General features: G+C 41.6%; 1 protein-coding gene and 1 pseudogene across 1 annotated transcript; both read left to right on the top strand.

Annotated features, from left to right (window-relative positions):
- Window positions 1–132: 132 nt before the first annotated feature.
- On the top strand, window positions 133–4768 carry LOC117476657 (annotated as a pseudogene).
- A 42478-nt stretch (window positions 4769–47246) lies between these two features.
- Window positions 47247–141845, top strand: col27a1a (collagen, type XXVII, alpha 1a). The gene is made up of 61 exons (XM_034123554.1): window positions 47247–47588; window positions 59198–59268; window positions 65610–67108; window positions 73207–73260; window positions 82478–82531; window positions 84598–84651; window positions 84759–84812; window positions 93662–93706; window positions 95935–95988; window positions 96400–96444; window positions 97561–97614; window positions 98672–98716; window positions 102894–102947; window positions 104715–104759; window positions 107309–107362; window positions 108117–108161; window positions 108877–108930; window positions 110230–110283; window positions 111183–111236; window positions 111320–111373; window positions 111610–111663; window positions 111789–111833; window positions 114899–114952; window positions 115049–115093; window positions 115395–115448; window positions 116110–116163; window positions 117930–117983; window positions 119176–119229; window positions 125418–125471; window positions 125749–125793; window positions 126756–126800; window positions 126990–127043; window positions 129488–129541; window positions 129874–129927; window positions 130791–130844; window positions 131075–131128; window positions 131909–132016; window positions 132095–132148; window positions 132255–132362; window positions 132608–132661; window positions 132763–132816; window positions 133516–133572; window positions 133663–133716; window positions 133797–133850; window positions 133950–134003; window positions 134907–134960; window positions 135093–135200; window positions 135874–135981; window positions 136095–136202; window positions 136305–136358; window positions 136770–136832; window positions 136918–136971; window positions 137056–137091; window positions 137211–137228; window positions 137343–137378; window positions 137463–137489; window positions 137623–137673; window positions 137760–137928; window positions 138009–138118; window positions 138485–138703; window positions 139500–141845. The coding sequence occupies exons 1-61, from the start codon at window positions 47536–47538 to the stop codon at window positions 139644–139646; spliced, it is 5283 nt and encodes a 1760-aa protein (XP_033979445.1). The 5' UTR covers window positions 47247–47535; the 3' UTR covers window positions 139647–141845.
- The last annotated feature ends 2334 nt before the right edge of the window (window positions 141846–144179 follow it).

The raw sequence follows: 144179 nt of genomic DNA, 5'->3' as shown, positions 1-144179 counted from the left end.
TTACATGTTGTCTTGATGCTTAATAAAAGTCTAGCTTGTACTTTCGATACACTGCCTCCGACTCCCGTCTCTCGGCACTACATTGGTGCCCTCGACATAAGTCTCGTAGTAGTATCCGAGACTGAACCGAGCATGGCAAATAACGCAGTTTTTCTCAAACTGCCAGAGTTTTGGGAGACATCTACGGCTGCATGGTTCACACAGACTGAGGCTCAGTTCGCCCTCCGCGGAATAACGGACGACGACGCACGCTATTTCCACGTCGTTTCGGCACTGGGAATTTCCACTGCAGCCCAGACGGTGGGCTTTATTACATCTCCCCCTCCCCAAAATAAATATGCAGCGTTCAAGACTTTCCTGCTAAAGACTTTCAAGCTGTCTCGGCCGGAACGAGCCCGACGCCTGTTTGCTATTCATAGCCTGGGAGACAACAAGCCTTCCGACCACATGGAGATGATGCTCAACCTGCTAGGTACGGAAGAACCCAACTTTTTGTTCATGGAACTGTTTCTTCGGCACATGCCGCCGCATGTCCAGACAGCGCTCGCTAACACGGCTATTGTTGAGCCCCGCGCTTTACCCGAAGAAGCTGACCGACTTCTTCCTGGCCACACAGCGTTTTACCCCTGAGGTGCTAGCCCCGACACGCAGCGGCACCTTCCCTGGTAGAGGCATGCTACCTAGCAGAGGCTCCGGGGCCGACGACAGCCACTCCAGCCACTCCAGCCACTCCAGCCCCGGCGTGTGTTATTTCCATGCACGCTTCGGAGCGAAAGCGAAGAGGTGCCGTTCCCCCTGCACCTACAAGGCAACGGGAAACGCCAAGGCCTGCGCTCAGTAGTGGCCGCGAGCGTGGGCACATCCAACCGGCTCCTGTTCATCAGGGACACCCTCTCGGGTCGCAGACTCCTGTGCGACACTGGCGCCCAGCGGAGCGTCCTGCCAGCTACGGTGGAAGACTCCTCTGGTGGGGGCCACGGCCCACCTTTAACGTCCGCGAACGACACCCCTATTCGCACCTATGGCACAAAGACAGTGGACCTGTGTTTCGAGGGTCAGCGGTTTAAGTGGGATTTAGTCACGGCTGACATCTCCTTCGCCCTCCTCGGTGCAGACTTCCTGTGCGCTCACGGACTGCTGGTGGACGTCAAGAACAGCCGCCTAGTGGACGCACTGACGTTTGCCTTGTTCGCATGTTTCCGCGGCGAGGCATCGTTTAGCGGGCTCTCCAGCTCACTCTCACAGGGTGACAAGTTTCAGCACCTTTTCCGCTGCCACTACCAAACACTGGGTTGAGCACCACATTAGGGGCGTTCACACCAAGTTCTTTTCCCACAATAGTTCATGAGAACTCAGTTCATGAGAACTCTTTTAGTTCTGATGAACTAAAGCAGATCGTGTTCACACCGCAATGAGTTCCTGGGGGTGGATTAGGCAAATGAAGCCGCTGACGTCACTTCTTCTTCTGCTTTGGGTTTACTGGCAGGCCGCAAACCACTTCACGGCGTATACTGCCACCCGGAGTCCCCGGCCGGAAGTCCCCGGAATTGGGGACTGGCTTCAGTAGAAGCTGCTGGGACGCCTTCCGAGTAAATCGCCAGAACGCCGACACCTCCTCATCTCCACCGCTCCGATGTTTTCTTTTGTGTTGCCATAAGTTAGTCTCTCTGCGTTTGTGCACTGGGCTAATGCTAATGCTAATAATGCTAATGCGAGGATAATAAAATGCCGGCTTCATAAAACTTTTTGGGAGTTTTACGGGGCGTGGTTTGCATTCCGCCCAGCCAATCAGACATAGGAACCTTTTTCTCCCACGAAAGTCCCTGCTCTCTAGCAGGGACGGAAAAGGGGGTAAAAATGGTTCTGATGAACTCATTTAGTTCAGGGGGCTTTTTGGTGTGAACGCAAATATATCTGAGTTCTGATGAACTATTGTGGGAAAAGTAGTCCGGTGTGAACGCGCCAATGGACACTAAAGGCCCCCCAGTCTACGCTAGGGCCCGGCGGCTCAACCCTGACATGCTGGCGGTCGCCAAGTCGGAGTTCGACAACATGGAGCGTCTGGGCATCATCCGCCGCTCAGACAGCCCTTGGGCTTCACCGCTCCACATGGTCCCTAAATCAGCCGGTGGCTGGCGACCGTGTGGTGACTATCGCCGCCTTAACGACGCCACTACGCCAGACCGCTACCCGGTCCCTCACATCCAGGACTTCTCTCACACCTGGCGGGCAAGCTGGTCTTCTCCAAGGTGGATCTGGTGTGGGGCTACCACCAGGTTCCGGTGCACCCCTCTGATGTCCCCAAAACTGCGGTGATTACGCCGTTCGGGCTGTTTGAGTTTCTCTGTATGCCGTTTGGACTTAAGAATGCAGCTCAGTCCTTTCAGCGGCTGATTTAGACGACATACTGGTCGCCAGCTCCTCCTCTGAAGAGCACCAGGCACATCTCTGAGACCTTTTTGCGAGGCTCAACCAACACGGCCTGATTATCAACCCGGCAAAGTGTCAGTTCGGGTTGTCCTCCATCCACTTCCTCGGACATCTCATCAGCAAAGATGGAGCCGCCCCCCTCCCGTCGAAAGTGGAGGCCGTGTCCGCCTTTCCACGACCGCCCACAGCTCGGGCGCTCCGAGAGTTCCTCGGGATGGTGACGTTTTATCACCGGTTCATCTCACCGGCCCACACCATGCGCCCGCTGTACAAGTCCCCCAGCCAGGCCATAGACTGGACGGCTGAAAGGGAGGCCGCTTTCGATGCCACCAAAGCCGCCCTGAGCGAAGCCGCCATGTTGGCTCACCCGTCACACAAGACCCCCATTGCTATCACCACCGACGCGTCTGACTACGCTGTAGGCGCGGTGCATGAACAATGGGTCGACGGCGCCTGGCAACCGCTCGCCTTTTTCAGTCGCCAGTTGACCCCCAGGGAGCGCAAGTACAGTGCTTTCGACAGGGAACTCCTTGGCCTCTAGTTGGCGGTTCGCCACTTCCGTTTCCTGCTGGAAGGCCGTGACTTTACGTCGTTCGTGGATCACAAGCCACTCACTTTCGGTCCAAGGTGGCCGAGCCGTGGTCTGCCCGACAGCAACGCCAGCTTTCGTATATATCCGAGTACACCACGGACATCCGACACATCGCTGGTAAGTAGGGATGGGTATCGTTTGAAATGTATCGATTCCGATTCCGATTCCGATTCCGATTCCGGTTCTTATCGATTCCCCGTTTCGATTCCAAAATTGTAAAAGAAAGAGATCAAACGTTTAGATAACAAAAATATCTTTATTCTTTTAAGCTTTAACTGACATTTTTACAAATAAAAAATATACATGCAATACAAATGTATTGCACAATAGCTGTGCTTTATTTTAACTGAGCTATGCCTGTGGCAAGCTATTAACAGGCATTACACTGTGCCTTGTCTTTTTCTTTTTTAGTGTAGTGGAGCCTCACTTTAGAGCGTTTACCGCGATCCATCTTTGGTGTTATGAAGTGACTGAGCTCGTGAGCTGTCTACGGGAGGGCGGGGGGAGCCTCGCTGCGGGGAAACTGTGGACCTCTGTCGCCGCAACTTACATGATGCCGTTTAAAAAAATTAAGGGCGGTGCCGGCCGTCAGCGTACCGAGCCGGCCGTCAACGGCCCGCTGATTTTGTATGGGTTTTCTTATCGGTTCTCATCTGGAACCGAGTTTCGGTTCCCAACCCTACTGGTAAGGCTAACGTGGTCGCGGACTGCCTCTCCAGAGCGGTCATCGGAGCTGTGCAGCTGGGCCTCGATTACCTCCGCACCGCCATACTAGAGCCCCATTTGAACTTTTTGCGGTTCCTGAGAGGAGGTTTGACCATGTCAATGTCGACCTCGTAGGTCCACTTCCCCCCTCTCACGGTTTCACCTACCTTTTTATGATGGTGGACAGGACGACCCGCTGGCCCGAGGCCGTTCCCCTCACCTCGACGGCAGCTTCTGACGTCGCCCACGCTTTCATCGGCACATGGGTGGCGCGCTTCGGGACCCCATCTGACCTCTCCTCTGACCGCGGCTCTCAGTTCACCTCGGAGCTGTGGAACGCTGTTGCTGAAGGTTTGGGGGTCAAGCTGCACCGCACCACCGCATATCACCCCCAGGCTAACGGATTATGTGAGCGGTTTCACCGATCCATGAAGGCGTCCCTGCTGGGGACTGGGTGGATAAGCTCCCGTGGGTTATGCTCGGCCTCAGGTGTGCCCCCAAAGAAGACCTGCAGTCCTCGTCGGCGGAGCTCGTCTATGGCCAGACGCTACGGGTAATTCCCACCGCCACTTTGCCCTTGTCTGCGGCCGGGCAGCGCTCCTCCCTGCTGGAGACCGCCGGGACATTCACACCCGTCCCCACGTCGCAGCACAGCAACCCAGTTTTCCGGGTGTCCCCCGGATGGTCGGCGGATTTTGTTTTCATTCTCCACGACGCCCACCGCGGCCCCCTTACGACAGCCCGTTCAGGGTCATGCGACACGGGGACAAGAGCCTGGTGGTGGACGTTGGTGGCAGGCATGAGACTGTGTCCGTCAATCGGATTAAGCCTGCCCACGTGGACGTTTCCAGGCCGTTGGAGTTGGCTCTGCCCCCGCGTCAGGGTCGTCCTCCCATGACCCGCCCCCCACCCCCTGTGGGGATGCCCTCGTTGGCACCCCTGCCCTCGCCTGCGGCCCTGCCCTCCTCGGCCACTGTGGTCCGTACCCGCCGGGGTCGGGTGGTACTTCCTCCCAGACGTGAGGATTTTGACTATGGGTGAATTCTGGGGGGGCTTGTGTGGTGGGTTGACATAATTCACCCACGGAACTATGGTTGGGGTATTGTTCCGCACGGACATTTGAGTTAACCGGACTTAAGGCGAGACACGGCAGGCAAAAACATCGTTTTTCCTGCACTGGTCAATTTTGAGATTTTGTGCTATTTTGATTCCATAACATGTTTTCTTTCAGGCTTTTGGAAGGAAAACGTACAAAATACACATTTAAGTGTTTATTTTACTATAGTTTGTCTATTTGCATTTCTCCTACATTCACCAAAAGTTAGCATTCTAACGTAACATAAAGTACCGCGACCGCTGTTTGCACCATGTCTTCAGAGGTATCGTTGGAAAGCTCCGTTTCTCCTGCACAATCTCATCGGATCCAAATATGGTCATTTCCTTTGTATCAGCAACCAATCGTGAAAGTGCAAAGGGGTCTTAAACCAAGAAACGAAATCTCATTGGCTGGTGTCAATTTCTGACAACGTGATCAGATGCGTCACGTGGTGTGCTAAAGCACTTCCTGGTTAGCTTTCCGCTCGAAATTTAAATCTGAAAATGGAAAAATAACGGAGAAAAAAACGTTCACAGAGAAGACGACAACAATTGTCACTTGCACAAAGCAAGGTTATACAAAAAACAAATGACCCCGAACATGAAATACCTTCACGGAGTGCGTCGATGCGCAAGCTATCATCCAGATAACAGGAGGGTTTAGCTAGCGTCACACTGCAATCTTTAAAGGTCGTTTTCTCAAAATGAGTTTTTTCTCCTACTCTGAGTTCGAAATTTCCACTTCAGTAGCAGTTACATACACCAAACCTTCCAGTTATATTCCTATCAATATTATGAAGGCTTTTACAGAAGGGTTTGGTCATATATAATTCATAGCCTGAATTATATAACATTTTATACCTAAAAACATGGTGAAAATTGATATTTTAGGGCTGTTGACAGTATTTTCTGATTTATGGAGTGATACAAAGAGATATCCAAAATCCCTTCTGTAAAAGCCTTAGATACTAATATGACTACAAAATGAAACAATAATTTTGATCCTGGCTTTATCCAAAGTTCAGATTTCGGTTCCTGAAATGTGTTAAAATATGCGCATATTTCATGAGATAATGGTTCATTTGGATATTTAAACATGCTCTTTCAGAAAACATGTAATACAAAAAACAATTGCCTTATTGTAAGTAATTAACTGGAGAAATTTTTAGCTGATATCTTTAAGTTAAAAAAAACAACCTATTCACCTGGGGTGTCTCGCCTTAAGCTTGTACTTTCGATACACCGCCTCCGACTCCCATCTCTCGCCACTACAGTTTACAGAAATATCTGGTTTGGAGCGTATTGTGTCGGAACCACCACTACCGTCGGCGTGTTGCTCGCCAGTGCGGATGGAAGGGTCTCCTCTTGCCACAAGCAGCTCTTCCCAGGAATCTCTGGTGAACCTAATCCAGCCAGTGGGCCGACACAAACAGGGTAAGGTTTACAGTGGTCATAATAGTAATACTGTTCCCTGTTACCATGTGCATTTATCATGGCATAGTCATTGTAGTAGTTGTGCAAGTTATGCAGCCATAATAACAATACAACATTTCATTACACAGTATATAATATACATCTCATAAAATGTCATGAATACTTTGTTGACTTTATTATTTTTCCCTTTGTAGTTAAAAGGAAGCGGGATTCGTCATCTGGCCTTCTGATGTATATGGAGAAAAGTGACGTGAGGGATGAGAGGCTACTGGAGCACAGCCAGGCGATGCTTCAGGAGGTGCATTGGGCCAATACTGAGAATCGAGCACAACAGCCACTCAATGCTTGGATTGGTAGACAGGATTGTGAAGGTGATGGAGACCAACTACAAAAGCTGACCTTATTTTTGTATGTAAATTGTTCATACCTTTTTTGTTCATACCTTTTTTGTATACACATTCTTTTTTTGTATACACATTATTCTAATATATAAAGTATATTCTCCACACTTTTTTTTAAAGAAAAATCTTGTTTATATACGAATATTGTCCATACTTGTCTTTGATTTGTATAAAATAAACTAAATTCAAAAGTCGTATGTCTGATCCATTGATTTTATTGAAAAAAAGGATAGGCATGATACAATTAGATCAAGTTTAACTGCAGAAATATTAGTAGTCCCCAATTTCCAGCGTATTCGACAGACTCCAGCTGGACAACCACGGCTTGCTTGGCTGGTAGGGGTGACCATGTTGTGGTTATGTTGCAGCTTATTTTTGTATACACTTTTTTTTATAAGAATATAGTCTAAACCAGTGGTTCCCAAACTTTTTGTGCCCAAGGCACACCAAAGGACAAGTAAAAATCTCAAGGCACACCTATTGTGCAAAATAGCCCTTATAACACGTGTTATTACTCATATCATGTAAAATATCTGTAAATGTGCATAATTATTTACTAATGCCAAATAAAATGTGACAAAGACAACTATATTACTCATGAAATATTTATTAACGAAATATTTCAGAAATGTATTTGAAACTTTATCAAATTAGGCTTCATCAAAGCAGCAACACACTCATTTAAACCAGACAGGTCACAAAATTAAAAATTGTGGAGGATCAGGCTTTGGTGGTCGGCTCCCATCTCGGCGCACAGCTGGGAGAAGAGGCGAGATTTCAGGGGCCTTGATTTGATGTAATTCACCACCTGCACAGCCTGATTCAGCACCTCAGTCAACTCCGGGGGCATGGTTTTGGCAACTAATGCCTCTCTATGCAAAATGCAGTGGTTTGTGACGATATGTGGGTTTTGTGCTCTCACCTTAGCAATAAATCCTTTCACTCCCCCGTCATGCTGTGCAAAGACTGACGCACATATTCCAGGTCAGACTGTTCTCTTTTAAAGACTGACGCACATATTCCAGGTCAGACTGTTCTCTTTTAAATAAATAAATAAATAAATAAAAACGCCGCTGACCTGGTGGCAGATGTAGTCAAAGGACTCCCTGGACACGTGGAAATTCTGCATGAATTGCTGAGGGGAGAAGTCTGAAGCAATGGTGTCCCACCAGTCGGAAGATCTGGGCTGTGTCCAAATAACAGGCGACATCCGCCTTTCCGCCAGCTTCAACATGATCTGTGGAAATAACATTGAGAATCAGTTTTAATGTTATACCATAGTAATTAATGCTGCAAAGCTGGGTATTTTGAGCTGGCTAACAACAGCTAGCTCTAACGCCATCGAATAGGACGTATATATTTACCTTCATTCTCCTCCTTCATTCACCGGGGCGTGCAATGATTTTGCCTCCTTCTTCACTGACAAAATTCAGAAAATTAGACAAGCAGTCAGTGCCTCTACATCAGGTACAGCAAATGTTTTGTCCCTATGTCCACCTAATATCAATTCAAACACCATGACACAATTCCATCAGATTAATGGTAAAAACTTAGAGGACATTATTCAACTTCTGAAATCCTCCTCCTGCTGCCTTGATATTATTCCAACAGGATTTTTCAAAGATGTTTTTCCTTGCATGGCCTCAGATCTACTTCATATAGTAAACACATCTCTTCACTCAGGTATTTTTCCAGAGGCCCTGAAAACTGCAGTCATTAAACCGCTCTTAAAAAAGAATAATCTAGATGCCTCAGTAATGAACAATTACAGGCCAATATCAAACCTGCCATTTCTAGGTAAAATCATTGAAAAAGTTGTATTTCAACAGTTGAGTAACTTCTTGCATTTAAATAACTGTTTGGATGTGTTCCAGTCAGGATTTCGTCCAAACCACAGCACTGAGACTGCTCTTGTAAAGGTCTTCAATGACATCCACTTAAACACAGACAGTGGCAGAACTTCAGTGTTAGTATTATTAGATCTCAGTGCTGCGTTTGACACTGTTGACCACAACATATTACTAGACCGACTAGAAAACTGGGTGGGACTTTCGGCAACAGTTCTAAATTGGTTTGAGTCCTACTTAAAGGACAGAAAAAACTTTGTTTCTATAGGTAAATACACATCTGAGTTGACAAATATGACATGTGGGGTACCTCAAGGCTCCATCTTGGGGCCTCTTCTCTTTAACATCTACATGCTACCACTGGCTCAGATAATGAAAAACAACAAAATAAGTTACCATAGCTATGCGGATGACACACAAATTTACGTAACAATTTCACCAGGAGATTATGCTCCAATTCAAACACTGAGTAAGTGCATTGAACAAATCAATGACTGGATGTGTCAAAACTTTCTCCAATTAAACAAAGATAAAACTGAGGTAATGGTTTTTGGAGCCAAGGCAGAACGTATAAAAGTTAGCGCTGAGCTTCAGTCTGCAATGTTCAAAACAACAGATAAAGCCAGAAATCTAGGTGTAGTCATGGACTCTGACCTGAGTTTCAACAGTCACATTAAAACAGTTACTAAATCAGCCTACTATCACCTAAAGAACATATCTAGGATTAAAGGACTAATGTCACAGCAGGATTTGGAAAAACTTGTCCATGCTTTTATCTTCAGTAGACTCGACTACTGCAATGGTGTCTTTACAGGCCTCACTAAAAAATCTATTAGAAAGCTGCAGCTAATTCAGAACGTCGCTGCTCGAGTCCTCACTAACACTAAGAAAGTGGATCACATCACTCCTGTTCTGAAGTCCTTACACTGGCTTCCTGTGTGTCAAAGAATAGATTTCAAAATATTGTTGCTGGTTTATAAAGCTTTGAATGGTTTAGGCCCAAAATACATGTCTGACCTACTGCTAAATTATGAACCATCCAGAACTCTCAGGTCTTCAGGGACTGGTCAGCTTTCTGTCCCCAGAGTCAGAACTAAACATGGAGAAGCAGCATTCAGTTATTATGCTCCAAATATCTGGAACAAACTCCCAGAAACCTGCAGGTCCGCTGCAACTCTTACTACTTTTAAATCCAGGCTGAAGACTTTTCTTTTTGCCGCTGCTTTTAATTGAACTATTCACATCTTAAACTGCACTGTAACTTTTAACTTTTATCCATGTATTTTTTCTTTTAATGTTTATTTTATTATCTTTTCTTTTTAATGACTGATTTTAAATGCCATTTTTAAAATGTCTTCCATTTTTGTAAAGCACTTTGAATTACCTTGTGTTGAAAGGTGCTATATAAATAAACTTGCCTTGCCTTGCCTTGCCTTACGGAATCGTCATTGAAGTTGATGATGATGATTGTAAAGAACTTTTGAATGTAGCATGTAACGACTGTAAAGTTGGTAGTAAAGTCGTCCCATTTCTTCCATTTCGTTTCAACAGAGCAAAACCAAAACGAGTAGCGCTTCAATACAATCGGCCATTGTTGTTGTTGTCGATATGAGGGGTTTCCGCGCGGTTTGGCTTTATGAAGCAGGCACGCAAACAGTTACGTCATGACGCAAACGATGACGCAATGATGCAGCACCAGTCGGGCTCTGAGCGGTGTGAACAGAGCGGGAGCTGAACCGAAGAACCGGTTCCGAACCAGAAAAGCTCTAGCACGGAGCTAGAACGGGAAAAGCCTTGGTGTGAAAGGGGCATTATTGGTTATGAACAAGACTTCACTTTAAAATAGCGAAAATATTCTTAGATATAAATACCTAATTTTGAGTTATTTGGACTTAATTAACACTTATTGTTTAATGTCTTGTTACATAAGAATAGATCATATTTGTTAAGTGTTATTATGGGAGAATTACTATTCTTGTGGTACTACTGCCTTATTAGGCTCATATTGAGCAGCGCATATTAAGACCAAAACTCATGTACAACAACTTCCTTACTTGCAATAAATAAGCACTAATTAGAGGGTTATTGAGGAAAAACTCTCAACTAATGGCCTATTACTTGTAGAATACGGTCATGTAGAATAAGGCATTAATACGTGTTTTATAATGACTAATAAAGAGCCAATAAACTGCTAATATGCATGTTAATTAACAACTAGTTAATGGTGAATTTGTGTACCTTAATATAAAGTGTTACCCAGTTTACTCCCTTTCTCTAAATGCAAATGGTACCTATTATGGTAATTTTCAGGTTCTTATTTGTATTTTGTGCCACTACTGTCTGTGAGTGCTAGTGATCTGATGTCATTCAATTCCGGATGTCAACAAAGGAGTCCAATGGAGGCGTTTCAGGCTGGGGGGGGGGGGGGGGGGGGGAGTGTGTGGGAGAGAAACTCACTCTCGATTTGTAGCCTTTGCAAACCCTTTACATGCACACAAACCTATATAACACACCACAGTAAAGGAAAACCTCCAAATGTAATCGGGCCTCTTTAACTGTACTAAAAAATTGTCAGTTTAAGTGATCAAATCAGTGTAGACCCCCTTTACTCTTATTTCCAAAAATACTGTATCTTTGGAATGAGGATTTACTTCAAGTGTCTATAACACTGCCTTTGGGCTCTTGGAAGCAAGTGAAGCAATGTTCTCCGTTTCTGCTGGCCCCTGATCAGTGGTCCCATTGTCCCCCCTCAGAATGTGATCTTAATCTGACCTGAATCGAGTTTTGTTTCAGGAAGGGCTTTCAGATGTGGGACACTCTGCAGTAAGCTGCTTTTACACTGAGTGAAGCAAGGCATGCTTTTACTGGTCCCATTATCTTATAATACTTTTTATAACTGTATATTGTGTTTGTAATTTTCTTTTACTGAAATTCCTTTTCATTTTTTTATTGAAGAAAGCATGTCTGTGCTATGTCTGTGCAGTCCATTGTCTCGTTATGAGACGGACACACAGCTATTCTGTAATGACAGCTCTGACTTGGTGTACTCAGCTATTCTTGTAGCAAATTATTCTGTGTGTTGGATCAGGGGCCAGAGAACTGGTTTGGGGATTATTGTATCTGGCATGCCATGTGCTTCTCTTTTGTTCTTCGTTTTAAGCCGGAAGATGCTTTCTCAATTTCACTGCTATTGTTTCTCACAGTCTCCCCACACAGACATGCAATGAGGCAAGTGACAGTACAATACAATTATAAAATGCAATAACGTGCTTTAACCAGTAGGTCTCCCTTTCTATCAGCTGTGCACCGTTATGGCGTAAATACAGCCTATCTACCAATTGGATCAGTTTTCAGTTTTGGCGGCAGTTCCTGTTTGTCTAGAAGTCTTGTCATCAGGGCTCTATAAATAGACAACTACGGCAGATATGTAATATTTAATGCAGCCGAAACATGTATTACAATGCCGTTATGTGATGACTTTCAAAGAGAAAAGCAAGCACACTCGGAATAATGTATTATTTAATTTTTTTATACAGTCTATGGTTGCTGAGGATTGTGGGTAATGTAATGTCTTCGGCCATCCAAAACTCATAGAAAACGACTTGTTTCTCAGAATTGAAGGGGAAAACGTGACAAAAGCATTGTACACACACTAAAACCTATCAATGTCGTTTAATTAACAAAGATAATCTGGTGTTTTTGAGTTGATGAGTAGTGGAGATATCACTGTCAAATCAATCGACAGTAAGGGGAATACTTACTTCCGGGTGTACAATTCTCCGTTATCCAATGGGAATGGACGCTCACATTGCCTTTAACAGCCTCCGACACAAACGAATGCCGTGCTTCCATGAGCGTCAAATCCCGCCGCAGATGGGAATACATTGCAATCAGTTGAAAGCTATTTGCGTCTGTTTATGAAGCTGAAGGAGCCTAGGAGCGTCCCAACTGCACGCCTCGGGACCCTGACCAAGCGTCGCTCCTGGACGTTTATGGAGTGAGAGTGTGTTGGTTGTTCCTAATTTAATCTCTTTAATATCCTGAGTTAACTCTTTTTCTTTTCCCTTTTCACAGGTAAAATATATCTAATTCAATGAAAAAACACAATTGTACCATCAATGAAATCATATGACAAATGAAAACCTTGAGTGCAATATATAGTGTCTCTTTCAATCCAGGTACATCTTAAATCCAGTTCCAACCTTATAATTTCTTCAGTTCTGATAAAATAAAAATAAACTCCAATACTCCTACCACTCTGGCAGCGAGTTCACCTATTGTCTCTTGAGAAACCAGCAAGTCCTCTCACTGGCGCGAAGATCAAAGCAGTCCGTGGGTCTGGCTCGCCATCTTGTATCAGAGCGCGTGTTGTCCTCTCACTCGCGCAGCACAACTCCATCGATCAACTTTCTTATCCAGTCCAAAAAACCTGACCTTTACGACAGGTCATGAAAGAATATAAATATAATATAAACTAACAATATAAATGATATAATTACATTTTCAAAACTACTGTAAACTTAGCTCTTTTGTCAATATAGCTTACAATGAGGCTCAAAATAGAAGAAGATACACTTTATTAATCCCTTACAGGGAAATTTCTTTCCCCACTCTGTTGTGTTTACACACATTACACACATTACACACACAGGGGAGGATATACATGCACAAACACAGAGGATATACATGTACACACACACAACCACATGCAGATAGGAGAGGTTAGGTGCCTTGCTCAAGGGCACCTCAGCAGTGGCCTTGGAGGTGAACTGGCACCTCTCCAGCTCCCAGCTCTCTCCATCTTTTTGTTTTTTGTTGGTCCAATCAGGACGTGAACCAGCAACCCTTCGGTTCCAAGACCAAGTCCTTACAGACTGAGCCACTGCCGCCTCAAAGAAGCAGCTTTACTCTCCTGTGCATGTTTCATTTATCCTGTTCACACAAAATAACACATATTTCCCCTTGTTAAACACACATTAAAGCCACGTAGTTTCAGCCAAACAAAATAACAAATACATGACATTGCAAGCCATGTTCATAGCTTCCCTTACAGCTCAACAACATGAAATGTTAACAATGAAGCTAACATTAACCTTACAAAACCTTTCTATGAAAAGGATTGACTCACCAAAACACCGTTGGTTAATGTTCTATACCGTCTACTGGGTTTCCCGACCGTGTGGATAGTATTTTTATCTTTTTTCAATCAACTTTGAATCGTTGTGTAACTCTTTTATCGCACTAGGTAACAGCAACAATAGGTTGTAGCATTCAAACCTGCTCATGGACTTGCAGTGGTCCTCACTTTTTTTATGTCTCTCCAACGAGTTACGCAGGTGCTTCCAGTCTACATATCCATCCCTCGTAAATGCACCTTCAGCTCCTGGGCTGGGGAAATGTCTGCACATTTTACAGAAAAGCGCATGCCTACTTGCGCTGTATTCCACCCAGGGAAAATCTTCATACCACTTCAACCAGTTTTTACCGGAAATTAGTTCCGTTCAGAAGATAAAACACATGCAACATTAATTCAACTCGATATTTGTTCACTTGAATTTCACTTTGAATGCTTGGATATTCTCAATGGGTGAATAAACAAATGTATAATAATAATAAAAAAAATACAAATTACACCGAAGCTTTCTCAGGGCGGGCCAATGAGTAAACTGGGTGGGCCTGGGCCCGCCCTGGCCCTATGGTGGCTACGCCACTGCTTTGAATCACTTTTTTAATATAATTTACTCCGCTCGTCTCATCTGCTTCTCGCTCCGTTTTCCTCTCTTTTCTCCTGCTACGTTGCGCTGCGCGTGCCCGGTGAGCAGAGATCCCTTAAAGGGGACCTATCATGCAAAATGCACTTTTGTACGTCTTTTATACATGAATATGTGTCCCCGGTGTTCCAGGGAACTCACCAAGTGTCAGAAAACACAACCCTCTCTATTTTCCTCCATACCCAAATCTCTAAAAAAGGGGCTGCAACGGATCTGATACAGACTGATCCAGATTTGAACACTGTCCTGACGTCAGGACGGTGGCGCTACGGCTATTGGGCCAACTCTCCACCAATCAGGGGAATGTGGGGTTGGGCCACAGCCGGCCATTGCCGCTCGAAAGCGCTGGAGACGCTGTAGTACATATGCCAGGCCTGTAAGTGGCGCTGTAGTCTGCCACAAAAACAGCGAAGAAGACTTCCCGCCCATAGTTACCATGGTTACCCTTCTGTTTATTCTCCGCTGTGACTTTTTTTCTCCCTCCCAGAGGCAAGCGTTTGCTCCTGCTGCTTTAATTCAATGCAATCCCTCCCCGTCGAGGCAAGCACTGTAATTCTATCCGGTTAGTCCACCAGCAGATGACAAACACCCACCTCTCCGCTTCTTCCAAGGAACGAGGGGACCGTGCGGCAGAGTTTCAGTTTCAGTTTGTTTCGCCGGTCAAGATGTCCGTTAAAGTTTAAATCTTCCGGACAAAATTAGAAAAGTGCCGGTCAAAGGTCTTCTTTGTTATTTATTGAGCTTTAAAACAAATGAATAACGACTCTATATAATAAAACAGGAGGACAGAGATCTCTTTTTCTCCCCCTCTTCTGACAGCCCAGCAGCTGATCAGAGCACGTCTCCCCTCTCCTGCAGGGGGGCGTGGTCAGCAGAATCAGACCCGTAGACAGCAAACAGCACATATACCCCATTCACACCAACGGTGTTTCAGGGCCGGTTTGGAGCTGGAGCTTGAAAAGCACCGGGTTTTCCTGTTCACACCGCAGCGGAGCAGCCTCTAAGCTCCGGAATCCGGTTCGTTTCGAGCACCAAAAAGTTGTCCGTCTAGAAGCAAGAACCGCATACGTCGCGCTTACGTCGGAGGGGGGCGAGATTAACCTGAGCTAACAGTTAAGGCGAGTACGGCAAATAAAAGTTGTAACCAGCAGTAGTGCTGAGCAAAGTGACTAGAACACAACCACACACTTGTAAAAAAAAAACACGCTTTATAAAGTCAGGCAACACTAACCAGGCTTCGTGTGATTCTGTTTATTTGTACCTTACTTTGACCATCCGTTCGCTGTTATTGATCATTGTGGAGAGCAGGCAGAAGTTTTGTTTGTTATTATAGCAGCTATCGGATGGAATCAATACATGGGCTGCACAGGTTGTCATGTCCGACTATCACAAGTAGAATCATAATGAAAAATACGCCGGTAAAAAGTGCCTGTAGAAAACGGCTTAGCAAGTAGTCAGTTTAGCTTCGGTTGCTATGCTAACATCACCCATGTTATACCAGAGAAACTTTCATAACAGCGTTGTGATGCCAAACAGCGTCAATTCAGACTGACACACATTCACTTAAGGGGAACTGGGGATATGTATCAGCTGCTTGTGTGACAGTCAGACAGTGAATACTTTAGAGCCGTGTGAGCTAACCCGGAGCTAACGGGAGAATAAACTCCCGTGGAAGAGCAGCCAGCACTGCAGCGGTCGGTAAATGCCGCTGAAACACATTAATAAACAATGAACCACGGCACTCTGGAGAAAAGTATAAGGTTGGAGAAGTCGTTATTTAATTTAATCTGGCTTCGTATGATTAAAAGCAACACGATCATCGACCCGACGCAGTCCCCGGCCCGTTGTTGTTGTGAGGTGAGCTCCGTTGGGGAGAAACTCAGCGACGTAAACTGTGACGTCATGACGCAGCAGCGGCAGCACCAGTCGGGCTCTGAGCGGTGTGAAAAGAGCCGGCGCTAAACCGAAGAACCGGTTCTGAACCAGAAAAGCTCTAGCACGGAGCTAGAAGGGGAAAAGCCTTGGTGTGAAAGGGGTAATAGAGCGAAATGAGGCATGGCTAAAATGCATGATCTGTTTGGTATTTTGAAAACAGAAACGTATATACCTTATATAGGTATGGCCCTACAATATATCATTTAAATATAGCATGATAGGTCCACTTTAAAGGAACAGTACCTTGTAATTTGTCATAGCCTACTAGTACTTTTATTTATTATATTTTTAAAGGGATGCTATCATTGACCAATTTTAAACGTGTATCTTTTAATGAAATAACTTTTTAATTACTTTATGCTTACTATGTTTTAATGTGGGTTACATGTGGCTCTGGGATGATTTTAGGGCCTGATTTGACATGAAGTTGTTGCGATATCCATTCCTTGAATTCCTGGTGTTGCATCTCTATTGTCTGGTCAAATGGTCTTCACTCATCTCATGTGACTTTCATCCATAACAACCATCCACTGCTGGGAATGCTGTTGATCTCATATACTCCACCAATTGTACACATTGGATTGGCTTGCAAAAATACTGCATTGCTTCACCTCTGTAATGATCAGCCTGTGAAACAAAGCATAGTAAGGAGGCTTTCCAAACTCTAAGAAGTAATGCTCAAGATGTCATCAGGCCAACATCCCGGACTTCGTTGATGTTCTGGGGTTATCATGGCTTGGACTCTGAGACTTATTCCAAGTATACTTGGAATAAATAGATGTAAACAAGTTATTTCAGTAGAATTGAATCAGGGTTAAGGAGGTAACGAGTGAAAAGGTATTTTACCGTGTTCCTTTAAATGCATTTCCTGATCCTTTCATCTACATTTCTCTGTGATTTAAGTAGGAATGCCTGCAGCTTTATATCTGACTTACTTTACTTTATTTATTGAGTATAAAAGTGGAGTTTTAGTTCACTGTGGCTGTGCGTGTGTGAGCAGTGTTGTGTCTTCCATGGTTGGGGGTGCACTATTTAGCTCGGGAGGTGGCACTTCCTTTGATGCATTTTTACAGTTGATGTTGTGCATACAGTGCAGCCGCATGCATTCCTGCCCCCACCCCCTTGCAGACTGAATGTAGCCCTTTAATGGCAGGAAGGACTCCACCCGACTAAGTACAAAGTTGTAGATTTTATGAATATGTTGAAAACTGTATGTGCTTGTAGAAAGAGCCTTAATTTCATGTCACACTGTCAGAATTGTGACAGTCTGCGGATGATGGGGCCAACCATCTAGAGCCAAAACATTTCCAAATGACAACTCACCCAACATTTAGGAAAACAAACACTTGTTTCAAAAGCAACCAGATGTTTTATTATTATTTTCTTCTACTTTTTATTTATTGACTTGGTCCATATGTACTTCCTTCAAAATAGAAGTTCAAGTTTTTGTATACAGTTTACATAAAACAACAACAATAAATACGCTTTAATATATGCCTTAAATCCAAAAGTAGTTCTCCCGAAAGAAATACAAAAAAAGAAATAAAAATAAACAAATAAGAACAAATGTAAGAAAGTGTATGTCAAAATATAAAGAAAAAACTTTTAAATAGTAATAATAGAGAATTAAAACACTAATATTTAGAGGTAAATTAAAACTACCTGATTAACATAATAAAACAAATATTATTTAAAAACGATTTTTGAATCTGAAATTTCATACGTAAATAATGAAGGAGTTTCAAATGGGTAATTTACCTCTAGCACAAAACTGTTGTTAGATTCGTGAAGACTCTGGATTATTCTAACCCCACACATCAACAGCTGATTGACACTGTGTGCACCCAAATTATCATAAACCATGTTATAGTGAGCCATGAAATGACCACACATTTACACAGGAAAATACAGGTAGAGCTGGTTATCATCCAATTACCTAAATCCTCCTTAACAGGTGTGAGAGACGCACTGCGACCACTGTGAACAGAAGAGTAGATGCATTGTCATGTATATTGTAATAAATATTATATTTTGGATTAGATTTTCCATTTTATGCCACATAAAAAGATAGAACAGAAGATGCCCAATCTTGCAATGTTATTCAAATATATATATTTGTGTCTGAACTGTACATTTGGATTAGCTCCAAAATGTAATGTTTTTCTTTGGCCAATGTTACAACCTTTCTTCAAGTTTCATGAAAAGTAGTCCAGGAGTCTTTGTGTTATCCTTTTGACAAGCCAAAAACATAACCCCCTTGGTGCAGGTAAAACATATTCACACATTGTTTTGTGTGTCATTCTTCACTCTATCCACTGACAGCACATGGTAAAGTAGTAAATGTTTTTTTTTCACAATAAACCATGTTCTGCTCGTCAAAGTACATTTTCAACATGTCAGGTATACGTACTACGGAGCCCCCCTGGTGACACTTGGTGAAAAGTACTTGGTGTGAACGCGCCTAATGGTGAGAAAAATGCGTGGCCACGAATTAATATTTTTCTCACCAATGTCACCAGGGGGGCTCCGTAAATTACTGTTATGTCAAAGCAAATGTATTCAGGTCTGAAAATATGTATCATACATGTTGGTTATTTACTGTAGCAAGGTGTGAATCATTTAGCTAGTGATTAGCATGAATGAATAAACTAGACAGTTGTTTTCCAAAGAAGTGGCTGTGGGGCAGTGAGCCACATGCTGGGGGGTAAACTGAGTCAGTGGTTCAACTTAACCCCCCATGAGGCACTGAAGTTAAGTTGAGTCTCTGTAGTATAAAATGGTATTTCAATGTAGTGTGACACAATTGATGTTTTTTTTTTAATGTTTTAAACATTGTAGAAAAGCCAAGAAAGTCCAAGAGAAAGACTGAGGAGATGGAGAGAGCAGCCACTGATGGAGAGGGTTAGGAAATCCATCAGAGCAGCGGCAAAAGACAGAAATATTGACATAAAAAGAAGGGCTGTTTAGTTCATTCTTATTCTGATCTGGCTCCCTCATGTTTGTTTTACTGGCATCAATTCCCTCTTAACATGATTTATAATGTTGACGAGGTGTCACTACAGTGCAGAGCAGGCCGTGGCAGAGAAAGGATGATATATATTTTTTACTAAGGCTCAGGTTTAAACTTGAAAAAGTCAATTGGTCCATTTACCTCCAGATGGCTTAATTTACCCCTGACGCTGATCACTTTACCCGTTAGGGGAAGTTAAGCCACAAGAACAATTGTTTTTGAGAAGACGTATTTTCATGGCCCTTTAGACGCATTATTTTCATTTCAGTTGGCAGAATACAACCTGAAGTAAAGGTTGTTGTTGTCATTTGACTTCTATCTCATTTTTCCTAGCCTAGAGGAAAACATAAGTAAAAATGGGCTCATCTTACCCCACTCTCCCCTGAGGAGAGCACTGTGCAGAACAGAGTGAGCATTTGGTGGGGGCTTATTTTTTTCCTCATGCAGACTATCACAAATCAAGTGAAGGAAGGAGCCTTGAACACAGAAGGTGCTTTCGATGTTTGTGTGTCGGCTCGTAAACAGATGAGAGAGTCAACAGGCCAGGCTCGGGGTAGAGGAAGGAGTTAAAAGGCTCATCTTTCATCTCTAGTTAAATGAAGCCTTTTGATGGATGTTTTCTGTGAAACGGGTCTCAGTGATGCCTTAGTGAGGGCCCTTCATAAGACTGAGCCCCGGCTCTACACAGGCTGGCTGTTCTAGTGGGAGGCAACCACGAGGAATTCTCAAAAGTCCATCTGTCTCTTTCCGACCTGTTAGGATTTCTGCAGGAAGTTCAGCGAGCGAATATAGGTGTGACTGTACTATGATATTAATGAGTTTTGTAGAAAGAGCCCCATTCAAAATAGGCCCTGAAAAAGAAAAAACATGGCCCCCACCGGGACTTGAGTTGAGCTTGCATCCTGCCTGCCTCTGAGAGAAGGAAGAGGTGAAATCACATTTTATAAATTGCACAATTATTTTCTATTTCTGTTTGCTGGAAGCACACGACAATTGTCCGGGTGCCAGTTTTTTCTTTTATGGCTGAAATAACATTATTCTCACATAACCGGAAGCAAAAACCAGGAATATAAAAAAGCATAGAAGCTCAAAAGAGAAAATTAAGGAAATAGACACAGACAAGTAGAAGTGCCCAGAGGCATTTTTACAGACTCCAACTTTAGACAAGCCTGTCATTACGGTTTGGTTTACTGGGACAAGTGTGGCGGTTAGAGGCAGGAGGCTTCATCAGAGACAGGCCTGAGAAATGACAGTGGCCTCCGCCTGGTCGCTGGCACCAAAAATACACAGCTGGAGATGGCTAAGCATTGGGTTTGGGAACGTATATATAAAGTTAATTATTGTATATGCTCAAAGAAAAATATAGTAGGCTGTTGCTAGCTACTAATTTTCTTTCTGTCTCTTGACTATTAGACTTTCAGTAACAAGCCCTCTGCTTGTAAAAGCAGATTATCGGATTGTACGTGTTCATACACTTCTTGTTGTGGAAATATTTCCTTCTTTGCTTTAAGGTCATATGCATTTTGTTCACATCACTTTGTAATATTTGACTCTCTTCTATCCCAAGTTTCACAAATCCAGATATTTTTCTAATATGTCACCTTAATGACTGCAGCATGCATTGTGCACACACAGCCAGCAGAGGTAGCATTGTTCCTCTTCGGGCCCTTCAATCCCTGGCATCACAGGCATTTTTGCAGTCTGATTCATGTTAATGTAAAACTAAAAACTAAACTTTGAAAAATGCTCAATATTCCTTCTCTGACATGCTACTGTAGTTGTTGAAATGTTCAGAAAGTATTTTAGATGTTTCCCAAACCGATTTCTAAGTTTGTCGGTCAACAGAAGACACACATCTTATTCATCCTACACTTCCTATTCCTGTTTTGCTTATTAAATATTTGTATTTACAGTCAAGGTACAAGAAAACATAGTTAGTTGAAACAGGACGTCAGAAAACAAAATGAAAGAAAACACATTTATACATTTAGAAAGGCTCTCAAACAACTTCTCAATTCTGTAAGCCTTAGAAAGGTTTAGCTTATTTGAAGCCAGCATTAGTACTTATAATGGTTTGGCTTATTAAAGCTAAAGCGTTGTATCGTAATGGTTGATTTCCTTGATTGTAAATCGTGTTGGATAAAAGCATCAGCGAAATGAAATAAAATGAAGAAAGGAAGTGATTGGGAGATAAAAGGAACAAGAATAGCAAAGGTAGGGGAGAGTCATATAAAAGTGACAAAGAGCACATGAGAGGCAGCTCTGTGCCCTTCTTCTTCTCCTCCTCTAGACCTTGGAGCAACTAAGCATGAATCCAGCTTTTGTGATGTAACAGTGTATTGACCCTTGGAGGGGCCCTGGACCAAAAGAGGGTGTTTACTCCAACACGCAAGGAGCCCTGAGCGTTTCACAGCCTCCTGTTCTCCGAGAGGCCAGCGCTCCTCAGTGACTACCACTGGAAATGGCAACGTCTCTCTCCCTCCCTTAGAAATAACAGAGGCACATAGAGACTGTATTCAATGTAAGTATAAGTCACTCCTGCTATGTGCCAGAGCCGCAGATTAACATGGCTCCATGTGCAGTGGAGTCCAGTCCAACACAAAGCAAGGCATGAGCTCTGAGAGACTGTTTGTTTGGAAGAGAATCACACTGTCTGTCATTAGCGTGGACACTGCTTTTCCATGAAGACCAATTCACTCCTTAACTGCACTTTATATATAGAGTATTATCCCCACATAGAGGATCACAGAGAGAGCTAATGTCATGTCTTGAAATATCCTGAAACTTCATGTCAATCCATCAAATAGTTGTCAAGAGTTTTTGATGTTTCAATTTAAAGATTTGAAAATAAAACTAGAGCAGTTATTCCAGAGAAAGGAGGAGTATAAAGCCTTCAGTGTTCAGCTGAAACATTTGGGAAATCCTGGAGTTTAATTTCCGAATATGACTCACTGAAAAGTCTTCAATGCAGTAACTGGGATTATTTGAGTTTCACTTTTGTAATTTACCCTCTGTCTTGCTATTTGTCAGTGTAAATTCACTCAAATGTGACCACAATATATACAATGTTAACTAAACAAAAACATTTTTAAATCAGACTGCATAAAGTACAAAGTATTTTATTCTTAACATGCTTGAAAACTCTTAATTGCTGGATTTATGAAATGTTTGGCATATAAAATGGAACCACATCCTGCTAAAGGTTGAAAAAACACTCAATGTATTCAGGATTGTGGGATATGGAATTTCGATCTCTCTGTCTGTGTACACACAAACTGAAAGATTGACAATAAAGTTGACTTTGACTTTGAATTATCCATCAAATGAAGGTAAGACAAAAGAAAAAACTAGAAAAAGTCATATTAAATAACAATAACAGAATCCTGGCGATTATTACATCCCAATGCACTTTTTCAAAGGGTTCATCACCACCCAGAAAAACATTCTTATTCGGATTAACCCAGCTCATTATAGGGCCCAGCATAAATCTTCTCATGTGTCATTCATTGAATGAGAAAGTGGAAACCAGCAGAAATGCACAATGAAGACAATGTGAGGCTGCGTGGTGGAAATGTGCAATAAAAGCAGCTTCAGTTACAGTGATGTTATGGAAAAGGCAATTTTGTTCTGTCTAAGAGAGGCACTTATTGTTCATACTCTATGCTGTAATTATTTCCCAAATATGTTGGTGATGTATTAGCCGCTCACCTCCAAGCTTGCATCTGTTTTAATGCTCAGATTCTGGAACTGATCGCTTTTAAAAACAACAGTTATTGAGTCAATAAAATTATGTTTTACAGGAAGGGTTTAATTTGACCCCTGCAGGCATTTACAAACAGTCTTTTATAAAATCGTAATCTTTTTCAGCTCGGACTCCTAAAATTACTTATATGGTTATCAGGCATGCATGGAAAACTTTGTTAGAAAAAGTTGTGTAAACACTTTTTTCTGATTTAAAAAAACCAGTGCTGCATTAAGCTCCCCTGCAAACAATACACACATACATAATGCTTACAATACTTTGTTTGACATCTAGTGCAGTAACTATGCTATACTGCAGCAAAGTGGGAGCAACAATGACTTTATTCCAGAGGTGGGACCAAGTCATTGTTTTGCAAGTCCGAGTCAAGTCTCAAGTCTTTGCGCTCAAGTCCGAGTCAAGTCTCAAGTCTTTGTGCTCAAGTCCAAGTCAAGTCTCAAGTCAGGATGGGCCAGTTCAAGTCAATCCAAGTCCTAAACTTTGACAAAACGAGTCTTAAACAAGTCATTATGTGCTTTTCACCAAATGTAATGACACCCATCAACAGAATAATACTTAATAATTAAACTGCTCTTTATTAGTCACATTAATACTGTAATAATCTATTTTCTCTCTGCTGGTAAAGTAACGTGTTTTCTTCCATTGTAAGAGGGATCAGTAAGGTAATGCTACCGTTTGATTCAGAAGGAGTTTAATGTATAAGATCCCTGATGTTGAGGTAACCAGAATGTTTATTTCCACTGTGTTCAACATGTTATAAGGGACCCACGATCTATCTTTATGCAAGGGATAATGTGCAGCGAGGCGTCTCTATGGGGAAAAGAACACCTGAATCTAGATCCCTCTGCAGGTGGTACTTTAACTGTATTTTGATGCTAATACTTTTGTACTTTTACTTGTAACATTTTGAATGCAGGACTTTTTATTGTAACCGAGTATTCCTACACTCTGGTACTTTTACTCAAGTACAAGATCTGAACTTCTCCCACCTCTGACAATAAATCCTGAGTGGTTACCAAAAAAAACCCCTGCTCTGAAGGTTATTTTCATTTTACAAATCCTGCACTCAGCTTTGCTTTCTCCAATATCATTGAAATGCAGCCAAATGCTGCTTCTTTTTTCGGTTTTCGCTAATTTCTTGACTTTTTCCGACGCGCTTGCATTTAAATCCGGCTCCCCGTCTCCCCGTCGCTCTGTGTAGCTGGCCTGTACCACTACACCTGCTGTCTTTGGAGCGTCTGCCCCCCACCCTTCTTTCACATAATGGTATGATCCTAGTGTGTCCTCACATATGATTGGCCGCATGGTGGCCCAGCTAAATAAAGACCCGCCCCTGCCTGCAAGGATTCTCAGTAGAAGCGGCTGGAGATTCTGCTCTCCCCGACGGGAGTCTGCTCTTCTAGCGGCATCTCGCGATCGGCATGTTAAATTATCAAGTCACCTCAAGTCAGAGGGCTCAAGTCCAAGTCAAGTCCCGAGTCATTGGTGTTCAAGTCCAAGTCGAGTCGCAAGTGTTTTGTGATTTTGTCAAGTCGAGTCCAAAGTCATCAAATTGGTGACTCGAGTCTGAATCGAGTCCAAGTCATGTGACTCGAGTCCACACCTCTGCTTTATTCTCTATTAAATTATAACTAATATTTAACCTTTCGCAGGTCCAAACTGCACCCCTTGGGTTACCAGAAATACACCCAAAAAGTGTGGACAGTCCTCGAGATTGGACATATTCTCTTGTGCAATTAAACCTTTCTCAAAGTGTACAATTCTTTGTGCACGCTATTGTCAGAACATTTTAAACAGACAAAATTGGCCATTTCCAAAAGTGGTGGAGCCAAAATTGGCCATTTCACAAAGTGGTGGAGACATGTCCCCAGCGTCCCCAGTATAAATGATGCCTAGGATGACATATCTTTGAAAAGGTGTGCTTAAAACAAAACGAGGGGTTACGTATGGTAACCCTTGTTATATAAGCACAGGCGGAGCCCTCTACTGGACTCTATGGGTACTACCTTATCATGCAAGCATTCACCTACTGAGACTTCTATAGACGTAACCGGCCCCGGGGCGGGCCTACCTGAATGCGCGCGCATCTCACCATATAAAAGGAGGCCTCGCCTCCTGACCGTCATCCTACACCTCTCTTCAGCGAGCGGTATAGGACAGACAGTGCCCCGAGTAGAGGGCTCCGCCTGTGCTTATATAACAAGGGTTACCATACGTAACCCCTCGTTATATCTCTCACAGGCTCCTCCTTCTACTGGACTCTATGGGTACAGTGGGCGGAGCCCCGATGTATACACGCACTGTCGTCCAACAACACCGTTCCACCTCACTGTCCCTGACCGGCTTTAGCAGCCGCTGCGCCTCACTCACCTCTCCCTCGGTTGTAACCGTGGAGAAGTCCGGGCTGCGGCTGACAGAGCACACCCTGACGCGCTTACCTCGCGAAAAGTGTGCTCGGAAACAGTGCTGAGGGCTCCCTGTCCGTCCGCCCATAGGCAGACGGAGAAAGTCCCCAGCCCTGTATGGGTTCACTATGCACCACCTCTCCTGAGTCCCTAAGGAGCACGGGGAGAGCGCAAGTGCCCCCATGTCCCCCACACTCAGACACTGACCCCGTGCAGAGTGTGTGCAGACTATAGTGTGGACTATAGTGTGGCTCTCCCCCCCCCTACGCACTACGTACCCCGGGACCCTACAGGGGGCCCGGAAAAAACTGTAAGCGCATTACGCCCGGGGAGGGGGTCAGATGCCCACTGACCCACAGACCCCCCCCCCCTCCTCACCAGTCCTGTGTTGCCCCAGCAAGCACAGACGAGGAGAAAGAGCCAGACATGTCCAAGAGATAAAACTTTATGAAGGGGCCTGGCGTTGGCCTGGCGTTGGCCAAGACGCCGCCGTGCATATATCCTCCACACTCACGCCGTTAAATAAGGCTGTTGACACAGCCACAGCCCGTGCGGAGTGTGCACGGACCTCCGTGGGGCAGGCTCTCCCCGCCTGTCCGTAGGCATGTGCAATGCACTCACAGAGCCAGCCTGCCAGGCGTTTCTTGGACAGAGCTTTCCCGGCCACCCCGCCCCCGAAGCACACAAACAGCTGTTCAGTGCATCTAAGGGCAGCCGTGTGCTCCACATAACATGCTAGCGCACGCACCGGGCAGAGGAGGTGCAGTTTAGCTTCCCTGGCCCCACCATGGGGTGGAAGACTAAAACCCCCTAACTGAATAGCCCTCGACCTGAACGCACTCCTTAGGCTCTTGGGTGCAAAGGAGGGGTACGGTCTGAGTGTCGCCCCGCTCTGGTCACCCCGGATCAACAAGCAACTCGGGTGCACCGACAGAGTGGTTAACTCGGACACTCTCTTGGCTGACGTTAAGGCAAGTAGCAATACTGTCTTCCACGACAGTGCTTTCAGGGAGGAGAGCTCCAGAGGCTCAAATGGTTATGTGACCAAAGCCTCGAGCACCAACGGCAGGTCCCACTGCGGGGCGGAGGCGTGCACTACTGGGCGCCGCCTCCTGACCCCCTGTAAAAACCGCGACATCAGTGGCTGGGAAAAGGCTGACCTGACGCCAAATCCCTCATGGCAGGACGAGATGGCTGCTGCATACACTTTCACTGTAGAATGAGCAAGCCCTCTGTCCACCAGTAACTGTGAGTAGGATAAAATAGAGCCCAACTCACAAGATAGGGGCTCTATTCTCCGCTCCTCACACCATCGCTGGAATCCCAGCCACTTTGGCCTGTAACAGGCTGTGGTGGATCCCGCTCTAGCTGCCTGGATAGACTGAATAACACTGTCAGACAATCCACCCTGTCTCAGCCTGTCCCTCTCAGGAGCCAAGCCTGGAGAGGTTGGCCCAGAGTGGGTAACGCCCCGATTGCACCTGCCTCTTGAGACATCACCCCCCAGAACTGGGGAACCGCCCAGGGCTGGCCCACCTTCATCTGTGTCATCTCTGAGTACCACGGTGCCCCGACGCGATCCGGAGCCACTAGGATGACTGACAGACGTTCTCGCCTCACTCTCCCCAAGAGAGGGAGAATGAGACGCAGCGGTGGAAAGGCGTAGAGCAGCTTTCTTGGCCATGGCTCGTGTGCGAACGCATCCACCCCCAAGGGCGGGTCGTCGCTCAGAGCCATGGAGAACCACAGGGCACAGTGGCTGTTGCGCCGACTGGCGAACAGGTCCACCTCTGCTCTCCCGAACTGGGCCCAGACCTGCTTCACCACCTCCGGGTGAAGCACTCACTCTCCTGGCAGGGGGCTGCCCCTCGACATGAGGTCGGCCCCCCTGTACTCCAGTCCCGGGATGTGGAGGGCTCTCAGAGACAACACCACCTCTGAGGCCCATAACCACAGCTCCTCCGCTGTGGTCAACAAGGCGGCGGAGCGGACTCTGCCCTGCCTGTTGATGTATGCCACTGTGGTGCTGTTGTTGCTCCTGACCAGTACATGTCTCCCCTGAATTAGGGGCTTGAAATGCTGGAGGACCAACACTACTGCCCGTAGCTCTAGGAGGTTACTGTGCCGTGTTTCTGTTATGGCGCATTTCCACTACACGGTCGGCCTCGGCCACACTCGGTACGGCTCGGTACGGCTTGGCCGCGTTGGGCCTTAACAGGGCCGACTCACTTCATGCTGCGCTTCCATTACAGTTTAGGAACTGGGGTAGTTACTATAGTAACGCAGTGTAGGCGGAGCCGTGACGTCATCTTCAATGAGAACTCCAGAAAAACAACACAGCCGTTAGCTGTTAGCACTCAGAGCTCACAGCTCCTTATATATGTTCAGAAACTCGACAAAAGTTAAACAAGTACACACCACAGACTGCCTGTGTCATGGTGAATACAGTCGCTGCTTTATTTATGTCTGTATAGGCCGTTGTTGTGAGTGTGGACGGTCGGAGCATATACTGCGTTAGCGTAGCCATCTTATCTCCATCTAGAAAAACACGCATTTTAAAAGGTTTTTCGCCTGCCGTCTGTCTGCAGACTTGACAAAGCATTAATTCATGGTTTTTACTAACCGGTATCAGTATGTTGTTACTTCGGCATCATTTTGAAACGTGTATTACAATTAAATCACGGTCAAATATGTCCATCTTGTTGTAGTTGTAGCCCCCTTGCCAGCTATCCTCTCTCTAGTTTAGCATACTCAGCCCGACTCAGCCCTGTTTGTTGGCCCCGATAGAACCACAATTTTGTCGGGCCAGAAAAGAGGTGAAAAAGTGGCCCCGGGCCGGGCCGGGCCGTGACTAGGCCTAGTGGAAGCGCAACCAAAAACGGGCACGGCACGACACGGCACGCTTAAAGCGAGCTCCGCGCTGTAGTGGAAATGCGCCATTAGAGACCAGCGCCCACCTATAGCCCTCTTCAGGCAGGTCCCTCCCCATCCTGTTCTGGACGCGTCCGTGAACACTGTGATGTAGGAGGACACCCGTCCCAGTGGAAACCCCCTCCGGAGGTGATCCGGGGGCCCCCAGAACTGGAGGTTGCCCTCCACTGAGGGGGGGATGGTCAACAGATGTCGTTTTTGCCTCTTGGGATCTAAACGCAGGCTGGAGAACCACCTCTGCAGGTGGCGCATATGCAGTAACCCGAGGGGGACCACAACGTGAGCAGCCGCCATGAGACCCAGAGTCTGCATGACATTTAAAGCCGTCACTGTTGCCCCCTGTCGCAGCCTGCGAACCGCCCGAAGCAGGGACGCACGTCTGCTCTCTGACAGGGTGGCGCCCAGTGCGCCTGCATCGAGCACCACTCCCAAATACAATTTTTCCAATTGATCTCAAAGCCCAACTTGGTTAGGTGTAGGATCAATTGCGCTGTGCATAGCATTGCCTGTTCCCTGGACCTGAGGTCGTCTAGGTAAAAGAAAACTCTCATGCTATGGACGCGCAGCGGCTGGAGCGCAGTGGCCACACATTTGCTGAACGTGCGTGGGGATAGGGAGTAGCCGAACGGTAATCTGTTGTACTCGTAGGCTATCCCCTGGAAGGCAAAACGCAGATACTTTCTGTGCTCCGGAGCAATTTCCACATGAAAGTACGCGTCTTTCAGGTCGATGGTGGTGAACCAATCGCCCGGTTGCACTAGCCCCATTAACTATTTTATAGTTAACATGCGGAATTTTCTGCAGGCAATGTGGCGATTCAGGCTGCGGAGATCTAGAATAGGTCTGAAGTTTCCATTCCCCATAACATTGTGTTAGGAGCCCCAGCTATGAAGCTGTGATACTCTCTGGTGACCCGTTCCGGCTCGGAGCTGGAGCTGGAAAAGCGCCGTTTTTTCCTGTTCACACCGCAGCGGCGCCGCGTCATAGCTCCGGAATGCGGTTCATTTCCAGCTCCAAAAAATTGTCGGTCTAGAGGCAAGAGCTTCGGAGCTATGACGCGGCGTCGCTTACGTCTCTCTTACGTCGAGGCGTGCAGGAAACTAAACCCACCTCCCCTGAACATGGGTCGACTGAAGAGTCTCGTCATGCCTGCCTACAAGCAGTAGCGCTGAGCAAAGTGACTAGAAGGCAGTGGCGAGCCGTGAGCTTTATACCTAGGCCCTCTGACCCCCACCAATTCCCTCGAAAAAAAAGAAAAAAAAAGAGTTATTACGTCACAGCGTATACTTCAGCGGAATATCAAAACAACGGCCCAGGGTGCAAAACGCATCAATGACAGCGACCCTCTACCACACAAAACAACACCTGTGAACCCAATTTGTGTTCTTTGACATTGAAAATGATATTGCATTGTGTTTGTTACTTTCGTTGCAGTTGTATGTCTTAAGTGTAATTTGGCATGCTTTTATTTTGAAGGCGAGTTCACGCTGTTGACAGGAAGTTGTTGTTGCTCTGGAAACAAGAAAAGTTTCACAGCGGGTGGAACTTGTCATAAAGTCCGCGATAATAAAACCCACCCATTTAGAGGGAAGATATGATTGGTCAATTGTACTGTCATTTGACATTACTCTCTCGTTCAGTTACTATAGCGGGCCCTCTGTGAATCGCAGAGAGGGCCAGACGAGATTCTTTCATGTAACCCTTCACATTCAACAGAGACTGAACAGGCAGATTCGAAGGATTTATTTCTTTGGAAATGTTATTTTAAATACAATTAAATCAAGTTTTTTTTCTGTAAAACTAATGAAAAATATAACAAAAATAATATTAAAAAAATATATATTTAAAAAAAATATATTTTTTTAAATGTTTTTAAATATTACTTTTTAGAATATCTTAGGCCCTCACAGAGGGCCTAGAGGGCCCTGACGGCTCGCCACTGCTAGAAGGCAACCACTTTATAAAGTCAGGCAACACTAACCAGGCTTTGTGTGATTCTGTTTATTTGTACCTTACTTTGACCATCCGTTCGCTGTTATTGATCATTGTGGAGAGCAGGCAGACGTTTTGTTTGTTATTATAGCAGCTATCGGATGGAATCAATACATGGGCTGCACAGGTTGTCATGTCCGACTATCACAAGTAGAATCATAATGAAAAATACGCCGGTAAAATGTGCCTGTAGAAAACGGCTTAGCAAGTAGTCAGTTTAGCTTCGGCTGCTATGCTAACATCACCCATGTTATACCAGAGAAACTTTCATAACAGCGTTGTGATGCCAAACAGCGTCAATTCAGACTGACACACATTCACTTAAGGGGAACTGGGGATATGTATCAGCTGCTTGTGTGACAGTCAGACAGTGAATACTTTAGAGCCGTGTGAGCTAACCCGGAGCTAACGGGAGAATACACTCCCGTGGAAGAGCAGCCAGCACTGCAGCGGTCGGTAAATGCCGCTGAAACACATTAATAAACAATGAACCACGGCACTCTGGAGAAAAGTATAAGGTTGGAGAAGTCGTTATTTAATTTAATCTGGCTTCGTATGATTAAAAGCAACACGATCATCGACCCGACGCAGTCCCCCCCCCCGTTGTTGTTGTTGCGAGCTCCGTTGGGGAGAAAATCAGCGATGTAAACAGTGACGTCATGACGCAGCAGCGGCAGCTGGGCGGTGTGAACAGAGCGGGAGCTGAAAAGGGAAACCGGAGCTGAACCAGAAAAGCTCTAGCTAGGAGCTAGAAAGGGAAAAGCGCTGGTGTGAAAGCCGCATCAGACTTGGATACAGATCAACCAAAGGTTTATTAGACAACGTAGGGATCTGTGCATTATATAGGGAGGAGGCGGGATTCGCCCTGGTGTCCCGGGTGGAGAGACCTTCTCCCCCCGTCGAGACGCTTCCTCCCCCCGCCAGTCAGCTCCGCGAAGACGGAGCACCCCACCCGGCCGTTATCTGCTGCTGCGGAGCCTGCCGAGGTCGGGCAGCCCGCCCCCCGCCCTCTTTCACTTCTTGCTCAGTGTTCACTTCTGCTCGCTGAAGAGAAAGGGATGATGGTCAGGAGGCGAGGCCTCCTTTTATACGGTGAGATGCGCGCGCATTCAGGTAGGCCCGCCCCGGGGCCGGCTACGTCTATAGAAGTCTCAGTAGGTGAATGCTTGCATGATAAGGTAGTACCCATAGAGTCCAGTAGAGGGCGGAGCCTGTGAGAGATATAACTAAAAAGCAGCAAAACATCCTCTACAAATGTCTGTATTTGTGGTTCTTTTAATCAACTAAAATATGTTGTTCTCCTCCTCCAAAAGCCCTCAGTCCTTTTAACAGATGTCTTTGTGGGCACTTCATGTTAGGCTTAACCTCCACACCCAACAATTCTGCTTCCGTTCTCACAGAGTCTCTGCACCATAAAGGTTGATTGCTGCTGTATCATTATCATTTATATGCTCTCACAGGGATGTGCATTCCACTGGCAACATGAAAATACTTCTCTAATATTGCAGCAAAAGCACAAATTAAAGCATTTTATGTTGGAGGAATGATTGCCCTAAAAAAAATATATATATACTATAACTGTTTTATGCTGTCTAGGAATGAGCTCTAGAATCTAGATTGCAGGAACAGTACTTTACCCACTATGCTATGAGCTAAATGCTAACAATAGCTACTAATATGTGTATGCTGGTATTAAACAGGTGGGATGTCATCAGAGGTACAGTAATGTCAAAAATAGGAGATATTCCCTCCTGGTTGATGCAACAAGGACTACAAACCACCATGGCATCCAGTAAAAGACTACAAAACCCAGTCAGCAAGGCAATCAGGATAATGGCTGCTGCCCAGCTGAACCAGATGAGCTGATTTACCTAATAAAATAGTTTAAATGTGGAAAGGAGCAACAGACCGAGTACATAGTTTTAGCATAGTAGTATAGAGGTTTTTAGTTACACCGAAGACAGCTAGAGTTTTTATTCAAAGTACCTTTTTGTTTTGTTTGTCTGTGAGAAATAACTAGAGATATTATAAGAAGACTGAATACACTGAATTTTTGTTGGAAAACAATGTTTTGTTGTCTTCATTTACTGCAATCACTCCTCCAAGGTAAAAGCTACCCACCACTCAAGACATCACACAGGTAATGTTTACAGGGCTCACCACCTTTAGCATGTTAGCATGCTAACATTAGCTAATTAGCACCAAACTAAGTATTGCTGAGGCCTTTAGGATTATCATTAGTTTTGCAGAAGATGAAAAGTCAGTTAATCTGTATAGTTGGTACGATAATTTTTTTTGGAACATCTACGTCCCAAATTTAAGGGCATTTCTTTGCATAGATTTCGAGAGATTTCACACTTCATTTAGTGGGAATGCTGATACAGCATTCCCACTATATGTTATTCTACGGACAAAAAGTTTATTATTCCGCCGGAATTTTGCACCTCTTCTCCTCCCGCATTGAACATCGCAGAAACTCCGTTCAAACATCAAAACGTTCAGCTCGGTCGGGAATCGATGGCTATTACTTTTCTCATTCATAACTTTCATAATTCCAGAGATACATCCCATCATTTATCACATTTTTAACATGGAAGTCAATGGAGAAATTCTTCAGACTTCAACAAATCTTCATGCGACTTCAACTGCTAACTGTTCCTTCATACTTTCACTCAGAAACCTCATTCCAACTTTAAAATGTTACACATCTTTCTGACATTATTCGTGTAACACAACTTTTAAATCTGATTCTTACTTTTAGAGATATTAAACAATGTTCAGACCTTGGTAAAGAGGCTTTCTTCAGATTTTAACATTAACTAGAGTGCGTGATGTCACAGCTAGAGGGTAGGAAATCTTGAAATTTGCCTTCATATTTTCTTTTAAAACTGCCATAATTCCCAAACCCTACATTCCTGAGACATAATTTTTCATGACAAACGTAGGAAAACATCTCGTAGCTTGAAAAATGACAAATAATTAAGCAAAATGCCTCTTGAGGGCATGAAGTGACAAAAACTTTCAACATGTCTCCATTAAAACCCATTGTAATTTCTGGCTGATATTTCCTCACAGCAGGCCACATTATTAAAGTACACAGGAATTACAGGAATTACACTTCAGATACTCAACTTCCTTGACAAGCTTCACGTTTTGAAATTTCACAGATATCTGTTACGGTTATTCCACAAAACGTTCACATGTAAGAGGTTTATCTCTCATTCAGAACAATGCAAACCTTTGATCTCTGCACACGTCGTTAGCTCAAATATAAACACCTGTGTCATGGAACACGATGATGTCATCACTCCAACTGACATGCTCAGAGCAGCAGACTTCAGATAAAGGTTAATGGTCCTGCCCTCAACAGCTCTACGTCAATTATGGGGTGTCATCATATGCCGTTTCCATGGAAACGCATCCCTCGCCATAAAACACGATGTCGCTGTAACTCCAATGGACACGGTCCGATGGTCCCCCAAACTTCGCTTGTATATCACCGGTCCATGCCTCAACAGCTTTACGCCAAATCTGAGATCTCACCATAGGCTGTTGCCATGAAAACGCATCCCTCGCCATGAAACACGATGTCGCTGTAGCTCCAATGGACACGGTCCGGTCGTCCCACAATCTTCACCTGTATATCACCTCTCCATGCCTCAACAGCTCTACGTCAAATCTGACATCTCACCATATGCCGTTTCCATGGAAACGCATCCCTCGCCATAAAACACAATGTTGTCATAACGCCTATGAAAAGGGTCAAAACAGCACCACACTTCAGATAATGGTTAACGGTCCAGCCCTCAACAGCTCTATGTCAATTATGGGGTTTCATCATATGCCGTTTCCATCCCTCGCCATAAAAGACGATGTCGCTATAGCTCCTATGAAAATGTTCAAAAAGTGCTCAAACTTCACATGTGTGCTAACAGTCCAGCCGTGAAGACATCTACGGGACAGTTTTGAGATTTCTTCAAATACCGTTGCCATGGCAACACAATGCTCGCCATGAAACACGGTTTTCTCATAACTTCAGTGAAAATGCTCCAAACGGCCCAAAACTTCACAGGTTTGGAAACGATGCAGCCATCAACGCATCTAAGCGTATTATGGGATGTCATCAAATGCCGTTGGCATGGCGACAGATCATTCGCCATCAAGTTAGTTCAAAAGTTTGCAGTTCAAATATTCTGCTGCTTTTCCAAGCCTTTTTACTTTCTTTTCTTCTCTCATCACACATTCAAGCCCCCAGTATTCATGTATCATTTCAATCTAAATTCTTCACTTTCTTCTTACACATTACATTTCAGCATAGCAGTTTAGCGTCAGCTTTTCAGCATAAAGCATTCCCACTAGCAATTTCTTCAGGAATGGCATTCTCTAGTCAAAAATGTTGCCCTGCTGTTGGTGCTGGAGAAAAGGGCCCCCATGAGGACACATCAGCTGGGAACAAAGAATGTCTGCCCAAGATTTACTTGACTAAATCATGCTGGTATATTACAATTCAGAAGATTCTCTTGGGACATTTAAGCAAATTTCCTCCATCGGATATTTGTTGAGATATTTCAACCTAAACCAAACATTTTAAACTGCTGTTGGTATTACGAGAATTGTCGTAAGATTACCAAAGAAGTCATTCAAAACATTCTCTGGGAAACATGAATGTTTGTACAAAATGTCATGACAATCCATCCAGAAGTTGTTAGTTATTTTAGTCTGGACCAAAATAGTGGGCCAACAGACAGATATAACCATCCCTGGAGCCACACTGTTAGCGTGGCTAAAAATGTGATGAAACCCAGGGACCTAGAGGTGACAATATTCAACAATCTGTTCTTAAAGATGGGAACGTTATTGGGCAAGGTGCAGTTCTCAGATTAGAAACTAAGATTTAAGGGGTGAGGGCAGCAATGGGTGCTTATTATCCCAGAAGAAAATAGTCCCCCAGACATCTAACATACTCTGTGATGTTCTAGCTGCATCACAGAAGATGTCTGTCTTTCATACCTAAATACACTGCTGGTAAACGCAGGAATCCTAAGTATTATCATCACTAGTATTTATTTTAAGCTAGGGAGAAAATGGTGATGTGTGTTGGGTGTAACAATCTGTTAGAATAATTATGAGTCTGGCGCTGAGAGGAGAAGAGTTTGAAGGTTTCATGTGTTAGTCTAGCCAGCATTTCTATAGGACCTGCTGCAAAATGTTTGCTTCATTAAAACACTATTAAATAATTAACTGAATGACGTGGTCCTCCTATAGTATCCTGTGTCAATTCAATTTCCAGCATACTGACGCCTCACCTTGGGCTACCACATTATAGCAACTCATCCTATGCACCACCCACTCCCACGCCATGCCCACTTCAAAGAGCACAGAAATGCTAAATGAGCATGCAACGGCTGCCAAACAAACATTAGAAAGTCAGGAAAATAGCATCCTGTCACAGAGCAGCCGAACATCTCTGCTCTGGCATGAAAAACCTCTTCAGCTGAAAAGGTGGCTTTGTTCTACTTTTTCCCTTGTTTTTCTTGCTTTTCATTAAATCACTGCTGTTCAGTTAATGGGGAAAAGCCCTTGTGTTATTTTTATATATGTTCCAAAATTACCATTCAGGGCCATTAAGTTCAGCTAGAGGCATGTTTATGGGATGCAGCGGCTACACTGATATTAAAAAACGACACAGGAGGGAGGATTTTGGTATGGTGATGATGGGAAAAAAAGGAAAAAAGCACAGCAAGGTTTCTCTCAGCAAGTGCTTTAAAGTCTCTTCTTAAGGGAGAGATTAAAACATCGGTAGGCCTATGGTTTTTATTTCCACCACTATGGGATGTGTGGCTTGGCTCTGAACAAAAGTACAAATTCAAAAGGTTTCCCAAAAAATCCCATGTGCCAACCAAGCCCTGTAATAACGTTTAATAATAGTTGAAAGGCTTGTAAAAGGTCTTTTGACATTTTGTTAATCAGAAATTATGAGAAATCAGTATTAAATTTGCTGTTATATTATATAATACAGTTAAAGGGGCCGTATTATGCTTTTTGGGGTTTTCCCTTTCCTGTAGTGTGTTCTAAAGGTTTGTGTGCATGTAAATGGTCTGCAAAGGCTAAAATCCCCCCCCCTGCCTGAAACGCCTCCATTGGACTCCTTTGTTTCAATCCGGAACATAGTGACATCATGTAACACTTTTATCGCTTCTATAGAGTGGTGCAGGAACGAGTCCTAAAACCCGGAAGTGAGTTAGCATTTTACCACTACCGGTTCGCTCGTCTCAGAGTCAATGGGATTTGTCCATAGGATTTGGGAAAATAGCTTGAAATAAGGTCTGTGGTTGACACATTTAAGAGACGGATCACGTTTTGTTCTACGACATTAAATACATCAGCAGTGACCCCACTGGTGATTTTTGAAGAGTTTAAGTGTCTGAAAAACGATGGTTGTTAACAAGTGGCTGAATAGGACTACAGAAGTTGTCGAGGACGTTGTACGTCATTACACCGAACACGTAAACACTCCCGCTAAGTTGGTTTGCCCCTGTTCTGCTTGAAAGCAAGTACCTGCGCTCTTGCAAACTGTTAAAACAAACGCTTCAACTCGTACAATTTTGAATCCACATTTTTGAATATCGATCTTAAAGGGGACCTATCATGCAAAATGCACTTTTGTACGTCTTTTATACATGAATATGTGTCCCCGGTGTTCCAGGGAACTCACCAAGTGTCAGAAAACACAACCCTCTCTATTTTCCTCCATATCCAAATCTCTAAAAAAGGGGCTGCAACGGATCTGATGAAAACTGATCCAGATTTGAACACTTTACTGATGTCAGGACGGCGCTACGGCTATTGGGCCAACTCCACCAATCAGGAGGAGACAGCCACGGCCATTGCCGTTCGAAAGCGCTGGAGACGCTGTAGTACATATGCCAGGCCTGTAAGTGGCGCTGTAGTCTGCCACAAAAGCAGCGAAGAAGACTTCCCGCCCATAGTTACCATGGTTACCCTTCTGTTTATTCTCCGCTGTGGCTTTTTTTCTCCCTCCCCGAGGCAAGCGTTTGCTCCCGCTGCAATGCAATCCCTCCCCGTCGAGGAAAGCACTGTAATTCTCTCCGGTTAGTCCACCAGCAGATGACAAACACCCACCTCTCCGCCTCTTCCAAGGAACGAGGGGACCGTGCGGCAGAGTTTCAGTTTCAGTTTGTTTCGCCGGTCAAGATGTCCGTTAAAGTTTAAATCTTCCGGACAAAATTAGAAAAGTGCCGGTCAAAGGTCTTCTTTGTTATTTATTGAGCTTTAAAACAAATGAATAACGACTCTATATAATGAAACACGGAGGACGGAGATCTCTTTTTCTCCCCCTCTTCTGACAGCCCAGCAGCTGATCAGAGCACGTCTCCCCTCTCCTGCAGGGGGGCGTGGTCAGCAGAATCAGACCCGTAGACAGCAAACAGCACATAGAGCGAAATGAGGCATGGCTAAAATGCATAATCTGTTTGGTATTTTGAAAACAGAAACGTATAAATATACCTTATATAGGTATGGCCCTACAATATATCATTTAAATATATAAATATATCCACTTTAAGTTGGTGTGACGTTGAAGTTGTGCGACCCTGCTGTACTCGGCTGTAGTTCGTTTATAGCATAACGTTAGCATTTTGCTTCTGGTGATTAGATTTATGATTTGAAAATTATAAAAGTAGGGTAGACTTGTGGAGATTATCCGGCTGAACAAAACGTGCATTTATTAAACAGGTTTGTTTTCCACAGACCTTATTTCAAGCTATTTTCCAAAATCCTATGGAGAAATCCCATTGCTTTTTGTCGAGGGAACCCAAGCGCAGTTTACTTCCGGGTCGGCCTACAAACATACGTAATCCCTGCACCGCTCTATTGGCTAGCGCTCTAACACAATGTACGTGATTGTCTAAGGGGCTGGAGATCTCTAAGCAGTTGACCAATCACAACAGAGCCGGCCAGCTAACCAATCAGAGCAGACTGGGCTCTGGTTTCAGACAGAGGGTGAAAAGAGGTGCTGCAGCACAGGCAGTATGAGAAAAATAAAGAGCTTTTTGAACATTAAAGCACGGAGACATGTAGAGACACTACATACTGATATAGACCTGAACATGAGCATGATAGGGCCCCTTTAAGAAAAGTTCTGCTAAATATTACTGACAGTCATTAAACACAAATATATAGCAGAAGTAGAACAAATATGGAAATAACTATAAACATTTTATTACATTTAATTGTATACTAAATTCTGTCCCCAACACTCATATCAGATCCTGCAAACAAATATATTTTACTTAAGATCATACCCTTGCCTTTAATATAACATTCCTAAAATGATTCCTTTATGTCTATCTCTCTGAATCTCTCTGTCCCTTTGTATTTACCATAAGGCAGCTATATCCCTCTGCTATAAAATAAGTTAATGTCTCTTCAGAATAAAAAGCCTCTTCATGCCACTGCAGGAATGAACCTGGCCGGAGAATCTCAGAATGACAAGCTTTTTTCAGACGCCATTGCTGCTCTTTAACATGATATAAGCCTTCCTATTGCTTGCCAGAGGAAATGAAATGTTTATTATATTGCCCTGAGGGCTTCTGCAGCCAGGATGAACTCTTCCTCTCTCCTCTGCAAACTTGGCGTCCTCTCGTGGCATATGAGAGGCAGGAGGTAGAGGCAGGGTCATGGAAATAGTAAAAGAGAAGCAGCATAAGTAGAGAAAGAGGAGGTAAAGCAGTTCATTGGCAGCTGGTGCGTGCACTCTGGCATGCAACAAAGCCGAGCATAAGGACATCTGCCCAAATAATCCTTTGTTACCTGGGACACCTCTGCACGTTCCTCATGACCTCCCCACTGGGAGGCTTCAATTCTGATGGATAGACCTTCAATCTGTTCTTTTCCTGCAGAGGTTTGATCAAATGTAGATGACGGATATAGAAATGAATGCATTAAATAGGAGTGAATAAGGAATGTTTACCTCTGGGCTTGTTTTCCTGCAGGAAACCCAATTTAGTTTCCTCATAGCAACTCTTTTTATCTGTGAACCTTTGAGATGTGATTGATGGAGAGCCTGTTGCCACAGAGAGCATTACGCCACATTTTGCTGTGTAAGGACTCCAGTTTCTTTTAATAATAAGAAAGGTTCATTCTGGCCATACTAATGGTGAAGGCTTGTGTCACCATCAGGAGGAAGAAGTTATGTCACTGCTGTGGACACAGGGTAATAAGGCACCGTGAAATGTGTCCACAGGAAAATTCTCCAATTTCCTGCAGTCACTGCGGCAACAGTGAGTCAGATAAAACCCCGTTATCAGAACCATCTGAAAGTGACTCCCAGGCACAGCCACCGGCCTGGAACCGTTTTGCTTTACAGGACAGTTAACGGCTGCAATTCACACACACACACACACACACTCACACTCACACTCACACACACACACACACACACACACACACACACACACACACACCACACACACACACACACACACACACACACACACACACACACACACACACACACACACACACACACACACACACACACACACACACACACACACACACACACACACCACACACACAGTTTGTGTACAGTGTGGTTGCAGACAGACATACACACACAGTGAATCTGCCAACATAAAATGCACACAAGCTGCAGTATTTACCTGCATTCACTGGAAGAAGAAATCCTCTTACTTAAAACAGCAATACCAAGTCCTGCACTCGTTCTTTTTAACAGTACAAAGGTATGAGCATAAACAAATACATACACTTTCAAAAACGGTTCATTATCCTGACTGGCTCTTTCCGAATAATGTTTCATACCACTGGCATATACTGTAATTAGAGAAATGTAATGAATGCTAACACATCATAATTCATTAGTTAATTGCTATTTTTATATTAATGTTGAGGAGTAAAAAGTACAATACTTGCCTCCAAATTATAGTTGTGTTCTGATTATCAAAAGTATTGATATTTAAGGCAGGCCTGATACATTAAATATAATCTTTAGTAAATGTGTACATTTTTAAAATATTTGTTCATACATTTATGCCAATTAATATATATAGTTCCCTGAGGCAGCGTAATACCTCCTCTGTTCCTCTGTTGCCTCTCTTTTGCTATTCCAGTAATGTGGTTGTATTTCTTCCCATTTGGTGTCAGGAAGGAGACAGAGGGGGCAGATGGGGGTGTAAATGGGGGACCGGGGGGGGGGGGCATCTCTGGGATGCAGAAACACTGAGCCTGGTGTAGGAGCTGGTTCCGTGGGGGGAGTGGATCCAGCATCATAATGACCAAGCCAAATATTTGTCTAGTCCATATTCTGAGAGCATAATGAAGTCCTTTTACAGAGGGCATCATTGGAATCCCAACAGTGACTTTATGCCAGAGAGAGCAGGTTTCACTGCTGTTCCCACTTAGGCTACCAGGGTCTCTGGTGGCCCCATGCAAATTCAATACAGAGCCTAGTGTCCTGAATAAGAAGGTATCACGGATCTGTGTGACACATGATAAGCAGCGAGTCGGAAATGAAAGTTGGATTTAATAAGGGGTTTTATTGCAGATGGGATTTCATTTTACTGTGAAAGACTTGAATTTAAAATAAGGATTCCTTCTCCTACACATGCTGACTGTTTATGGAGGGAGGAGCTTCAACGGTGGAATTTCACAGCACTCAATGTAGCCAATTCCTCTCTCACATCTACCCTGCATACCTGTGCACACATTTACAGTATGCATATACAGTACATCGTCTATATACCACGCAGGTGCGGACTAACTTCCGAGCGTGTTGCGCTCTTTTTGCCGTTGCCAACTTATTCCTGTGTCAATATTCTTTCTGACTTGCCAAAAAATATGCCAGGAATGAAAAGAGGCCGGAGCTACTGTCCAGGAATCTGCTGCTCCACTTTCACATAGTGCAAGATATTTGTCCTGCATAATAAACAAGCCTTACCTGCAGGAGAAATATCCTGCACAGTGTAAAAGTGCACTCCTGTATTCACAAAAGGTGACTTGTTGATGATGAAATGACTAAGATGGGGAGGAAAGGCTGAACATTAATGTTTTTTAAACAAGGCTCTGATGTGATTTTTGGGGGAGGGTGTTGCAGAGAAGGGTCATAAGTCGGCTCCAAAGAAAAATGTTGAAAATGATTTGATTGATTTAAAAAAAATAGTTTATTGCTTCCACTCAATGTGTCCATAGCAGCGGCCTGCTATAAATAAATAACAGACCGTAAAATGCAGTAAAATTGAGTATTCAACAGAAACCTGTAATAACTCAGAGTACGTATTTAATATATGCAATTATGCCATTCATAACAAAGTGCAAGACATATTTAAAGCTGTTATAATATCTAATTTTATGATAGCAATGAATCAAATGGGGATGTTATACACAGTGAGGAATCCACAGAGAGTTCCTAGCTGAAGCTGCAGCTCTTTGCCTCACAGCTTTTACAGCGACTTTTAGTTTTTAGCTGTCGAGCCTACAACTTTACTTTTTAGATTCCTCTTGCCACTCTTATAGTTTGTTTCCCGCCTCAGAAGGAAGCTGTTTTTCCTAAAAAAGCTCTAAAAACTTACTGTACACTACATGCTCTTCACCAAAAGTAGATTTAGAGTATAGCTGGTGAACATCGTGCAGCATTTAGCTGCTTACAAGACTGATTTCCTCAGGAGTTGGTGGAGACCAAAAACAAAGCTTAAAGAGAGAGAATATTCAACTTATATGAATCAAGGCCCTTCAAACAACTCAAAATGAAGGATAATGTTCCGTAACACCTGCTGTCTACATAGAAAAACGATATTAAAAGGTGATAATGTGAATGTTTTGTTCACCACTTTTTTAAGTGTCCAATAGAATCTCATGTTGCAATTTTAAAAGGATTTACTCAATTTTAAACCTTAATATCTAAATGGAAAAACAATTAAACTCAGCCACCAACATTCATAATGGAACTGGAATTAAGAAATGGTAAAATGATGGTATAAGAAACATTCAAATAAGAAATGATATTCTAGACATTCATTATTTTGTAACCAAGAGCTGCCACTGTCACTTTAAATGATCTATATCTGTTACAATGCAGAATTGCGCTAACTTTGGGAGCTGCCACAGGGTTGTAAAAATCTCCAGACTAACCCAAATTATTTAGTCTACCAAAAAAGAAAAAATACACAACCTTCCCCTCTCCCTCCTAATAATAATCCCTGTACAGTATAAACAGTGAGGTGTGAAAGACGCAGTATTACGATTACAGTAAACGTGCATCATTTTAGCCAAACCCAAAACACAGAAATATAGTAAGAAAAACAGCAAGCACTGCAGAAATCCATCTAAACACAGCACAGAGGGGGACATATAAGTCCATACTGCACACTTCAACAAGCTGTGTGCTGCTGTCACTGAGTCCAGGTCTCAGTCTACCCCCCCCCCCCCCCCCCCCCCCAAAACAGCTTGTCTCCCCCAGCAGGTTATTCTGGTGTTATTATGAGAACTCAACATGCTCATTATGGTTGTGGCACAGCTTTCGGGTGGCTGTCTCCTCTGAGGTGCCAGCATTGGAAATGCTTGTGGTGAAGGAATGACAGGAGGACAGGGAGAGAGAAAAAGAAAGATATTGAGGAGAGGGAAAGCAAACAGGGAGTGATGAACACAGGTGGCAGAAATGTAAGAACATTTTTCTTCAAATGTCTATCATAGCTGGCAAACCTGGAGCTAAGCTAAATACAAATCTAATTTATTTGTTGATTTATATTTTGTATTGGCTAACAATCTGAATCTATGAAGTAACTGAAGCTGTCAAATACATGTAGTGGAGTAGAAGTATTAAATAAAATAAAAATGCAGGTAAAGTACCTCAAAATTGCATTTGATCACTGTACTTGAGTAAATGCATTTCATTCCATTCCACCTCTGGAACTGGAGACGATTTAGCATAACAAAATGCACAAAGAGGAAGGAAAAGAGAAAACTGAACATAATAATACAAATAGAAAGACACACATCCACTTTCCACCTCTGAGTGCATCCCAAAAACCATCCTACTCAGGAAGGAGACAGAAGCAGGAACACACACAAGTGGACACAACCACCTGTAAAGGAAAAACACAAACCACAGAGACACACACCCTCGGCATACACACACATTCCTGGTAGGAACAGTGTTTCTGTGTGTGGTGGAGCTGAGAGAGACAGCACTGTCTGCTTCACCACCTCCGTAACCTCTGCACTGCCAGCGGGAAAACACTCCGGCACACAGGGGACTGCCTTCAAACCCATTTATTTGTTGGGTGACATGAGGTTATTTTACCTGCATTGAACACACTGCTTCCTGAGGCGTTTTAAATAGTCACAAATACATATACAATGTCATAAAATCCTTGTTATTTTTAATACTTTTTCACCTGGAGTGAATTCTTACTGCTTATTCTACATTTGAGTACATTTACTCAAGTACTGTTCTTCAGTAACATTTTTATGTATTTCTACTTTATTATTTTTATTTTTACTTTATACTTCGCTACAACCCATTTAGGAGGCAGATATTGTACTTTTTTCTCCTCTTCATTTGTCTCACAACTATAGTAACTGCAGATTTACATTATTAATCCATAATTGAATTAGGATGAAATATTATAGTTTAAGCTAGCATACCGGTATATATTGATGAACACATGAATTCATCAATATATACCAGTATACTATTCTAAAAAATATTTTATAATTCAAAGAAAATGCAAAATTAAGTACTTTTATTTCTGGTTCTTTTGAATGAATGACTTTTACTTGTAACCATGTCTTTTCACAATGACGAATTGCTACTTTTTCTTAAGTAAACCATCTGAATACTTCCTCCACCCCTGCTTACAGAAAAATATAAACCATGAGAAACTTGTGAACACCCAACCAAGCCCAGTCCATTTTCTTAGCTTTTAGTCTGCAAAACACTGTATTGGTTGTTTATATGTACAGTACACAGCTCACTGTAAACACTGATATCCAAACAGCCTCGTGCTGTTGCTCTGCCGATCATCAAAGAGCAGTTCTGTGTCCTCACCAGGCCCAGGCTGCAATTTGGGCTCGAGGCGTGGCCCGGCACCCGTTGGGCTGCGTCCGCCCTGCGCACCAGTAATGACCCCTTCCCTTTGGGGAGCGTTTGATCTGGGCTGCCTGTGTGCTGCAGCAGGACCTATTTCTGGAGCGTGGGGGGGATAAAGGGAGCTTTCAGACGTGGTGCCAATGACCATAATTAAGCAGCTTTAAGGGGTGGCAGTGAGCGCGCTAGCAAGCTCAGAGTTTGTAATTTTGGAAGGAGGGGGCAGATTGGGGGCTCATTGGAAAAACAGGGGAGGGTCGGGTGGCACCCAGTGCTGAAACACAAGGGACGGAGTGTGTGAAGGGGGCTGTAAAGAGGATGTTAATGACCTGCGTCCATTAGCACCCGCCCCCCAGGCCGGCTTACCGTCGGCCTGAGGCTGAGGTGCAAAAAGATGGCCTCACACACGCACCCAGCTCCACCCAACACAGAGTCAATCAGGGCCAGCCTCCAGCGCTGGAGGCCTGGGGCAACTGGACTCAAAGAGCAGGCGAATGCACGCCAAGTCACTAACATTCTTATCCTGCAGCCGCAGCATTCATCTCAACAAGCAGTTTTCTTTAATGCCAATTCATGTTGAGAGTTTAGATACATGCAGATTTAGCTACTTTAAGGTGATAAGATCTGGCTTTTTTTTTAAATAAATTATACTATTTATCCACTTCAAATTGGTTTAATGCAATAAAAACAGGATTGCTTAACATGATAAGTACATTTTTAGAAAAGAGATGAAGTTCCAAACAGGTGTGTTTTTCACAGAAATGCCCAAAGTAATAAGGAACGCTGATGTGGCAGTTTTGAGTGCTGTTCATGCATTTACATATGAATTAAGGCTCACCCACAATAAAAACATATTTTATCTACAATTTATGTCATCTAGCTTTGCAAATAGATTTGGTGTTACTTGCTACAGATTTGAGGTTTTTGCCTCGAATGAATATATCTTTGTGTTCAAAACATTTAAATTAAATGAAAATAAAATAACATCTAGGAGTATTTCTCTTGAGAACAATGAGTCCATGTTATTCTGTATAATCTACAGAACTTATTGTAGGCAGCTTTCACCTAAACCACATCTACTCAAAACCTTTTACTCCTTGTTCTCCCTTTTTTTTGAAGAACACGTAATGTCTCATCACCTTGCGTGTTCATGAAGCATCTCAAACAGATGTGTAATTATTAGCTCTTGTGGCTGTGCGGGGTCTTCGGTAGGCCTCGTCCTGCAGCGTGACCCCTCTTCAGGTAGTGGGAGCATCCAGGTGCTGCTCCCTCTCTATTAACACTTCTCCAACACAATGGGCAACACTGATTTCAACGTGCATATCTGACGTAGGAAAAAGGTGCAAGAAATCCACAGGAAACCAACTTTATGCTAAAAAGTTCTAAACCTCATTTTACATCTGATTCAGCTGACCCTTTTATCCAATCTGAGATACAATAGATGCAATAAGACATGAGGTTACCAACTCATTAACTGCATAACATGTTAATATTCTTCAACCTGTGATTATTTGTATAAAAGGAGACTTCAGAGGTCAGCCAATCTGCCCAAACATGTAGCACATATAGCTGGAATTTCACTTTGTACGAACTTTCCGAAAACGTGTGTGTGTGTGTGTGTGTGTGTGTGTGTGTGTGTGTGTGTGTGTGTGTGTGTGTGTCTGTGTGTCTGTGTGTTGTGTGTGTGTGTGTGTGTGTGTGTGTGTGTGTCTGTGTGTGTGTGTGTACTCTGCAGATGGTTACTCATGCGTTCCTCAATCCAAGGGGAGATGAGACACCCTTGCCAAGTTTGTGATGATTTATAAAGTTATTCTTTGCTGGTAAATCCCAAACAGCATATCTCTTACAAATAAGTGGATTTAATGACTCAAAACTATCATAAATTATTTGCAAATCCAAATAATTCCCCACATTGAGGGATAATAAGGTGAAGGGGGAGTTTCTGGAGGCGTTCCTGTTCTGCAGTTTCCTGCTGTCATAAATCTGGAAATAACTGCGATATATAATTCCACTTTTAATCCCGTGGCTGCTATCACATCACTCCTCTTATTTATTTTTTAAATATACCTTTAATGATAGGCCTACTGATGTGTATTTAGTAAATAGTCATTTGCGTAATTTCTATTTTAATCTATTTTATGCATGCCTCTAAATTAATATTTTTCTGGCTCTTTACCTTTGCTGTAACAATGTCAATTTCACCTCTGGGGGACGAATAAAGGTATTCTGATTATGATGCTACACTTATTTTTATTTTTGTAATACTGTTACTGGTAGCCTACTTGTTGTTGTCCACCTGGATGTGTATTTTTGTAAATTGTGGTTTGTTTAACTTCAATTTCTATCTTTAATAGTTTCTGTATGCCTCCTAAATAATATTGAGCAATTTTGGGAATTTGGAATCAATACTTTTATTATTTTAGCAAAACATTTCATACACAAATGCTGCATTCTCAACATTTCCCCAGTATTTAATGCTTTTCTTAATGACATGAACTTATACAAGAATGAATTCAATTGTGTAAAAAAGCCAAACAAATGTATCTAAAGTCTCTGGAGGCGTTTCCTGTTTAGCAGTTTCCCTGTTTGAAGCTCTGCTCGTGCTTTTACCGGTGCATGGGGCTCTGGGTAGGGTCCATGTATAACCCCCCCCCCCTGGAGGAGGCGTGTAGTTTCTCGGTGCAGCCGCTGGGTTTGTAACCTGACACCTGGTCGTGCGGTGCGTTTTGCCATCGCTTTACCCACAGAAAGCCCATTTAAAAAGGAAAGGGATGAGTAAAACGCTCCTGACTCCGTAACCCCCTCCACAAGAACCCAGCTCTCTCTCGGGCTGCGTCCCTTCACTCTGGATCGGCATAAATGAATGAAACACAGGGGAATATCGACAGACACTCGCACAGGGAAACTCTGCCAAAGCAGCCTGCCAGGAGGAACTTATGTCGGGCTTGACAGGCGCATCAACATGAGATTCTTCCTCTGGAACTTCATCTCCAGCTTGTCAAATGTGTAAAACGGCGACCGGTGTCTTCTGCCCCCCTCTTGCAAAGGAGTCACGCTGTGATTAACGGTCAGGTTTTTGACTGCCAGGACAAATGAATACAAATGAATTTAGGCACCCGAAGGAGAGATTGCAGAACCTCTCATCTAGACACAAAGTGAGTACCCTTTATTTTGCTGTGTTGTGTCTGTGTGCCCTGTGAGAGGAGGGTGGAATGAGATGGATCTCTGGAGAGGACTGAGTCACTCCAGGAGCTCCATGTGTGTACCTGTGTTGGACCGGCTGGCTGCGGGCCAGCCCCCCGGGCAGGAGAGGTGTTCACTGGGGACTGTTGGGGCTCTGTATGGGGTCTGTTTGGAGCATTTCCGAAAACTTTGCAAAACTGAGTGTATTTGTCCAAATGGTTGTTCCCTCCTTTTTTACGCATATCAAACTGGACAATAATAAACAGGCATCTTCACCAGACTCACTTATAATTGATTTGTTGTGGCTATTTTAAGATTCCCTCCTGTCTGTGTACAATACATATTGTGAGTGCTTAAGACACTACGTTTATTGGGATGTTTTTTGTGAGCTTTGCCACAAACTCTAAACTGATTCATCTGAGCAAAACAAGCATGTATTTCAGACCCTTAATGTCTCCTATGAAGTTCATCAGCATCCACAAGAGCGTGTGCTAGATGCTTCCCATGACTTTCCTTTTTACGCATTGGGGTTCACAGCTTCGTTGGCACAGTAGAGACTCATTTCACGTGGATTTTAAAAATGAAAATTTGTTTAGAATTGGTTACATTAACACCTTGCATCAGCGTCTGCAGGAGTCTACCAGATAACATCCACTTATCACCTTTATTTGAGGCAATACATCCAGATGTTTAATGCATGTGTTTACAGCGTAGACATAGTAACATATTGGCCAGAATATTTGGTCTTATCTTGGCTACACTACCTTTCTTTAGGGAAGCAGCCAGCTGTTGCATACAGTCTTTGAAACTCATGCCTCCATTCATGAATGCATTCATTCATGTTTCTTGCATGCATCGTTTCTCCGTTCTTATCTTAAATAGATGTGAGGTTTTATTGCGCAGTGAACATCTGGTTTACTTAACGGATGAGAGGAGAGAAAGTGAGGATTCAGGCTTTTTGGGAGCAGTAAAGTCCGGAGATTGGTCCCACAGTCTCGAAGTTCCTCATGAAACAAGTCGACCAAACTTCAGGTATATTGTTCACACCTGATTGGAGGATTTGTAGAACGGTTTCCGTAAAAAAACAAAACAAGATTTATATGTTTTACACATTTACAGCCACTCACAGTGATGCAAATCCGTGATTGATTTAAGATGCAGATTTACCTGAGATATTCTGCTGGTTGGAGCATCAGTCACTCCATGTCCACACGGTGGCGCCCTATTTAACTCATCCTGGCTTTATGCATCCAAATACTGTAATATGTTGACATATTTTGGCATTTTTTTACAGTGATAAAACACCTACAATGTATACATTTATTAAAGTAATATATATAGGCACATACACCTTCTGTGTTTTTCACTCTTGCTCTTGGTGTTTTAGGCTCCGTTTACACGGAGACGAAACGGAGAACGAACCGAATTCGATATCAAAAAAGTCTTCTGTCCACACGGTATCGGCTCAAGAAACGTGTCCGTCCACACGAGACCAATAGTGGCCCAATCCCAAACCATGACCTACACCCTACCCCTACACACTCCCCCTCCGTGACGGAGTGAACTCCGTGGAGTGACACTCGCAGCTCAACGAGGCTCCCTCCTGTCAGATGGAGGGAGTAAATACAGCGGCAAGCTTTGGGACAAACTCCCCTCTCTCCGGCAGAAACAGGAAATGCCGTAACTGTATGTAACAACGCTTTCAAATCAGCATCTCTTGGACACAAAATAAAAATTAATAACAAAAATAAAACTCCAAACATCTTTAATAATTGCTCTTTTAGTTTTAAACCTGATTTTTATAAGCTTCTTAGTTTTTGCAACAATCTGTAAATATACACAACTTTATAATAAAATGCACACATTTACCTTTTTCTAGACTAAACACAGGTATACGATCCTAAGTTAAAAAATATGAGGTTATCACAAGGTTGTTAACATCGCAATTTATCAGTGGATGTTTGCAGGAACTACTTGTAAACAGCTTGTTTCCTGACGGACACAGTCCGGTCAGGTAGAGACCGGTCTCAAGTCAGCACCGATGCAGACTCGCTGTTTGAGGGCTTAATAACCCACTCTCCCTCCACACCGCTCCACACTCGTTGGTTTGGAACAGCACTTAATGTAGCGGACCCTCCGCGCGAACGGAGGGGTAGTGTGTAGGGCGTGGTTTGGGATTGGGCCTTTGTTCCTGCAGCCCCGGAGGCTGGGACCGCACTCATAGGACCCTAGTTGTTTTGCAACATCGCCACCTAGCGAATTGGATGCCCGCAAAAGTACAACCAGCAAGTATTGAGTCTCATACACAGCGTGTCTCTTTAGACATTGTAATGCTTGTTATTAATGATCTAAAAATGCATGAACATATTTTTTTCTTACAGAAATTTTATTATTATTATCAACAACAATTTGTTGTTATTATGTTTTTTTTAATTAATAACAAATGTATTTTGTATGTCAGATAGTCTATTATATTTGTCTTATCAAATTTGACATACAACGTCAATTCATATATATATATTGTAGTTATAATGATATAATCTATTTATAATTGTAAATGTCTATTGTATGTAGACATACATTCAGATGTATATTTTGTTAAAAGAAAACAAAAATGTTAATTTAGTATTTGGGAGAAGGGGTGGGATTAAATACGTGTAAACTCCTTCCCACGCCTTTTCGGATGTGTAATTAGGTAGATCATTTATTTATATATATTTTGTAAGTAAATAATATTTAGTTTATCAATTTGATACTGCTTACGTTTCTACAGTAGGATAATTCTCTTGTTTCATTTCAATATTATTATAATTTTTGTTATTATTGTATTACACGTTAGAAATAAATCAAATCAAATCAAATGTGTCTTTGAAGAGGTGCTTGATTACTCAAAAACAAAAACAACAGACCCCAACTGTGGCTGAGGGTCTGTTGTTCCCTCAGCCACCAGAAAACAGCTCCAGCTGCAGTACCCCAAAATGATGAGACTGTCTGATAAATAGTAAACAGGCAGTCAGCACAGTTAAAGGTGGGGTAGGTAAGTTTGAGAAACCGGCTCGAGATACACTTTTTGTTATATTCCATGGAATGCTCTTAACATCCCGATAGCAATGAATATCTTAAGTGCTTTGAGAAAAAATCCATAAAAAAATTTCATCTGTGGAAGCCGTAATACTGTAAAAAGCATGACCAATCATTTTAGCCGGCCCGGCTAAAATAACTGGATGGCCAACCTGCCTGTCAGCCTTCCATCTGTGCACAAACTTATCTCGTGCCCTCATTGGTCATGTGCGCGTTCGTGTGTGTTGGAGGAGGGGCTCTGTAAGGAAGTGGCAGATTTTCTCCGGCTGTGTATTTTCAAATTCTAGCGATCTCGAGCTGGTTTCTCCAAAATTACCTACCCCACCTTTAAGATTATTTACAATGAATTCAAATAGTAATACAATGACTATTAAAGAAGCATTTTCACTGAAGACAGAACTTAGGCTATACTGCTGATTTAATGTAGTGGACAGACAGATCATATTGATAGGCTTTTGTCATCCTTTGAAGTTTAATTAATTAGCTGACTATAATTAATGATCAGGGTTGGGAAGTTTACTTTTGAAATGTAGTAGGTTACAGATGACTAATTACCCTGTTATTACCCTAAAATGTAATAAGTAATGTAACTGACTATGTAACTATTTGTATTGATATTCTAATGTTAATTATGGTTCTTGTGAGTCACTTTGGATAAAAGCCTCTGTTAAATAACATAACCATAACATAGGGTTTCATTAAACAAATAAACAAAAAGGCTAACAGTTGGTTTTGCAGCGAGTCATCATAGGCTAACAGATGACTGTTTCCCTGTAAGACTTACATTTAGCACGTGTTGCTTGTATTGCTGTCCAATTCAATACACCAGAATAGTTGTTAACTTTAAACAAACAACATGATTCACATTACTCACACTCTTACTGTAATTAGTGATTAAATCAACAATTAATGTAGGACACCTAGTTGGGCTTGCCAAAATCACGCTACAGTTTCATTAAACAAATAATCAAATATGCTAACAGTTTATTTTGCCGAAAGCTATAGCTAACGAATAATTGTTTTTAGTGCCTTTAGTACGGTTAGAAGCTATCATAAGCTAACAGATGATTGTTTGTATTGCCTTAAGACTATCATACGTTAGCTAATCACACTTCATTTCAAGACACCGGAATTGTTATTAATGTTAAACAAATACAACTTTAAAAGCATTTCACATTAGTGATGTTTTACGTATTGCGCCGAGGCTTCGGAGCGTGTGTCGAGTAATCCCGGAAGTTTTTTGTGAAGCTTGTATCAAGGCTTGTATCGTTTTGGGCCAGTGACGTCACCGATGACAAACGAAGCCTCGCTGCCCCTCAATACCACGTGACTGCTTCAGAAAGTGCTTTAGATCGGTTGAACCACAACGCTCATATTACCCATGGATGGATGTATAATAAGAACGATATTAATATATATATAATACATTTTATTTGGAGGGCGCCTTTCATAGCACCCAAGGACACCTTACAGGGTATAGGGTAATATAGGGAAAATTAAAACAGTGGATTTAATGAAATGTCAGCCGGGGTAAAACAAGACAAACAACAGGAAATGGACTACAAAAGGAAACAAAAGGACACAGGGTACCATTTATAATGAGAATGCCAGTTTGAACAGGTGGGTTTTGAGTTGGGTTTTGCATGTTGTTATGGAATTAGACTGTCGGATATGTAGTGGCAGGGAGTTCCAGAGTCTGGGAGCCGAGCAGCTGAAAGCTCGAGCACCCATGGTTTTGAGGCGAGAGTTTGGGATGGTGGTAAGTCCTACGGAGGAAGAGCGGAGGGTGCGGGAGCGGGTGTACTGCTGAAGGAGGTCGGTGATGTAGATGGGGGCAAGGTTGTGGAGAGCTTTATACATAAGTAGAAGGTTTTTGTATTCAATACGGTAGCGTACAGGAAGCCAATGTAGTTGAGTGAGAATGGGGGTGATGTGGATGTGGATGAGTTGGTGTGGGTGATGATCCGGGCAGCAGAGTTCTGGATTATTTGCAGTCTATTAATGAGTTTGATGGGAAGGCCAGTCAGAAGTGCATTGCAGTAATCAATCCGGGATGTGACAAATGAGTGGACCAGGATTTCGGTGCTGGGTTGGGACAGAGATGAGCGGAGTCTGGAGATGTTCCGAAGATGGAAGAAGGCAGTGCGGGTGATGTTTTTAATGTGTGGTGCCGGAGAGGGAGCCGTCCAGAATGACACAGAGGCTTTTCACTTGGGCAGAGAATGGTATGGGGAAGCCGTCGATGATGATGTTTGGTGCTGGGGTGTTTTGTGACTTGGTGAGGGTGGATTTGGAGCCGATGAGCAGAGCCTCAGTTTTGCTGCTATTAAGCTTCAGGAAATTCCTGCTCATCCAGCTCCTGATGTCCTCAAGGCAGGTGGTGAGGGAGGTGGGGGCAGGGCAATGGTGGGTTTGGAGGAAATGTAGACCTGCATGTCGTCGGCGTAGCAGTGAAAATTAACCTCATGGTGACGGAGGATTGTGCCCAGGGGGAGGAGATATATGATGAATAGGAGTGGACCCAGTACTGACCCCTGGGGGACACCCAGTGAAATGTCAGCACACCCTGACTTGTGATTACCGAGTTGTACAAAATGTTGTCTGTCAGTGAGGTATGATTTGAACCAGGAGAGTGCAACACCAGTGATCCCAATGCCAGCCAGGCGGTCCAGGAGTAGTGAGTGAGAAATGGTATCGAATGCAGCGCTGAGGTCAAGGAGGATGAGGATGGTGAGAAGTCCGGAGTCAGCTGCACGGAGGAGGTCGTTGGTGATTTTAACCAGGGTTGTTTCAGTACTGTGTTTTTGGCGGAAACCAGATTGAAAGGGTTCATGGAGGTTGTTTATGTCAAGACGGGACTGAAGCTGTGCGGTAACCACCCTCTCAAGGGTCTTGGAAATGAAGGGTAGGTTGGAGTGGTTTAGATCGGCTGGGTCAGTACCAGGTTTTTTGAGGATGGGAGTGATTGCAGCCAGTTTGAGGGTGGGGGGTACAATTCCAGGTGAGGGAGGAGTTCATTATGTCAGTGATCATGGGTGATATGGCTGGTAGGCAAGCCTTGACCAGGGTGGTGGGAAGAGGATCAAGCTGACAGGTGGTGGTTTTGGCTTTACGGATGAGCTCTGAGATGGTGTATTCCGATGCTGGGGTGAAGATGGAGAGGGAGTTGATGAGAGGTGGACCAGTGGTAACCATCCAGGGTGGATCACTTGAGGAGGTGCATGCTGAGGCCAACTGTAGGTGAATGGTGTTAATTTTGGAGTGAAAAAATTGCAGAAAGTCAGTGCATTGGGAGGGAGGGTTTGAGGAGGCTGAAGTAGGTGACTGACTGTGGAGAAAATAACTCTGTTGTTACCAGTGCTGATGAGGTTGTAGTAATAAGAGGATTTGGCATTGGAAAGTGCGTTCTTGTAGAGGTGAAGGTGATCCGAGTACATTTGCGTGTGAACTGAGAGTCCGGTGTTTTTGCACAGCCGCTCCAGTCGGTGGCCAGTTGTTTTGAGCTGACGTAGCTCAGAGGTGAACCAGGGGGCGGAGTGGGTGAATGAAACTTTGCGAGTTTTCATGGGAGCCAGGGCAGTGTGGGAAGAGGAGAGACAGTTATTATAGTGATTCACCAGGTCAGCAGGGTGGGGGGATGTGGGAGGATTGGGGTAGGAATTCATCAGAGGGATGAGATCTGTGGGGTTAATATGTTTAATGATTCTGAAGGTGATGCACCGTTGTTCTTTGGCTTTGGAAAGGGGGGCATGGATATAAAAAAGTACAGCTTTATGGTCAGAAATGGGGAATTCAATGACAGCAAGGTTAGTGGGAGTGATGCCAGTGCAGCAGAGTAAGTCCAGTATGTGACCTTTGTTATGTGTTGGGAGGTTGACATGTTGTGTGATATCGAGGCAGTCCCGGAGTGAGATGAAATCATTTGCAAAAACATTGGATGGGTCGTCAATGTGGATGTTAAAGTCGCCTAAGAGGATAACAGTAGGGGACATTGCACATACAGATGTTAGTAGTGATGAAAATTCAGTGAGAAAAAGAGCAGAGGGCTTCGGTGGTACAGTAGATGGAAATAATGATGATGGGTTTGGGGCCAGTGAGTTTTACAGCTAAGCATTCAAAAGAGGAGTGATGGGGGACAGTGACAGCAATGACTTTAATGTTTTCACAGTGCAACACAGCAAGCCCAAAGGGGCCCAAGTAGTCCAGTACGGTGAGCCGTGTACCGACGCGGCTAGCTTCAAGCTACCGAGTGACAGCACAGTAGCACTAGCGTGTGTACAGACTGTTAAACGGCTAAATTAATCGTCACAATGTTAGATGGGACAGACGGGTTTGTAACAGACGGGTTTGGAGTCCAGTTGCACAAGACAGCATTCAATAGATCGAGATGAAACAACACGAAACAATCGACAGACAACGGAGGAGGCGCGGCAGCAACTTGCCAGCGGCCCCTCACTCACAATGACGTCAGTATTACCCCTCCTGTACCCGGGCCCGGTGACAAGATGGAATTAAGAGACCTCAGACCCTCACTTATATAGAGGTCGGAACGTGTCATAAGTATAAATAAACAAAAGCATAAATAAAAGTAGGAATAAAAACATCAATACATAAATAAATGAATAAATACAGGAATAAATTGCGTACAGTATTTTCAGGTAGATTCAGTGTGTGGGCTGTGGCTCAGCTGGAAAGCAGTTGACTCACAACCACAGGGTCCCTGGTTCAACGACTGGTCAATAAGTATTTTTTTTTGTTTATAAAAGCTACAGCTAAATTAGATAATGTAGTTAATAAATGTATTCTTTGATATGGTTTAGCCTTTCTCAGGCTACAACATGGTTACGTTTACGAATATTATTAAGGAATACAAATCCCTCTTTGCAATGTTTACTTGCCTCCTTAGGCTTTTCAATCACAATCATTCAACTGGAATAAATACAATATTGTTTACATGAAAATATGATTTTATGTTTGTTGTTTAGAGTTATTCTAAGGCTTTACTCATTGGGAACTCGGTATGAGATAGAGCACTGTTGAGATGCCAAATCTGCCTGTTTTACACACTTTGACCAACCCCTGTCAAAGTGGTTTGGGTTCAAATGAAGCCCATGATGAAGCCTCATGAGATGAACCCTTTTGCGAACCAATTGGCTGGAAAGCTTCAAAGCTTCATAAGGCTTCATCTCGCCATCACTACTTCACATTACTCACACTCTGATTGTCGTTCATATTCATGTCTCCTACTCGCTAAGTGGCAGTGTCATGAAAAGCTAGGGTCCTAGTGGTTCCAGGACTGCGGTCCTGAAACTGCAGTCTCCGGGGCTGCAGCTACATGCTACTCCACGAGACCGCTCGACCCGCTGGAGACGCTGTAGTACATATGCCGGGCCTGTAAGTGGCGCTGTACTTCCGCCACAAAATACACCAAAAGCAGCGAAGAAGACCCCCCGAGCATGGTTGCCATGGTTGCCTGGTTGCCCTTCTTTTTATTCTCCGTGGTGGATTTAGCAACATGGAGTTCATGTAGTTCTCCATGTCCACTTGTTGCTGATGGTTGTGGTAGAGGAGCTGTAGATTTTGCACTAACATCTGTAGCATGGTCAGTAGTAGTAGTACTGCTACTGACCATGCTCCGCAGATCTACCCACCTTGGGACCCGTTACCGGCGTTTGAGGGCTCCGTTTCCGCGGTTCCGTTACGGCCTCGTGTGGACGAACCGTCCATACGATAGAGAACTGTAGCGAATACAACCCGTTTCGTCTCCGTGTAAACGTGGCCTTAGTTACCACAGACTCTTAGTAGAGCAGGGTGTCACGATGAATCATATACTTTATCTTCTCTTAGTCATGATAATAGTTGGAACATGACTGGTGTTGCTTATTTTATAAGAAGAAATTGGTTTAAAAAATAGCCTAAAGAGAGAACAGATCATACACAGCCAAGTAAACTAATGGTCCTATGAGAGGTCAGTTACCCTCATCAGCCTCTTTTAGTGTCAACTCATCCATAGGAATGTTCCACTGTGTGTGTGTGTGTGTGTGTGTGTGTGTGTGTGTGTGTGTGTGTGTGTAGGTGTGAGTATTTCTGAAGGTGTGTGTGCTCAGGGGGCAGGAACTCCTGTGGGAACTCCTTTCAGGGAATCAACGAGTAGTCCAAAGTTGTAAAAAAAAGAAACGGAAACTATAGTGGCTTCTCAGTGAGTTTTTTTCCCCTCAACCTTTGACTGGTCTCTGGCCTACAGACAGACTGTTGTTTGGATGTGTGTGTGTGTGTGTGTGTGGGGGGGGGGGGGGTGCAGGGTTGGGAGGTTAGAATCAGAGTTAAGACATGCATGTTTAGTAAAAAAAAAGAGAAGACTTTGAGCTTTGAGGAAATATTGAATCATCTGATTCTGCAGATTGCGCAATTGTTGACTAATCTATCCACAATTTATTTTTCCATTTAATTACTGGGGAAATGTGTGAGCAGTTAAATTAAGAAGCTCAGTGAGCAGAGTAAATATGTTATCAGCAGTACAGAGCAGCTTCTGTCTATGACTCAGTGGCTCACAGCTCAATATGTAGCTTACACTGTCTGCTTATGGATGACTTATGCACAGGTATTGTTCGTCTGGTCTGTATTTTGTCCACTCAGCTTGGACGGGAACTCCCTCAGGGAGTCGTGTCATCGCTCATTGTTGCAGTTTGAAAGACACAGGAGACAGGGTCAGTGTACAGATGTCAGACGGATGATTTAAATGTTCGCTGTGCACAAACCCACCTCAGTGCAACCGCAAAATAAATATCCCTACCTGTCATGTGCACTTTAAAAAGCAACCCAATGAAAATCTAAACAAGTTAAGGGAACTTTTAATATGAAAAGCCAAAGAAAACAGCACAGTTTCTCAGGAAACTTGGCCCACTTTGCACAGATGTAAACAGCCTGTGGGACAGAATGAGAGTCGATTTTGCTGGAGTAAAAAATCTCAGCATTCATGATGACTCATTTTCAGAAAGCGGATCTCTCCTCAGCTGATAAGACACTGAATGAGACTGTAAACAGCTGGCAGTCTGACACGCACGCACGCACGCACGCACACACACACATACACACACACACTGAGCATCCTGAGTAACCACAGCCAGCTGTTAGAGGGGCTGATTGCGATGAAGCTTTATTAGCAACAAGAAACTCGGAACGAAGCAGACATAGACACCACAAAAACACACACATAGACATGTACACACACCTTGATTATAATCATCCAAGCTAGTGTGGGGAAGCAGTGTGGAGGATGTTTGCGTTTCTACAACATCCTTGCCTGGTTTAGTGCAGGTAGATCTATTTCCTCAACAGTTTCCCACATTTTCTGTATTTGGAGCTGTTGGCCCACGCCCCCCAATGCCTGCTCCCTCCAGCCACACAGCTGTTATACACATTTCCTCCTCCGCTGTGTGTGTGTGTGTGTGTGACCATGTGTGACCATGTGTGTCTGGATGACCTCCAGCGGTAAACAGTGGCTCCCCTGCCTGTCACCAGATCTCGCCCCCCCGCTGAGCTTTCAGTCCACTTTCCAATCAGCCTCTCAGCTCTGCTGCACACCTGCATGCGGTGAGAGTGATGACAGGGACTTTTTTTTTTGTTTGTGGGGGGCATACACATGTTGGTTTTGGAGAGTCGAAGGATAAGTCTACTACAGTATTTCTGTCTTACAAACCACAACTTGAAGCTGTTTTTGTGTGTTTTAAAAAAAAGTGCTTCTGCCGACATTTTTGTTGACATGGTATCAGTAGCTCAATTGTAAAGCTTACAGAGTACATGTTATTATGCAATCCTTTCAAAATACTTACGTTTTGTAATCTCACTTTAAGTCATAATTTAGTTTTTTGATTATTTTCATATATTTGTAATGACAGCAGTTTTTTCTGTATTTAAGCATTCTGTAAGATATTCTTTTCATGTCTAAATGCCAGAAGGGCTGCAACTAACAATTATTTTCATAACTAAACAATCTGACAATCATTTACTATATTAATCGATTTGGACTTCTCAAAGTCCAACATGAAATGTTGCTTTGTTAGTCCAAACCCAAATATATTCACTTTTTTATTATGATAAAAAACAGAGAAAAGCCAGAAATCTCTGTATTTGAGAGACATTTTCTAGCATTTTCGCATGAACATTTCTGGTTTTTCTACAATATTTATGTGTTGTTAGAAAGTGAGGAACCCAGGATTCGGGATAACCAACTTTAGTTACTATATTCACCAAATATAACCAGCCAGAAGGACTTTTAACAACCTTGCAACAAAAAATGTGTTTCCAATTTGTTCCCATAAACTGCTTCTAAGCATTAATAATGATTTTATGTAAATGGCGCGATAAAGCTAATCGCTACAGTTCATAAACAAGTTTATATAGCGTTCCTTATTAGGAAATTGCATACAATTATTTGAAGAGTTTGTTTGTTACAGTAATGTGTGACTGTCTGCTAACATCCTCTCTTCTCTTCCTGCAGGAGAGCCCTATTGCTCTGTACCGTATTATATTGTACTTGCTACCTGGGACTTACACAAGTACACCCTGAAGGTAAGACGTGACTTTATGTCACCTCCACTCTTCTCTCAATTCAGTCACTTCCCTTTCTCTCCTCTTCTTTCTTCACAAAAACTTTAAAACTGGAGAGGTGTTGGTATCTTCTTTGCCTATTTGGCTAAAGCACCCAAACACTATGAGAATTGGGCCAACCATTGCATGTTGAGTCAGCACAGGAGTTTTTATGGTGGAGATTAGACCAAATTCTTATTTTTTTAGATATGTAATCAAGAGTGTTCTACAGTATTGCAATACTACATGGTACAAGTGATACGTTAATAATCAGTTGCTGCTGGGATGCAAGAAAAATGTCAAACTTGATCTGACAAAAAAGTATCATTGTATCGTATCGTATTGTTTCCTATCGTTTCCTATGGTATCCTGTCATAGATCATTCAAAGATGACAGTTATAGAAAAAAATGAGTCTCAAAACACTACTGTTAGATGTCTTTCAATAACAGTATTTAGTAGATGTGAAGTTATTTATTCAGGACACACAAATAACAACTTCCTATTTTATAATTAAAGTGTATCAGATGATAAGGTAATATTACCATGAAGAAGTGGAAGGAGTCGATTGTAGTATTGAACGTACAGTCTGTACTTATACTCTTAGGGCGAGTATAAGCACATTGTTTGTCTGTCCGGCTGCTGTACTAGAAGTACTCCGCACCAACAACAGACAGAAACAGTGAGCAATGAGCATACTGGAGCATTTAGCAGCTGAGGAGCCAGAAAGCTCCCTTAGGAGTTGGAGGAGACCAAAAATGGAGCTTAAAAAATGGTTTAATATCTAAACTGTTATTCTAAGTTTAATTAGGAAGGCAGGATAAGTAAAAATGGAGATGGATATTATAACCTCATCATTTATGTATCTTCTGCAACAGTAAGAATGTTTGAATGAATGAAGAATGGCAGTTAAAAATAGTTGTGGTCGGGTTTAATCATTTGTATACATTTTTTGTATCGTTTGGCGGTTTCCCCTGATGAGAAGTCATAGATACAGTCCAGTGAACAGGCCCCTTCTCTCCTCCAATTATCATGATTGAGACTGACAGGGAATTCAATAGGCCGACACGCAGGCACTGAGAACTGATGACCGACAAACAAAATGTCATCTCGGTTCATTACAACGAGGCTGAAACATTTTTCATTTTTAATTCAAGGTCATACCTCTGTGATTAAATCTGTGTAAAAGATTTAATCTATTCTTGTAAGTGATGGCTTCTTATATCGGATATAGCGGAATCGAGTATACATGTTGGATATCACAATTCATAGCAGTAAACATGGTAGATTTGAGTAGATTCATACATAATTGCAACAAGCTTTGTTTGGGATTATTAAGTAAATATCACATGCTCGTTGTTGGAGACTTTAAAGAACAAAGAATTATGTCAGACAGACCTTAATGGAGATGAAAAATTGGCTCCTTTTTTGGTAGATTTGGCCCATTTTAGGCCCTGATTGGGTAGTCAGATCTCTTAACACTGTCTATGACCAACATTATTGTTTGAGAGTGAATTAAAACAATGAATCCAACTGTGGAGCTCTGCTAAATATCATACATCTCCATTGTTAACTGTACAGGCAAAAATGAAAACTACAATGTTAATGGGGCATGTAGTATGGAAGCGGTAAGTTACACACATCATAATACTATGAAATTCCCGGATTTGATCGAAGCTGGTAAAATAGAGATTGATGAGATTTTACTGATACCAATGCCATTATCGAGTCTACGTATTGCTCTGATTAATTGTTGATTCCCGATTTTTGGTGGAAAAACGTAGTAAAAAAAGTAGCTAATTTTCAGCGTCAATGCAGCTGTTTTATTATCTCTGAGACTAAACACAGTTTAGAATGTATCAGAGTAGACGCAGAGTTTTGAAGTCATGCTGCATCAGTTTCTGCATCGTGAACATTTCCCCAAAACAGGCTGGCGTCAATTAAATGAATTGTTAACCTCAAAGGCATAACATTCAGATTGACCGTCCAATTTGCAAATGGTTCTCAACCGGAACCAATTCTTGATTCCCGTTTCTTGCCGAGGACCATTGTTGCATGTATCTCTGTCACTACCAAATAAAGGTTTAAAAAAAAAGAAGAAAAATGTACATAACCAATATTGTGTCCCTCATTGTAATCATAAATCATGATTCTGAATCTGATATTTTGGGAAATCATACGTTGTTTTGCTGGATGGTTTTTCCACCCAGAGAGATCGTAAAAAGCTCACTGTAGACCAGTGTAGGTCAGCCGAAGAGAGATCATTTTGAGTGTGTTCGAATGAGTCTGTGACCTGATCTTCTACCAGGGATACCGTTACACACTGAGCCTTGGACCTTCTCTCTGTACTTGAGTGCATTGGCACAGAGCAAGGCTAAGAACTGCAGCCATGTGTTAAACACAAGTCTGTCTCTCTGTGTGTGTTCACTTCCATACAGTGTGCTGTATATCTAAAACCACATGGCTAATGCATGCCCCAGTAATGGTACAAGTGGTATTTAAATAAAGAAGTTTGGAGACAGGAGAAAAGATACATGTAATGCACCCCCCTGCTTCACTGCCAAGCCCTGTTGTCCTTTTCCTGCAGAGGAGACCACACAGAGAGGAGAGTTCACAGTGGACAGGTACAATATATATTCCATGCAGGTCTTGCTTCCTTTGCCTTTTTTTTTAAAGCACTAATGTTTTGAGGCAAGGAAAATCTTACAGCCCTATAGAGAGCACGGAAAAGCTGTTAAGACCTGGCGATGCGTTTCAACATTTGCTCACTTTTCAATGTGCAAAGAAAAAGGTTGTGATTGAGTAGGCTACAATGTCCTGTGAAATCAGATTCAAACTGTGTTAAACCCTGGTATGCGTCAGCAGCACTCAGTAATTCCAGAATAGACAGATTAGTTTTTCTGCAAAAACATCAAGTTGGGAGCAGCTTCTTCCCTCAGGTCTAATTCCTTGATCACTACCAGGGATCGAATTCCTGCTCTTTCCATGCAATTATGCATTTCCAAAGTCTGAGCCTCCCAAAGTGCTCTAATGAAGTAAGCCTTGTGTTATAGAAAGACAAGCATCTCATTGAAGTCCTTTCTCTCCATGGCTCCCCCGTGCAGCAACTGTTAGGACTTCCCATCCATCTTTCCCCTCATCTTTCCCACTTTCTGTCATCTCATCAACATCCCATGCCCACGTGTATCTTTTCACAAGCAGGACTTCTATACACATGCCCCCATTAGACAGGGCCCAGTGACCACAGGTCAGAGTGACCCCCCGAGAGAATAAAGATGTTGAGGGGCCTCGTTCTGAGATCAGAGGTCATGTAGAGAATGAGCTCCCAGGACCCCCGAGACTGAAACGCTGAATAGAGAATCAACGCTGGCTGAAAGGCTGGAAACTGTACTCTGCCTCCAGGCAGCGAGATGCTGCGCTCACTTTGGTTCCTGTGGTCACATTCTGGACTTCCAAACTGGCTCTATTGATCAGAACGATAGAAAGGAGCAGGGAAGAGGGGAGGTTCTCTAAAGTTGTTATTTGGTTCATTAATCCCCTATAGCCTTTAAACAAAGGGGCCATGCAAACATTATTATACTTAAAGAGGACATAATATGCTAATTTACAGGTTCATATTAGTATGTGTCTCTACTGGGACATGTCTCCATGCTTTAATGTTCAAAAAGCTCTTTATTTTTCTCATACTGCCTGTGCTGCAGCACCTCTTTTCACCCTCTGTCTGACACCAGAGCCCAGTCTGCTCAGATTGGTTAGCTGGCCAGCTCTGTTGTGATTGGTCAACCGCTTATGGCGCATTTCCACTGCAGGGCCTCGCACGGCTTAGTACGGTATAGTTAGGCCTTGGTAGGCCAGACTCACTTTATGCTGCGTTTCCATTACAGTTTAGGAACTGGGGTAGTAACTATAGTAACGCAGTGTAGGCGGAGCCGTGACGTCATCTTCAATGCGAAACACAAAACCAACATCAGCCGTTAGCTGTTAGCACTCAGAGCTCACAGCTCCTCATATCTGTTCAGAAACTAGACAAAAGTTAAACAAGTACAAACCACAGACTGTCTGTGTCATGGCGAATACAATCGCTGGTTTATTTATGTCTGTAGGCCGTTGTTGTGAGTGTGGACGGACGGAGCATATACTGCGTTAGCTTAGCCAAGCTCCATTCAGAAAACACGCATTTTAAAACGTTTTTCGCCTGCCGTCTGTCTGCAGACTTGTCAAAGCATTAATTTATGGTTTTTACTAACCGGTATCAGTATGTTGTTACTTCGGCATCATTTTGAAACGTGTATTACAATTAAATCACAGTAAAATATGTTCATTTTGTTGTAGTTGCCAGCGATTCTCTCTCTAGTTTAGCATACTCAGCCCGGTTGTTGGCCCGGAAAGAACCTCGATTTTGGAGAGCCAGAAAACTGTGAAAAAGTACCCGCTAGCCGGAACTACGCCTAGTGGAAACGCAACCAAAAATGGGCTGGGCACGGCACGGCACGCTTAAACAGCGCTCCGCGCTGTAGTGGAAATGCGCCATTAGAGAGTTCCCGCCCCTTAGCCTATCACGTACATTACAATGTGTTGGAGCGCTATCCAGAAGAAGCACGAGTGTTAGTTATGTCACTATGTTCCTGAACTTTGGGATTTTAGCCTTTGCAGACCATTTACATGCACTATAAAACACAGTACAGGAAAGGGAGAAGCCCAAAAATAATAATAAGGCTCCTTTAAATATACAGTACAGCAATCTGATGTTCTAATAACCTGGACGTTTTATAATTTGGAATTTAGAAGCTAAGCTTTGTGCCTAAAAATTCACAAAGGCATATTGTGAGCTTTATTCAGTATCCAACCGTTTCTCTTTCCCCTTTTGAGTTGTCCAGATGGGTACTTAGAGAGGATGACGTCCTATAGCAAGCTTTTAGCCTTCATGGTTCTGTCTGCTTTAACATTAAGACATCTTGTTTTCATCAGTAAAAAGTCTTATCTTGCAGCGTGGCTTACATATCAGTAGCGAGTAGTGAATAGCTGTTGTCTCACTTTGCATTGTTTCAATTGAAAGTCAAAGTTCTCGTGTTCATGTTTCATTTATTTTCTGCTGCATGCAAAAAACAACAATATATATAAAGTTTATAGAACATGAATTTAGCCCTCTTAAGTAACTTAATCTTACATCAAAACCAATACAACAACCAAAGACAGGAAGGCAAAATCATTAAAGATCATACGTTTGGAACCATAACTCTTTGGTTTGGCTTGGCTTTACAACTTCAAATGAATTTATATACCGTTGGAGCTGTTAAAATATGGCCGTATTTGAATTGGATTTTGGGGCTGAGCAGCTTAAAAAAAAAAAAGAATGTACAGCAATAAACATGCTCTATTCTGAGGACATCTGTTTTAGGAAGGCTGTGTTATGCTTCACGAGAGTCATATGGTCAACGTGCCATGTTGGAGAAAAGCATCAGGCAGCAAACCGCTGACATTGTAATCAAAGGCCACCACAGCACCTCTGCCCATCCAAGGTCACTCCTTACCCCCCTATCATCAGCACAGTTTTATGTCCGTATAGACCTATTCATAATCTTATTTATTTCCCTAAAATTGCACTAGACAGCATACAGAAGCAGTTTGGTAGCCTCATACCCACTGAGTTTATTATTCTTTCTGTTCCTTTTTTTTGCTGCAGCCATCCTTCCCCCCCCCCCCATCTGTTCACCCTGCTGTGTTTAAGCTCCATTACTTTGTGAACTGCTGTTTGTGTTGGCTAAAAACCAGTCAGACCTGATGTATGGCTGTGATACTGCCACGCCTGTCCATTGTGACAGAAGAAACACATTGGTGTAATATATTTGAAATTGGCTTATAAACCAGTGTTGTCAAAGAAGAGTAGTCAATGTCTCACGCGTTACAGTAAGAGCTTAATCTCACAATGAGTCCAGAATGTCCTGTTAATAATGTTAAGATGTCTAAAATGTTCCTTTGACATGATTGGTCTCAATAATGTTTGCTCAACATTATTTATTTTGTGAAATTGTTGCTCAAATGTCTATTTTGAAGTACAGAATTTACGTATTTCCTAATAGTGTATTTCTAGGTTTTTGATCAAGGCAGGAATTATTTTCACCTCTGTATAGTGAGAAAATAAAAATACATTTAAAAAAGAAAAAAATATTAAAGATAACTGAACTGAAGGATTTGTCTTAAAACTTAAAATACATTTTAAAATCACTTCATATTCAGTTTTTTCTAATTGCAATGATGTGTAACCTTCATAAACATGCATGTCATGGTTATTTGCACCTCTAACATCCCTCTCTTCTTTATCCAGATGTGGACATCCTCCAAAAGTTGGGGCTCAAGGGAGAGAAACCGTCGCGCTCTGTGCCAGCAGGGGTCATTCCGTTCCGATCGGGGATCATCCTCAACCAGCGGGCGCACATTGAATCCCCCCTGCGCTCAGTCTTCCCAGCGGCCGTCTGGCCCAGCCTGGCCCTGGTGCTGAGTGTGCGCTCGCACCGCCTCAACAGTGCCTTCCTCTTCACCCTGCTCTCAGGCCGCAAGAAGCTCCTTCTGGGTCTGCAGCTCACACCGAGTAACCTGGTCCTCCACACAGGGCCGAACACCTCGGTGTCACTGCCCTACGAGCCCCACGATGGCCAGTGGCACCAGCTGGCGGTGGGAATTAATGGACAGAGAGTGACTCTTTATGCCTCCTGCGGAGAGCAGATCGTCCATGCAGACTTTGGGTGGGACAGTGAGGAGGGTTTGGCTCCGGAGCTCCAGGGCTCCTTCCTGCTGGGGCGGACCAGCCAGCAGCAAGCCTCAGCTCACTTTGAAGGAGCCATCTGCCAGTTTGATCTGGTCCCTTCTGCAGAGGCAGCTCACAACTACTGCAGGTACATTAAGAAACAGTGCAGGGAAGCAGACACATACAGGCCTAACCTTCCTCCCTTGTTACCTATCCTTCCACAAGGTAAAAACGTCACCGCTACCGCTGCTACCCCTAAACGTGGTGGCCCGGAAACGCCCAAAAAGACCACCGGGATCAGCCTGGCCAGGAGTGTCGCTGCTGCTGCATCGGCTGTAAGATATGTGGCCCCCACCCAAACAATAAAGCCCAGCACTGGGACCATTCCTACACCCTTTCTGGGGACAGTGATGCCAGTTACAGTACAGCTTGGTTTGGCCTCCCCGCCTCCCAAGGGCAGGACCGAAACTGTCACAGCACCACTTAGGACAAAAGCAACCCCAACAAAAGCGCCAAACCCAAGACCTACCACCTCTAAAGTCTTAACTCAGAAACCCACCAAACCAACTCCCCCAAAGCCCTCCAAAAAGACGATTGCAGGAACAGACAAGAAGAAACCTACTATTCCAGCCACTACCAGCACCAAACCCTCCAAGATAAAACCTGATTCTACCCTATCAGACCAAGGTACAGTCCTAAAGAAACCCCAACCAACCACGGCCAAGAAAACACCCCCCAAGCCTAAAGTTACTCCATCCAAAGCCACTCCGTTGAAACCCAAAACTAATCCTGTCAAAGTTGTCCCTTCTAAACCAACGAAACCTAAAGTCAACCCCTCAAAACCAACAGTCTTCAAAACTACAACTGCTAAGACCTCCAAGCCAGTCACCAAACAGGTCATCAAACCAACGAAACAATCCAAAACCACCAAGGCTACAGCCATTGTGCGACCAACCAGACCATCGGACAACCCAGTGACACCCCCTGCTACCGACGGCTTCCTGAGCTGGGAGGTGCCCCCTACTCTGTTCTCCATGCTGGAGGGACTTATGGGAGAGAAAGGAGACGCAGGCCTGCCGGTAAGCACCTCTTAACCTTTGCCACCAGAATGAAGTCAATTTACAACAGAGCATACATGGCTTGAGTTCCTGTTTTTTTTATCTAACTAACAGTACATGCTTTAAAGATGTAGCCTAATGTGCCTGATGGTAAACAGAAGTCTTGCAACTAAAAAGAGAATAAATAGAATAGAAATAGAATAAATAGTTTCTGAAGCTAACAAGAGTGATGCAATATAGTCATAGGCGGCAGATGAGGCTCAGGATCGGGAAGGCTAATATTTGACCAACTATTATACTGGTTTTAAACACCAAAAAAGATGCTTCTACAGATTTTTCTATGAGTCTCTCTTTCTGACAGAATTTAAAACATAGTTAGCGCTCTGATAGTACTACGTTCTTATGAGTTGTCTGGTTAGTAAATGTATTTGTTGACTATGAAACCGTAGCCTTATACTACAGGCTGGAATTTGGAGTTGCTGGACATAATTAATCGTAGAAGTAGTCTTCCAATTTGGCTTTTAGGGAACATCAGCAAATTGTATTCTTTATATGTACTGGACAATGGTAAATGGACCAATAATTTAGCCTTAATTACCCACCGCCCCTGAGTATAGTATCCTTTCTTGGCTCTGTTTATTAGCCTGCCTGTTGCAGTAAAAGTTCTGCAAAATCAGGATAAGGAAACATATCTTGGCTGTTTATGCTTGTTAGTTGTGGCGGTTATGTTCAATGGTTTGTAGCTAAAGTGAGTGAAATATGCTCCATTAGTGACTTCCCAGTCTGTGCTGGTCTTTGTCGCCAGTGAAAGAGCAGGTTTAATTCTCGTGGTCTGTTGCTAGAAATAGGAGACCACAGAGATATGTAGGTTATTGTGGCACTATCTTTTTCCCCACACAGGTTAGAAAACCTACTTTTCCCTTCCCTCCTCTTCCTCTGTGCTCAGAAGCCTCCAGGCTGGGTGTGACGTGTCAGCTCTGACGCCTTGCCGTCTCTGCACCAGATTCCTCTTGTTTAGAGGGCTGGTGGAGGTCTCATGGCCCTCTTTCAAAGCCAGGTCAAGGGTCAAGGCAGTCAGTAAACACCATCATTCATTCAGCTTCCCAATGCAAAAGTAGACCAGGCTCATATTAAATGAGTGTGAGCGGGAAAAACTGAGGCAGGTCTATTTTCACCCTTTCCATTTTCACACCTAGCATCCAATTGCATATTGACTGAACTTCTTAAGAGAGCAAAGGCACATACACACTCACATTTGTTGGCCAAAGAGAGGAATAAAGGACTTTGTTGAGATCTTGCTGGCAGATATGGAGCTCAAAAAGTTGTCCAAGTTGTTTGCCATTGACAAATCCACTGTGTTTGTGATTTTTAACTTGTTTAAGCTTTACATATTGTCTGCAGAACTCTTTCTGTCTGCATGAGGCCTGACTAATCACCCCCCCCCCCAGTGTCACCTCAGGGTGTGTTGCATTTAACGCTGGTGATTGAGTCATTTCAGTGTGAGGTGTGAGCAGCGCCTGTGTGTTTGATACGTGTGTTCTTTGCTTATTTATTGTAGTAGTCTGTAATTTGCCGCTGTAGATTGTAGAGTGCGGTGTGTTAAGGGTTGGCTAATTTCCCTCTATGTTTATGTCCACGCCAAACTTGACTGTCATTACATTGAACTAAATTACTGCCATCTAGAAAGCACTACCTGTAATCTCAATATGAGGTGCTGTACTCTAACACAGAGAAGAGATTGTAGACGGATGATTATGTAGAGACGTTAGAAGGTCATTTACTGTAGGACTGTCTGACACCAAGGGCTTAGAGTTGGTTGGGATGTTCAGAAAATACTGAATTTCCCTAGTCAAAATTTCCCTAAAAAAAAATCTAAATATACCAATGTTGTCCTTCAATGTCTAGTCAATGTATTTGGTAAACAAACACTTAACATAACTTGTCTTATTCACATAAAATGATGACTTTATACTCTTAATATGACTATTTTCATGAATTGTTCAACTTCTCATGGATCACAGATATGTGGATTTTGTCATGAGTGTGCAGATGTTTTGGAAAATAGCAGACATTTCGCAGAAACTCATATCTGTGAATAAAATCCAGGACAGTATAGAAATGTATGTTTCATTGAGAATAGGTTCCACATGCCCATTAAAAGACAAAAATGGAAATAAAGTGTTTCTTATGCTGTATGAGATGATCTACAGGAGAATACATATTTGAAAGCAAAACGAGATGCCTTAGAGCCTTACTTCACTATATTCTAATATATTATTAAATTGTTGCATGCCTCTTGAATTTAGTGTTTTCCTTTGCTTGACAAAAGACCATATATTAATACATAAACAGTCACCATAATGCAGGAAATTAAGTGTTTGAGGCTCAAATGCGTCCCCCTAAATTTGATCCTAGGCCCTTGGCCAAAAAATGTTGTCATTTTACACCTAAATGGTATTGTAAATTAAACCAATCTGAAAACACAAAACTGTGCCTAAACGTAGCATGTGCTGTAGAATCTGTATAAATGTTCTAGGCTTTATGTAAAAATGCATGCTTTTTGTCTGGGCTCTGATTTAAATGCTGCCATTTGACAGGCTCACATATGGATATATGTTGAGAATACATATCAGGGATTAAACAGGTGCTTCCTGTCAAAGTGTGTGCATTTGTAAGCATATGTGTGTGTTGCCATGTTGTGCCTCTGGAGATCCCCGATGAACTCAGTCATGCTTCCTTTTCAACATAGTTTGAATTTCATAAACACACATGCCATGTGAAAACTCTGTCTCTCAATCCTTATCACACACACACTCACTCTCATCCATACACACACATTTTCACAAATATGAAAGTCAGCGAAAGCTTTGGTTCATTGAGGTTTCGGCCAATAGCTTTATCCCTCATCACTCTTGCTGCCTAAAGCCTTAAGAGCCTTCTTCTGAAAGACTTTGGTCTCTTGCTTCCAGCGTGCAGATTTTGCACCTCGGTGCCAGGAGAAACATTATTTTAGACTCAGATTTGGAACATTTCCACATCTGAAGCAGCTTTAGCTCCTCACTGTGTCCTGAACTCGTTTCGTGATTGCTAAAAGTGAGAGATGGGATTTGAATCCGATTACATTTTGAATTGAAGCTGCACTAGAAGTGAGTTTAAATTTGATTCAAATACCAAGCTTCTGTGTTCAGTTCAATTGTAGCCTCAGACTGCCTGGGTATGTTGCCACAATAAGATCTTGTAAGCAGTTTTCTTTAGAATTATGGCAAAAAAGATTATAGGGGAGTTTGAAAATGTACACTGTGTGTTCTCTAGTTGTTGTTTTTGGAAGAAAAAAAGTTTATTCTTACTCTGTACACTTGAAAATGTAGAGCTGCTTTTCCAGGATTTAAAAAAAAAAGTAAAATCTATTCACAGTTTAAAAAACAAACATAAAAACATAGTCATGAATCATAGCAGCATTTCTGCTCCGAATGTAAAAAATAAATACAACAAAAATATGTTTGAAGTTTAGCTGTTATTTTTCCTATGGAATACTTTTTATTTTATTAGTTAAATTATTTGACCACCAATGAAAAAATATGTTGCAAGTAAGCCTTTCTAACTGCTATTGCTTCTATATTATAACGTAGTAACGTATAAGTATTTCTGTGTTAATGCTTCCCTCTGTGACTTGTTGTGGGGACAACCCCCAAATATATGTGTGATATCCAGCAGGTAACAACACAAATAAGTTAGATTTTGGAGTGTATAGGGGGAGTGTAGGAGAGAAACTCCCTCTGGAGGGAACACATGGGTTTTAGCCTTTGCAGACCATTTACATGCACACAAACCTATAGAACACACTACAGGAAAGTGAACCCCCCTAAAAAGCGCAATAGGGACCCTTTGAAGCTTATTGCATTTGAACTGTTGGAAGTTTGTAGGAAGTTTAGATAGTATTTCCTGTATAATGTATTGCATTTCGAAGTACAAGCCACGTTGAAATAAAAGAAAAGAACGAAAGAAAGAAATATGTTGATAATGGACAGATGCAAAGAGACAGTTGAAATAAACAGACAAACAAACCGAGGTGTGTGACCGGGGGTGGAAGTGTGATGATGGACAGACAGTGTGTGTTGGTGTTGAGTGGTCTTTACGCCACCTGTAACATCAGTGGTGGTCTCCACCATGGAGTTCGACCGAGAGGAGATGGTGGGGGGGGCAATTATAATCTTCAGAGTGATAAACTAGCTGTGATCACACTAACCTTCAGACTCGGGTCGTTTTGAAGTTGCTTTTGTCTCTTAAAGTTCATGGCCTTGTGAAAAATGAGCTGAGGAAACGACAGAGTAAAAGTTTCTCACTACAATAACTGAGCTTTATGGAAGATGGGGCTTTTTACCAGATCCTCATATCCATGTTATCTCAGGCATCGGATTTAACAGCAGAGTACAAACAGTGGTGGAAAATAACTAGGTAACTTTACTCAAATACTCTATTCATGAACATTTTTGAAGTATTTAAATAACCAGGTCATTGAGCGTTTGGTCAATGTTGCTGCCTCTCTCTGATGTTCCAACAGTCAGATCATATCCATCTTCATACGGACTTACAGTAAAAGCTTTAACAAACCAACAGTATGAGGATGAAAACACAGAGATTCACACTGAGTTATTTCACAACTAAGTAGGGCGTGTGGATTGAAAAGCTATTTCCGACCTGTCACGATTATTACATTTGTTGGACAATATCTTTTCACAGAAATAATTGCAATAAACTATATTCTAGTAATTGAAATAAGACTTTATACTTCCAGATTTAAAACGGAAATATAAAAAATGTTTCCCCACTTATTTCACAGCTTTAGTTATTTTTTCTATCTCTTAATATTAAACCAGTGAAATATTTGAAGTACAAAAAGTCGAAAATGTACAATATATTAGAGAAAATGTAATAAAGTCCTAAACATGAATAATGTATGTATCGGAGCTGTGTTTGTCTGCAACAGTCAAATGCTACCTGACAATGTGATAATGTAATATATTTAAATAATAATCTCTAAAGAATAAACCAATGGTGTCTGAGGTACGAAAATATAAAAGATAAACAATATATTAATATAACGTAATAGAGAAAGTCATAAAGATGAATCATTTGTGTATCAATTTTTATATATACCACATAATGGAGGCAATTTGTCTGCAGAATCAGTACTTTTGGTACTTTTACAAAATGTGGCTGATAATACTTCTGTACTTTTACTCAAGTGAGAATTTTATGTGTAGAGCATTTTTTACATAATGACTTAGTACTTTTACTTAAAGGTGGGGTAGGTAAGTTTGAGAAACCGGCTCGAGATACACTTTTTGTTATATTCCATGGAATGCTCTTAACATCCCGATAGCAATGAATATCTTAAGTGCTTTGGCAAAAAATCCATAAAAAAATGTCATCTGTGGAAGCCGTAATACTGTAAAAAGCACGACCAATCATTTTAGCCGGCCCGGCTAAAATGACTGGATGGCCTACCTGCCTGTCAGCCTTCCATCTGTGCACAAACTTATCTCGTGCCCTCATTGGTCATGTGCGCGTTCGTGTGTGTTGGAGGAGGGGCTCTGTAAGGAAGTGGCAGATTTTTTCCGGCTGTGTATTTTCAAATTCTAGCGCACTCGAGCTGGTTTCTCCAAAATTACCTACCCCACCTTTAAGTAAAGGTTTGAATGTACAGTGAAGGAAGCATTTTAAAACAGCCGCTCCATGGCTTGGACATGCTTCAGATCAGGAGCAGAGGACAGGTAGCTCCTGTTTGCCTCAGCAGCCTCTGTTTATCCTCACTTCTCCCTTTCCAATGAGCACAGGGCCATTGAGTGGCGCAGGAAATGACCTGTTATTATAGTGTTTCTACGGTTTCCTGCCATACAGGCTAAGAACTTCCTGATGGATAAGGCTGAACTCTCATCACCTTGAGGCGGAATGACTTCAGAGGTGTCGCTTTCTTTTTTAACCCTGCAGCCACTGTGCAGCCTGTCGGTGCAGCCCACAGAGGAGTCTGAATGACCTGATGGTTTTGATAACGTAAGATAGAAAAAGGATTGTTTGGCTGTTGAATAAGTTCTTATGTTTGCCTTTTCTCTCCTCAGGGACTGTCTGGACCTCCGGGGAAGACAGGCCTGTTGGGCAAGAAGGGTCCGAGGGTAAGTGTCCTTAAAGTGTCTCGCAAACACCTCCAGGAACATCAAACACTCGTCCATTTGTAACCTCCACAAAAGGCTATTAAGGCAGGTATAAGGGGATGAGAGAAATATTGAGAATTAAGACAAACTTTCAGTAAACTTTTGTACAAGTGCAATTCATCCTCTACATTTAGAAGTGCTATTTTCACTTTAATGCTTTAATTTCTCAAAATGCAAGAAATAAGTGTCTTTGTCCTTAGATTAATATATTCTTACGCCTTGCATTTCAACTTTCTTCTCAACAAATATATCCTTTGACTTTATTTTTGCCATTTTGACTTCATAGTCAACATTTTGATTGTTAAGAATATCTTACTTCTTAAAATATCCCCTTATGCCTGGCCCTAATAGATTGGTGCTGGGATGACGTATTTCCCCGGAAGTAAACTGCGCATGGGTTCCCTCGACAACAAAGCAATGGGATTTCTCCATAGGATTTTGGAAAATAACTCGAAATAAGGTCTCTGGAAAACGAACCTGTTAGATAAATGCACGTTTTGTTCAGCCGGATAATATCCACATGTCTACCCTACTTTTATAATTTTCTAATCATAAATCTCATTGCCAGAAGCACAATGCTAACATTATGCTATAAATGAACTACAGCAGGGTCGCTGCTTCAACGTCACGCCAATTTAAGAGAACATTTGTGTCAACCACAGACCTTATTTCGAGCTATTTTCCAAAATCCTATGGAGAAATCCCATTGACTCTGAGACGAGGGAACCGGTAGTGGTCAAATGCTAACTCACTTCCTGTTTTAGGACTCGTCACTGCACCACTCTATACTCTTCTTGATATTTTGTCTTTCATTTTTAAGATTTTGACTTTTTTCCAGACATTTTAACTTAATTCTGAGAATGCAGATGTAATTTTTCCTATGCCTGGCACCAGCAGTGATGAGTAACTTTGACTCTTTGAAAATTACAAATTATTTTGTTGAAATGTAAAACTATAATCTCAACATATTTACAGTTTACTTTATTTTCAAAATTCAACTTTTTTTTAGCATTTCAACCTTGTTCTTAACCCTCTGACTTTTTCTTGAAATGCAAAATTAAAAGTACCTCTCCTAATGTATTCCCCTTATATCTGGCCCTGATACTCTTCCGTTGTTTTGTCTGGTTTTCAAATCCAAGTTTTTTTTTATGGAGCCAAGTCAATAAGCGTGGCTGTATTTAGGTTTACTGTGGGTACAGTATGTGGATATCCCTCTGCGTGTGTGTGTGTTTGTTTGTGTTTTTGCTACTGCTGCTGACGTACATGCTAACGAAGCCCAAACACAAACAGTCAGTAAATAACCGCCTCTGGCAGAGGGGTCATTCAGACAGACAGACAGGACTGTATCTGTGTGTTCCAGCCTGCAAGGCAAAGTCCCATTTTCTGAAGTTACAATAATACCCTGCCAAGCCAGGATCCTACATCACTTTAAATCCCTCAGCCGACACACACAAACACACACACACACACACACACACACACACACACACACACACACACACACACACACACACACACACACACACACACACACACACACACACACACACACACACACACACACACACACACACACACACACACACACACACACACACACACACACACACACACACACACACACACAGTTTACCTATGCAGGCAGATTGACCATATTCAGCATGGGGCTGCGAGTGCTGACCTCCCACCCCAAAGCATAAACAGGAAAGCTCCTATAAAGACGGCCTTTCAAAAGGCTGGCTGTGCCACAGGATGCCTAATAAAAGCACTGTAAACAGACAGGGAACACATGGCGCTGGACTCTCTCCTTGCTGAGCTGCAGCAACACTTCATAGGAATCCCATCCTGCACTAATGAAAGGCCTCTTTCTCCATGGCCAGTTAAACAGATATAGTCTCACTCTTTGAGGAACTTCCTCTGTTTCTATCTGTTGTATGGATTCAGACTGACTTCTAAGTATCTCAACATTTATTGGACAAACTGCCACGGAAAATGATCCCCTGACTTGTATTCTTATAACATAACATATCAGAAAGTTATGGTTTTAAGTGAAATATCTCAAAAACGTTTGGATGGATTGCCTTGAAATTTGGTTTAAATGTTCATGTTCCCCTCAGGACTAATTGTCATAACTGAGGTGACCCCATTGTTTTTCCATATAGCACATACAAAGCTCAAGTGAGCCACAAAGGGAAGGAACATACAAAAAGATATCATGGTCACTGACATGGTAAACATTATACCTGCTGAACGTCATGAACAGCATTTTAGCGGTATTACTGTAAGCATGTTAGCATGTTAGCATGGCAATGCACAGCCTAGCTGTCATCTACAGCTTTTTTGTCATTTAATAAAGACAGACTCAATATGTTTTAGCACTTCTTTTACCATTTTAATAACACACACACATTACAAACTAGCTTTTCAGTCAATCCTGACACAGAATTATCTAAATGCATCACATGACTGCAAATGATTGACACTTTACATCCATGGATTCATGTGCGTGTGTCTTTTTATGTGTTCCTAATTATTACCTACTGTCAGTCTGTGTCTGAGAGGTGTTTAAAGTCCCTGTGAACCATAGATGTATAAGGAGGTCTTTGTATGGCTCTAATTAGAGCTACTTAAGCCCCCGCAGCACCTCCCACCCGTCTGCAGCTCCTCAACACCAGGCCACACTTCTTATGAACCAACCTGGAATAAACTTTAATTAGGCTTAGAAATCTAAAGACAGATCTGTGTGAACATGTTCATATGAGTGAGTGAAACTATTTTGATATGACCCATAAGTGGGTTTCTCGAAATATGCACCATATTTACCTTCAGGGTCCCGAAGAATTTGCTTTTTTAAGACCTACAAATATGTAGAGCTGCACTTAAACTTGCCCCTCACTCCTCAGCAGTGTGTGTCACCTCACACTGATTTACTGATCCTCAGATCTTAGTCGACCAAGGCAAACCAGCTGTTGAGCTTCATGTGGGATTGTCAGTGGAAGTGGTTGGTTTGCAATTTGCAAACAATGAAAACAAGCCAGTTGAATAAATAACAACTTGTAAAGAACCTTGTTTTTTTTCATGCCACTTGAACCAGTGTCATTGTGATTAACGCACACACAGAAGTGAATACGCCCCTGCAGCACAGACATATGCGGCTGTGTTTATGAGCCTATATAAAGAGTGAGTCCGATTATGGACCTCTCCTGTAAACAGAAGCATTAATCAAGTTTAATTACAAAACTGAGCCTCATATACACTTACACACTTGCAAAATTCACACTCGCAAACATGTCTCTCCTCTTGGCCGGATAAAAGAGTGTGGTCTCGATTAGTGGAAAAGAATCCACTTGTTCATCACTGAAATAAATGAACTCTGGATATTTGCTGCAGGTTGTTCGGAGCTGCAGACTCACAGCAGGTGTTGCTGCATTATCCTCCTAAGACCCAGAAAGAAAAAGGTTTCAAATTTCCTTTTTTTTTTATCACACAAGTCTTTAGGGTGGTATAAACATAATGACTAACAACTAAAAACAAGTATTACTTTGTAGAGGACATCGGTTGTTAGTTATGCGAAGCATAGTATACAAACAACATTAACATACAAGTACATTTAGACAACATTAGACAACAACTCAATGCAACAAATATTGAGCCCTTATTTGTAGAACTCCATCCTTTTTTGAAATGCAGAGATACATCTGACACTTGAGCCACTTGATGTATGTGTTCCCACTGCATCCGTCTGCCATGAACCCTACAGAAACCTACGTGTTAGTTAGTGGCCTCCATTTGTGTTGTGTAAAATGGGGGAAATAAAAAGTTAGCAAATCCCCATGTCCTCCTCAGAGGACATTCATACAAACATTTATTTTTAGGTCAAATAAGTATTACACTGCTCTGAAACTCACTACACTAACTCCTAAGATGTTCCCTTACTATAATTAATTAAAATATTGACCTCACAACACTGGTAATTACAAAATTACAAACTTACCATTTCTCTTTCTATAAATAGTGCTTGTGTAGATGGACGCCATTTTGAAATACAATGAAATTATCTTTTTCAAAGCCACACCCCCACACATGTCATAAGTTTCAAAAGCCCAGGATGTCCTCTGTGGAGAACAATTGGACTTAATGCTGTGGCATGTATAACCTCAAAGTAATGGACCAAAACCCAATGTGCTCCACAGAGGACAAAAATGAATGGGTGGGTGACGGGTCTCTGGAGGATGGAATAATCATATGTTCGTATGAAAAACTAAAGGAAGGAATCAGTTAGGGTGAAAAAGTGACAGGGGGAATTTAAAAAGTATGGATATCTCCATGACTCACCTGAAGATGTATCTGCCCCTTATAAAGGTGTATAATTGTTGGATAAGTGATAAATGTTAAGATTAGGGTTAGTTTATTTATATAGCACAATTCAGACACAAAGGCAATTCAAAGTGCAAGCATTTACACACAAGACAAATGAATAGGAAATGGATGATTTTAATGTTTAGTCTCTAACATGTTTTTTTAGGTTTTTTTTCAACTTTATCTGAAAATATTGCATAGTCAAAACAACATGGCTTTCATACATTTCAAAGAAATTCTTCTAGGAACAGGTGCATACAAAAGACAGGAATAAACATCGAAAAATACATTAAAATATAGAATAAAAAAAGATAAGTAGTAAATAAGTAAATACAACAAAGGAAGTCACACATGCAGTATGCACACAGCACTGCACACACAGGGAAACGTAGTCTCTGCATTTCACCTATTTCATTATTAATACATGTATTTCATTATCTATGCATTTATATGTAAAAGCTTATTCCATAAAATTACATCAACTTAAGTCAGCTGGAATTTGCTGAGGAAAAATCTTTTTTTGCACGACCCTTTGTAAACTCGTATTACTGGAAGTGTGCATGATGACACACAGAGCACCATTGAGCCCCACCAAGCACCACCCATGAACCTTGACCTCTGATCCCAAACATGTGAGTGTGAGACGCCGTCGCCAAGGGAACCACTGTCAGTACAGAAGCCCTCAGCTAGGCGTCCCGTGAAAAAGGCAGAGCGAGCTCTTTCTAGTGTGGGTGGTGACGGCGGTGGTAGGAGGGTGTGAGAGGAAACGTGAGGCGGGCGCTCTCTATCTGAAGCCTGCAGGATCCGTCTGGAACCGGCTGCGTCAAAAGGGTCTTTGTCCGAGTCGCCCATCTTTCCTCATGCTACCTGTTCAACTACTCCATGTCTATGTCACTGAAATCTCACCGCCTTGCTTCACCTGCACGTAAAGATAATTCAAATCCTGCATGGACGTATAGAAACCTGGGAAACTTTGACTGTTACAGTTAATAATCGAAAAATTCAGGTAATTTCTAAAACGTTTCCAAAAAGGTTTTGGTAGGATACATTTCCAATGATGACCATAAAGAAACCTGACAATTACGACTTTGTTAGAAATACTAAAGCTCCAGGACTGTCCAAATCTAAAATTCACAACATCTCTAAAGCCAGTAGGATACATCTCGATGAATATCTGTATTCAATGTTTTGACTAAACTATATATTAAATATATGATATATAAAATAATAGTTAACATAATCTGTGACTCTGCATACGATGAAAACTAAGATAAAACATTCAAAGAGGCCCTGGGGTTTTCCCTTTGCTGTGTAGTGTGTTATACAGGTTTGTGTGCATGTAAATGGTCTGCAACGGCTCAAATCCTTGTGTTCCCTCCAGAGGGAGTTTCTCTCCCACACACTCCCCCCTTGCCTGAAACGCCTCCATTGGACTCCTTTGTTTACTTCCTTAACAAAGTGACATCACACGCTAGCCATAACACGCTTCTATTGGCTAACGCTCCAACACATTGTACGTAATGGCTAAGGGGCGGGACATCTGCTTCGCTTCATCTGCACATAAAGTTCATTTAAATCCCAGATGCACGTATAGAAACCTAGAAAAACGATATAGATCTACTTTAACTCCAGGACAGTTAAAATCACAGTCCATGCTACAATTCTTCCCTCCTGCCACATTCTTTAATACGATTTTAAGTGTTTGGCATAACGTTAGCTCTTGGTTTCCATCGTTATTTTCAACCTTGTCATTGCCATTATGAGATATTACTATTATTTGTGTAAAATGCCTAAGTAATACTTTGGACTACTTACCATTTCCCTTTTCATCTGGTCACTGCATGATGTATTTAGCTTTAAATATGTTGGCAAATAGATTTTATATGACTGGGTTTTCACCAGCATATAGCTTCATTCATCTGCCTCTCTGCTTCTGGTATTAAGACGTTTGACTGTAATGGATTTGGCATTGGCAAACCCTGCACTTTTCACTCAGCAATGGCAAAGCTCTTGCAACTTTAATGAACAGTGAAATATTTTCCTTTCCTGCAAGTGTGTGTGTGTGTGTGTGATGACTGGGATCTTTAATTAAGAAGAGGTCCAGCAGTTTCTCATGCTCTTGATGTTATTGTTAGATTATCAGACATTGCCCCCTCGGCTCTTATTTGGCACGGCACCTTGCAGAATGTCTTTTATCTTTAATACGCTGACTGTATATACATTAAAACTTTTTTTTTCTTTTTTTTTTACGAGCCAGTGTTGAAAGTCAGGCCCTGTTTACAGCATCTCCCATTAAAACAAGGCCTTGTCCAAAATATTCCGTCTGGGAATATAACCTTTAGAGTGACGTAAAACGTCCACATTTAAGATCCAGAAGTGCAGATGCAATATTTCTGGTTTCACATATGGTGTTAATATAGGTTTCTGTACAATCAAGCATATATATGTTTTCCCTTAGAGCGGACAGCACACATGACATGAAACATTAGGAGCCATCATTTCTTTAGATTTCTGTTCTCATTTTTAGAATGGTAATGAAATGCTCAGAGCTAGCAGCATTATGACCACAGCAGCCGCAGAAACTCCCTGCGTCGCCGCTCAGAGGTTGGTGGTTTTTCATTTGATAGCTTGTGTATGACCCACCCTGCGCTTCTCTAATTAGACACCTGTTGTGCGAGAGAGGGAACACGACATGGAGGCAGCTCCAAATGTCTGTGCCAGCCAGTGCCCAGGCTGCGGTAGACCACGGGGTTAAATCTGAAGCATGTAATTGAAGCATGTCTAGTTTGTTTTAGTTTATTCAGGGCACAACAGTGTCCCTTAACACTGTCTGGACACAGCGAGAGAACACCAGCTGAAACCTGAATGTAGGGAGGAAGTGAGCGTGGGAGGAAAAGAGGCTTTAAACCTTGAGAATCCTTTTGTAAAACATAACAAGGTAAAAACAGATCATGTTTACCAGTATTTCATAACCAAAGAATGACCCCTCTAAAAAAACCTATGTTCACATGACTTGCACAGTATGTACAATATATATTTTTTAACAAATTCACAATTATTCATATCTATACATATGTGAAGCATTTTAATTTTGTATTTTACTGTCAATTTGATTTGTATTTCTTTTCTTTTCTTGAATCTTTCTCTGTCTTTATTCAACACTTATTCCTGGTGATCTTATCCTGTCTTACCTTATTGGATGGTATCATGTTTTGTCTTGTCTTGTTTTGTCTTGTCTTATGTTGTCTTACTCATTCAATCCTGTGGAGTATTATATCCTCAGCTAAAGAGAAAATGCAAAATAGTTTTTTTTCTGTTGCGTTTTCAGCAAGACTACTGGCCCAATTACATGAAACTTGTGGGAAAAGGTTTAAAAAATAGAACTCAATACATTTTGGATTGGATCCAAATTAAGTTTTTTACAGTTCTATAATTATTTGCAAGAGAGGGCAGTTAGCTTGGCCCTCCTTTTAGTTTTAATATCAGTACATGTAGTACTGTGTGTGGAATTCGTTTTTTCACATGAGTTGTAACAACACCTGTACACTCATTTACGTCCTGTTCATTCATGAAAACTTTGTCTCATATGAATCAGACCTTGGTGTCATCAAAGCGCCCTTTGAAGAGAAGTTACAGCAACAGGCCTTTATGTTGCCATGTCTGCACGCTTCCGTTTCTGAACTTTACTCAAAGGGCTTTTTTGTTGAGTCGTATAACCCTGCCCAAACCCCACACTGCTTCCTTTTTTGTGGATAATTAAGCGCTGGCTGTCTTGATATATCGGTAGACATTGTTTTTTGATGCTTGTAGAGCAGATCAGTAATATAATGGCTTCCTGATTTGTTTTGACTCACCTCAGTGAAACTCGCTGACCCAGCTCTTAAAGCAATTGTGGGTCTTTTTCCACTCTCTCTGACTCGCGCGACCCTTGACCCCCTCCGGGGGTGGGTTAGGGGCCCGAGGGTGACACAGCACGTGGAGGGCAGGAGTTGGGTCAGAGATCCACTGAAAATACTCTCAGAGGAGGAGAAGGTAGACAGATATTTGGATGGTGGGGATGTAGCTTCAACCTCTTTGTTTCTGTCATGAAATTGGTTTAGATTATTCTCATTCTTCCAAAAGGTTTTCTGCTAAGCCTTCCCAGGGGGGGCTTTTGGACGGTGCGAGATGGTTCACATTACCAATATGCTGCTACTGTAGATCTCACTCTGTTTGCTTTCAGACACAGTCCTGTTCATTTCCTCAGCCAATGCTGACAGAAACACACACCAGCGGAGGAATTCAAAATGTTATGATACGAGATGATCTGCATTACTCATTAAGATGCCTGGCGTGTGTGTGTGTGTGTGTGTGTGTGTGTGTGTGTGTGTGTGTGTGTGTGTGTGTGTGTGTGTGTGTGTGTGTGTGTGTGTGTGTGTGTGTGTGTGTGTGTGTGTGTGTGTGTGTGTGTGTGTGTGTGTGTGTGTGTGTGTGTGTCTAGAGGAAAGGAGGGGGTTGTGAAGAGGAGGCAACAGGGGGCAGGAAAACCACATCCATATGGTGAAGCAGCTCCACAGACCCCATTTTCCATAAGCTTCTACCCCCAACACCAACCCCAAATACCTCACCACCACACACACAGCTGATGTATAGGGAAATAGGTTAAAGTAGCATGAAAGCTGAGGTTCTCCAGACAGACGTTACCCCCCCCCCCTCCCTTCCTCTTTCTGGTCTCATTCACAGTAGCCACAGTCTGCATCGGCTCTATCCCAATATGATGATTGATTGAGATCTCGATCACTGTTTTGATTATGTTATTCTCTCTTTGGCTGTTTCACAGGGCGCCGCCGGTCCCCATGGGAACCCTGGCCGACCTGGTCCACCTGGGCTCAAGGTACCGTACACACACACTTAGTCTAACTAATGATTACAAATCTGGCTTTTTGTTCAAAATGCCCTGCAGCCGTGTTGATTTTTCCATTACATGATTATGTACCTGCCTCTAATACTTATTTAATAAGAAGTTTATGATCTTCTCTTGCCTCTAAGGGGAGATGTTCTATATTAGCTGGAGTCCATAAAAGGCACCAAGGGTAATAGAGCTTTGTGGCTAAAGGATCAGGGTCATTTAAGTTCAGTGCAGCCACACCTGGACATTTGTAAACATGAGAAACATCCCAGCACTACATGTGGTGCTGCCAGGGGGGAAATCAGGTTTACATTTCCGTGTGTGTGTTTGTGAGAGAAAGTCCCTCTGGAGGGAACACAGGGATTTGAGCCTTTTCAGACAATTTACATGCACACAAACCTATAGAACACACTTCAGGAAAGGAAAACCCCCAAAACGAATAGGGCCTTTCTAAAACATGACCGTAAGAAAAGAAGAAAATATTTAAATATATATATATCCACATGCAAAGCATAACTAATTAAGACAAACAGATTGATACAAAGATATATAAAAGACAAAGACATAGGTTACCACTGCACAGACCACAGACTGGTTAGTGTAATGTAAGAGTGTGTTTTTTATTTAAGCTTGTTTAGCTTTCAGAACAAAAACATAGCTGACACTGACTGTCTGCATATGGGTAATCTATACCTGCGTCCAGAAAGTAGGGCTGTGGGTAATGTGATGGAAAAATGTGTGTGTATGTCTATACATTTATATACTGTTTCCGTGTTCATTTGTGTCCATGTGCTACCAATGCATCTTGAGCGGAGAGAGGCAGCTAGTTGAACAGCAGGGGAGCTGGAGTGATTTATCAGAGCTCCTGGGGAAAAACATTACAAGTCGGAAAGTGAGAACTCCAAATAAATCTGTCCAATTTTAGCGTGTGAACAGGAGACGACCCTGCCCAAGACAAATTCAAAGTTTGCTTAGAGTATAATAAGGAGCAGTACCTGTATTCAAAGTGCATTATGAAAATGCCTTTCAGAAATGACAACTGTGCAGCAGCCTGACCTCCGCAGGTCACCAGAAGGGACTGTGTCCTTGTCTCCCTGATGTCATTTATAATATTCCATGTTGCGTTCTTCATCTTTTCCCCATCATTAGGTACCTGATTCTCACAGATATCTGCCATCTTATACTTAAAAGAATAGTTTAATGTTACATACGGAAATACTTTCTTCGATGAGATGATATTTACAACTGTATTGTCTGTCTGTTCAAAATGAAGTTACAGTCAGCAGCCTTTACGCTAAGCTAAGCTAGATGACTGCTGGCTGTAGCTTCCAGTTTGACAAAACAGACAGGAGTGTGTTCTCAGCAGAAAGCGAATAAGCATGTTTCCCCAGAGTCTTGCTTTCAGAGTTAAAAACAATGATCACTATTGAGCTTTAAATCTACAGTGGTAGCTTTACTTAACACAAAGACTGTAAACAGTGCAAAACACCTAGCTTGGCCCTGTCCAAAAGTCACACAATTCCCTTACCAACCCTTCTGAATCTCACTAGGTGATCTTCATTGTTAAATACTTAAAGGAAAAAACACTGACCGAGCAGACTTTTTCTACCTGGCAGGTGTGTTGAGAAAATGACTCTGAAGCGTTTTCTCGGGGTGCATTGCAATCTTTCCTCTTTCATCGTTAATAAATGAAATAAAGTTGTAAATAGCAGGGGTCCATGCACTCAGCACTCATTTCCGATCCATAGCTTTGATGTGCTGAAGCCACGTTATTGTTACCTGCTGACAATGAAGCTTGCTGTGCGTGACCTGAGGGGCACTAAACCCATGTAATGCTGTTCATCTAACAAAGCATCTGTAATGAGAGTCTTTCAGCTACATGATAACTCAATCCTGTTGTTTTGCATCAATTGTAGCCTATAACCTATGTATGGGAAATATAAAGGCGATTGATTTACACCATCACCCTTTCTTTTGTCTAAAATAAAAGGTGTTATTCAGAGAAATTCACCCACACAATGTCCTCCTTTGTATTTTTCTTTCTTAATCAGGGTAGGAAAGGAGACCCTGGCATGTCACCTGGGCCAGCACCTAAAGGAGAGAAGGTAGTGCACCTTTTCTTACACGCTACATTAATGTCTAACAACGTCCTGCTTGGCATGCTCCTGAATGCTGCATAAGTGCATTTTGATGATTGTGCTTTCTGTTTTAGGGAGACTCAGGGATTACTGGCCCGGTTGGACTGACTGGCCAAGAAGGTCGGAAGGTAAGAACGAGCAATACTCCTAAATCCCTTGCACTGAATTCCTTCCAATACAATGTAATTCATTGATGTTATATGCTTGCCATAAGAGCTAAACCATCAACAATTGATGTTGTGTGTCAGCAAAGTGCTTACTGTAGATGTGCAAATTGAAAATAGTACGGCCCTTGAAGAGGTTTGGGAAGCCCAGGAAAGTTTCAGTCAGCATTCCATCAACTTTTTTGTCTGTTGTGATGTGTGTGTACTGTATAAACTCACTGATCTTTGTAAAGTAAACACACTGATCTTTGTAAAGTTCCCTAGTTGTACCCTCTTCCTTAATCCTCTCCATTTCCCTTTCCTCGTTTTTGCTGTGCTCACCATTTCTTCCATCTGTGTTGGCTGGATGCAGCACAGAGGGGTTTTTAATGTTGGCAGTAAGGATGTCACGAGGGATGAAGGAGGAGTTTTTTTGTCATTAGGGAAATTAGGATCATGCACTCGTATACAACGTCACCACTGTCAAGATGTTTTGCTACTTGAGTGATTCAGGAGTGTAGGGATGAAATAGTGGGACAGAGCTTCTGGTAGACAAACATACAAAGAGTGAGTCCAACGGGAATGTTTTTGAGTTGTGTATTTGTCCATGTTTATATTTTTGTATAATATGTATAATATGTATTGTCTGTATTCTAATTATATTCCATAAACACATCTATTGCGCTTCTTACAAGCCTGGAGATGGATACTGCATCAGTTTCTCTTCCTTCTCCAATTTCTTCTTTACTAGCTAGTGAACAATTTAGCAGAGAGGATAAAACAGTTAGCTAATGGTCAAAATGGTTAGTTTAAAGTTATGATAACAGTTCAAGTTGTTAGCTAAAAGTAAAAGTAGTTGAAATGGCTGGTGTTAAATCTATCGGGGAAAAGTGTTAGGTTAAAGTCTGTTGGAAAACAAATAGCCCAAAGTAATGTTAGTCAGTTAGCCAAAAGTAGTAAACAGATAAGAAGTTAGCCAAAGGAAACATTTGAAATAATTATCTAAAGCGATGGATAAACAGTCAAAATAGTAACCTTATAGTTATAAACCTAATAGAAAGGCAGTTAAAATGGTTAGCTAGAAGTAATGGTAGTTGAAATAGTTAGCATTAAATGTATCAGATAAAGCATCAACTGTTAGCTTAAAGTAGTAAGCTTGTTGACCAAACCAACCAAACAAATTTCATATAAAAACAATACTACTTTTTATAATAGGGTAGTGTTAAATACAGTTGGGGAGCTTAGGGTGTCTTGTGTGGTGTTCAGGTCTGTAGAAAAAGAATATTTTCCACTATTCATAAACAATCAGATGTAAACACGCGTCTCAAGGTGGCAGAAGATCTCATACACTGCTTTCCGTCAAAAAGAATTTAGCCCAATGATGCTCACATTTCAAACAAAGCAGAAGAAGTTGTTGAGTAATTGAATTTAGCAGGTCGACTGTTTGCATTTCAGCAGAGGTGTAAAGTGCCTCTGTATGTGTCCAATTACATTTCAGAGCCACAGAGCTCTGCAGTGTCAGACTGTAGTTGGATGGCTGCCTCGGCTTTAACATATGGCTTTTGTTAGCAGTTGGCTTTTGTCTGTGTGTCTCTGTGTCCAGTTGTATGTCTCTGTCTTTCGCTTTAGTTTTTACACACTCGGGCAGAATGGAAAATGTAAAGCTTGTGGAAAACATTTATTTCAAGCTCAATGAGTCTTGGTGGTGAATTGACAGAAAGTTAGACAATTACAGAACCGCAGGTGAGAGCGTAAAACAGACAACTTGATGACGTCTTATACTGTTGTTTAGCATACAGTGTGTAAGTGTAAGTGAAAGTGTGTACTTCCTAAGTGTTTAAAACATATATGAGCAGTGCAGATGCTCAGCAAATTGTCTCCATGAAGCCCAAGGATGTATAGAGTGCTGCAAGGAAGAAGCATTTTTGGAAGCCAACCCGAAAGTTGGCATTGCCCAATCCCATTGAATTTTCCTTTTTTCGATAATTGCATAAAATAAGCTTTGTGGCTAACAAAGGTGTATGATTCTTAAACATTTAGTTCATTCAGATAATATCATTTTTAAGTGTTAATGCAATCAGCAGAAATAAAAAGATAATGTAAAAAAGCAAATAACTTCAATGTCACCACCATTTAACTAAAGCGGACGAATGTTTGGTTTGATGTTTTATAGTAGTCTCATTTAGCTGCTTGTTAGCAAAAGCCTTGTTTAAGCCATGTGAAAGCTCCAAATTGTCTAAGTGTGGTATTTACTGGCACATCTTTGGTCCTAAAACAAAACATGATAATCTCTTAAGCTTGTGCTAACTACCGACAATAATTGAAGCCCATAAAAAAAAACTTTGATTTCAACACCAGTGACCAAAAGTGGAAAAACGCTGACTAATTTCTGGGCTTTAAGACTTATTCCTGCAGCACTCTATTAAATCAGCCCCTAAGGAGTATATCAGATATCCGAGCATCACATCATCATTTCAGGAAGTTGTTGCCATGGCATCTCCATCAACACACACTGACATCATCAGAGCATGCCTCAGGTATCGGTCAGTGAACCACAGACATGATGACTGTGATGGAAACTTGTAAAAATGTGCCACAAGGAGTCAACTTCCTTTTCCGTACGCAAACACAGAGCGCCTAATTTACCCATTTGTGCTAAACAATGCACAATAACTACAGCTGTGTTTCACACTGTTGATGTTACGCATCTTGAGCCCACATGCCTAGCTCCATGACAGAGATTTGAGTCAATGTTCAGACGGGCGGTTGAGAAACAGGCTTTGTTTTGTTCTGTTCGTTTTGTTGGTCAGCTCAGGTGGAACGTCCCAGGCGCGTCCTGTCCTGAATGGATGCAAGGTCACTACAATATAAAAAAAATCATTGATGACTTTCATTGCAATTATAGACCCTGAAACATCCAGGCTTTTTCTTCCTCTTCATTCCTCATTTGTTTGGATCGTTACTCCGAAGTTGTGGTTTAGGAAAACAGGCAGCTTTTCCTTTGTTCTGCTCCGTATTTTCCCCTTCCACCTTCTCTGTCTCTTTCACACACAAACACACCCAACACACACACACTGGCTCTTTATCAGCCTTAGCTTGACACTTCAACCGGGAATTCTGGAATTTGGCTTCTGGTTTTCCATGGAAAACTTTAATGGAGAAAGCAGTGGTGCTTTGAACGTGCGATAGCAGAGTGTGATTTTACACCGCCAGACAAGCCAAGCATGTTCCGCTCTGAACAGCATTTCTTCTAGACTCTCAATGACTTTTCAGTATGGTGGGCAGGGTCAGGGAGAGGGGACACACACTGGGCCAAACCTCAAGTACAAGGCCGCATTAGAAAAGCCACATGTGTCTATTCCCTCTGCGAGTAGATCTGCATCTTCTCACTGGTTTGGCTGCCTTTTCTACATCTGTCTTTCACACTACTACTGCTTTTTCTTCCCTAAAGCCAAGACATAGTTACATTCCAGCACTGGTAACATTGCTACTGTACACTGAGTACATTTACACAAGTAGGTATTACTTTGAGGTGCTTTTATTTAATTTGCATGCAACTTTATACTCCTCCTCCACATCTTAGAGGCTAATATTTTACATATTAGCATTATTATAGATTACAATGTACATCTCTTTCATGTCCAGTTAATATCATGCATTACTGATAAACTAAAGAATGAAGTATTCCTTATTGTTTTGAGAAAGTTCTGCTACATCTCAAGCTAAATCCTGTCTTTACAACGCCTTATCTGCTGCAAAAGGCCAAGCTGAAAGCATGGCTGTTTTTCTGTCAATACGTTGTTCTCACAGGACATGAAGATCTTATCCAATATGATGCATTGCTGTAGATGTATCTACTGTATATCAGAGTTTAAATGACAAAACCTGGAGATATTGCAAGATATTGGAATTGCTATTCTTTTTTTGTTAAAGGTCACCTATTATGCAAAATCCACTTCTTCACATCTCTACTACATCAACATGTGTCCCCTCTGTGTAAAGAGACTCTGAAAGTTTCAGGAACAAAGATTCTCTCTCTTTTTGTCCTGATCCATTTATATAAAAACCTGTCTGAAAATGAGCTGATCAGATTTTGGCCACATTATGATGTCATAACGATTTTTTGGCTTGTGTAACCATTAGCCAATCACCAACCAAGGTAACCCCCCCCCCATCTTATCACCTGAATCTCCTCCTAGAGCACCAATAGGCGCTTTCACACCAAGTACTTTGCCGTACTTAGTTCATCAGTACTTAGTTCATCAGAACTCTTTAGTTCTGATTAACTAAAGAGCAGATCGCGTTCACACCGGAATAAGTCCCTGAGGGAGGACTAGGCAAATGAAGCCGCTGACGTCACTTCTTCTTCTTCTGCTTTGGGTTTACTGGCAGGCCGCAAACAACTTCACGGCGTATACTGCCACCCGAAGTCCCCGGCCGGAAGTCCCCGAGTAAATCGCCAGAAACGCCGACACCTCCTCATCTCCACCGCTCCCATGTTTTATTTTGTATTGCCATAAGTTAGTCTCTCTCCGTTCGTGCGCTGGGCTAATGCTAATGCTAATAATGCTAATGCGAGGAAAATAAAATGGCTGCTTCACAAAACTTTTTGGGAGTTTTACGGGGCGTGGTTTGCAATCCGCCCAGCCAATCAGAAATGGGAACCATTTCCTCCACAGGAAAGTACCACCTCTCTAGCAGGGACTGAAAAGGGGGTGAAAATGTTCTCATGAACTAAGTTCTAGTTCCGGATTTTTTTGTGTGAACGCACATTTTCGGAACTATATCGGAACTATACTGGGAAAAGTACTCCGGTGTGAATGCGCCTATTGTGTTCTTTTTCACCAAATCTCTCTCAGAGGGGCGTGGGGAGTGGCACCTTATTTTCATCTAAAGTAACAGACACATAATCAGCACTTTTGAACAGAGCTGAAACAGAGGGGTTTATGGGATGTTAAAATGGGTGATCTGTTTGGTATTTCGAGCTAAACACTTCAGAGATATGTGTTGTGTGTATCTGAGACCTATAATATATTGATGAAAAACAGTATAATAGGGGACCTTTAAAATAAATACTATTTTTTATTGAGCAACTTTGCCAGATGTAGTCATAAAGTATTCAATGTTAATATTCAACTTGATCACAGTTATCAAAACTATGCAGATTCTCATATCATTACATTCTTGTATCATTGCATTAGAATAAGATATTCTGTAAATCAGATTTACAGGAGGCTACAGGAGTAAAAGTGTTGTCCCTGAAGGTCCGTTACAGAGTCCATATGCAGCTACAGGAGTCCATAATCCATAAACACTCATGTAGACTTAGTTTTTGTTATGTTATATTCTGTGCAAATATGACCCTCTTGAGACACATAATGTTGGCTCTTTGTTTATGATAAATTCCTTTATGTACATGTGCTTTCACATGTGCAATTCTCCTACATACACACATGTACATGTGTGAGGACTTTAGGGTCAATGATTGAAGACACTGTTCGTAGACTACTATGTATTTCCATTGCCTCTTAGTAGAAAAGCAAATGTTCTATGAATTGCTGACTACTGTAGATTTTATGCAGAGGATTTTCCTTTCAACTAAATCCAAACCATCGTTCTCCTAACAAGAACATCCTTCAAATACAGAGCACAATGATCTCCTGTAGTTTCCCTGCAGGAGCTACACAGTGTATTAATCATACTCCTTTTCCTCATTTATGCAAGACAGTTTACTGTACGACACTAATCTGTCTGAAGCTCCCCAAAGAGCTCTTCCAAACCAAAGTTTCTCCATTTAGCTCCAGCCCGCTGTTCAAACTAACAAATCCACATGCTAATCATCATTGTAATTATGGGATAAGTCAAATCAACCATCATTTTCTTTGCATGTTTTGCAAGAAGAGCAACAAATCTGTCTTCCACTGTTTAATAGTGATACTGCGTTAAAGCACAACATGCTTCTGAAATTGCGAAGCAGTCTGGAGATGAGACCTTTCTCTTCCGCCGGGGTGGATTTCAGCCAAATTGTCCGGATAGGTTCCTGCAGTTGTTTGGTGCGTCTGTGCCCGCCAGACATCCGTGCAGAGGCTTTATGTTGGGCTGTACGTGCAGAACATGCATGGAGCCAGACAATTACTCTGAGCAATCATCTGGCTCCACGCTGCAGAGGGAAGTCACAAAGAGAGAGACAGAGAGGCTGGATGAAGGCACAGATGAATGAGCTGAGCTGTGTGTTTCTGCTACCAGACAGCGGAACACACACCTTCATCATTTGTGGTGTACAGTTGTTAACCATAGATTACCTTTAATTTGATAAGGAGAAATGCAACAACATGCGTTCTGTCTGGTAGAGACTTTGGGATAAGTACAATTTTAAATTTTCTAGACCACAAACAATTTTACACTTTTTTTCAAATGTCAGGATTTGTTTCAAAACTCAAGAAAAATAACATTCCATATGAGATGTTTTTGCACCCCTATGTGAGCTTATATTTAAAGTTTTCGACTTTAGTTTTAGATTGTACCAAATACTTAATTGTGTTTGTAGTTTTTGAGACTCAGCTCGAATACTTTAGTAGAGGACAGCTGTAGTGGGTACATGGTAGCTGGTAATGAGTCAGAGGAATCACAAATCATCTGCAGACACAACATGTCTTTTATGATCATTTGTTCTGAAATGGGCTTCCCTGGGGTGTTCCTCGACTCAGTGGGGTAACATGTGGTGGACAAAAGTGTTACAAAGAGCTACCGGGGAGCTAAATGAAAAGCATTGGGTATGTTTATCTGATTGAACACACATGCTCATTAAGCAAGTGGCGCTAAACACAGGAGGCCGGTGGGAAGGGCGTTCTCATTAGAGAGCTCTAATGAGCGAGATAAGATCAGAGATGGCCGGGTGGGGTTAGGAGGGGGGGGTCAATACCCAGAACCTGTGTGTGTGTGTGTGTGTGTGTGTGTGTGTGTGTGTGTGTGTGTGTGTGTGTGTGTGTGTGTGTGTGTGTGTGTGTGTGTGTGTGTGTGTGTGTGTGTGTGTGTGTGTGTGTGTGTGTGTGTGTGTGTGTGGATCATGGACCTCACAGCACAGCCTGGGAACACAAGCCTCTACACATGTTTGTACTAACTATGTCATGTCATTAGATGACAATGTACATGTGTCTTTGTGCTTGAACGGCGTGTGTATTGTGTGTTCCTCCTCCTCGGTTTGATGAATACATGTGCACACATTGCAGGTGTTTACATTACAGGTTATCAGTTTTGTTTTATTTATCCTGCCACTTTTATGCATTTTTTTTTTTATGCATGTGATTAACAAAGGAAAATAAAGACTGAATAAAGAAGAAAATACACACAAGAATATTGATAATAGTAGTAAAGAAATCAATTTAGGAAAGGATAGAGGGTCCATCACTTGTATCTTGAATAATTCCCCCAAGTTATTAAAATCCTTGAAAGTTTTAGAATTTAAGAGAAGAATGTTGAAGCCTCGAACATTTTAAAAACAGACATAAGATATTGAAAATTGTTTGATTTTGGATATATTTTCTGCAAGACATTGGGTCACTACATCTCCTGAAAAATGGAGGGCTGGAGAGCAACCTGACGGAGAAATCGAGGCTCATGGCAACAGATTTCAGATTCAGACACATGTAGGCGAGTCAGACAAACATGAATTCATCATCACAATATTATAACTGCCCAACGGGCCAACATCAAATGGAAATCTTCGAAACAGGCGCCATGTGTCAGCACTTGCATCCATCCCACAACACTGCTTACCAACAGTGCTCTCACAAACTCATGGAAAACACACACACACACACACACACACACACACACACACACACACACACACACACACACACACACATTTCCGCTCGCGTTACAGCGGTCTCTCAGCACCTTGTAACATCTCTGTTTGTGTATTACTGACGTATTTTCGAGCGTCTCCTCATAGTGCTCTTTTAATGATGTCAGCATATGATGTGAGGTGTAGACATACTCCAAAAATGAAAGGAGCTTTGATTTGCCTTGGATGCAGAGAGAATGGTACAATGATGAATGATTGGGTCTGTGATGGAAAAGGAAACTAAAATATACTTTGATTTAGGTGCTGAACGTGGAGTATAATGCTGACGTTTGCAGTTTAAAGTGCTGGTATGAGGGTGAAAGCCAGTGGGAGTGATGGGGTAGCATCATGAGAGAAGAGATGCTGCTGCAGTCAGAGCTCAGGGCTGAAAGACGGTTTACAGGAACTCTGGGAGTGTTGGCCCGGTTCTCTGGAGCTGTGGTTTAGGAAAACGGGACATCAGGAGGCTCTCCTTTCTTTGCCCTTCTGTTTTTATTTTGTTTTCCTTCCCTCTTTCCTGTCTCTCTTTTTTGCTCTCCCACTCTATTAAACTGTGGTTTTGAATGGCACGTCTTCCCACCTTTGATTTAGTTTCCCTCCGCTCTTTGTTGGGGGTCCGTGTTGCTGCAGTCAGCAGAACTGTAGGGCAGCACTATGTCAGGCTGTCTTCAGTGTTGTAGTCTGCTCTGCAGAGACATCTGACTCGAACAGGAAGGCATTTATATCCTCGACATGCCAGGATCCTGGCACGGCCTCAGCGAGCTACATTTCTCTCTGAACACGGCCAGTGGAAAGTCTGATCCTCTGACAGGAGGGCAGATTGATTCCTTGCATATGGCACTGAGTTTTACATGCATATTCTACTCTGCACAAAACTCAATTTTTCTGGTTTTTCTTTGTCTGTGAACAGTTTTAGTGTTTTATGTCACCTGTTGATTCTTTTATTCTAGAACTAACTTCTCATTTCTCTTTCTGTTTGCCTTTTTAGGGACAGAAAGGTCACCCTGGTCCACCCGGACTCCCCGGAGAGTCTGTAAGTATATTTCACAATCCCATACATACATTTAGCATTACTCCCATGCCACTGCTACTCTTCACACTTTCACTAATCCCACATTTCAATAAGCTTAACATTCCCATACTCCATGCCAAGATGATGTTGTTGTCTTTATATTTTGCCAACAGGTACATCCCATTACCTGCACTTGCCTTCATGTTTTGCTATTTTTGGAGTCCTCCATCAAGGCGCTTATCGCTGACTAATCCCCAAATTCTCCCGGCTCACCTCATTCTTTAACACTCAGTCGTCATGTGCTCACTCTATGTGTGTGTGAATGTGCGTGCACCAAGCACACATGCAGTGTAGCCCGATAAGTTAAGGCTGTTATTCAGACATCTGGCCAGAGCGCTGAGCTGCAGCGACTCTCCAGGATATCACAACGCCATGCCAAACAGAGAAAAAAGAAAGAAGAAAAACAGGACCAGGCCAACTGGGCCAACAGTGACACACTCTTACACTGCAGCTCTGGAGAACCTTTTCCTTTTTGTGACAGTTATGGCATTTTACATTGATGCTATCTTAGTATGGTGGATTTGATTTCCCTTACACTTCCCCTCGGTCCGTCCCTCTTCGGGAAATCAGCTCAATGAACTCCTTTATTCTCTGCTACAAGTGGGAGGAGACATAAGGCTGTTAAGTCCAGCCCACAGGGACTATTTTAAGTGTGGAGCATCCAGGCCAGAGCTATTTCCACTCGGGCTGGGTCATACTACTGTTTGTATTAGGGAAAGGCCTGAGTCATGGAAAGCAGAGTGGAACATGCGCCTCTTTGTCACACAGTTTTAAAGTGAGTCCCCGTTCTCCCGTGTGACGTCAGTGCAGGGAGTTCCCATATTACTCCTGGTGGAGTTTCTCTCTCACCGCCATGTCCTTACACTGTGTCCATCCTCAAACGCCCCCTGCTTTCCCACAGAAATGATGATCATGTCCTCAAGTCTGAATCAATTTAGCACCAGTGACAGAGGCATCAGCACAACTGTTTGGCATATCCAGATTTTGCCAACAGGGTCCAGCTGCAGAAAATGCTGATGACCCTTTGTTACTATAATACAACCCGGGACGTTCTCAGAGCGCCCCTAACTGCCAGCTGGTTAAAGATCCAAACCCCTACTCAGCCAAAGTTTGAACTAACTGGCTGCATTATGCACTATATTTATCCAAGAGAGGGAATGGCCAGCAGTGCACATGGCTGCACGTCTGGAGTGTGTCAAAGGAAGTTATACATGAACACTACACAACCTTCTGCTGTGTGTGTTATGCATACTCACGCACACATAAAGCAAAGTACTAATCAGCCTCTATGCACAGACCACATCTCATCAACCTTTAGCAGGAATCATGAGTCCTGGTTTCCAACATGTATTTATATCATTTGTAGGAATGTGCAATATGCAGTGGTGAATGTGAGAACATTTACTCAAGTACTGTACCTAAAGTACAAGTTTAAAGTACATGTAATTAAGTGCTTATATTTAGTGCTGCTTTGTACTTCTACTCCACTTAACTTCACAGGCAAATCTCAAACTGTTTGCTCCACTATAGTTATGATTACTACTTTACAACATAAGATTTTTTAATCCAGAATAGGGTTTTTATGGTATCAGATGAGTGAAAATGATCACAATCAACAGAATTTATTCTTTGTATATTTACTGCAGTTTTTCATGTATACCAGTAGTCTGATACAATATGTACAGTTTGAAAGGGTGTTAAATGAAATTTGGTGATGATTAATGGTTTTTGTGTTAATGTAATAGCAGTTAAAACAGGACCGGTCAAATTTGACCATGAACACCAAAGTAAGGGGGGGGGGGGGGGGGGGGGGGGGGGGGGGGGGAAACGAAGACAATAGGACTAATTCACAGTGATTATTTATTATTGAAGAGATGTTCCTTTTGTTATTGTTGTTGTTGCATTTAAATGAACTTGATTTAAGTTTCCATTCACGTAAAATGGTACTTGTCGTACATATTGATGTATCAGTTATACAGTATCTAAAGTGATAACACTCAGAGGGCATTTAGTCCTACACTTCGGATACTATTGGGCTAAATCCTAGCCTCAGCTCTGTCTCCCTCTGAACCTCTCTCCTCCTGCAGAATGTGTGTTTGTGGTACTGTCATTGTGATTACCTACCCCACCTCTCTCTCTCCCCCTTTCTTCCCCCCCCCCCCCCCCCCCCCCCCCCTCTCCCTCTGCAGGGAGAGCACGGTCCAGTCGGAAGCCCAGGTGCCAAAGGTTATCCTGGCAGGCAGGTGCAGTAAATCCTCTGCTGTGACTGGTACTGTAGTAGTCGAGAACATAGTGAGGGCAGAGGGCCAATGGTATTAGGTTATGTTGAACAGCTGACCTGCAGGAAAATATTTGGATGAAAAAGTCAGAATAATAATGAAAAAGAAGCCATTTATTGCACAAAATCATCTCCAGTTTACTGGCCTGTTTGCAATGATTTATAGGTTGATCCTGGAAATAATTTAACATGTTTTATAATCTGGTGGGATTTCTGATGTGTTTGATAGACTGTAGGTTGCATATTTGAACGTGCAATTCCATACTTTTGCACGTTGCCTATCATATTTACAGTGTATTTGAGGAAACGCTATTTCAGGTATAAACCAGTAAAGGAGTTAAACTGCCAAAATCAAATTCCTCTCTTTGTTTCTCAGGGTTTACCCGGGCCCATAGGACCAATGGGGCCTAAAGGCGTCCGGGTAAGTTCACTCAGCGTCTTCCCTATAAATGTTCTGCTCAAGTTTGATTTGATCTAAAGTCTAAAGGACTAACATGGAGCTCTGACAGGACCTGTGATCAAGTTAACAGGGTCAGCCTGACAGCTTTCTGACACTTTCTATTACGCAATATTTATAGAAGAGTTAAAGGCAGAAAGTTGTTTACTTAAAGGTTGCTAACTGTTGACATGTTGTGTTGTTAAACTGCTGCATGTGCACGAGGAACACACAAAGTGCACGCATGTATAGAAGCATGCATGCACCTCTGCACACATAAACACATTCATGACTCACAGTGTGCACCACTATTAATAGAATGCTCAACTAAGGAGCCTTCAGTTGTAATGTAAACCTTGTGTTACTGTATACGCTTTCTGAAAGACTGGCTGTTGATAAGCCTCCGCACACAAACACACACCCTGAAGGCACACAATCAAAGAACACACGCTAGCGCACACAAACAGGGATTTTTATGTTGCTTTCCAATAAAGGTTCTATATCAGCTCCCCTCGGCTGCTCCGAAGCCCCCCCCCCCCCCCCCCCCCCCCCCCCCCGGCTGGAATTTCCTGTTTAAGCTCCGTATGAGGCCCTGCTGTCTTAAGGAGGCATTCCCGTCCTCCCTCTCTCACTGAGCCACCTTTCACAATACTCTCTTTTGCAGTAATCTCCATATTGTGTGCACGTAAAACCCACTTGTGACTTCCTCCAGTGTTCTACTTGTTGTGGTGTGTGTGCTTTTGTGTTCCTATGTGTGTGTGTCTCCCCCTGCACCAGCAGCTCACTGTGACGTCCTGCTGTCTTCAGAGATCCCTGGCGTGAGGGTATGTGCCCTTGGACTACATCGTGGAAGCCAGCACCATGCAGTCCATGGGCATATACACTTGCCTCATGGCTTGGTTCTTCATGGAAGTCCACCCTATCCATGGTGGATCCCCCGGCCCCCTGAAACTCAGCCCTTATAGAGCCAATGGGAGTTACTGTTCTTCTTCCTGCTGCTGCTTTTGTAGTGTCTAAATACTCACATCCCATGTTCCTGTTCCTCCTCTCTCCTCTTCTTCCTCTCCTCTCCTCTCCCCTTCTTCCTCTCCTCTCCTGCAGGGTTTCATTGGAATCCCGGGGCTTTTTGGCCTGCCTGGGGCCGATGGCGAAAGAGTGAGTTCTTGTAAAATGTGTGGATAAACTACAAATGACATCAGTAATTTATTCTGCAGTATAAGTAGCACAACTACTGGTTAGAAATACTCTGCTAGGGTAAAAGTCCTGCATGCAGATGTTTACTTAAGTAAAAGTACAAAAGTATTAGCAAAAGTACACATTTTGCGGACCATTTTAGAAGTTTGTATATCATATTACCAGATTATAATTATTGATGCATTCATGTATTAATGTAATCTTGCAGCTGGTAAGGGTGGAGCTTTTCTTATGCTATATGTACCGATGGGTAGCTGGGGAATTTAACCAATGGATGGAAAAAGTTTTAAATACAGAGTATCAGCTAATGGAAATTCTTGAGTAGTTTATAAGCAATTCCCTTTAATGAATGTACTTCTGTCCAGCGTTTATATTCTCTAAAGCACAGTCAATTATTGCAGAAACCTCCAGTGACCAAGTGAACCCGGCTAATGGGCCCTGTGAGATGAAACAGTGTCTCTCTTGCCGTTTCATTCAGCTGTCTTGTTGTTGTTATAATGTTGGAAACGCTCCCCAGCTGTCGGGGATGCTGCTGTACGGGTCTGTGTGGGAGTGTTGATGACTCATATGATAAAAGCCCCCTCTCAGAGCCTTTGAACTGCCTGAACTCATCCCGGCCTCCCCCTGCTGCACAGCCTCTAAAACATGCAGCGATGAGCCTACATGCTGCAGGAGGTTGCGTCAGGCTGTAATCAGGACCTGTTCATACCTTAGCTGCACATCAGACAGTCTGCCGGCCTTCTCCCAGGAGGGGCCGTGTTTATTTAACATGTGAGATGGAGGCCTAAATCCCTCATAATAAGCTGGGAAATATGGCTGCAGTCAGCTGTTCCCCACATCTGCTGCAGCAGCTACAGTGTGTTTTGGGTGGGCTTTAATCAGCTATGCTTTGATTTTGATATGCTTTTTACATAATGTCTGTCTTCTCTGTGTTTCTATCTTTCCTGAACCCTTTCCTTTTTTCCCCTTCTGCTTTGTTTTCCTCTCCACCTCTGCTCTCTCTTGTTTTGATTTTCAGGGCACTCCCGGTGAACCAGGGAAGAGGGGCAAGATGGGTAGGCCGGTAAAGTTTTGTCTCAACATACTTTACAGATAATCTTTACAAAATGTGATGAACTGTGCTCTGCTGAATGTGAACGTGACTTCTGTTATTTTACTTTCAAAGTAGAAGATCAGGGCCGTCCTTAAATTAAGTTCTTAATGCGATTTTTCTACAAAGAATCATACAAAAGCGCCACTTTAAATCTTTTGTTTAGCAGTGATGTGCTGCTAAGTTTCTTGGAAATAAAATGCATAAAAAATATGTTGGACTAGGACAAAAGCAACCATTTACTGGAGTAATCAACTAAAGGCAACCCTAGATAAGACAGTTTTGAGGAGATGGTGTAAGATATCAATCAACCTTAAATCAAGGAAATTACATGAATTACCTTTTCAAATCTTTAAAAGATATTCTTCTATTGGGGTCATATCGAGAGCTGTCGGGGCAGAGACTCCTGCACCTACACATGTTAAACTTTATGGGGTCTGGATTTACGTCAGCGTTTGGGCTCAGTATTTCCATGGCTGTTGGTTAACTGCAGCAGAGTGCATGTGGAGTCCCAGCAGCCGCACGTCGGGGGCTTGGATGCAACAAGAAAAGGCTTTTGTTGGAGTAAATGGCTCTCGGTCCCCCCCAGCATGGAGCCCAGCCATTTGGAGGAAGTTGTCGGTTGTGTTATGCGTGTGCGTGTCAGATAGTGGTAAAAGCCAGTTTGACGGCCTGTTTCAGAAACAGTGTGAAGCCGTGCAACTCCATACTGAGATCATCCTGCAGCTGCTGCTTATTGTTTTTTCAGCAAATAAGTCATTTAAACATTAAAAAAGGTCTGTTGACACGCGAGCTGGTGTCCGCTCTGTGTGAGGTTTTGCACTGTAACTTATTCTGTAATTATACAAATGTTTAGGAAGTAGTTGTGGGTGCAAATTCCCCATGTGTGAGGCTTTGGATCATGTGTTCGCTTGGGATTTGTGTGTTGTGTGTGTTCTCCACACTCAGACAGGGCAGCATCTTTGGAGTTGATGGCTGATTTTGTTTTTCAGACACTTTTCTGCAACGAAAACATATTGAAGTTAATGATACAGCTTTGGGACATGCAAAACTGAAAAAAGAGTAAATAAGTATTTATATGGACGAGAAGTCATCTTCTTGGATGATCTTATGACAGCTGCAGCGCTGCTATTTCAGACAAATGACAGTGAATCATAATTTACCATTTACCATATCATTAATAATAATAATTATAGATTTAATTTGGAGGCACCTTTAAAGACACCCTACCAAGCATAAAATAAATACTCTTGAACTTAAAAATGACAGTAAAACTATCAGGACAAACCAAAAAAAGGCATTTTTACGTAAAAAAAACAACCACATTATTTACCCAGTTTTATTCCAAACCAAGTAGAAGCAACATTTAAAATCCTGCAGGAGGCCATTTTAACTGCTACAGCCCCTTACAAATTGCCAGTATACACAAGTGGAAAACACACAAATCACCATCATAGATTGTCAGTGCTCCTTCATGGAAAATGGAAAGCTAGGACACTTACAAGTTGATCCCAGAGAGATCATCCCTCTCCTCCCTGACGGAGGACAAAGAACAGAAGAAGCACCTGAACAGCAGCCAGGCGGTTTAATGGCTGCACAGACACACACACACACACACACACACACACACACACACACACACACACACACACACACACACACACACACACACACACACACACACACACACACACACACACACACACACACACACACTCACAATCAGTCCAACATGTACCAAAAGAGTGATGAGGGATATATCTAAAACAGTGGATAGCCTAAAAAGTTTCCAAAGAGCATTGCCAAGAGTTCTGCATTTCAGCTTAAATTGTTTTGCCTTGTTTGGCTTTGTTTGTCTTTTTGAGGCTCATCAGTTGCAGTTTTTTCACATTAACCCGCTATCTGACTGCTGCTGCAGTGTGTTACTGAAGGTTCTCTAACAGCGTGTAAAAGCAGACATATGACTCTCATCAAAGTGCTGTTCTTGGCAAAGCTACGTTTCCCACACTTGTCCTTAGTTCGTAGTACGGCTGCGGTGACAGATGTATGATTCATCCTTTGGGTCACTGTCATGCTTCATAGATTTCTGTTGCACTTGTGCTTCCCTCTTTGCGCAAAAAACCTTGAAGAACCACAAAGCCGTCCCATGCCGTCTTTTGGGGGGAATCCAAAATGTCCTGCAATGGCCGGACAGGAGGAGAAAATACCTTTTTGTTGCACTGAACTATTACAGAAATAGATGCAGTTATATCCGAGTCGTTGACACGATGCGTCAGTAAATTGAAGGTTAGGAAAGCATACCATCACTCACAAGGATTTATTATTGTTTGAATGTGAGGTCAAACTGACTGAAAGTTTGAACACAAAGACTTACATTCAGTCAGCAGATTCTATTTCTATAAGGCCAGAAACAGATTAAAATAAATACATGCTGTATATCTCAAACATCTTTACTCTTACAGCTGCTATTTACGGGAGGTACAGTAATTAGCATTTCTAGAACAATGTGTGGCGGCCGCAGCAGGACCCGGTCATTATCTGAGGTTCTGGATGCTTTCTGCTGATGTGGTTTGTCTCTGCAGCACCAACAATTCTTATCAAAACTCAGATTAGCATCCTGTTTACTGCTAAATGGACAGAGTAATTACTTGGCTCTTGCATTTAGAAATACTCCAAGAAGTAGAACAGTTGGCTGCTGACACCCTACAACTGATAGATTGAATGCATATAATGGGGGACTTAGGCTCCTATTTTGTTCATATTTCAGATTACTTTATTTCTAATGTTATGTTTGACACAAATGGTCATAATTGCTGTGCAATTACAGTAGCAGCACTTTTGGTTATCTAACAGTCGGCGGTATTTGTGAACATATAGTCTGTAAATCTTGACTGCATGGTTAAAGTGGAACAGGTTTATTGTGCATTTGCATGAGTGGTACTTTAAGCAATAGTTTAAACATATCATCCTCCAATGAAACGCACGTTTTGGTCATATTTTACAACAAGTTTCTTATTTCTGTGTTTAAGGAATGTCCGTTTGCATCAACAAAATGTGCATTTAACTTTGATGACTTGGATATAACTAAAATAGTTTTTAATATACAATAAATCAGAATACTACTTGTACGTGATATATGTTCCCCGTCAGCTCCATGGAGATTTATGGTGTCTTTCAGATTATTGTTTTGCTTTTCTGGTCCATAACTCTACTGTTTTATTTCACTCAAAGTGCTCTCATAGTTTTGTTTTGAGAAGCAGCATGGAGCTATCTTCATTTGAAATACAAGCTCCTATACACTAGCTGTCCCTCACCAAACAGCCGTCAGACAAGGTTAGCAACTAGCTGGTGGATTCAGCGCAGCATTAAGCAGCTAATGAGAAGATATTTCTCTCGGGAGACGATAGAGACAGCTGGAGACGCTGACAACCTCAAACGATAGCCGATAAAAACATCTGCTCCATTTTTGCTGAGTTTTTTGATAAGCAACAGTTTTTGTACTTCAAAGGAAAACTTTTTCAATATTGAGCAATCTACCAATTATTTTCTATAATATTCGTTTGATCCACAAAATGTCAGAGAAAGTCTCATAGGCTTTAAGTTCAAGGTGTTGTCTTTCCGTCTTTAATCGAACGATTTTCAGTTTAATTTGATATAAAACAAAAAGCAAGAAAATCTTGATAATTTCTGCAATTTTTGCATGAATAATTCTCTTCAACGGTTATATTATAACATATTGACTGTCAAAATAGTTGCCCTAGTTAACTAAACTGTTAACTGACAAAATGGCAAAATCATTTATATCAAATGAATTTGTTTTCCATTATTTTAATTATTTTTTATATTACATAATTATGAAACATGCACATTATATAGACACATCTGATAACTGCATATTAGAAAAGAGCAATGGTTACGTAATGCAAGACATATAACAAAAATAAAGAATAGATTGTAAACAGAAAATAAATGAAAACATTATAAAATAAAGGTATAACTAGTTTAACAGAGGTGTTAATTAGATATTGCATGTTAAACAAAGCAGACTGTACTTGCATAAATCAAATGGACCCTTAAATGTAATGGATGTTGTGAGTTTGAAGTGTGTGTGCTGCTGAGAACATAAAAGCCTCTCTGTCTCTGTCCTCAGGGGTTTCCAGGGGACTTTGGGGAGAGAGGACCACCTGGACCAGATGGAGAACCAGTATGTCACACACCTAAACACATAACCAATACACACACACACACACACACACACACACACACACACACACACACACACACACACACACACACACACACACACACACACACACACACACACACACACACACACACACACTATAGAGCAGTGTTTTAACTCACACACCCCTGGGCCCTGCTGTTTTAGTGCTGACATTCTGGCCGTGCTGGTGAGTAAATCACAGGCAGTCCTGCTGTTTGCCTCTGTTTTTCTCTTTCATTTGAAGTGAGTTTTTTACTTGAGACAAGTTTTACTGCAATATTTCATTTCATCCTATCCCGATAATTTAGCTGGGAACTCGTTTTCTAAGAAACCTGCAGCATTAAGGGGGGAAACCAATTAGCTGCCTTGGCTTTCAAATGCAAACCTTTTCCATTCATTAATGTACACTGACCACCAACACACACATGCGGTATTATTAGGGGGTCATGTCCAAGAATAGTAAATTATGTAATAGGATGCTGTTTTGAGAAATTGTTCCCAATTCAGAACTGGTAGGTCAGAAAAGACTGTTTCCACATCAACTTATTTCATCTGAGCATTTTCACTTTTTTATGATAAAGTCATTCTGGAAATGTAGCACTTCATCAGTCAGAGTGGTAAACTCTAAAATGGAAACATAAAAACATCAGCAGGTTGCTCTTTAACACACTCATAAACATAAGGTGCATTCATGTTTGAAGGAAGACAAATCCTTATGGTTCAGCCCTGTGGATCAGACAAACTCTAAATACATCTTTCCTTTGCCCTGTTTCTTCCTTTTTTAGGAGAATGTCAATTATGCTTACATATTTCTGCCATACATGAGCCACTTTTCCCTGCATTTGAGAAAAGGAGGTTTTGTGATTATTACTTCTCCCCACTGTCTCTTTTATTACGACTTACTTTTATTAGTTAATCATTAAGTATAAAAAGCATAAAATCCATGTTTTATCTTTCTTACTGTAGCAAAAATATATCTACAGCCATGCTTGCAGATCTAGCGCTATGTACTTCTCCAATGCTTTGAGCTTAATGCTAACATCAAGCTAACAGGTACAATATTTACCATTTTCAGCTTTCTCAGATTAGCATGTTAGCATTCTCACATTGTTAACTGGCAGTATAAACAATGTGCAATTGAGACTAATGGGAAAGTTAAACTTTTTGCAGGAATTTGGTCAACTAACAATGATGATAGCGCTAAAAGAAAGGTAAAGGATCATTAGTTCTTTGGACATTTTAAAAAAGTGGTGCAACTTCATGGTGGTGCTAGCGGAAAAGCAAAGAGTCACAAGGGTAGGGTTTGTGAAACCATGATTGTTAGTACCAGTTCTTTGAGGTATTTCACTATATAAGTGAAAACGTTGGCAAGCTAGTAGTGCTAAAAGAGCAAAGTCAGCAAATCACGAGGTCACAGTCACTCATTCATCCTCTTAGGACCATGAGTATCTTTACAAAAGTCCATCTATCTCTTTCATTTTGGAGTAAGAACCAACCTGCAGATTTAAAACAAGATCATTGGGATGATGGGCTCACACACACACACACACACACACACACACACACACACACACACACACACACACACACACACACACACACAAACACACAAATACATGCACACAGCCCCCTCTCATAAGCTGTGATGAACACTGACCCTCTCTTCTGAGCATGTTTGTTTTAAAAAGAGCCAATAACCCCAGAAACTTGCACCTTCTCCCTCGTCTCCCTCTTCTCTCTGAACAGGGTGATCTGGGAGCCCCCGGTCCAAGCGGAGTTCTCGGACTTATTGTGAGTAGCACTGTGTGTGTGTGTGTGCGCGTGTGTGTGTGTGTGTGTGTGTGTGTGTGTGTGTGTGTGTGTGTGTGTGTGTGTGTGTGTGTGTGTGTGTGTGTGTGTGTGTGTGTGTGTGTGTGTGTGTGTGTGTGTGTGTGTGTGTGTGTGTGTGTGTGTGTGTGTGTGTGTGTGTGTGTGTGTGTGTGTGTGTGTTTCTGTTTGTAATCTGTGTTCTCTCTTCAGTCTAAGCATCCTATTTTCCCAGACTCTTATTCCAGAAATACAAAGCTGTAAAGGGGTGTATTTAAATGAAACAGAACAGCTTCATTCATTCTCAATCCAGAATCAAAATCTAGTTTATTGCCAGGTACATTTACACATACAAGGAATTTGCTTTGGCGTACAGTGGTGCAAACAAACTGTAAACAACACAAGAAAAAAAGTTGTAAGAGGTCAAAAACCTAATGAATTAAAAAAATATATTTGAAAAAAAATGATTTAACATTAACAAAGAATAAAGACAAGTATTTGCACCACATTTTTATATACAAAAGAAACAAAAAAACTAAATGAGCTTTCGTCGACATTGACACTGCCAGCCACTATCTCAGCAGGGACTGCACACATATCTAAAATAGTGAAACGGATGGTTTTTGGAATAGATCGCAAAGTCTAAATGACACATCTTGCCCGTCCCACTTCCTGTCAGGTTGAACTTGACAGTGAGCCCCTGATGAATCAAACAGGCCTTAACGAGGCCTCTTGTTTTCCTCGTGAATCCCTCTCTTATTAACTCTTTTTGCACAGGAACTGTCACCTTGCCTTCCTTGCCTGCTCTGCCACATGATTGCGTGTGATTATAATGTCTCCCTGGTTTCTCTTGTCCCGTCTTCATCCTCCCGCTCTATTCTGGGCCCCCAGTGGTGGCAGCAGGCCTGTAATTGGAGGTCTGATTACAGCTCTGCTCCAGTGTCCTCTGAGTCCATCCAGCCCAGTGTTTACTGTACGAGACGCACCAGCAGAAACTCAGCTGCACTTCAGAGATATAAATATACAAACACCCTGCTCTAGGGACCGCACGCCTCAACTCTGGGTGAACACTGGACGCTCTTAAAGAAGTATTTAAACAACTTATCACAAAGAAATATAGTGCGGCTTTCCTGAACCGCAGTGACATTTAATGTCTTCGATGCTCTCTATCTCTAAAAGCGTATTTCCCTCGACATTCTTGGGAATTTTGCAACTGGGGTGGAAGTTTACAAATCATTTTAGGACACAACATCTTCGTGTTATCCTGCATTAAAATTATGCATGATGATCAATTGTTTTTTATATCTTTATTCTATGTCTGTCATATTGTTTTTTGTGGAGGTTTGTGTTGTTTGTCTGCTTAGATGCATGTCTTTTTGATGCATGTTTATTTGTTTTGATGTTTTCATGGAGGACAGCGCGTGTCCTTTATATCTTTGTCAAAGGAATATTGTTCTTCCTTTAATACATTTTATAATTATACAAACAATAAGCCCCAAGAAACACAGGTTGTGGTGCTGGCTGCCTTTTGGCACGCATTCATAATAAACCCTAGAAATCTGAATTTAATTAATGTAATGCGGGAGGCGTGTGGTGCAGTGGGTTGTGCATTGGTGTTCAAACCCCACTGCAGTCAGCATGTCGTCGTGTCCCTGAGACACTTCACCCCAAAGTGCTCCTGTGGGGATTGCCCACAGTATTGAGTATGTAAGTCGCTTTGGATAAAAGTGTCTAACAAGTAACATGTAATGTAATGTAATGTAATTAAACACATTAGAAAGTGTAATATATTGTATTTCTTCATGCATTTCCACAATTTGGACACGTAAGCATATGATATGAACAGCCGCATATTATCACTTATTAGAAAGCATTAGATTTGCTTAGCTGAAGAAGAAGAAACTCTACTAACTTTCCACCCTGAATACCAAACGCAGTGACATTTTTTGCATGATCTAACACACTGAGCCAAGGCCACCCTGTAGGTGTCTTCATGCAGAAATGCAGAGCAGCAGAGGAATACAAACAAGATAACTACTAGCAGCCTGTGATGCTGTGACAACAACTCTCTCCATCTCACACATTGACAAGAAAGCAGCCAATCAAGTCTTTAATCGCTTCGTCTAATAGATCCTTACTAAATGAAATCAAACCCAGTTCTTTCGTGTCATCACCATTTCAATCTCATTCCGCAAAGATTCCAGCGATGGTTGATTTTTTTCCAGTTGTGGAAAACAGCTTTTGTTTGTTACATTCAGATTATTTAATTTAGGCTTCAGATGAAACACAGTCTTGGCTTCAGGCTGTGAGATACAGTCTGTATCTCCTACAATGTGGTCATATATTACCTCCCATTGATTTGTGTTGAGTGCAATGTGATGGCTGCATCGTAGATAATCTGGAAGCAAGACAGTGAGGTTTATTGTTTTGTTTAATCAATTGTGTGTGTTGAATGGAAGTCATGGGTTTATCAGTACTTTGGAAATGATGTCACTGAATCTGAGTTTCTGATGTGTCCCTTGTCCTCGCAACAGGGTGATATGGGACCTTTGGGAGAGATAGGCCTTCCAGGACCTAATGGCCTGAAGGTAATCACACACACACACACACACACACACACACACACACACACACACACACACACACACACACACACACACACACACACACACACACACACACACACTGAAGGAATTATTATTATCCTTTCAAATGATTCAAATATTTTGAGTGACTTAAGTTGCGAACAGAATAATCAAATGTTGTGAAAAATACACAACAGGAAGTCGGCCATTTTGATTTTAATGTGACATTTTGTAATGTGCACATTCAAATCTAAATTGTTTGGCTTTTACAGGTTGTGTACAGCAAAAAACAACTCCTACAGAAAAACCTGATCAACTTTAAATATTGGCAGTAAAACCTTCATGAAGAAAGGTTTTTAATGTCTTTAATTTCATTAGAATAACCTTCCCGTGTCATGGTGGCCATATTTCACTATTTGCCATGGAACAGGAATTTGTTATAACTCCAATTTACATTGTCCAATCGGCACAAAATTGGATACAAAAGCTGCAATACAACATCCACACAGTTAAGTTAACAATGATCATACAAACAACCCCAAATACGAGGGCAATGTATTGCTTTATTTTATATCCATTTCCCTCCTGGGATCAATAAAGGATCTATTCATAAAATCTTGTTCGCCTTGCCTTATCCAGTCCAATAGAATTGCTTTTGGAGACTGATTTTAGTAGCCTATGTACCATTGAGACTGAATTGTAATTGAAGTCTGGCTTGGGGGGTCCTTTTCTTACTTATGTGTTGCTTTTGTTTCAGGGGGTGCCGGGAAATCCAGGAGAACCAGGACTGAAAGGTGATAAGGTGATCTGAATATTCCTGTTATTGGCCTGTGTTTGAGCAGCATGTGATGGATATTTACTCCTTTGCATCCGACTGTAGCCCCCTCTGTTTAACCTTGAGACATAGAGCATGCTTTCATTTAGTCAAACCTTCAACCAAACAGATACAAACCTCTGATGATGTTTTAAACTCACATTAAGCATGAGATTTGTGATTTACTTCCCACTAATATGTATTCTTCTCATGGCATTTCTATGACTTCCATTGTGTGATGAGTTTCCTTTAGTGCAACGAGCATGGAACCTTGTGTTGAATTGAAAAATACGCTTGTTGGATTTCCTGCAGAGACAAGATCCTACCACTGAATTTGAAAATGTTTTAAAACAAGATTGATCTTCTAATAATGATCTGAATTGTTGGATACACCCACATTAAGCACTTTAGATCTGTAAGAAAGCTACTCATGCACGCTGAATTAATAATTTGACTGTAATTACTGTTTAATGCTGGTTTATTCCAAAAGACATGTGGGTGTACATGAAGGCCATCAGAGCCTTTCATAAAACAGATTGACGCCACATGAAGAACTTGGCTAATGAACAAGTCTCATTGTGTGTGAGTGTTTATCATGTACAGAGCGTGTAATTAGTAAAGTCTGTTGAGAAGGCTGAATGTGATCGAGGAAGTAGGAAGTTACAATTCTTCCTAATGTTCTTCATTCCTCTCTCTACGCCAGGGTGAAGTTGGGATTCCTGGACAGCAAGGGGAGATCGGGTACAGAGGAGACAAGGTAGGTTGCTAAAGCAACATTTACCATGTTTGAATGTCATAAAAGTTCAACCACACACACTCTCCTGCATGCTGCATCCAAAACACACTTCAGGGTGTTACACAGCCTTTGTTTTTTTTTCAGTTTTTACCATCTTATTGTACACATATACAATTTCCGCATTTATTTGCACATTGGTCACCTGCAATCTCTTGCACTTTTTTATTTGTATTCATTTTCCTTCTAACACAACTTTTATTGATTTATTTTTATATACTGTATGTCATGTTGCATTGTTCAAGGAGCTTGGGACTTAAGATTTGAATTGCCAAAACTACTCTATAGTACGGTGGCCTACAGGTGCTAACGCTTACATTAGGCCAAAATGTGCTGCAGCTTAAACAAAAATTGTGAAACCCCTTCAAATGAAGAAACGAAAAAAGCTGAAAAAAGCTCAGAACACAACGGAAACCAAGGGACACTAAAAAGTGACGCACACAGCTGGGACCGGAGCGGTTTGTGACGTTCAGGATTATAAAGTTGGCCATTTCTTCTTTATTTGTATGGGTTATGAAACTGCAGTGATTCCCCCTAATTTAATTGTGTTTGGCCGTTGTAGCGCGTTTGCACCTGTCGGCCACCGTACTTGAGCTATTGTGAATATGACACTAAAGCCTTTGGATCTTAGTAATGCAAAAGTACAAACAAAACAATACAAACGGAAAAAAAAAATTGACATTTTATTATGCCATAGTTAATGTTATATGCATTAAATCTGTTTATTTACTTTTAGGTCTTATTAGCTTTCTTGTGTGTGACATGATATAAGATTGTGCTATATTGTTTGTGTGTGAAGGTTGGCTTGGTTCCTGACCATTTGTTCTCTAAAAGAAAATACTCTTTCCAAAAAGAATAAATACAGCATGCAATTTGTCTTCCAATCTTGACTAAAATAAAGCATGGAATCAAACAGATTTATGAACATTCATATTAAGTTTCTTTTTGAGAAGAAGAACATTCTTGTTTATCTACACGGTGATAAAATAGATGCTCTCTTTACCAAAGCCACTGTTCCTTTGCATAACGACTTAGCCAGATGTGTGCTGTGTAGTTTACGGAAATTCTTATGTAAACCTCCTCATTTTGTCTCTCTGTGTAAGCAGTCTCAGACATCTTAGCATCAGAGAGCAGAGATCCCAGGAGATAACAGGAATACTGAGCAGAGTTGTGCATGTGGAATGTTTTCTAATTCCCTGAGAAAGAAATCAGGGTTCTGAATTCTATCTGTAGTTTTTATTATGTGTTGTTTGTGTTTTACAGGGCATCCAGGGGGGTCCGGGGTTACCAGGGGTCCAAGGAAAACCAGGACCACAGGTGAGTTTTGGCTTGAATGAGTGGAAATACATGAAAAATGCATGGAGGGAATTCAATCGTAAAATCGAATGATTTATTGGCCAACAATTAGATCCATTCTGGGATAGAGGGAATGGAGTATTCCGGTTCAGGTTATTTACTTGTACCTGTAGGTAGATGAAAGACAAGGTATCCATTGTGACATAGATAACAGGCAACTCTTTCAAATAACCCTAGGCTCCACCACATTGAAATACTGTGGTCACTTTTACATGAACAATCAAATAAATAAATGAACTCATTTGAATGAACAATATAATCTCCATGCTCACAGAAATGCCCACTAAAACATAGAAAATGTCTAAATAAAGTACAGCTAATATTTTTTCTATTCTCAAGTAGAAGTAGACACATTTTACAAAAAAAAGGATTATTTTTAGAATTAAAGACAACTTTTGTATTGTGTTTATTTTTAATAAGCAAATACAACTGTTAACTCCATAAACTGTATCCCTTTCTTTGCTTTTGTACGTTTTGGTGTAGATTTACTACTGTATGAATAAAGTCAATAAATACTAAAGTGTTTAACAAAATACAAATAAAAGGCTTCACTTTCAAGTGAGTGTTGTTATGTAAAGGATTTGGGGAATAAGAATTAGAGAACAAGACCTACAACATCGTATGTGTCCATCCATACAGTTAAGGTTAGCTTAGCTTAGCATAAAGACTGTAAACAAGGGGAAACAGTTAGCCTGGCTCTGTTCAAAGTGAACAAAACACACCTTCTAGCACCACTAAAGCTCTATAGGCTGTAGTCTTATAATGCACACATATGCAATACAGGGATTTAAGCAACTCTTATCAAATATACAATTATTCATTAAAGACATTACTCATGTTCTCTTCTGTTTTTGTCGCAGGGAAAGCTGGGAGAGGGAGGCCCTGCTGGAGCATCTGGACCTCCAGGCCCCGAGGTTTGTTTTTACATCCCTGCTTTAGATGTGTGAGTCTGTACAGGGAGACAATACAAAACTTATTGTATAATTGATCATGACAGGGTTTTCCTGGTGACATGGGACCACCGGGAGAGAACGGCCTTGAAGGACCAAAGGTGAGCATCAACTGGTGAAGGTTTTAAAACATAAAGCAGAACAAGAGCAAGAGACTGCAGTCATGATAGCAGCTCTGTGAAATGTTATGTTATATATATTTCATATATTTATTTCAGTCCGGACCAAAGTAGTGGACCAACTGTGACGGACACACTATTCTTGGTTAAAACATCTGTGTCATTACCACATTTACATTAAACATTAGCAATCATTGTCCTGCTTTTTCCCCTTCCAGGGAAAGCTGGGGCTCCGAGGTTTACCGGGGCCACGAGGAGTGCCTGGCTCGGAGGTAAGTCACCGCCCACATCACAACGACCCCAGAGCACCAAAGGACGTTAAAGTTTTTACGGCACCAGGCTCTTCTTTATGTCCCCAAACATAATTCATGCTAAGATCAATATCATCTGTTTCCAGGGAGACGAGGGCCCGATCGGACCACCGGGCCCAACAGGACTGGAGGTGAGTTAGAGGATATGTGAAGACCACCATCACTAGTGTAGTATTAGTGTAGTGTGTGTTTAGTGATAGTCTGTGTGTGCACCCCTGTCAGTTCAGTTATTATTCAGGCCAATCAAACCTATGTGCATCATTATGGTTTCATTCAGTATCCTTTGTTTAAATGCAAATAAGCTTTATTGGCATAATATATCAAAGACCTGTGTACAAAGTAGTGGTGAACATTTTTAAACATTGACAGATGATTAGCATAAATAAACACTGTGCAAATATCAATAATTGACCAACTACATATCATAAAAAGGCACTAAACAGCAATGAATGACATGAGCAGTGAGCTGCCTCACTCAGAAACACTCCGCAGAGCTTTTTCACTTACTGTGAGGTAACAAAAACAGATTTGGCTGCTAATGAATTCACTGTTCTCCCTACGTCTATACGGTACAATAGTTTCTGAGGATCAGGGATATGGATAATCTCTGGATTGTTTATTTTGTCAAAGGAAACCTCTCATGACTTAAATCCTTATAGTTCTCAAGTATTCATCTGTTCAAGCTTTATGTAGTACAATAAGTTAGAGGCTTCATTTAAAATAAAACAAAGTAAAACAATAATTAACAAAGAAATCTGAAATATTTAAGTGCAAATGACAGCTGAAAGAAATCTAAGGCAAATTAGCTCATTTATCAACTAAAAGAAGAAGAAATGAAAATAACAAGGAGAAAATAAAACAGATTGGATAAAAGGGAGAAAAGCGTACACCGGATTTTTGGAGCACAGTAAAGTAAAAAAAGTCAAAGAGAGGACAGGAAAGGGACAGAAATATCTCAGTCTGAGCTTCAGTTTGAATTTAAATCTGTTTGCATGCTCAACTAACCCACTTGCACTTCACAGAACAATGAAATCCCAGCATGCTGTGAGCAGCCTAGTCTGCAGTAAAAGCCAATCATTTAACTCTGCAGTGTGATAACAGCCCATATACAGCTTACTGTAAATCAGTCTCGGTCCCCTACAGTAAGCCGTATCATTTCATTATTTAATTGTAATTGTGCATCCCAGAGTTTGTTGTGTCACAGTGAGAGTTCATCTGGGTTTTATTTGAGGTCATAAAGGGTTGTTCCTGCAGATATGTATAGCTGGAGTTTTTATGGAGGTTCTTATTATGGCCTGCCTCCAGACGATCGTCCATTCACAGCGCAGGACCGTGTGCAATCCATATTCCCGTCCACCAGGGGGTGATAACTGCCATCACCATGTTTATAGGTGGCAAGATTGATAGCGGCCATAAAGTGCTGGGAGATTTGAATGGGTCACTGCAGAAATAAAAGCTTTGTTGACTGCATTTCTAATTTCTCGCTTCAATGAAGGGCACAGAAAACTGACCATTACAATTATAGACATGCTTTTAACTGTACTCTTCTAAATGTGTAATGTTTATTTATCCGTCTAGCTTTTATTTTTCTTACTCGCAGTCACTTTATACTCCCCCCCCCCCTGTTTCTAACCCACTCCCTCCTCCATCCCCATCTGAGGGGAAGTGGTGTATGACTCCTCCAGGAGCAGTGATTGATCTCTGGCCAGGTGCCTGATGCTACTCCTCCACCTCCAGCTGCCTTTTAGCTTCACTGCTTTGCTATCAATGACACCCCCTCTTGTATCTGTCTTTCTTTAACCATCTCCCTCATCGTTCCTTGTTGCTCCTCATCCATTTTGTCGTGGTGCATTTCTCTACGTTTTTTCTTTCTTGACATTTCAGAACTTTTCTTTAATTTAACTGCAGCCCTCTTAGATTCTCAGAAAATGTGATTTCAACCGTTCAACAATCAAAGCCAGCGGTAAAGAAGACCTTGCGATTGCAGCTCCAAAGCTTTCTAATAACCTTCCTCTTTTGATCAAATGTCCCTCCTCAATTGACACTTTGAAGACAAAACTTAAGAGTGATCTCACAAGGGTTATCATGTTTCTGTTTCAGATCTGGACACATGTTTTAATATTTGTTACATTTCTATCTTCTGTTTTTGTGTGGCCTTTGTTGTTGTTATTGTACTCGCTTTTTTGTGATGTTCACTTGTCTTATACTGCAATGATGTCGCTCAAAAAGACACAAACCAACCAGCAGGAGACTCAAATCAAATGACTACAAAGAGACACAAAGAGATTACAAACAGATACAGAGGCTACGAACAGTTGAGAAAAAGCTGCAAAGAGACTCAAAATGACAATGATTAGGCGCAAAGAAACCACAAATAGTGACAAAATAATCAAAAACAGACACAAATAAACTACGAAGAGAATTCAAATGGTGACAAAGAGTGAATGAAAGATGTAAAAAGTGACACCAAGACTATGAAGAGATGCAAAAAAGTTGCAAAGAAACACAAAGAGTATCGAACAAATCTGAAAAGGGGCAAAACAACCACACATACAGTAGTCACTTAATCAATTACAAAACCAGGCTAAACTATACGTCTATACATCTATGTAGGAAATAGGGCCTTAAATGTCTGTGCCAAGTCGGCCATTGTCTTATAATACACCCATGCTCAACTTAACATGAATACACTTCACATGAGTTTCTTTATTTGTTTGACATGGTCAGTCGTGATAAGAAGATCCTGGACAGCTCATATCAATGATCAGGTTACTCCAATAATGAACTTTTACTGCAGTGTGAGAGAAATACAGTGTTAGCCTGTACTGTCTTCTGATCGCTGCCAAACCTTTAAACTCAACTGGAATTGTTGAGTCACTCCGTCTCTTGGCGTCTCTGACTCGCAGTTATTGCTGCTGAAAAAAGCACTTATCCCCCCCTCTTAACCCCGGGAATTAGCGTCTGTGAAAGCGGAACTTCGTGGTCACTGAACACAAAGGTCCAGTCAGCATCACCTGAACCAGACGGTCCAGAGGGTCCTGTCCGATGTTCTGCAGCTGCACTCTGCCTCCCTGCTGCCTCCTCAAACTGTCCTCTCACAGGAAGCACATCCTTTATATGAACTGAGGATATATGATCAATGTCATGCATGAAGTGTTTTTCTCATTATGTACCCTTCTTCTTTGCCCGCTTTCAGGGTAGAATGGGCAGAAAAGGATTTCCTGGGAAGGTTGGGCCAGAGGGAGTCAAGGTGAGTAAAGTCAATGTGATTTTTACTCTTTTGACACAAAATGTTAACAGTATTGATTGAATTATTGCAAACAAATGCCTTGTTATATCTCTGCAGGGCGAAACCGGTATTACAGGGCTAGTCGGAGCCATGGGAGAACGAGTAAGAAATCAAACTGAGCGGCTTCCATTTTTTTCAAAATGTCAATCCAGTCACCCATCCAACTGTGTGTGTGTGTGTGTGTGTGTGTGTGTGTGTGTGTGTGTGTGTGTATGTGTGTGTGTGTGTGTGTGTGTGTGTGTGTGTGTGTGTGTGTGTGTGTGTGTGTGTGTGTGTGTGTGTGTGTGTGTGTGTGTGTGTGTGTGTGTGTGTGTGTGTGTGTGTGTGTGTGTGTGTGTGTGTGCGCGCGCGTGTGTGTGTGTGTGTGTGTGTGTGTGTGTGTGTGTGTGTGTGTGTGTTTCAGGGTCTGGTGGGTTTCATCGGACCTGTGGGAGAGGCAGGACTGGCAGGAGAGAAGGTAAAATAACTTTGCGTTTCCTTGTGAATTATTTCATTTAAGTCAAGACATGACAGACAACATATTTATTTTTCATGCACTGGTGAATTTGGGGATTAAAGAGTTTGGGTTTTCTTAAGGTGTTCTTTGGGACTTCTGGAAAGAGAAAAATACAAAAATACATATACATTTTTATTTTGCCAACATTATCTGTATGTGTTTGTAGATTTCTCCTAATCTTGCCAAAAGTTAGCATTAGTTTCAAGGTGACATCTATCATTTATAATGTTACTCTATTCACTTGAAGAGCCTTGCAACATTTTACAATGCATTTCTTTTAGAGGCTGTTTATTCTTAATTAGTTTTGTCCCATACTTTGAGCCAGAAATCTCCACTTCAGTAGAACTCACACACACCAGACTTTCCTGTTTCATCCATATCTATATTCTTTTTAGAGAGGAGTTGGCTCACATTTTTTCATGGCCAGAATTCCATACTCCTATTTTTAAAATAAGGCATTGAACCTGGTTTTATCCAATGTTTAGATTTCTGATCCAGAATTGTATGACATTTAGCACATATTTAATAAGAAAATTCTCATTTGCACTTTTAGACATACTATTTCAGAGAACCTGTATGGTGCCATCATGTAAAGACTGAGTGTGTACTTTGGTGTGTTTAGGGTGATCGAGGAGAGATGGGCCATCCTGGACCTGCTGGAGAAAAAGGATCACTGGTAAGACACAAAGAGCTAGAGTCATGAGAGAGTGGAGCTTGATAGCTTCGTTGATGAGTGTATACATTATTCTCTGGCTAAGGTGTCATTAAAAAAATCACAAGAAATGGTCATCTCAAACTAAACTGTGTGTGTTATTCCCATGGGAATAAAGTGATGTGGGATTTGGTCAATACAAAACAAAGTGTGTACATACAAGAATAAGCCAAAGTGGAAAGAAGACACATCACCTCATGCCTGGAGCAGGTTTTCTAACCTGTGGTTTTCAAGCACTCTGCGGGAGATCTTTACCTGGAAAAGTCTTAACATTGATTAAAACAAAAGAGAAAAACGTTTGAAAGGATAACGTCCTATCATTTATCTCCATGAAAATATTTAAAATCCACAGACACTGCTACATTATTGTTCTGTGAAACCAATGCCACTAGAATGTTTTGACCTTGAAACTTTACACAAAATCGGCATGGCTCATTAAACTGATAGTTCCCATTATAAAGAATGCTCAGTGCTGTCGCAGTTATTTACGTGATCTATGTTTGAATCTATGCAGTGCTTAGTAGTTTCTTTTGTGGGAATGTTGCCTGAAAAGTCCTTAAATTGGATGTTTACAAAGACGTAGAATCCCTGCATTTGCATTTTTAAGACTAAAGAAACAAAGAATGATGAGACCTTCAGTCTGCAGGGCATCGCAGTTTTCCTCGAGGTCTTGTCTTTCATGGGCTGTCACACACCGTGCTCTTTCAAAACCTTTATTTGGCCCTTTAAATGGCCCTGTCTTTGTCAGATGTTGACAGTCTCAGGTATACTGAATTCCCAACTGAAGTGAATTAACATGAAGTCATCAATCTCAGGAAACAGAGAAGTTTCCTACTGACTGACAGTTACATTTCTCTCAAGACGTAGCAAACTCAATACACATTGATCCTGCTCTCTGAGCTTAAAACAGAAACAGACCCCCTGGAAAAGTCTGCATCATGCCAAAACCAGCAGACATATTACATGCATTCACGATTTCTTTTCCTGTGGATGCATGAGATCAGAGCGGCCTGCTGTGCTATGGGTCTCCACTGTGGACAGATTGTTATTGCACTCAGCTGATCTGACTGAGAATACTCCCCATTACATAGTCAAGAGTGAGGTCCAATAAAAAGAAGAAAGAAAAGCAGCCCAAAGCGGAATGTTTTCAGATATAATATCATGTCCTCAGTCTGTTTTTCTCTTCTCCACACGGCTCCTATTGTTACAGTAGAGTTGCTCTCCAGGGTGCAGAGCTTTTCTGCAGCTGTGTGTTTGTGCTTTGTGCTTTGTGTGTGTGCGACTGAAATCCAATTTATTACCTTTCTATTTTTATTTTGACACTTAAATTTCATTGTTTTGTAATTTTGTCAAAAACAACAATACAGAACAGCAATATCATTGTTTGAGGCATTATGTCAATCAGAATATCCTCATAACAGACTTCCTGTTTTAGTGAAACAGGCAGGATTTCTACAGTGCCTCATCATTTGCATATCATTTTCCATTTTAGTCAAAGCATTCAATAAAAGGCAGATAAATGACATTTGAAACAGAAAGCATGACCGAGGCAAACCGACAAACATGTTCCTGATTCCAACAAATGCATTTTCCAATTTCTAACTTCAAATTTAAATGTATTATAACGTCACATTTGATGTTTGACAGAACAATAGTACCATTTGCATGATATTTTGTGTCAGTTGTAATGTGTGTGTGTGTGTGTGTGTGTGTGTGTGTTCCTATGATAGGGTCACCCAGGGACACCAGGGGGGAGCGGGCCAACCGGGCCACCAGGAAGACCAGTAAGTCACCACTCTTTAGCACATTTTCAAGATTCAAATGCAGCAACAGCGTAAAATAACTTCCAGCTTCCTTTACCAATGCAAGATATAATAGACTCTCCCTTAGAAATACAAATGAGACATAAAATAGAGCAATTCACATGGTGCATGCACAAAGAAACGGCTTTGCGATCCATGTGTGTGTGTTGTCAATTTGTGTAAAAGAGTAGAATATCTCCCAAAAAATGTATGGTGCCCTTATTTGCACAATTTTGCACTTTTACTCCATTATTATCTGCTTTATAATGTTTGTAAATTATCGACATTATTGAGCTGTTATCAACAATACATTTCTGTCCGGATTAGCAGAAGCATTGCGTAAAGTACAAGTTTAGCGTTTGAACAAAACTGTCTTTGACGATCTGTGGTATCTTTTTAGATGAACATTTTAGAAACATAAACATTTAAATGTAAAAAAAAGTGCCATAAAAAATATGCAATGTGCAATATATATATAATGGTACATTTTTTGCAAAATGTTGAACTTTTACCCCATTACTTTTTGCTTTGTAATGTTTGCAGATGATAGCGCATCAATGAGATGTACAGTTAACCACTTTTTAGTTTTGTCTGGATTAGCAAGCTGTTTTAGGGAAGAGTGTCAAACATGACTGGTTCAAACTCTAACATTTGAACAAAGCTGTCTTTGAGTGTCTCCAGAATGTTTCCGATGACAGTGTGTAGTGTTCTCAGTGGGGAGGGTCTCTCTGAGCGTTATGAGAGCTGGCAGCCTCCTGCTGAACCTGCATTACCCTGCTGTCAGTCAAAAGAGCAACACCTACAACCAATTAGAAGCTGCCCCCCCCACCCCCTCCCCTCGGTGTCCTTGCCACGTTCAGGTTTGACAGAGTGCGGGCTGAGCATGGGGGGGGGGGGGGGGGGGGGGGGAGGGGGCCACCAAAACAAACATAAATACGGGGCTGTGGGGGGGTGCAGCGGGGCGGGATTCCGGGGCCGGCTCTTTAATTGGTGTGAGTGACGGATCCAACAACAAACCCTGTAGTGTGTTCCCGAGGTCAGCCCGCCCCCCCCGGGTCAACAACCAGGGGGCTCTGTGCTCTGTCAGTGTGAACCTGAGTTTTATCTCTCCTTCCTCCCCCGACCCCCTTCCTCTCTTCCTCTCTTCATCCCCCCTTTTTCCTTTGTTCACCAGGGCTCTGCTGGATCAGGGGGGCCGGCCGGTACCAGAGGACCCAAAGGCTTACGGGTAAGTTTCACACCGCTGTGGGTCTCTGCAGTTTCACTGTTGACTGGGGTTCTGGAGGAAGTGTATCATAGTTCACCTTAAAGTGATGGTATGGATGTTTTTAAGGAGGGTCACATAAGAAAAGGTAAGGCAACATGGAGAAGACAAGATACGATCAAATATTTCTTTATTGATCCAAGTTGTGCAATTCAGGTGTTATATTGAACTAGCAACAGGAACATGATTAAAACAAGGAAAGGGACAGGTAAGAGATTAAGAGGAGAAATACAAATAAAGAATATAAGGTTATAATACCTAGTCAGTGTATAACCTACAGTACATTTTGGAAAAACGGACAAGAGTACCAACAGGAAGTCAACCAACTGCGGATGGTGGCAACAGCAAAATGTAGTTATCCACCTATAAGAGGAAGAGCCACCTAATTCATCTTCACCAGTATGAGTTCATACTACAGTATATTCAGAATATAATCATAGCTTGTCCTTGCCATAAGACAGTCCTTTCTGATGGGAAAGCTGTTATATAATGTATATCTTTTAGCTTGTACCACACCAGTCATTTTAGCTCGCTGAGCATGGAAGATGCTGGTCTATATAAAAATCTCTTTAGTTTTATTGTGTTATTGTGTGACTCGAGTGTTTTAAAGGGTTAGTTTGGATTCACTAAAGACACACAATTACACATACTGTACACACGAATCAATTGAGGCAGCAAATCCTGTTTTCTACCAGGAAGAATGTGTGTTTTTATCAATGGAGTCTGGTCATTTTGAAAAGAGCATAGATAAGTGCTTCAGTTCCTATTGAGAAATGCTGTCTGAAAAGGTATAGCAGTAATACTATTATAGAAAAAAAAGAATACACTTAAACTGATATTGATTGTATTTGCTCAAATATGCATCACAGCAGTAAATTGTCCTGCAGAGGAGTTACAACAGCAAACGTACCACACAGATCAAATGCTAGAGCATATAAATAGAGGCGAGCACACGTTAATAAAATAAAAACAGATAAACCACGGTAACAATTAAGTTGCCGTATTTAAAAAAAGTAAATGAACACCTTTATCCCAAAATGTATCACATCAATGATTGTCACTGTCACAGGCATGTTTCCTCTTAATAATGACCTCTGTGGTTTATTTCAAGTCAATCCCATGTAGGCTGTCTTGCTTCAATGAATACGCGCCTGTTTCTCCACACTGGACGCGTGCCTCCATCTATTGTAGGTAATACACTGACTATAGATCAAAATCTCACATAACCGGCTTTAAAACATCCAAGATATCCCTTCAAGAACATAGCATATACTTGGTAAAAGACTTGCTGTAATAAGAGCCATGTGCCACTGCTGTTGTTGAGTCGCTGGAAAAACTTGAGAGGGTGAACATAATGAAGTGATATGGAACTGCCTCTGAACTGAGGTCATGTGTGTTTAATGGACATGGGTGCTTGCAAAACACACTCTCGGGTTCACAGTCAAAGCACGAGTCTGTTTCATCCTTTTTCAAGTCAGCGCTCATTAACAGCAGGAAGAGCTCCAGCCATGATTTTATTCCACATAGATGGAACAATGACTACGAGTTGAAGGGCATGTAAAAAAGAGATCTGAAGCCTGTTCTGTCCATGACGTTCTAAATGTAGCTATTCTTGAAGTTGCTTTGAGGATAAATATGAGTGAACATGATTTATGGGGGGGATTAACAAAGCAAAGATTTAATTATTGGTTTCAAACTCATAAAACATCATTCATAAATACCATGGCAGCTTTCAGACCAGAATCAGCTTTGACAGAACAACTTGGTTTTGAAATGTTCCTAAATGTGCAGAACCTAGATGATGATGTGACTTTTACACCATATGATTGGGTTATTCACAGTAGTATCAGCCTGATTCAATTGCTCATTTAGCATTAGCATTACACTGAAAACACATTGTGCCTGTACCCTTAGTCACTGTATTTTCAGATAGATGATATGGTTACGTTGTGAAGTTAAAATCAGATGCTCAATTTATCGCAGAGTTGTCTACGGTGGCGGACAGGAACAAACGTGTTACAACGGCCAAAAAGTAAATGCTGCAAGATGCTCAAAACATAAAGAAAATGGGGACACTAAAAAGTGATGCACACAGCTGGGACCACATTTGTTTTTTTGGCCTTGTAGTTGGCAGTTCCAGGTATAACTAATCATATTAAATATGACTGCATTCCATGCAAATGAAACACAGGCACTCCTATCAGTTGTATTTATTACACCTGTGCTTTTCATGCTTTGGGAAATAAATATGTCAACCTAAAATGAATCAACTGTAGATACACCAGTAACCACCAGTCAAATACAATTAACATCAAAAGTGAAATTGCATACAACTAAAGACGTCAAAACAAGCAGCTGGAATTTAAATGAAAACCAAATACATTATTGCTCCCCAACGGTATTCAGAGAAGGAAGTGGCAATAACTAATACAAATTATGCGTTTTTACAAGGACAATGTAATGACAATGAGGCAAAATGGAGCAGGACACAATTAAATGCATGTTTTGGGGTCAGCTTGACACATCTCTGTTCTTTATGTACTCTCTTTTTAAGTTCAGTTGTGTCGCCAAACTATTTCAAAGGCTTTTAAGAGATGTTTTTATGGCTAACGGTGCACTGAGCCAGCTGGAGAGTGGGACAAAACGACATTGAGCTTTATCTGAACGTCCATGGGAGACGGGCCTCGCTGTGATTGGCTGAGACATTCTCATGTCTCAAACTGTGTTTCCAATTAAAACTGATGTCTGCAGCTCCCAGTGCCGGTACTGCTGCCTGCTGCTCCATTACCCACAGTCTGTTGGGTAGTCCAGAGTGGAGAGAGCCAGAGGACATAATGTTGAGGTGTTTCTTTCAGACATTCAGTAAATGTGTGCAACCACAGATATGCACCATGTCTCACCCCCGCTGCCCCAACCACACACAGTCAGCACAAGAAAGAATTTGAGTTCTCATGAATCCATCACTCGTCTGGACAAACACAACTCTGCTTTGTTCGATGTAGAAAATGACCCAAAATGATTGATAAAGGACATCAAAACTAAACCCTTTAAAATATAATGCTGTGTCCCAATTTGGATATTTATATCTGTGTAGTACACTGTGAACTTACTTGCATAGTGCATAACATTCATCAGGCTTGTGTTTTCAAATTGAACAAGGCTCTGCCCTTACACAAAATATTACAACATTTTACCTCTTCCTCTGCTTCTTTTTCTTCTTCTTTTACAGCTTCTTCTGACAAATTGATAATTGTATTAATTGTAGTCCTGTGTTTTCGGTAGCAACCGCTTTCTCTGCCGCCATTTCTAAACGTTTGTTAGTCCCTCCCCTTCCAGTGTTCCAATTTCCAATTTGAATGTATGAGTTCACCATCTGCGTACTAGCATTGTATTTTGTCACACTTATGTGAACTAACTTATGCGCTCAAAATAGGAACTGTAAGAACACAAAGTGAGACATAGCATAGTTGGAGACAGACAGCTCTTTTGAGTTAATGTCCACCATGAGGGAATGTGTCATTCATAAAATGAGTTCAACTCTGAAGAAAACAGAGGCTGTACAACTTTTACACTGACTTAAACACCATGTGTCTTTTAGCACTTGGCTCAAGGAATGCACTTTAATGTTGTCAGCAATGTAACATCTGGCCTCACTCTCAGAAACATTGGCACCAGACTGTTTTCTAACATGGAAAAACTGTAGAGTCAGAGATAAAAGCGTACATACAAGTGCATTTACATAAGCAAAGTACCAGTGTTTTATTTCCATTTCTTGCAACTTACAGAGGCCCTGTTATGCTTTTTTCTGGGTTTTGTCTTTCCTGAAGTGGGTTATATAGGGTCTGCAAAGGCTAAACCCATTTGTTCCCTCCAGAGAGAGTTTCTCCCACACACTGCCCCCCCCCCCCCCCCCCCCCCCCCCCCCCCCCTGCCTGAAACGCCTCCATTGGACTCCTTTGTTTACTTCCTGAACACAGCGACATCACTATAAAACACTCACCCTTCTATTGGCTAGCGCTCCAACACATTGTACCTGATAAGGGGGGGGGAACATCTCTAAGCGGTTGACCAATCACAACAGAGCTGGCCAGCTAACCAATCAGATCAGACTGGGCTCTGGTTTCAGACAGAGGGTAAAAAGATTTTGAACATTAAAGCATGGAGACATTAGAGGCAGACAATACTGATATACACCTGAACATGAGCATAATATGGTCCCTTTAAGAGAAAGATCTGAGTACTTCCACCACCCTCTTCTCTCTGTTTTTTGTTTAAAAAAAACATTTGAATGGTTGTCAGCCATGAAAAATCCTTTTTACTATTCATGCTTTTTTTTTTTCTAATAACCACTCATGTTTGGCCTACAAATCTTCAGCTGATGTTCTCCATATTGAGGAGCATATTCATCTCATGTGTTTATTATTGAACTAGTCTATGTAGATGTTTCTGATTATTTTCAAATGCCCCTGCTTCTGCGCCTTTTCTGCCTTTGTTTGAAACTTCTGCTACAAATCAAGGTGCAATTAATTAACTGTAAGGCCTTGTACTTGAGTGATAGTGTTTTTCTCCGTGGCCTGGTACCACACCGGTTAATCTGGCTATGTAAACGCTCGCAGTGGGTAGCAGGTACCCCAGACAGGAATGTTAATGAGCGCTGCTTATCCCGCTCTACGTATAATAGGCTTATATCACTTCAGCTTTACTCCCTGTGTGCCCGGTCATCACACACTCACACAACAAGGCTGCCTGTGTGGCTGTGTCATGTTATATTTGCTTTCTTTTACTAAGAAAATCTTGTTATTTATAATCTCTGTTAGCTGTGATTCATGTCAGAAAGCCAGCATCTTCCAGTGTGCGGATGAGGAGCTGCAGGTCCAGAGCAGATGGCTGGCTGCCATTTATTATCACTGCTCTGCACTGGTAGCCTTTAAGCACTGCAGACTTATTTTGTTTGACAGTTGCACCCATGTAATCTAAACAGTCAGACTGTTCTTACAGTGTGTGTGTGTGTGTGTGTGTGTGTGTGTGTGTGTGTGTGTGTGTGTGTGTGTGTGTGTGTGTGTGTGTGTGTGTGTGTGTGTGTGTGTGTGTGTGTGTGTGTGTGTGTGTGTGTGTGTGTGTGTGTGTGTGTGTGTGTGTGTGTGTGTGTGTGTGTGTGTGTGTGTGTGTGTGTGTGTGTGTGTGTGTGTGTAAAGTTGTTGGCAATGAAAATATTGTGCAACATACAATATACTTGTAGAAAAAGGAATTCAAATAATACAATAAAATAGGGCAAGGGAGACTATGGAGAGAGTATGTCTACCAGTGCTGGGATATTTACTTAAGTAAAAGTAGGAAAACCATCAATAAATAAATGTAAATTTAAGTTCAAATTCATTAAATTGTTTTATTTTATTATGGAAAGGAAATAACACATCTATCAACCTTTGTCTGCTCTATTCTCGAATTATCGCCATATGCCATTGAAAAACTAATATTGGTCACAAGAAAAACAATTATAAAAATATTACTGGTACAGAAGTATTATCAGTAAAGTGTCCTTAAAAGATATTAATAAAATATAGAAGGTTCAATTAATTACTACGCACATTGGCTAATTTTAAAGTATTTTAATCAGAGAATGTTTGATCTTTTTGGTGTTATCACTCACAACTACAAGTTAAATAAGCACTTTTATTTTTGTCTACATCTGAACAATTTCAGTTACTTTGCCTACTGCTGGGTCGATAAATATATACATATGTTTTATGTTATATAAGCATGTTTTTTTAATGTAAACAGTAACTAGTAGTGTGAAATACAGGTAGTGCAGTATAAGTGCAATGTAGTGGATTAGCAGAAAGCAGCATGTGTATTAAATGGAAATACTCATTGTACATTATGTCAACAAGTGCGCTTTAGTACAGTACTTGAGTAAATGTACTTGTAGTTATTGATTCATCTTGTCCCTCTGTGCACACTCACTTTCACACACACATTTATGCACACATGACTTCCTTATGACCCCGGAAAAGTGTAGTTTACAGCCGGTCACTGCCTCTGACAGGGGGCAGTGTTGGCCTGAATGCAGTACACAGAGATGTTTGTTTACAGCTGTCTGGCTGTGTTACAGTGACCTCTGTTGGTGAAGTGACAGCTGTCTTCTGTTTCAGGGAGCGGTAGGGCCCGACGGTCCAACAGGAGAGACGGGGTTAGAGGGCAAGGCGGTAAGAAATCTCACTTTATCTCATGCATATACTGACATTTCCTAGAAACATTTACAAAATCAAACTGTGCGTACACAAACATAATGACAATAACATAGAATGTGAGTGTATAAATGATATCCTCCAGCATACACAGTGTATTCTTAAGAGGTAAATGTATCTTTTGCACCAAAAGTAGAGAGCTGCACATCTCCTCCATCCTCTCAGGAGGCAGGAAGTATCCAGGGAAGTGATGTGTCAGCACAAAGCTCTCTCTCATCCTTCCCTCTCTCCACAGGGCTCTGAGGGTCCTCCAGGAAAAATAGGTTTCCCTGGACCACAGGTAAAGCACTCGAGCACTTTTTCTACTTTTCCTCTCCTTCCTCCTGTATATTTTGTCAGTTGTTATGTTCCTCTGGAGAGGCGAAAGCATCAGGGTGATTTAGAAGACGTACCTGATACCAGCAGGGCGGAGGACCACAGACAGATTTGACTAGAGAGAAACGTCTTTCTGCAGATTTACATACAAGACAAGCCGAGTTATTTCCACATCTGGAGGGATTTAAGGAGATTTACTCCATTTAACTCCACTTTTGGAAATGATGCAGGCATATCTCTCTGACAATGCTAAACTTTATCTACAAAGAAGGTTTGTGAACTCATTTGTTAGGGGTGAATTCTTAAGAGCAAATAGAAAAAGGTTGATAAAGACTTGGAATAAGAAGAGAAGAGAAAAGATTGCAAAGAAATAAATGGCTTTTACAGTTTCTTTATAAAGAAGTGCTCCGTAGAAATGAAGGTACAAAGTTCAAACTCTCTTTCCCTCACTTGATGGGGATTATGACTTCAGGTTCTTTGATCAATGATGTTTCCTTTCTCCCCCTTTCCTGCCTATCTTTGGCAATATGATTATTAAAAAGCACAAAAAGTGATCTTTAAAAAAACACATAGAGATTGTTCGGCGATACAGTCGTTTTGGGGAATGCTGCTCGTTCCCCCCTTTTTTCCAAACTCATAAATGCCTTTAAACAGATATGTGTATGTGTTTGGGTGTCAAACAGCAATATTAGGGGACCTTGGCTCAATCTTTGAGAGTCTGTGGGATCAAATAGCTTAACCATGGGCCCATAGGCATCCAGGAGTTGAGTAAGCAAGTAAACTAAGGAGGGGTGACGGCTGCATTTTATTATTCAAGCTTTGTCTGAGGGGAGGCCAACAGTCTGTACTTGCAATATAATATTATTACATAAATAGCTTGTTTTTATCCCGACTTATATTTTCTTCCTTTGAATTGTGTCCGTACAGGGGAAGATCGGAGAGCCGGGGGAATCCGGGTTTAAAGGTTTTCCTGTGAGTTCACTTTGCTTATTCATAGAAATGATATGATAATGGTGATAAATCAACTGTTTAAGAGATTCAGAAACACAGATGAACCCCAAAACGATTTGATCACAGTCAACAAGCTATGCATGCATGCGAAGTATTATGAATGTAAGATGATGTGAGGCGTGTTTTTTAAACCTACGTTACTGTCTGCAGGGTATCCAGGGACCCTCAGGACCTCCAGGGGACAAAGGAATATCAGGCGAGCCGGTACGACCCGACCATCTTCTTGGTCTCTTTCTCTTCTCCACATCTTAACCCACGACATACAGTATCTTGACATTAAGGCTGCATCTCATGATTGTTTTATTATCAATGAATCTGCCCATATTCAGCAAATATGATTTAGAATTAGAATTTAAATCAGATATCATTCATCTGTCCCACAGCGGGAAGTTTGACATTCTTACCGCAAATGGCAAAGTGCAGATAAAAGGCAAAATAAAACATTAATAAAATAAAAATTACTTAAAGGTGGGGTAGGTAATTTTGGAGAAACCGGCTCGAGTGCGCTAGAATTTGAAAATACACAGCCGGAAAAAATCTGCCACTTCCTTACAGAGCCCCTCCTCCAACACACACGAACGCGCACATGACCAATGAGGGCACGAGATAAGTTTGTGCCCCGATGGAAGGCTGACAGGCAGGTAGGCCATCCAGTTATTTTAGCCGGGCCAGCTAAAATGATTGGTCGTGCTTTTTACAGTATTACGGCTTCAACAGATGACATTTTTTTATGGATTTTTTGTCAAAGCACTTAAGATATTCATTGCTATCGGGATGTTAAGAGCATTCCATGGAATATAACAAAAAGTGTATCTCGAGCCGGTTTCTCAAACGTACCTACCCCACCTTTAAGTATACATCCGAGGTAGACAATATAAGAGACAGCATTATAAAAGTATGTGCACGCATAAATTCACTGAAGTAGCAGCCAGTTATACCAGTAGTAAATAGTAAAACGTTGAATTGCAGTTTATAAAATGTCAGGAAAGTATGAAAAAGTCCCCCCACCTTCTTTGTTTCTTTGACCAAAGTCAAAATATTCTATTTAAAGTCACATAAAACAAAGAAGAGCAGGAAGAAAGGTAAAGAGTTTTGAATTCACACACACTAAAGAGTCCTGAATAGAAAAAGATGAATCACCAATAATAGAATCAGGTATCCTCTTTTGCTTTCATTGGTACGAATTAATTAGGCTCATGTTCTCGTGTTTCAGCAAAAGCTTTTACTTTCACACTCTGGCAGCTCAAGGCAGGTCACTTCACACAGGTCACTTCACACAGGTCACTTCACACAGGTCACTTCACACAGGTCACTTCACACAGGTCACTTCACACAGGTCACTTCACACAGCAAAAGGAAAGACAAATACAATGGGAAGGACTGGATATCAAGTCTGTTTGGATTGTTAGGGCTGCACTTAGCAGTCATTCCTAACTGCATGATCATTTTGAATACAAATTCTAAAGTTGCTCTGATATCCTAAGAGGAGAACATTTCAGAAAATTGCATAGATGTACAGGTGTGGATATAATTTGTGGAAAATAGTATACATATTTGCTAAAGGGATCATTTTCATGTATCTGTTTTGGATGCACAGTTTGTTATAGATTTATTATAGGAGCTGAGTTTCAACTTCCAAAAAAATCAAAAAAAGACCTCAAACCCTTACCAAAATATACGCATTATTGCAGTATAAAATAGTCCAAAAAGGCAAAACTATTTTCCGTTCATAGCTTGAATCAGCCTATGTTTTGTGTTCCCCTTAAAAAATATCTGATGATAAAAGGAAGACAAGGAACTATCGTTAAATATAAATCTCACGTTAAGTACATTGTAAATTCACCTTTTTCTCCTCCCGATCATTCTCCATTGTCTCATATGTCGTGCTGCACATCTGCTTTCACTGATGAGACAATACATTATGGGCCCAGCTGTTAGGTGTCTTTGCAAATTGAAATAAAGAGCACACAGGTGACTTCACTTATACCATCACTAGTGTTTGGACTGCAAGTCAACCGGGGAGCAAACATCATTCATTTGCACTGACAATAAGAAGCATTCATGGCAGAGCGTCAGTGTTTTCCAAGCATAAGAAGTCTCTCAGCAGGTCATCGCTCTCAGAGCCAAACTGTACAGATGCTTCACTGATGTACCAACATCAGCCACATGCTTCACTATTGTTCGTACTAAAGAAGATCTGATGTTAATTAGGGTGAAATACACACAGTTGGTTTTGTAGAAGTAGTGAAGAAGTAGTAGGATATTCTAAAAGTAGCAATTATATTATTATTATTATTATTATTACAACATATACTTTAGGTACCAAAAGTGATCAAGTCATTATCATACTTATTCCATAGTCATCTTTTTTTAAAGAGGCCCTATTGTGCTTTTTAGGGTGTTCCCTCTCCTGTAGTGTGTTCTATAGGTTTGTGTGCATGTAAATGGTCTGCAAAGGCTTAAATCCCTGTGTTCCCTCCAGAGGGAGTTTCTCTCACACACACTCCTCCCCAAAAAATGGTGCTTCTAAATGATTAGAGCTGAGGTATCAAGTAGCAGAAAATGGAAATACTCATGTAAAGTACATTGCTTTCCACCACTAGGATTACATCTGATTATTATTCAAATATTTGTGTTGTCATTTAAAGGGACCAGCAGGGCCACCAGGGACTGTTGGACTCTTGGGAGAAATGGGTCATAAGGTGAGAGACTTTGACAACACACACTCACACACATTCCTATTCCACATGAGGACACACACATAGGGTATTGTGTAACTAAATGATTAAACATGTGTATCTGTTGTTCACCCTACCCCAGTGCATCAACAACGCTCTCAGATTGAAGTAATCTGTCACATGTAACTAATTAAGCCCCATTACAAAGGTGTCCTGTTTCTGTTTGACTCTCATGACAATACGTAATGGAACACAGCCTCTGATATATTGTTCATATCTGAAGCCAAACATTCAGTATTTCTGAGTGTTTTCCACAAAATCATTTAACATTTCCTCCATCCTCTGTGTTTATCAAGGGTCCTCCAGGCAAGGTGGGGGAACCAGGACTGCCAGGAGAATCAGGCGAGAAGGTGAAGAATGACACGTTTACCTAGAAGATTAAAGAGACACTATAAAATCAAATACATATCTCCATTTGACCTGTAGTGCTTTATATGTCTGCCTTCTCTTCAATATACTGGAACTCAATGACACTTGACTTGATGCATAAAGTGTCCAAAAATACACTTGAAAAACTCAAAAGCAATGTCTCTTTCCAGAAATCAATGACCCAGTTACTCAAAATAATCCTCAGAGCTTGGTGTGAGCAGTTTATGTTGGACCTATTTTCTTCGAACAAGTGATAGTGTATGGATAGATGCGCACGTCCTCCTACACGATGACAGTTGTAGTGAGATATAGAAAAATAGATCCTTCAGGAAACAACACGTCACCATAAGGTTTGTGGATTATCTTTAATAAAAGTTGCTGTTATGCGACAAAGTTAGACAAGAGGCTATTATTCATCTGTAATCCCCGACAGATGTTTCAGAGTTACCCTAAAAAATAAAATCTAGAAAGAGACATTTCTGTTGAAGTACTCAGATTATTATCTTTTCAACACTTTGAGCGCCACAAGCAAGACACGCCAAATCCATTTAACTGGAGAGAAGGCAGAATCTCTACATCGGCTATCTTCAGGTTTCACACCAAGAAAGTCATCTCTAGATTGATAGAAAAGCACTACAGGTAAAGGAAAATAGTATTTTAGAGTTTAGGTGAAATGTCCCTTTTATATCAACTGTTGCATGCATAGTTTAATCAAGGTAATGTCAAATACTACATGGATTTATTTCAAACAAATACAAGACAGACTGTGTGAATATTATCTGTTCAATGACGCTCATGTGTACGCGTGTGTGCTTGTGTGTGTGTGTGTGTGTGTGTATATCAGGGGCCTCTTGGACTTGCTGGGAACATCGGAGAGCAGGGACTGATCGGACCGAGGGTACGTTTATCGGCATCAAGCTACCAAAAAAATGTTTCCGAGATCTTCATTCATATTAACCTGTGTGTGTGTGTGTGTGTGTGTGTGTGTGTGTGTGTGTGTGTGTGTGTGTGTGTGTGTGTGTGTGTGTGTGTGTGTGTGTGTGTGTGTGTGTGTGTGTGTGTGTGTGTGTGTGTGTGTGTGTGTGTGTGTGTGTGTGTGTGTGTGTGTGTGTGTGTGTGTTTTAACAGGGGGAGCCAGGCTTGGAGGGAGAAGCTGGTCAAGCCGGCCCCGATGGAACCAAGGTGACGTGTTGACACCAATTTCTTTTTTAAAGATCTCTATTCTCATCATGTGTGCAAGAATTGCAGAGAAGCAGTTATTGGATATATATCTTCATGTATTGTATTATATAAAGAATATTTGGATACATTGAACTCAACAAAACTCAGCCATATATTGCAATGGTAACCTTAACCTTATTGAAGTCATTTGTTTGTGAATATTTATTATTTTCATTAAAATATGTTACATAATTAAAGGTGGGTAGGTAAGTTTGAGAAACCGGCTCGAGATACACTTTTTGTTATATTCCATGGAATGCTCTTAACATCCCGATAGCAATGAATATCTTAAGTGCTTTGACAAAAAATCCATAAAAAAATATCATCTGTGGAAGCCGTAATACTGTAAAAAGTACGACCAATCATTTTAGCCGGCCCGGCTAAAATAACTGGATGGCCGACCTGCCTGTCAGCCTTCCATCTGTGCACAAACTTATCTCGTGCCCTCATTGGTCATGTGTGCGTTCGTGTGTGTTGGAGGAGGGGCTCTGTAGGAAGTGGCAGATTTTCTCCGGTTGTGTATTTTCAAATTCTAGCGCACTCGAGCTGGTTTCTCCAAAATTACCTACCCCACCTTTAAATGTTTGCATCCCTAAAATCCATTAAATCTACCGTAACTATATTAAGGATTTTCTCATATGTGAATGGTCGTATTTGATGTGTAGAATACGGCTCTTTAAACTGCCTTTGTGTCTGAAATGTGCTGCATGAATAAACGTACTTTACTTAATCTATGATCAGGGTGAAAAGGGCGACATGGGTCAGGAGGGCGACAATGGAGAAAAAGGAGAAATTGGGCTGAAAGGAAAGGAGGGCCCGTCTGGAAATCCTGGACTCAACGGCGTCAGAGTGAGTCTTTCTTGTCAAAGACAAACTCGCATTTTTCTTTTTGAAAGGAGTTTTACTAAATGTGTTTTCCTTTCAAAGGGTCCAGAAGGGAAGTCTGGCAAATTTGGGGAAAAAGGCAAACAAGGGTCCAAGGTATTACCATTAAATCATGTCTAATAACACTTTAATCCTTCAGAAATCAAAAGTTGTCACACAAGATGCTATGTTGTTCTGTACCTTATCCTTTGTGTGTGTTTAGGGTGCCAAAGGTCATCAAGGTCACCTCGGGGAGACGGGCACGGTGGGGAAGACCGGACCTCCAGGTTTTGTCGGCCAGAAGGGGTCCAGAGGAACCATCGGACACGTGGTAAAGTGGAACAGTAATGATACACATTCATTGAACCTTGTTATATACTACAGAGATCAATTAAGGGTGCCCCTCATTGACATTGGTTACAATAGTTGAATTTTCCCACATTTTGTTGGTATAAGTGAATTGATTTAAAAGAGTTGCTGTTTATTGTTTCAGGTTTAAAAATGTTTAAGATATTTGTCATTCATTTCCGGTCTTTACTACACAAAATGTGACAAGCGACTACACTTTTGTTCTAGGGAGCTCCTGGTCGAATGGGTATCCAGGGGGAACCTGGGCTCGCAGGGTATGAGGTAAGATGACTAAAAGTGGACTTTAAATCTGTCTGTTAGTGGTTATTTGCATTTGGTTTTATAATTGAACATGACATCATTTGTTGTGTTTGTCTTTGCAGGGTCATCAGGGAAAACAGGGCCCCATAGGGCCTCCAGGACCAAAAGGTGAAAAGGTACACCTCGTTCTTTTTATGTGTAACACAAATCTCTTATTCTTGCTCCTTATCTTCATGTATTGATTTAATGGTGCAAAGGACATCAAACAAAAGCTAGGAAGTGACAGACCGTACTGCATAGGGAACGACTAAACAGGATGCTCAATGAGACGGGACAAAACCAAGCTAAATAAATGCAAACCAGTTTGGCTCTTTTTTAGGGTACATGTGTGTATCGCTGTGTTTTTAATTGTAACAAATAAATAAGAGACAGAAGAGAGGGGAAATATTTGGCACAAGGATACATTTATATATAACATCTTATATATATAGGACTTCCTTTGTATCTTCTACAACAACGTCTGTTCCCAGTACACCCATGCACCCGTTGGATTGGTTACACATCACTTAAGACTGGATTCATAACACCGAGCGGGCGACACAAACCAACATCTTCAAATGCTCCTCTCTTTGTATGCAGCCTTGTTTTGAAACCTCAGTACCTTAATGGAATACAACACATTTTGAATATGTTATTCTAAACTAAGGCTGATCATCTTTAATAGCATTGGAATCATAATCACCCATGTGATCACATTCAAAAGAGAGCCACTAAGTAAGCCTCTGATATATACAGCGTTTAGTTTCAAAGCTAAATACATTAGGAATGTGTGCCTGATATCCATGATCTCACATTGTTCTGGTGTTCCTCTGCAGGGCGAGCAGGGGGATGATGGGAAGGTGGAGGGTCCTCAGGGTCCTCAAGGTGACATAGTAAGTCCCGTCTGACTTTTCTCCCTCCTTCTACTGATTGTAGGAATGAAAGCATTTGCTGTTAGCTCATGTATTTCATTTCTTTCTCAGGGTCCTCCAGGTGACAGAGGAGAGAGAGGGGAATCAGGAGATCCCGGGTACAAAGTGAGTCAAATAAGTGATTTGAATCATGTTTTGAAACATATCTTTGTTCATTAGGTTAATATTGTGTCTGTGTTTCTCAGGGTCTGGTTGGTGTGGACGGGGGAAGAGGCCGGGCTGGAGCTCCTGGACTACCTGTGAGTGTTCCATACACAGCTCTGCCATTTAGTCTGCATAAACAACTGGCTCACACTGGGCCTCTTTATGTCTTTCATTAATATAACCGGCAATTTCAGGGGCATCCTGGACCTCGAGGGCAACAAGGACCCAAAGGGACCAAAGGAGATCAAGTAAGGATGAAACAAAAACCTTGTGTGTGTTTGCTAGAGGTGTGTGCATTTTTGAAGGGTTATAAATAGGGAGGTTGTGGCTCAGTGGCTCAGTGGCTCAGTGGTTAGTGCGCTGATCTTCAGATCACAGGGGCACTGGTTCGAGTCCTGCTGCAGTCAACATTCCGCTGTGTCCTTGGGCAAGACACTTCACCCCAAATTGCTCCTGTAGGGATTGTCCACAGTACTGAATGTATGTAAGTCGCTTTGGATAAAAGCGTCTAACAAGTGACATGTAATGTAATGTAATAAATGATATGCAGTCCTAATTATAGTTGCATTAGCTTCAGTCCTTGAGAGCTTCAGATCCTATGTTTTATATATCGTATAAAAGCTGAATGCCGGACTAACTCATTGGGTAAAAACTCATAGTTTTGAATTAAAAAAAATGTCATTCATTTTTTCATGCACATTTTTATAAATGGATGTTTTACTTTATATTATAGGAAAAATATGTTTAGTAATTATTTATTTATTTGTAAACCCTTTGTTTGATGCTTGATTAAAGAAGAAAGGGGGGAAAGGGATACAAAAGGAATTCAGTTAAAATAATATTATTTGACAGTTTTTATTAAAGTTCAACAGCAAGATAAGAGTTACAAAAACATCATTGGGTCTCTGGCAAAGTGTGAAGGTTAGCTCATGTTGCCCAGATCCAACAGAAACATCTCTAAAGAGGTCATTAATCAGCTTAATGAATACTGTGATATAACAGTAGTACTATGCTTTCATTTGCTTCTTTCGGCTTGGTTCTTATCAACAGCATCTGCTTCAATGTAACTGTGGATCATTGTCAGTGACAAACAAGGACCTGCAGATGTGGGACATTAATACTATAATATCTCCCATTTTCTCTCCCTTAAGGGTCAAAAAGGCAAAAAGGGTCATTCAGGGCAAAAAGGAACCAAAGGCCCCGAGGTAAGTCAACAACACCTGCCTCATTACATTACAAATGACAGATGGTTTATACTCATAGCTTTAAATGTCTGCAGCCAGTAACACGCTCGGTCTGTATTTCTGATTAATCCTCTCTTCTGGTCCTCTCTTCAGGGTTTGGGGGGTCCGTCTGGTCCCAGAGGAGTGGTGGGCCGAGAGGGCCTGGAGGGAGCGCCCGGGATGGACGGGGTCCCAGGGAAGGACGGCAGTAAAGGCATGCCGGTGAGACAATTATATTAGTCCTATTCACACCAAGGCAAAGCTTTGATGAGTTTCGGTCTAAAAGATGTAAATATATAGAACATGCAATAAAAGGACAGATTAGAAGAGAATGGAGATGCTACCGTGTTTATTGATGCTGCATGCTTCAAATAAAGGTCAAGATTTCATCATTTTATTTATTTATGCATTCTTATGAATTTGTTCTTGTTTATACTTTTATTATCCATTGTGTTTTAGTTTCTTTGACATTAACTTGACATCTACTTATCCAAAGCACTTTGATGCGTGAATAGTGCTGTACAAATATAGTTTGTTAATGGGTTTTTTCTTACCTATTCTTTATTTTATTTCTTTTTTCTTATTTTCTTTGCTGACATGCCTTACAGGATTAAATGATGCTACAAAATGAATGTGTTGGACAGAATAAACAACAAAGTGATGAATTGCATTGTGTGCTATGTTTAGAGACTAACCTGAGAAGAACCAGATTTGTCCTGAGGGTGGTGCTATGAGGAAATTCATTAGACTTCACATGGTGTATTCTTAGACGTCTGAAAGTAATCAGCACATTTGAACAATGAGATGTATTGTGTTATAAGTTAAACAGAAATGCATATTGGTGGATTGTTCATATTTGTGGTGAATCCTAATACCAACATGCATCTACATGTAGGGAGAGCAAGGTGATGATGGGGACGAAGGTGCTACTGGCAAATCTGGCTCTCGTGGTAAAACTGGTGTCCAGGGACTCCCAGGAGATCAGGGGACCTTCGGACCAAAGGTGAGAGGGATAATGAACTCTGTAATGCATTGCATTCCACCACTCATTACATATCATGTGGTGCTTATTTATTTGCCCATGAGTGATTTTTACTTCATCATTCATCCATCCAGGGTGAGCGGGGTCTTCGTGGACAGAGCGGCCCTCTGGGGAGAAGAGGTTTCAGAGGAGGGATGGGACTGCCGGGGCTTCAGGGAGACCAGGGGCCAAAAGGACAACCTGTGAGTCTTATAAGTTAGAAAAACAATGATTTACCTACACCGGTCATTTGAATAGACATTTTGTAACTCTGTGTGTCTTATTTTGACTTTATTCTTATTCAGGGTGATATAGGAGACTCCGGTTTTCCAGGAATCCTGGGAGTTTTTGGACCAAGGGTACGTATGCATCACCAAACTGCAGCACAGTGTAAACACATTGACGTTAACATACAATTCTCATGTCATTCTACAGCCACATTATATTTCTGACACTCAAAACTCAACTCTGTTTTTAGATTAAATAGATTAGATTAGATATTACAATAAAAATAAAATGATGAAAACAGAACATTAAAAAATGTAAGATACCATTTTACACAATTTATTCAAAACTACACACCATTTGTTGTCTATAAGGTAATGTACAGTAAACGGACACAAACCAAACGTATTCATCTGTCACTGAGGAGTCTGCTAGACACTACATTAGACACTGAATGATATCAAAGATTAGAGTGCAGCTTTGATCACATGTACAAAGTGGGTTATGATAAAAGTGTGTTTAAATATGATCTCTGCTGTTTCCAGGGGCCTCCAGGAGACTTTGGGCCAAAGGGCACTCGGGGACCAAAGGGGCCACAGGGCTCAATAGTAAGGACACTAATGGTACAGATATAAATTAATAACTGCAATTCACTTCTTATTTCATATTTGTTTTCCTGTTTGTCTCCCTCAGGGCAGATCAGGAGTCCTTGGCCCTATGGGAATCATTGGCCCTAATGGAAGCGCAGTAAGTATTATACAGATTCATTGTAAAATGTACCATTTCTCTAATTTATTTTCCAAAAAACTGACTGTGTGCATGTGTTTACAGGGTCCCAGAGGAGAGAAGGGCAACCGTGGGGAGACTGTAAGTCTTAACTTCTCACAACATCTTATCTTTTCCATTTTTTATACTTTTTAAATGTGTAAAAAGCAGATTTCAAGACAATAATCAATCTGAAAATATGCCTTTGCTCTTCTGAACAGGGATTCCAAGGCCCCAGGGTACGTTTGAATGCTGTGTCATTTCTTATTATTACAGATAATTAGTATTTTCTATGGAAACTTGATTGAATACATAACATTAAATCCATAATGTGTGTTTTTCCTATTTTTTAGGGGTCTCCTGGACCTCGTGGACTCGCTGGACCTCCAGTAAGTTTTCCACCTTCCATGACATCATTTCATTTTCAATATTCATGATACATTGTCTAAATAGCTTTTTATTTACCTCTGTAGGGTCGTCCGGGTATTCCTCAATCATTTGTAAGTCATGTTATGTTGGCTGATTTTATAACATCAAATACAGCTTTAAGTAGTTAGAAATGATTTATTGTGTAAACCAGAAAGATAAAGAGACACTGGTGAGATAAGATATCATTTTGTTATTTTCCTGCAGAAGGATGACGGTGTTTTGGTCATGGATTCACACGCCCCTCTCAGGACCGAGGTTGGTGGATTTTGACGTCAACATGTCTACGTTTTGTGATATATTTTTGCAAATTGCAGTGACTAATCTTTTTGTCTGTGCTCCAGAATAAGCTGGTGATGGACCTGCCGATGCTGGACCAGGGCGCAGAGATCTTTAAGACCCTCCACTACCTCAGTAACCTGATCCAGAGCCTGAAGAACCCCCTGGGCACCCGGGACAACCCTGCACGCCTCTGCAGGGACCTGCACAGCTGTGAACACAAGTTAAACGATGGTGAGTGTTGTGTTGGAGACAAACATAGAGAGTCATTGTATGTTTGGATAGACTAAGAAATGACCCACAATGTGTTTCAGGCACTTACTGGATGGACCCCAACCTGGGCTGCTCGTCAGACACAATAGAAGTCTCCTGCAACTTTACCGGAGGTGGACAGACCTGCCTAAAACCAATCACAGTTTCCAAGGTATTTAAGACACAACAACAGATTAGATGAAATGACCAACGTCCACTAGATTATACAATTTAAAGTGAGATATTCCAGGGGAAAACATGTATTTTTTCTATTTGTCTACTCTTTCTTTAGGCTTCTGGAAAGATCATCCAAAATTGACATTAAGATGTACTTTAACATTAGATTATGCCTCATTTCATATTCTTTATATGGCTGTTGTGTTTTCTGATACAATAAGATATTCAGTCTCTCTGTGATAATTGTGAGCCTGGCTTAAACCAAGGTTAACGGTTCATGGTGATATCTATAGTTTCCATATTCACCTGTAGTGTGAAACACTTCCCCCACGTGTTAACTGTGCTGTGTGTGTCTGTGCAGCCGGCCATCAGCGTGTGTCGTGTCCAGATGAACTTCCTGCACCTGCTGAGCTCCGAGGCAGAGCAGCACATCATCGTGCACTGCCTCAACTTCTCCGTCTGGAGAGCAGCGGAGGACCAGCCGGCCCCCCAGGGCTCCGTCAGGTTCAAGGCCTGGACCGGGGAGGTGTTCGAGGCGGGGGGAGAGCTGGAGCCTGAAGTCTTAGAAGACTCCTGCTGGGTACGACTCACATGATGCTAGCTGGCTTTGTGCCCTTAAGTTTACAGACTTTCAAACTTGTTGCCATAAATATTACAGGACTCCTTAAAAAATGCAATATTCCATCACGATGGGTATGGTTTGCAGGATATAGTAGCAAGTATTTGACCATATTAGCCCCGTGCTCTGTTTAGGCTACTTTACAGTGTAAGATTACCTGCATGCCTGCAAGCTGGACTGAGTGGAAAAGGATATGCTTTTATGTTATTTTGATTTTATTTTATAAAGCAAACTAGGTAAGTAATACAAGCTTTCAATATCAAAATGTCATGCATGTCAAGTTTGTTTTATAATTTGTATATGTTGTCTCACATCACATTAAAATGTAAATGATAATCAGAGTACAAACCCCCCACCCCCCTTTGAGTAAATTTTGTTTTTGGACATAATTATAAAAGTCCATTTAATTTCAATATATTTGAGCAATATTTATTTGTAATATATTTTCCAGTAGAGCAATGAGAATTTAATTTTAAAATGTATCAGCTGTCAGGTAAGTATTTTGGAAATCTGCAGCAAAGTCTAGTCGAGGTTGTATCTTCATCTGAAGGTTTTTGATTGGGGTTAAGGCAAATACTAACTTTAAACTTGAATCACCAACTTATTTCTTATAACAAAAATGCACAGCAGGATCACAAGTTACACAACGCGGTGTTTTGCAGAACGTGAGTGAGGCTCCATCCTTGTGTTTTAGGAGCCCTCAGTGTACATTTCATGATTTTGACTTAAAAGATGGTCTTGTGTTTCTGGGTTTCAGATCAAAGATGGCCGCTGGCACCAAACCCATTTTGTGTTCCACTCCCTGGACCCCTCCCTGCTCCCTGTGGTGGACATCTACAACCTCCCCAAGACTACACCTGGCTCACATTACCACCTGGAAGTCAGTCCTGTTTGCTTCCTGTGAGGGCGGCCATGTTTGTCCTCTGATCATGGAGGGGGATGGATCATCCCCCTCCATCCCCCCCGAGGTGACACTCTCATGCGGGCGTGGAGATTGGAGTAGTCTCCTCCAACCCATGGCAAATCAACCCAAGCGAGTACAAGCCTCCCCTCCAATCAGATCGTGCTTCACTCTTCCAAACTCCCGTTGGACTGCAGACACAGAGGGAGGAAGCCGGGGGGAGACAGAAGAGATGGGGAGGAGAGGGGAGTTCTTGCACTAAAAGCAACTAAAAGCTTCTCCGTTTGGCAAAAGCTTCTTCAAGCTCTTCAGGAAGGATCTCCGTATGTCCGCCCGCGTGGAGAAATAAAGGCTCCACTCCTCATCTCTCGAGAACATTGCTAAGTGAAGGGAGACCAAGGCCAAGTTCATCTGCGGACATTATAATAACTTATTTTTTTAACTGTATGCATTTGTTTTGGAAATACCAGGAATTCTATTCAATTAAGAGAGAATAATTAAAGTAATTGGGATTAGTTTAATGTACATATATATAAGAATGCTTATTATTAACTTTTATACATGTATATCTTATGTAAAGAAATAATCTTCAAGTGCAATAGAAAATGAGAAGATGATTTGATATTTTAAACTTATATGGAAGGATTTTTTCAGGGGTGCCATTTTTGTTTTACTTGCCTTAGGTGCTCATCATGATCTTGCCCACGTGAATCAATCCAGAGGCATGAGCATGGAATCACATCTGTATTTACTGGTGCTCCAAAATGGGACACCATGGCTTTTATTGACATCCTTAATGTGGGAAAAATAAGTTTCAGCTCTCGGTAACATCGTCTGATGATACGCTAATGCACACAAACATGGAAAGTGAGTGCATTTAATACTTATTTCTATCTTTCTCAGTCATACATTATTGAACCGGATGCCACTGATGATTAGGGAGAATTGTGGAGATAATAAAAAAAGAATTAAAGAGCTCTAGTTCTAAATAGTGTTTTATTAATTTCTCTACAACCGTGGAGTATCCGTTCCTGACTTGCAATAGGAATTATAATATACTCTGCGCCATATGGAACCAGGAGTCTCTTTTTCTCCCATACTTAAAATAAACAGACTTAAAGTATTGAGTTTGAGCCACAGGAGAGAGGACAGAGGGTCAGTTCATCCAAATCAAAACCCTGTCTTCTATCTAATCCTCTCTCTAATGCATGGTGCTAAGTAAATGATCTAAGGTGCTAACCATAGTGCTGTAATAACACCACTTTGCTGAAATATTCTGATGTTCATAGTGCATGCTTGCTTAGATCAAATAAACAAAATACATATAATATATTGCCATAGTTGCCATAATGCACTATAATGCTAATATCCCAGCCCAAACAAAGTAGTTCCCTGATGTTGTTCAATGCTGCAGATACAAACATGCTTTTTCTGCTTGAACTTATTCTAGAAATAACTATACAAAATAAAAGATGACTCCTTTTGTATCCAGTATATAAATCACAGGGTTTGAATTATTTTTTGTAGGCATAACATTGTACTCTGTACAAAGCCCCCCCTCAGCTGTATGTAATATTTTTTAGAAACACAACTAGTGGAAATAGTCTTTTCCTTTTCCTTTGTTGTAGCTGGACACAAGTGTGTATAATTGTTCAAAGCTTGCTGTATACAGTGGACCCCCTCTTGCTAATTTAATGTTATTTAATGTGGTTAACGTTCTGTTGGTTAAAGCAATACTACTCTTTCTGACAACTTTATATATCAGTTTGCCCAACTGGTCTTGGAGTTTATAGATTTTTTATGTGTAAAGTTGGGGCTCCAGAGAACAAATTTATTTCAATGTTAATTATCTTTTATTTTTTTATTTTTTTGTTATTTCCTTTATGTTGTTTTTTCCCTCTATGATAATCAACCATGTACTGTATCAGGACTCTGCTATAATATAACTTGTGTTTGAAGAATTGTGCAAATATGTGAAAAGTGTTTCTTCTTTTTGTAAATCTGTTGTAGACATTAAAACGAGCTAAGAATACCTCACATTTTTACATAAAGATTTTCTGTCATTTAATGCCTGTTTGGAAATATCTGCCAAAAACAGTTAGTCATCAACACTCTGAACATTTCTGTTGCCAACATCCTTTATCTGTCTACTGTTTATTCATTGTCCAGTGTCCATTTGTTCAATAAATACTTTCAATTTCAGTGTGGATTTTTACTTGTCAACTGCTAGATTGATTGGAATACCCACAAACATCATAAATTACTTTATCAAAATTAAAATGCAAGAATCTACCTTGATGAATACAATACTAATGTGTTTCAAAAAGTAAAATTAACAACGTCTATAACATAAAGCAAGGCTGCAACTAATGATTATGTAAATGTAGTGGAGTATAGTACATATACACGTTGTACAATATTTTACGCTGAGTTATAGGGAAATATAATTATGATTAAGTTGCGAAATTGGAAATAATAAAATAGTTAATACGATACGATATTACTTTATTTGTCAGATCAAGTCTGAAATTTGACTTGCGTCACAGCAGCTCCAGACATCAACAGACAAATATCCAGACACAAATACATGAAACACAAACAACAAACATTTAACATAACAGCACAATCAGTGAGAGAAAAGCTGCTCAAAGAGCCTTCAGCGTGCATTTGATCTGCATTCAGCTCTGTATTTACTGAGAGGATTGACTGATGCACAAAGGAGTGCTTCAGTCTGACCTTATTGAATCGTGGGACCCTGTATCTCCGATTAGATGGTAGCAGTTCATATTCACTGTTCAGAACATGGTTTGGGTCAGAGATGATGTTGTTGGACAGCCTCGGTTGTTATGCTAGGCTGAGTCATAGAGTCTCTGACAGGGTTGACCAACAATCTTTGAGCAGATTTTTAACAGGTGGATTATGTTTTGATTTTAAAGCTGAAGAATTTCTCTGCTCGCTCCAAAAGACCTAAGACGGCGGAGAAAATACATTCTTTGTTTTGTCCTTTTGCACAGATATTCAATGTGATCCTTCCATGACAGCAGATGGTCAATCATTACACCCAAGTATTTGTATGAAACTCCCTGCTTGATTTCATCTGTATGGATGACAATGGGGACTTTATGGCAGTCAGATGGTGAGCCAAAAATGATTTCCTCAGTTTTCTTGGTGTTGATCTCAAGAGCATTGCTATCAGTCCACTCGACCACCTGATTTACAGCCTGTTGGTGCAGCTCAGGGTCGTCTGTGTTACTGAGCAGAGATATTATTGCAGTATCATCGGAGTACTTAATGATGACTTGATTTGGTGTGTTGGTACGACAATCATCAGTGTAGAGAGTAAAGAGCACAGCTGAACTCACGCAGCCCTGGGGGGCACCTACATTGGTTGTGATGGCAGATGACAGGGTTTTGTTAACCTTCACAAGTTGCTCTCTACTAGTGAGGAAAGCAGCATACCAGTAAATCAGGTATGGATTTACTTCCATTTTGGCCATTTTTGACACCAAGATGTCTGCTTGTATTGTGTTGAATGCTGATGAGAAGTCTAGGAAGAGGGCTCTTGCATAGGTGTTACGTTTATCTAAATGTTTAGTGATGATGTGAACCAAAGTGGCCACAGCGTCTTCCGTACCACACCCTTGTTTATAGGCAAATTGGTATGGATCAAGTTTGTCTTGTGTTGTACTGATAAGAAATCGTTTTACTTCAGTACAATGCTAAATGTAAGTAAATGTACTTGGTTACTGTCTGATGCACCAACTACTCTGCTGGAATTATGTCTTATAAGAAAATTATAAAAATATACAATGTTACTGCTGGAAAAGAGCGTGCAAAGGTTCACAGTATTAACAATACAAATGAAGACTTTCATTAAGATATCTTGCCTTTCACACAAATTGTGTGTTAGCGTGTGTTATGTTCGGTGGTGTAAAGTAACTAAATAGATTTACTCAAGTACTGTACTTTACTTGGTATTTCAAATTGTTGCTGCTTTTTACTTCTACCACACTACAATTCAGAGGTAGATGTTGTACTTTAATACCGTTAGTTACTTTTCAGATCTGGATTAATGATGTGAAATATAATCAACACTTAAATCAGACTTTAGTTACACTTGGAATACATTTATATTTGCATACAATCTACTTTTACTTGAGTAACATTTTGAATGCAGGACTATTACTTGTTACACAGTATTCCAACACTCTGGTACTTCTACTTTTACTCAAGTACAAAGTAACCTCTGGTTATCTTCTATGATAAAATCATGGCAATTTAAGTGAAACTTAAACTCGCTCCTTTGCGGAGATATTCCCGCGAGAGTGCGGAAAACTTAAATGTATTTATTTCAAATGTGAAATGTTACCAATATACTCACGGACCACTAGGGGGCGCTCACGGACCACCAGTGGTCCGCGGACCACATTTTGAGAAGCACTGCTCTACACACACAAGCATGTTCAATGAAATATCAAATATATAAATGCATTAAGCTCATCTACTTGTTTACCAGTTTATGCAATAACAACTGTA

This window comes from Trematomus bernacchii, unplaced genomic scaffold, assembly GCF_902827165.1.
Source record: "Trematomus bernacchii unplaced genomic scaffold, fTreBer1.1, whole genome shotgun sequence".
NCBI lineage: Eukaryota > Metazoa > Chordata > Actinopteri > Perciformes > Nototheniidae > Trematomus > Trematomus bernacchii.
Note: the sequence above shows the minus strand (reverse complement) of the source record. Positions and strands in the feature narration are given on the sequence as shown.

Coding starts and splice junctions, on each gene's coding strand:
- col27a1a (XM_034123554.1), top strand. CDS start 47,536: ATGAATTTAGGCACCCGAAGGAGAGATTGCAGAACCTCTCATCTAGAC. Junction 110,284..111,182: donor AAGGAAAACCAGGACCACAG/GTGAGTTTTGGC, acceptor TTTTTGTCGCAG/GGAAAGCTGGGAGAGGGAGG. Junction 138,704..139,499: donor TCTTAGAAGACTCCTGCTGG/GTACGACTCACA, acceptor TCTGGGTTTCAG/ATCAAAGATGGCCGCTGGCA.